The sequence below is a fragment of the Delphinapterus leucas genome, chromosome 7 (genome assembly GCF_059928025.1).
Source record: "Delphinapterus leucas isolate spDelLeu-1000000601 "Yukka" chromosome 7, BTC_Dleu_Yukka2, whole genome shotgun sequence".
Taxonomy (NCBI): domain Eukaryota; kingdom Metazoa; phylum Chordata; class Mammalia; order Artiodactyla; family Monodontidae; genus Delphinapterus; species Delphinapterus leucas.
This window is the reverse complement of record NC_143135.1, coordinates 4,483,156-4,595,000: the sequence shown is the minus strand read 5'-3', so window position 1 is coordinate 4,595,000 and position 111,845 is coordinate 4,483,156. Positions and strand designations below refer to the sequence as shown.

At 52.9% G+C, this 111,845-nt stretch overlaps 4 protein-coding genes across 4 annotated transcripts; 1 reads left to right on the top strand and 3 right to left on the bottom strand.

Annotated features, from left to right (window-relative positions):
• Window positions 1-22,511: 22,511 nt before the first annotated feature.
• Window positions 22,512-34,503, bottom strand: MRPL21 (mitochondrial ribosomal protein L21). Its single transcript, XM_022591160.3, has 7 exons — window positions 34,356-34,503; window positions 31,010-31,067; window positions 28,742-28,827; window positions 27,514-27,677; window positions 25,766-25,818; window positions 25,290-25,393; window positions 22,512-22,627 (listed from the first exon to the last, which is right to left on the bottom strand). The coding sequence occupies exons 1-7, from the start codon at window positions 34,453-34,455 to the stop codon at window positions 22,563-22,565; spliced, it is 630 nt and encodes a 209-aa protein (XP_022446868.1). The 5' UTR covers window positions 34,456-34,503; the 3' UTR covers window positions 22,512-22,562.
• Window positions 34,504-34,541: 38 nt separating this feature from the next.
• IGHMBP2 (immunoglobulin mu DNA binding protein 2) lies at window positions 34,542-59,791 on the top strand. Its single transcript, XM_022591158.3, has 15 exons — window positions 34,542-34,693; window positions 36,413-36,582; window positions 39,492-39,675; window positions 39,884-39,981; window positions 41,726-41,889; window positions 43,369-43,569; window positions 44,896-45,043; window positions 49,396-49,570; window positions 52,282-52,464; window positions 52,743-52,861; window positions 53,406-53,500; window positions 54,451-54,574; window positions 55,256-56,086; window positions 57,561-57,733; window positions 58,691-59,791. Exons 1-15 carry the CDS (start codon window positions 34,608-34,610, stop codon window positions 58,886-58,888), a joined length of 2,949 nt encoding a protein of 982 aa, XP_022446866.2. The 5' UTR covers window positions 34,542-34,607; the 3' UTR covers window positions 58,889-59,791.
• Window positions 59,792-76,107: 16,316 nt separating this feature from the next.
• MRGPRD (MAS related GPR family member D) lies at window positions 76,108-96,702 on the bottom strand. Its single transcript, XM_089914375.1, is given in 5 exon segments — window positions 76,108-76,134; window positions 86,107-86,216; window positions 86,219-86,765; window positions 86,768-91,171; window positions 96,277-96,702. Coding segments are annotated over 4 exon segments (957 nt in total). The 5' UTR covers window positions 87,041-91,171; window positions 96,277-96,702.
• Window positions 96,703-101,981: 5,279 nt separating this feature from the next.
• Window positions 101,982-110,368, bottom strand: MRGPRF (MAS related GPR family member F). The gene is made up of 2 exons (XM_089914374.1): window positions 110,053-110,368; window positions 101,982-106,965 (listed from the first exon to the last, which is right to left on the bottom strand). The coding sequence occupies exon 2, from the start codon at window positions 103,915-103,917 to the stop codon at window positions 102,865-102,867; it is 1,053 nt and encodes a 350-aa protein (XP_089770500.1). The 5' UTR covers window positions 103,918-106,965; window positions 110,053-110,368; the 3' UTR covers window positions 101,982-102,864.
• Window positions 110,369-111,845: the final 1,477 nt, after the last annotated feature.

Genomic DNA, 111,845 nt, shown 5'->3' with positions numbered 1-111,845 from the left:
TTACCACAGTCTATTTGTGCCCTGTAACAAACACACAGTGTGACACAGGGTGTTTCCTGTCTCTTGCCCTATAACATTGTTGCAGTGAATAACTATACAAAGGTCAATTTGCCCACCTGGAAGTCAATCAATAGAGTGGATGTTCAGAACTGTGATAGCTGGGTCAAGGCCTTGTGTGTGCACGGTGTTGATGTGTGTTACTGTTTGCCCTCTTATCAGGGTTTTCCAGAGAAACAGACCAATCGGATATAGGAGATATACATACATGTACATACAATTTTATATATAATATAATATAAAGTAATAATTATAAGGAATTGGCTCACCGCTATGGAAAACAGTATAGAGGTTCATCAAAAAACTAAAGATAGAGCAATTCCACTCCTAGGCATATACCCAGACGAAACTATAATTTGAAAAAATACATGCACCCTTATGTTCATAGCAGCACTATTTACAATAGCCAAGACATGGAAACAATCTAAATGTCCATCGACAGATGAATGGATAAAGAAGATGTGGCACATATATATATATATAAAATGGAATATTACTCAGCCATAAAAAGAATGAAATAATGCCATTTGCAGCAACATGGATGGACCTAGAGATTGTCATACTAAGTGAAGAAAGTCAGAAAGAGAAAGACAAATACCATATTATATCACTTATATGTGGAATCTAAAATACAGGTCAACACATCTGCAAAACAAAAACAGATTCACAGGTATAGAGAACAGACTTGTGGTTGCCGAAGGGGAGAGTGGGTAGGGGAAGGAAGCAATGGGAGTTTGGGATTAGCAGAGGCAAACTATTATATACAGGATAAACAACACGGTCCTACTGTATAGCATAGGGGACTATATTCAGTATTCTGTGACAAATGATAATGGAAAAGAATATGAAAAAGAATATATATATAAGAATATATATGTATAACCGAGTCACTTTTCTATACAGAAGAAATTAACACAATATTGTAAATCAACTATACTTCAATCAAAATTTTTAATCTTTTTAAATAAATTTATTTATTATTTATTTTATCTATTTTTGGTTGCATTGGGTCTTTGTTGCTGCGTGCGGGCTTTCTCTAGTTGCGGCAAGTGGGGGCTACTCTTCCTTGCAGTGTGCAGATTTCTCATAGTGGTGGCTTCTCTTGTTGTGGAGCACGGGCTCTAGGAACGCGGGCTTCAGTAGTTGTGGATCGCGGGCTCCAGAGTGCAGGCTCAGTAGTTGTGGCGCATGGGCTTAGTTACTCCATGGCATGTGGGTTCTTCCCAGACCAGGGCTTGAACCCGTGCCCCCTGCATTGGCAGGTGGATTCTTAACCACAGCACCACCAGGGAAGCCCTTCAATAAAATTTTTTAAAAAAGGAATTGGCTCACATAATTATGATTTGCAGTTGGCAAACTGGAAACCCAGAACAGACCGTAGTGTAGTTCCAATCCGAAGGCCAGCAGCCTCAGGACCCAGGAAGAACCAATGTTTCAGTTTGAGTCTGAAGGCAGGATAAAAATTGATGTCCTTCTTCCAAAGCACTTAGGCAGGGGGAGCTCCCTCTTACTCAGGGGGAGGTCAGCCTTTTCTATACAGGCCTTCAACTGATTAGATGAGGCCCACCCAAATTTGGGAGGACAATCTGCTTTATTTAGTCCACTGATTCAGATGTCAATGTCATCTAGAAACCCCCTCACAGACACACCTAGAATAATGTTTGACCAAACTTCAGGGCCTCCAGTGGCTCAGTCAAGTTGACATATAAAATTATTCCTTATACCCTCACCAGTGTGTCTTTTTTAAAGTGGCATTATCAAAATATAATTCATGGGAGTTCTCTGGTGGTTTAGTGGTTAGGATTCCAGGCTTTCACTGCCATGGCCCAGGTTCAATCCCTGTTCAGGGAACTGAGATCTCACAAGCCGTGCAGTGTGGCCAAAAAAAAGAAATGCGTGTGTGTGTGTGTGTGTGTGTGTGTGTGTGTGTATAAAATTCACATATAAGATATAATTCATCCATCTGAAGTGTATTTTCAATGGTTTTTAGTATATTTACAGAGTTGTGCAATGATCACCTCAGTCAATTTTGGAAAATTCTGCACAAGAAACCTCCTACCGTTAGCAGTCACTTCCCATTTGCCCCCAACTCTCTCAGGCTTAAGCACCAATCTACTCTGAGCACGAATCTACTTTAGGTCTGTATGGATTTGCCTGTTCTGGACATTTCATATAAATGGAATCATACAATATGGGGCCCTTGAGTCCAGCTTCTTTCACCGAGCACAGTGTTTCTGAGGTTCATCTGTGTGGTAGTATACGTCAGTATTTAATTCTTTTCTGTGACTGAATATTATCTCATTGTATGGATATACCACCTTTAAAAATCCATTCATCTGTTGATGGCTATTTGGCTTCTTTCCACTTTTTGGCTATGCACCATTTCACATTCCCATCAGCAGTGTATGAGGGCTTCACTCTCTCCACATCCTCATCAACACTTGTTATTACCTGCAGTTTTGATTTTTAAAAAATTTTTAAATTATTTATTTATTTATTAGGCCACATTGTGCAGCATGTGGGATCTTAGTTCCCCAACCAGGGATCGAACCCGTGTCTCCTGCATTGAGAGTGTGGAATTGTAAGCACTTGACTGCCGGGGAATTCCCACTGTAGTTTTGATTATAGCCATCCTAGTGGATGTGAAGCAGTATCTTATTATGGTTTTGATTTGCATTTCCTTGAGGGCTAACCAATTTGTCTTTTGACTTTGATTTTTTTTAATGAATTTTTTTCTATAAATTTATTATTCTTTTATGGCTTCCAAATTCTGACTTATGGAGAAAATTGTCCCCACTCTAGGGTCATAAAGAAATTTTCCTATATTCTCTTTTAGTACTTCTATGCTTTCAAGTTTTACGTTTAAAAGAAGAAGGAAGAAGATTACTGATTTACTACAGCAAGAAGAAGAAAGTTTTCTCCTTGCCCAGAAACCACCCCAGCCAATGAGAAACCACCACCACTCAGCCAATGAGAAACTATCACCACCCTGAACTCTGGCTTTCCTCCAATGGGCTTTTTGTTTATAATAGCCCCTCCCAAATCCCTCCTTTCCTTTATAAAAGAATGCTCCTCTCCTTAGTTTTCCAAACTTGCCTGTGGCTTGCCATAGCTTTCATGTCCCAAATTGGAATTCCTGAATCATCTTGCTGGTAAAATAACTGGCTATTTTATTTTAAGGTTGACACAATAAAGTACACATAATTATAGTGTATGCTTTGGTAAGTTTTGACATCTGTATACACCCATGAAACCATCACCACGATTAACATAAGTAAACACATCTAGCACATCTAAAAGTTCCTCCTGCCCTTGATGATCCCTCCCCACTCCTTCCCCTTTGCAGGCAACCAACAATCTGCTTTTTGATAATGATTCCATAGTTTTTACTGTATGACTGTTACATAATTATTTGAGCAATTCTATATCGTTGGACATCTGCAGTTATCCCATTTTTGCTATTTATTAATCCAGCCAGGATGCACATCTTTGTACAAACATAAATCTCCACATATCTGAATATTTTTGGGGGACAAATTCCTAGAACTGATATTACCAGACCAAAGGTTATGAATGTTAAGACTTTTGGGACAATTTGTCAAATCCTCTTTGTAAGGCTTGCTAGGTATGACATTCACTTTACATTTGGTTTTCTTTCTGGAAAGTTGAATCGTTTTGTTTTTATTTATTTTTATTCTTTGTTGTTCTTTGTTGTTTCTTTCTTTCTTTCTTTTTTTGGTTGAATCTTTTTAATACAAGAGAAGCAGCAGCAGCAAACTCTCCAAGTGTGGCTCAGATGTTTCTGCTTGGAATAAGGGCTGGCTGTTCGGGGGAGGTACTTTTGTGGCTGTGAAAGCAACGAACATTAACATCTGATGGGACTGCCTTTTCCCTGTGACCCAACAGCACTCTGTACCTCGGTAGGGTCCTGCCCAGAGCAGGCTGTGATGGCACCAGCAGCCCTCCTTCAGCCATGCCCCACCCTACAGAAGTCTGAAGACTTCTGCATCAAGGATGGTGAGATAAAAACCTTGGCTCAACTTCTTTGAGCTCAACAGGCTTCTCTGATGGAGTCTGGGCCTCCAGGCACAGGGTCCTCAGAGTGGCTGAGAGCAGTTCTGAGGCAGGTGGAGGGGAGAAGCAGGTTTGGGGGCACCAGACATGCCACCGCAAACTCGGCCCCTTTGGCCTTTGAATTATTTTGACCTAAAGGCCATTGAGAACCAGTAGACACAGGAAAAGCTCTAAAAATGGGGCACAGGTTTTCCTTTGTAAAGGAAATTTTTATTTATTTATTTATTTTATTTTTGGCCGTGCAACACGGCTTGTGGGATCTTAGTTCCCCAACCAAGGATTGAACCCGGGGCCATGGCAGTGAAAGCGCCGTGTCCTAACCACTGGACCATCAGGGCATTCCCGGAAAATTTTATTCATAAAGGCAATTTCCTTTTGTAAAGAGTCTCCTCCCGTCAAGGAGGTAGAGAACTTGAAACTCTCATCAATAGAGAAGATAAGACTTAAATGTGCATAGCGGGACTTCCCTGGTGGCACCGTGGTTAAGAATCCACCTGACAATGCAGGGAACACGGGTTTGAGCCCTAGTCCAGGAAGATCCCATATGCTGTGGAGCAACTAAGCCCGTGCGCCACAGCTACTGAACCTGTGCTCTACAACCTGTGAGCCACAACTACTGAGCCTACACCACAACTACTGAAGCCCAGGTGCTCTAGGGCCCATGTGCCACAACTACTGAGCCTACATGCTGCAACTACTGAAGCCTGCGTGCCTAGAGCCTGTGCTCTGCAACAAGAGAAGCTACCGCAATAAGAAGCCCGCACACCTCAACGAAGAGTAGCCCCGCTCGCCGCAACTAGAGAAAAGCTTGCGTGCAGTAACAAAGACACAACGCAGCCAAATAAATAAATAAAAATAAAATTTAAAAAACAAACCTGCATAGCAAACCTTACTAAACAACGCTTGATTATCATTCTTTCCCAGTCACCTTCCTATAACTTGTACCCTCCCACCTCAAAGCCCAAATACCCTTTTCCTTGGTTTTAAGCTAAGATAGTATTTAAGGTCAAGTTCTAATTAACGCAGCGGGTTACTCATCACTCGTGCTCCCTTGTGTCCACATGAGATGACCATGTTAATAAACTTCTTTTTGTCTTCTTCTTTTTATTCTTCTTGGCTGCACCGCACAGCATGTGGGATCTTAGTTCCCCCACCAGGGATCGAACCCGTGCCCCCTGCAGTGGAAGCACAGAGTCTTAACCACTGGACCAACAGGGAAGTCCCTGCCTTTTTCTTATTAACCTGTCTTTGGTCCGTCTCATTTATAGAGCCCTGGCTGGAGAACCTATGATGGGTAGAGGAAAATAGTTTTTTCCTCCCCTGCTGGAACAAACCTCCCCAGTGAGGCTCGGGACATAGGCTACCTGGCCTCAAATCCAGGTGCCTCCACTTACTCGCAGTGTGGACTTGGATGTGTTTTTTTAACTTCTCCCAGCTTCAATTTCCTTATTTGTATTGATAATTAAAGGATAATAAAAGATTATTGTAAGATTATTGTGAGAATTACATGGGTGTGATGGTTAATTGTATGTGTCAACTTGACAGGGCTGAGGGATGCTAGTAAAACATTATTTCTGGGTGCGTCTGTGAGGGTGTTTCCAGAAGAGATTAGCATTTGAATCACAGAGTGGGTAAAGAAGGTGGCCTTGCCCTCATCAATGAGACAGCAACCTACAGAGGGCCTGAATCGAACAAAAAGGGAGAGGAAGGGAAAATTTTTTTTTTCATAATTAAAAAATATATTTATTTATTGGGACTTCCCTGGTGGCGCAGTGGTTAAGAATCTGCCTGCCAATGCAGGGGACACACACGCTCCCTGAAGAGCATGCCACTTCAGTAGTTGTGGCACACGGGCTTAGTTGCTCCGTGGCATGTGGGATCTTAGTTCCCCGACCAGGAGTCGAACCTGTGTCCCCTGCATTGGAAGACAGATTCTTAACCACTGGACCACCAGGGAAATCCCCAGGAAGGGTGAATTTGCTCTCTGCTTGAGATGGGACATCCAACCTCTGCCCTCGGACATCAGTACTCCTGGTTTTTAACCTTTGGACTTGGAGTGGGACTTACATCATTGGCTCTCTTGTTCTCTTGCCTTCAGGTTTGTAGTAGAATTATACTTTTCTGGGTCTCCAGCTTGAAGATGGCAGATTGAGAGACTTAGCCTCTATAACAGCATGATCCAATCTCTCATAATACATCTCTTTCTCTGTATCTATATATATCCTATCGGTAGTTTCTCTGGACAACCCTGACTAACACAATGGGATTTTGGGGGGGGATTAAATATTGTTAACCTAAAACAATAAAATAGCCAGTTATTTTACCCGCAAACGGGTTTATTCAGGAGCAGCAAAGAATTGCAATACAGACGTGCAAACATGGCAAACCACATGCGAGTCCAGTAAAGCAGAGGAGAGGAAACCCTTTTATAGAGAAGGGGGAATTGGGAGGGACTGTTATAAACAAAAAGTCCACTGGAGGAAACTGGGGGCTGGAAGTGTAGTGGCCTTTCATTGGCTGAGTTGTGGCAGTCTCTCATTGGCTGAGCTGTTGCCAGGCGAGGAGAAAATCTTTGTTGCTCCTGCTGGATGTAGTTAAGTAAGCAGTGTCACTTCCCGAGGAGAATCTGAATTAAGGTCAAGTGGTGAGAGCTCCCCCTTGTGGCCTCCTGAATCCATTTTAATGAGGTTTCCCTTTACTAATTTTCACAGTACGATAACTCACGGCAAAGTGCCTGGCACAGCACCTGGCCTACAGCAAGCACTGGATGAAAGGTAGTGATGGAGCGGGCGGAGCCTGCATGCTTAGCTTGGCCTGGGGCAGAGTCAGACACCTTGTAGAGGCGGAGACCTCCCACACCTGCTGTGGGTCACTAGGCAGTCCACCTGTAAACTGACCTCCAGTGACCTCACCTGCCAGGTCCCCTCCACTTTTCAGAGGTGGAAATTGAGGCTTAGAGAGGGTCGAGCACTGGCTCAAGACCGTAGCCAGCGATCAGTGGAGGCTGGAACCGAAAGTGGTCCGGGTGCGTCCGGCCACAGGATGAGATTCGGGTGACACAGGAACGCAGTATCGCCTTTCACAGTTCGGCATTTGTTTAGTATGTGTCGATAAACAGCTGCTACATCAAGGCTAGGACTTCATAGCTCTAATGGCTCACGACAAAGCTAAAGGAAGGGTTTAAGTAAAAAAACAAAAGTGACGGAAATTAGAGAGATGTGTTAGGTATTAACACCCATGTTGGTGGGCTACAGCAGAAATCAGGAAGGTCAGAGTTGAAGGGAGCCTGGGAACCGTGGTGACAGGCAAGGGTCTTGCTGCGCCACCTCGGTCCAGGGAAATCCCTTCCTTCTGGAATAGACATCAGGTAAGAAGGACAGGTGTGGAATGGTGGTCTTAAGTTTCCAGGTGCCCCACTCTTGCTGGGGCAGCAAGACAGGTCCCATCATCCTAGCCCTGCACCCACCCCTGGACCCCTCCCCACTCTTCAGGGAAGGACAAAGGCCACTGGTCCCTGGGGTCCAGATACCCATCCCCAGTGGAAGGATGGGGATGTGACAAGAAAGAGAAGGCAAGAGTCTCTAGGGGAGGGGAGGTGTTTGGAGGGCCCCAGGTGTCCAGCTGGGACCACTTTGGCCAATTTTGCTTTGGTGGGACCTCCGCAATGAGTCCCCATCCTGCTGTGACAGCAGTAGCCCTCCACGGTCCCAGAGGGAGCTCTGGGCCTTCCTTAAGACCTCCTGGCTGCCCACCTGCCGCTGCCAACACCCGTCAGATCTGCAGCTGACTGAGGGCTCCCGTGAATCTGACCCTTCTCTAGTCCTTCCTTCCTGCTGGCTTTTCCTGCAAATCATCCTAGAAACGTTACCGATCCTCTCGAATTTCCTTTAACCATTTCCCTGCATTATACACCCTGTACACCAGTAGTCCCCAACCTTTTTGGCACCAGGGATCGGTTTCGTGGAAGATGATTCTTCCACAGACCAGGGGTGGGCGGATGGTTCAGGCGGTAATATGAGCGACGGGGAGGGGCAGATGCAGCTTTGCTCGCTCGTCCACTGCTCACCTCCTGCCGTACATTCGGGTTCCCAAGAGGCCACAGACCGCTACCGGTCCACGGCCCAGGGGTTGGGGACCCCTGCTGTACACCATTTCCAAGCTGTGTTGCGATTTATAATAAGGAAAGTATATCTGGTCTTCATCCCTGTTTCTGGGGCAGAGTTCCTAAAACATACTCTTGGAATTTCCTAAAGGATAAAAGTCACCAGAATGGAACGTGTGTCTTTTGTTATAACTGGTCCCTTTCAGCCACACCTGATTTATGTTAATGGGGTGACTTTCGGAAAGCTCCTAGTTCGAACTTCAAGCCTCACCCCCAACCTCTGAGGAGCAGAGAAGGGCTGGAAGTCGAGTTAATCACTGGCGGCCAATGATTTAATCAATCCTGCCAACTTAGTACTTATGGGATGCGGTGGAGGTGTTAGCTGACGCCATGGTGGTCAACATTCTGCAATATCTACATGCATCAGATCATCATGTCGTACACCTTAAACATACACAGTGTTCCATGTCGATTATATCTCAATAAAGCTGGGAAAAAAACTCCCCCCCCCCAAATAAATGTCATGCCTCTATAATGAAGCCTCGTTAAAAATCCTTAAAGCGCGGGGTTTGGAGAACTTCAGGTTTGGTGAACAGGAACATTTATGTGCCAGGAGGGTGGTGACTCCAAAGTCCACGGGGGCAGAGGCTTCTGGGCTCGGGGTCTGTCCAGGCCTGTGCTGTGTGCCTCTTCACCTGGCTGTTCATTAGCATCCTTTAGTATCCTCTGTAATAAGTGAGTAATTTAGTAAGGAAACTGTTTCCCTTCATTCTATGAGGCTTGCTAGCAAACAGTCAGCCCTGAGGAGGGAGTCATGGAAATCTCTAGTTTATTGCTGTCGGTCAGGAGCACAGGTGACAACCTGGACCTGCCATGGGCGTCTGAAGTGGGGCTGTCTTTTGGGACTGGGTCTGGGCTCTCCCCAGGTGGATGGTGTTAGAATTCAGCTGTAGGACCCTCAGCTGGTGTCCCGAGATTCTGAGGATTGCTTGGTGTGGGGAAAGCTCCACACTGGGGGGCCAGACGTGAAGTCCTGAGTGTAGAGAAGTGTGAGGGCGGTCATAAGAGCAGAGCAGAGAAGAAACATACAGGTGTTTTTTCTATTCACAGGTCTCTTACAGTTTTTCTTTGTGCATTTGGTCATTTTCTTTCTACTTCGTTGTTGTGTTCTCAGAGGCATTGTTTCACTTTATTTTTTTTTTGGCCATGCCGCATGGCTTCTGGGATCTTAGTTCCCCGACCAGGGCTCAAACCCATGGTCCCTGCAGTGGAAGCGTGGAGTCCTAACCACTGGGCTGCCTGGACTGCCAGGGAATTCCCATTTCACTTTTTTTAAAAATTAAAGTTCTAAAGTTTTAATTAAAGTTCTAATACTCTTTTTTTTTAAAAAAATATTTATTTATTTTTGCTGGGTCTTAGTTGCGGCATGTGGGATCTAGTTCCCCAGCCAGGGATCAAACCTAGGCCCCCTGCATTGGGAGTGTGGAGTCTTACCCACTGGACCACCAGAGAAGTCCCCCCAAGTTTCACTTTAAAAAAAAATGTTTTCATGTATTTATTTATTTTTGGCTGCGTTGGGTCTTCGTTGCTGTGCGCGGGCTTTCTCTAGTTGCGGCGAGCGGGGGCTACTCTTCATTGCGGTGCGCGAGCTTCTCGTTGCGGTGGCTTCTCTTGTTGTGGAGCACGGGCTCTAGGTGGACGGGTTTCAGTAGTTGTGGCTCGCAGGCTCTAGAGGGCAGGCTCAGTAGCTGTGGCACATGGGCTTAGTTGCTCCGTGGCATGTGGGATCTTCCCGGACCAAGGCTCGAACCCATGTCCCCTGCATTGGCAGGCAGATTCTTAACCACTGCGCCACTAGGGAAGCCCCTGGCAGGTGGATTCTTAACCACTGCACCACCAGGGAAGTCCCTTCATGTTTTTGAATTAAAAAAAATTTTTTTTCGGCCGTGTGGCACGTGGAACTTCCCCAACCAGGGATCAAACCCGTGCCCCCTGCAGTGGAAGCGTGGAGTCTTAACCACTGGGCTGCCAGGGAATTCCTGGAAGGTTTTCTTAAGGAACTTTTCATATCAGGTGAAATACCAGTTTCAATTTCAAGGTATGGGTTTGACAGTAAAGCAGAGTCTTCCTTAAAGGAGCAGGCAAATCACATCTTTCCTTTTGTACGCATTGCACGGTCCTGTGAAGAAAACTTTCTGGAAGGTAAGAAACTGTCAGTGAGCCGCTGAGCAACGTGCCTTAACAATTAGCCCAGCACACCCCAGCACACCCACTGGTGCAAGGCAAGGCGGGTGCCGCTAATGTCCCCACTTTTTAAAAAAAATGTCATTTTATTTTATTTTAAATTAATTAATTAATTAAATTTTGGCTGCATTGGGTCTTCGTTGCTGCACGTGGGCTTTCTGTAGTTGCAGTGAGCAGGGCTACTCTTTGTTGTGGTGCGCGGGCTTCTCATTGTGGTGGCTTCTCTTGTTGTGGAGCATGGGCTCTAGGCACACGGGCTTCAGTAGTTGTTGCACACGGGCTCAGTAGTTGTGGCTCGCGGGCTCTAGTGTGCAGGCTCAGTAGTTGTGGTGCACAGGCTTAGTTGCTCCGCGGCATGTGGGATCTTCCCGGACCAGGGCTTGAACCCGTGTCCCCTGCATTGGCAGGCAGATTCTTAACCACTGCACCACCAGGGAGGTCCCGCTAATGTCCCCACTTTGCAACAAGGAAACCAATGCACACAGTAAGAACTTGCTCAGGGCACAGACGGAATAAGTGGCAGAAGTGGGGTTCAGCCTTGCCGGGCTGGCAAGACTCCACTTTTCTTTTCTTTAACATCTTTATTGGAGTATGATTGCTTTACAATGTTGTGTTAGTTTCTGCTGTATAACAAATAAAATCAGCTATATGTATACACATATCCCCATATCCCCTCCCTCTTGTGTCTCCCTCCCACCCTCCCTATCCCACCCCTCTAGGTGGTCACAAAGCACCGAGCTGATCTTCCTGTGCTATGTAGCTGCTTCCCACTAGCTATCTATTTTACATTTGGTAGTGTATATATGTCAATGCTACTCTGTCACTTCATCCCAGCTTACCCTTCCTCCTCCCTGTGTCCTCAAGTTCATTCTGTACATCTGTGTCTTTATTCCTGTCCTGCCCTTAGGTTCATCAGAACCATGTTGTTGTTGTTGTTGTTTTTTTTTTTAGGTTCCATATATATGTGTTAGCATATGGTATTTGTTTTTCTCTTTCTGACTTACTTCACTCTGTATGACAGACTCTAGGTCCATCCTCCTCACTACAAATAATTCGATTTTGTTTCTTTTATGGCTGAGAAACATTCCATTGTATATATGTGCCACATCTTCTTTATCCATTCATCTGTGGATGGACACTTGGGTTGCTTCCATGTCCTGGTTATTATAAATAGTGCTGCAATGAACATTGTGGTACATGACTCTTTTTTTTTGAAGATGTTGGGGGTAGGGATTTATTAATTAATTTATTTATTTTTGCTGTGTTGGGTCTTTGTTTCTGTGTGAGGGCTTTCTCTAGTGCGGGGGCCACTCTTCCTCGTGGTGCACGGGCCTCTCACTATCGCGGCCTCTCTTGTTGCAGAGCACAGGCTCCAGACGCACAGGCTCAGTAGTTGTGGCTCACGGGCCTAGTTGCTCCGAGGCATGTGGGATCCTCCCAGACCAGGGCTCAAACCCGTGTCCCCTGCATTAGCAGGCAGATTCTCAGCCACTGCGCCACCAGGGAAGCCCCCATGACTCTTCTTGAATTATGGTTTTCTCAGGGTATATGCCCAGTAGTGGGATTGCTGGGTCGTACGGTATTTCTGTTTTTAGTTTTTTTAAAACCTCCATACTGTTCTCCATAGTGGCTGTATCAATTTACATTCCCACAATAGTGCAAGAGAGTTCCTTTTTCTCCACACCCTCTCCAGCATTTATTGTTTGTAGATTTTTTGATGATGGCCATTCTGACTGGTGTGAGGTGATACCTCATTGTAGTTTTGGTTTGCATTTCTCTAATGATTAGTGATGTTGAGCATCCTTTCATGTATTTGTTGGCAAGCTGTATATCTTCTTTGGAGAAATGTCTATTTAGACCTTCTGCCCATTTTTGGATTGGGTTGTTTGTTTTTTCGATATTGAGCTGCATGAGCTGCTTGTATATTTTGGAGATTAATCCTTTGTCAGTTGCTTCATTTGCAAATATATTCTCCCATTCTGAGGGTTGTATTTTCGTCTTGTTTATGGTCCCCTTTGCTGTGCAAAATCTTTTAAGTTTCACTAGGACCCATTTTTTAATTTTTGCTTTTATTTCCATTTCTCTAAGAGGTGGGTCAAAAAGGATCTTGCTATGATTTAAGTCAAAGAGTGTTCTTCCTATGTTTTCCTCTAAAAGTTTTATAGTGTCTGGCCTTACTTTTAGGTCTTTAATCCATTTTGAGTTTATTTTTGTGTATGGTGTTAAGAAGTGTTCCAATTTCATTCTTTTACATGTAGCTGTCCAGTTTTCCCAGCACCACTTATTGAAGAGGCTGTCTTTTCTCCACTGTATATTCTTGCCTCCTTTATCAAAGATAAGGTAACCATATGTGTGTGGGTTTATCTCTGAGCTTTCTATCCTGTTCCATTGATCTATATTTCTGTTTTTGTGCCAGTACCATATCGTCTTGATTACTGTAGTTTTGTAGTATAGTCCGAAGTCAGGGAGCCTGATTCCTCCAGCTCTGTGTTTCTTTCTCAACATGGCTTTGACTATTTGGGGTCTTTTGTGTTTCCATACAAACTGTGAAATTTTTTGTTCTAGTTCTGTGAAAAATGCCCTTGGTAATTTGATAGGGGTTGCATTGAATCTGTAGATTGCTTTGGGTAGTATAGTCCTTTTCACAATGTTGATTCTTCCAATCCAAGAACATGGTATATCTCTCCATCTGTTTGTATCATCTTTAATTTCTTTCATCAGTGTCTTATAGTTTTCTGCATGCAGGTCTTTTGTTTCCTTAGGTAGGTTTATTCCTAGGTATTTTATTCTTTTTGTTGCAATGGTAAATGGGAGTGTTTCCTTAATTTCTCTTTCAGATTTTTCAACATTAGTGTATAGGAATGCAAGACATTTCTGTGCATTAATTTTGTATCCTGCTACTTTACCAAATTCATTGATTAGCTCTAGCAGTTTTCTGGTAGCTTTTAGGATTCTCTATGTACAGTATCATGTCATTTGCAAACAGTGACAGCTTTGCTTCTTCTTTTCCGATTTGGATTCCTTTTATTTCTTTTTCTTCTCTGATTGCTGTGGCTAAAACTTCCAAAACTATGTTGAATAATAGTGGTGAGAGTGGGCAACCTTGTCTTGTTCCTGATTTTAGAGGAAATGTTTTCAGTTTTTCACCATTGAGAATGATGTTGGCTGTGGGTTTGTCAAATATGGCCTTTATTATGTAGAGGTAAGTTCTCTCTATGCCAAGTTTCTGGAGAGTTTTTATCATAAATGTGTGTTGAATTTTGTCAAAGCTTTTTCTGCATCTATTGAGATTATCATATGGCTTTTAATCCTTCAGTTTGTTAATATGGTGTATCACACTGATTGATTTGCATATTTTGAAGAATCTTTGCATTCCTGGGATAATCCCCACTTGATGATGGTGTATGATCCTTTTAATGTGCTGTTGGATTCTGTTTGCTAGTATTTTGTTGAAGATTTTTGCATCTATATTCATCAGTGATATTGGCCTGTAGTTTTCTTTCCTTGTGACATCTTTGTCTGGTTTTGGTATCAGGGTTATGGTGGCCTCGTAGAATGAGTTTGGGAGTGTTCCTCCCTCTGCTATATTTTGGAAGAGCTTGAGAAGGATAGGTGTTAGCTCTTCTCTAAATGTTTGATGGAATTCGCCTGTGAAGCCATCTGGTCCTGGGCTTTTGTTTGTTGGAAGATTTTTAATCACAGTTTCAATTTCAGTGCTTGTGATTGGTCTGTTTATATTTTCTATTTCTTCCTGGTTCAGTCTTGGAAGGTTGTGCTTTTCTAAGAATTTGTCCATTTCCTCCAGGTTGTCCATTTTATTGGTATATAGTTGCTTGTAGTAATCCTTTATGATTCTTTGTATTTCTGCAGGGTCAGTTGTTACTTCTCCTTTTACATTTCTAATTCTATTGATTTGAGTCTTCTTCCTTTTTTTCTTGATGAGTCTGGCTAGTGGTTTATCAATTTTGTTTATCTTCTCAAAGAACCAGCTTTTAGTTTTACTGATCTTTTCTATTGTTTCCTTCATTTCTTTTTCATTTATTTCTGATCTGATCTTTCTGATTTCTTTCCTTCTGCTAACTTTGGGGTTTTTTTGTTCTTCTTTCTCTAATTGCTTTAGGTGTAAGGTTAGGTTGTTTATTTGAGATTTTTCTTGTTTCTTGAGGTAGAAGTATATTGCTATAAACTTCCTTCTTAGAACTGCTTTTGCTGCATCCCATAGATTTTGGGTCGTCGTGTTTTCATTGTCATTTGTTTCTAGGTATTTTTTGATTTCCTCTTTGATTTCTTCAGTGATCTCTTGGTTATTTAGTAGCATATTGTTTAGCCTCCATGTGTTTGTATTCTTACAGTTTTTTTTTTCCTGTAATTGATATCTAGTCTCATAGCATTGTGGTCAGAAAAGATAATTGATACGATTTCAATTTTCTTAAATTTAGCAAGGCTTGATTTATGACCCAAGATATGATCTATCCTGGAGAATGTTCCATGAGCACTTGAGAAGAAAGTGTATTCTGTTGTTTTGGGGTGGAATGTCCTATAAACATCAATTAAGTCCATCTTGTTTAATGTGTCATTTAAAGCTTGTGTTTCCTTATTTTCATTTTGGATGATCTGTCCATTGGTGAAACTGGGGTGTTAAATCCCCTACTATTATTGTGTTACTGTCAATTTCCCCTTTTATGGCTGTTAGCATTTGTCTTATGTATTGAGGTGCTCCTATGTTGGGTGCATATATATTTATAATTGTTATATCTTCTTCTTGGATTGATCCCTTGATCATTATGTAATGTCCTTCTTTGTCTCTTATAATAGTCTTCATTTAAAAGTCTATTTCGTCTGATATGAGAATTGCTACTCCAGCTTTCTTTTGATTTCCATTTGCATGGAATATCTTTTTCCATCCCCTCACTTTCAGTCTGTATGCATCCCTAGGTCTGAAGTGGGTCTCTTGTAGACAGCATATATACGGGTCTTGTTTTTGTATCCATTCAGCCCGTCTATATCTTTTTTTTTTTTTTTTTTTTTTTGTGGTATGTGGGCCTCTCACTGTTGTGGCCTCTCCCGTTGCGGAGCCCAGGCTCCGGACGTGCAGGCTCAGCGGCCATGGCTCACGGGACCAGCTGCTCCGCGGCATGTGGGATCTTCCTGGACCGGGGCACGAACCCATGTCCCCTGCATCGGCAGGTGGACTCTCAACAACTGCGCCACCAGGGAAGCCCTAGCCAGTCTATATCTTATGATTGGAGCATTTAATCCATTTACATTTAAGGTAATTATCGATATGTATGTTTCTATTACCATTTTCTCAATTGTTTTTGGTTTGTTTTTGTAGGTCTTTTTCTTCTCTTGTGTTTCTTGCCTAGAGAAGTTCCTTTAGCATTTGTTGTAAAGCTGGTTTGGTGGTGCTGAATTCTCTTAACTTTTGCCTGTCTGTAAAGGTTTTAATTTCTCTGTCCAATCTGAATGAGATCCTTGCTGGGTAGAGTAATCTTTGTTGTAGGTTTTTCCTTTTCACCACTTTAAATATGTCTTGCCACTCCCTTCTGCCTTGCAGAGTTTCTGCTGAAAGATCAGCTGTTTACATTGTGGGGATTCCTTTGTATGTTATTTGTTGCTTTTCCCTTGCTGCTTTTAATATTTTTCTTCATATTCAATTTTTGATAGTTTGATTAATATGTGTCTTGGCATGTTTCTCCTTGGATTTATCCTCTATGGGACTCTCTGTGTTTCCTGGACTTGGTTATTTCCTTTTCCATGTTAGGGAAGTTTTCAACTATAATCTCTTCAAATATTTTCTCAGACCCTTTCTTTATCTCTTCTTCTTCTGGGACCCCTATAATTCGAATGTTGGTGCGTTTAATGTTGTCCCAGAGGTCTCTGAGACTGTCCTCAATTCTTTTCATTCTTTTCTCTTTATTCTGCTCTGTGTTAGTTATTTCCACTATTTTATCTTCCAGGTCACTTATCCATTCTTCTGCCTCAGTTATTCTGCTATTGATTCCTTCTAGAGAATTTTTAATTTCATTTATTGTGTTGTTCATCATTGTTTGCTCTTTAGTTCTTCTAGGTCCTTGTTAAACGTTTCTTGTATTTTCTCCATTCTATTTCCAAGATTTTGGATCACGTTTACTATCATTATTCTGAATTCTTTTTCAGGTAGACTGCCTATTTCTTCTTCATTTGTTTGGTCTGGTGGGTTTTTACCTTGCTCCTTCTTCTCCTGCATATTTCTCTGTCCTCTCATTTTGCTTAACTTACTGTGTTTTGCATCTCCTTTTCGCAGGCTGCATGTTCCTAGTTCCTGTTGTTTTTGGTGTCTGCCCCCAGTGGGTGAGGTTGGTTCAGTGGCTTGTGTAGGCTTCCTGGTGGAGGGGACTGGTACCTGTGTTCTGGTGGATGGGGCTGGATCTTGTCTTTCTGCTGGGCAGGGCTGCGACTGGTGGTGTGTTTTGGGGTGTCTTTGAACTTTGTATGATTTTAGGCAGCCTCTCTGCTAATGGGTGGGGTTGCGTTCCTGTCTGGCTAGTTGTTTGGCAAAGGTTGTCCAGCATTGGAGCTTGCTGGCCGTTGGGTGGAGCTGGGTCTTAGCATTGAGACGGAGATCTCTGGGAGAGCTTCTGCTGTTTGATATTACGTGGGGCTGGGAGGTCTCTGGTGGACCAGTATCCTGAACTTGGCTCTCCCACCTCAGAGGCTCAGGCCTGACACCAGGCCGGAGAACCAAGACCCTGTCAGCCACACGGCTCGGGCAGCCATCCTGTCAGGGAGTCACCTGAGAGCTGGGCGTCCTATCGGGGGCTCCTCTCCTCAGGTCCCGGAGATGCCTGAGGGGCGGCCTCCTGTCAGGGGCTTCCTGGTCAGGTGCAGAGGCCTGAGGGCCGGGCGTCAGGTCTGAGTCATGTGGGGTACTGGGCACTTGCCTTCTCTGCTCCAGAGTGCAGCGTTGGGGGGTTCGGCTGGTGTCTGAGGCCCAGGTTACGGCTTCCACCCAGGTTTACATCTGGGCCCCAGGTTTAAGACTTGGGGAGTTTCAAGACACCACTTTGAACAATTCAAAAAAGCCCCTCAGGGACTTCCCTGGTGGTGCAGGGGTTAAGAATCCACCTGCCAGTGCAGGGGACACGGGTTCGAGCCCTGGTCCAGGAAGATCCCACATGCTGCAGAGCAACTAAGCCCGTGTGCCACAACTACTGAAGCCCCCGCGCTCTAGAGCCCACGAGCCACAACTACTGAGCCCACGTGCCACAACTACTGAAGCCCACGCGCCTAGAGCCCACGCTTCACAACAAGAGAAGCCACCACAATGAGAAGCCTGCGCACTGCAACGAAGAGTAGCCCTCGCTCACCGCAACTAGAGAAAGCCTGTGCACAGGAATGGAGACCCAACGCAGCCAAAAATAAATAAATAAATTTATATTAAACAACAAAAAAACAAACAACCCCCCCCGAAAAAAAAACCCCTCAGTTTTTTATTTGTCCAAACCTTCAGCCCCAAGAAGGCCTCCCTTGGCCTCGGTTAAGAGGGGAGACTTGGCCACTGAGCTTCCTCAACCCCGGCCGCCCCTATCAGAACTATCTGGGGAAACAAAAAAACACCTTCACCCCTCTATGGTTTAGTTTCTTTGTGTGTAAAATGGTGAGAAATGACAGTACCCACGTTGCAGGGCTCTTGGAGGCTTAGATGATCTAGTGCACCTGGCACAGAGCATCTCACAGATATCACTGTTGTCAAGGTCTGACCTGCATGGACCTCCCAGTAACGGCCTCAACTCTGCTCCTTTGTCCCCTCAGGGCAGGGGCTGCGTCTCCCCACCCTTTCACGATTTCTTCTTTGGCTTGCTGGCTGCAGGCAGGCCCCAGGCCAGGCAATTTTACCTGAAAATGATCCCTCCACGAGGTGACCTTTGTCCCCCCGAGATCGTTCCAGGACAACATGATAACGACTCTGCCAGTCCTGAACTTCTATCAGGAGAGAGACTGGGGTAGGGCCGGACTCTATCTTGCAATTCTGTACTGCACACCAAGGCCTGGAAGCGTTGCCCGGGTTCCAAGGGGACGATGTGTCTCTGGTGGCCGCCCACGGGAGCAGAGGAAGAAGCAAGCCAGATGGCGTCTCCAGGGAGGTGAGCATTCCAGGTTCTGCATTTCCCCATCTCTGCCGCGGGGCCTCGCAGGAAGTGGGTCAAGGGGCACCCAGCCGCCAGGTGTGCCGCCCTTATCTCCGAGAACCAGGCCCTGCGGGTTTGTGCCCTGACTCAGCAGAAGTGGCCCCAGGAGTCCGAGGCCCCAGGGGTGGGGAGATGTCGGGAGGAAGCTGCCCTCCTGACAGCTGGGCTCACCTGCAGGAACCAGAGCAGCCCCACCGGCACTGTACAGCAATTTACATATTTATTTAAAAAGTATTAAAAAAAATTTTTTTTGGCCATACTGCATGGCATGTGGGATGTTAGTTCCCCAACAAGGGATCGAACCTGTGTCCCCTGCAGTGGAAGCACCGAGTCTTAACCACTGGACTGCCAGGGAATTCCCAACTTACATCTTTAATGTTTGTAGAGCTCTGTCTGACTGTGGTCTTGCTGGACACCAAGGACTCCATCTTTTCCGTAAAGCTGCTGGACCAGCAGCCTCACCCGACGCCACTGGGCAGGCTCCACCGACCCTCCTCCCCCACTAGCCCGCATGCCCCCACGCCTGCGGCCCCGAGCACAGCCTGGGACCCACCCTGCAGACAGAAGGAGCCCCTTCCGCCCTCCCCTGGTCAGCAGCAGCGTGGAATTAGGGGTTGTGACAGAGACGTTCGTGCATGCACCTGCATCCCTGCCGCGGGCCAGGTGTGGTCCTGGATGCTGCGTGTACATTAGTGAATAAAACAGATACGTTCCCCCCTCCTGGAGCTAGTGGTCCAGTGGGGGGGGGGAGGCAGAGGAGAAACCCAGGACAGAAAAATACACGTGTGCTGACACCAGGTAGAAGACGGGGAGCAGGGACAGTGACCTGGGGGGGGGACCTGCTGAGATGGGACAGCTCCACAGCCCCACCTGAGCTAGTGATACGTTTCAGTAGCAGCCAGCCCCCCTGGTCAATAACGGAGGTGACAGTCTGATCAAAGCCCTTGTGCCTGGCCCGGGGCTGTCCTGCATCCCATCGGCCCCTTTCACGCCCCCCTACGTGCCCCCCCTTCACTATCTGTCTGGACCTGCTAGGTTTTGGGGTGACAGCGGACTCGGGTCTCGGGCCACACCTGGCCCTGAGAGGGTTAGCCCTGCAGTCTGGCGGAGTGATCTGGGCGGAGGATGGAGGGGCAGCCTGAGCTCGGGAGCCGGGCGAGGCCAAGGTGGTGCCCGCTGGGCAGGGGTCTGGATTAATGGGGTGGGGGGGGCAGGGAGGCAAGCAGGTGCTTGGAGGCCAGGGTGAAGGCCCCACTGCAGACGGAGCAGCAAAGTATTCCTGTGAAAAAGGGAACAGAGACACCGGCCTGGGAGGACCCAGCAGGCAGCGAGGTGACAGGCGGTGAGGGTGGTGTGGCTGGAGCCCCCTGCCAAGCCCAGGTGACCTGCAGCTGCAGTGTCCAGGCACCGGCCAAGAACAGCTGGAAGGGAACAGTCATCAACGACAGCCACGGGAATCCAATTTTTGCCTTTTTTTTTTTCAGTCAACTGATGTGACTCATTAACCTAGCGGGTTTTTTCCCTATGTTTAAAACGTTGTGGTGAAATATACGTAACATACAATTTACCAACTTAACCACTTTTAACTGACAATTCATCGGCATTAATGACATTGACAATGCTGTGCAACCGTCACACTATCCACTTCCGGACTTTTTTTATGACCTCAAACAGAAACCCGGCGCCCAGGAAGTGAGAATTCAAGTGAGAATTCTGCTTCCCCTCCCCCAGCCCCTGATGACCTCTCACCTACTTTCTGTCTCTATGAATCTGCCCATTTTGGGTATTTCACATGAGTAGAATCATACAATATTTGTCCTTTTGTGTCTGGCTTCTTTCACTCAGCACGCTGTCCTCAAGGTCATCTGTGCTGTAGCAAGTGTCAGAATGCCATTCCTCTCTTTTTTTGGCTGTGGCCGCTTGCAGGATCCTAGCTCCCCAATCAGATCGAACCTGTGCCCCCTGCAGTGGAAGCGTGGAGCCCTGACCATTCCTTTCTTATTGCTGAATAAACACGTCCATTGTACGTGTAGACCACATTTGTTTATCCATCAGGATGGACACGAGCTATTTCTGCCTCCTGACTATTGTGAATGTTGCCTAGTCCAGTTTTTAAAAGGAGTAATCTTTCACCAGTTCGACACCGATGTCAATGCTTTATGGGCACGTCACCAGTTCCCCAGTGCACGGGGGCTCTGCCTCTTTCTAGGATCACAAATGCTGACTAGGCTGAGCAGTTGCTGTCGCTCAGAATCCTCACGGTGGTCCAGCGGGTGGGTACTAGTATCGCCCCCATTTGAGGGATGAGGAAGTTGAGGGCGGACCAGATAACGTGCCCAAGCACTCCTTGGAGGGTGGGTGTGGGGTTCACACCAGGTCAGTCTGGGTCCGGAGCCACCCGCCCCCTCCCCAACTACGTAAGCTGTGCTGTCTCACTACAGCAGACGACTTCAGAACCTGTTCTGTATTTCAAGCATATGGATGTGCATAAGATGAAGGATGTGGAAGGTGATTCCCATCTTACCTGCACAGGTGAAAAGGACCACAGGAGTGGGCCCTAGGCCGGCGGAGAGGACCCGGAGAGAGCCAGGCCCCGGAATCCGGAGCCGTGGCTCTCAACGCAGTCCGCACGAGCTACAGCGTGTGGAAAGTTATCACAGATCCTGACGCGGCGGTGTCAGAGGGAGAGCACCCACGCTCTGAGGTGGGCCCACCACCCCTGCCGCCCACCCCAGGGGCACTGCAGCCAGTAACCGGCGGCCGGAATGCAGAATCTCCGCATCCAGCAGGACTGCTGCCCCCTGCTGTACATGGAGGGCACTGCAGGAGGGGGAGCGTCCCCGCGGCCTGGCCAGCCAGCGTCCCCCAGCATCCCTGAGGGAGACTGGGTACCTGAAAGGGGGCAGGGAGGAGAGGGGTAGGCCTCCTGGTGCAGTGCCGCCTGCCTCGCTCACTCCCCCGTCATGGGACTCTGGAAGAAAGTATTAACTACAGTTTGATAAAGGGTTTTATTGTGTCCCTTGAAAGCCCTAACTTTTCTCTTGGAGGAAGCCTGGCCTCTGTGAAGGACACAGAACCAGACACCTGGGCAGCCTGGGAGCCCCCCGCTCCCTACACTCGACCCCCACCTCCACGTCCTTCCATTTGCCCTCCAGCCCTGGCCAATCTGGTTCGGGATCCCTCCCTTGTCACAGGGGTCAGCTGCCGGCCTGACCCGCCCCAGACAGCAGACCCCAACCCTTCTGGGACAGGAGGCTGCCTTCAGGATCAGGTTCAAAACTGCTCCGGCCCCTCTGCTCTGTCACTTCACATCCAGTTCCCAGCACGTGCTGCGCTGTCCCAGCTCTGCAGCCCCAGCGCCGCGCCCCGGCCTTGGACAGAGTGCCCCCCCTTCCCTGCTGGACCCAGCGGAGCAGAAGGACAAGGGCAGGGACTCTGCACCCAGATGCCTGGTTTGCATCTCAGCTTCTTGGAAAAGCAAATCACTAGAAACAGGTAGTTGGATTACCTGAGGGATGGGAATTTGCTCACGTCTTTGTACATCTTGCCCAGGAGTGGAATCCAGATCGTGTCTCTCCTGGCGTCAGCTCCTGGGCCCCGGCTGTGTCCCCCACGTCGCGCACCTGCGGTGCCCGGTGGAGGGCAGCCAGTAATATCAGTCTGTGTCTTACACGAGCATCCAGGCTCCAGCCCTGGGAGGGCCACGCCTGTAATTCTTCCCGAATTCCTGGTTTCTCCAGCCAAGGGAGACTATTCCTTACTAAGGATAAGCTCCCAGTCAGGGTGCTCAGCCTCAAACAATCCACGACAGGACTGAGCCTTTTACGGCAGAGCTACCTACACCAGAACACAGAAACCCGGACTCCTCAGAAAATGGATTTATTTTTATATTTCTAGAAACATTAGCTGGATGATCAGCACAGACATGGAGCAATCCTGATGGTGTTTATCCGGAGGACGGTCTGAGGGCTCACGATAACTGCAAGACAGAGCAGGGCCCGGCATGAACACAGATCCGGATGCCGTCAACCAGCTACCGCGAGACCCAGCCGCCACCCACTCTTTCCTCGAGGGTCTGCCTTGCACCAGCACCGCCCCGCAGCCGGGCAGAACTGGCCACCCAGTGATGTCCCACAGGCCGTGGTTTTTGGTCATCACTGACCACCTGCCTCACCACTTGCTCCGTGAGCCCCGTCAGACCCCACAGGGGCTGCAACACCCCGGGGCCTGGAGGCCAGGGGCGCCCTTGCTGCGGGCCCCCAGCCTGGTCTCCCCCACGTGCCCAGAGATCCCTGCCCTGCATGGGTGGGGGCACCCCTTCTGGCTACGCTGAGGCTACTGGAGGTGGCGGAGGGTACAGGAGAGGCTCCCTACTGACCCAACTCTAGTAAAGCTGAAGCTACCGTCTCTGGTACGTTCCACCGTTTGTAACCGAGGATTGTGAGAGACATACATCGTCCCTCGTTATCTGCAGGGGATGGGTTCCAGGACCCCTGAGGACACCGGCATCCAAGGACGCTCAAGCCCCTTAATAAGATGGTCTAGTGTCTGCATGTAACCTACACACACCCTCCCGTATACTCTCAACCATCTCTAGGTCACATGTGAGGCCTAAAACACTGTAAACGCCATATGAACAGGTGTAAATACAACGTATAATATAGATCCTATGTAAATACTTGGTGAGGCAAATTCAAGTTTTGCTTTTTGGAACTCTCTGGAATTTTTTTTTCTTGCAAATTTTCTTTTTTTTTTTTGGCCCTGCGGCACGCAGGCTCTTAGTTGTGGCATGTGGGATCTTAGTTCCCTGGCCAGGGATCAAACCTGCACCCCCTGCATTGGAAGCACGGAGTCAACCACTGGACCGCCAGGGAAGTCCCTCCTGCAAATGTTCAATCTGTGGCTGGTTGACTCTGCGAGTGTGGCAGATGGGGATACAGGGGGCCAAATGTACACCTCCTGAGACAAGATGCTGCAGCCTGTGGGTCCCGCCCCAAGGGGCTGTGACCTCCAGTGGAGGCCCCTGCAGGGACAGTTCTGTTCCCGCTTGTGGGTTTACTGGGAAATGGCAGGGGGCTCTGGATGGGAACAAAAGGTCGTGTGGGGTCAGGGAGACGGGGGAGACACAGCCCAGGCCGTGGAAAGCGGGCAGCAACGGCTAGGTGAGGGCCGAGGGGGATCCCTCCGTGAACCCTCGTCCCGGCCCTGCTCCGTGAGTCCGGACAGGAAGAGCGGGGTCTCCTGCCCCCACTCAGGGCACAGGCTCCCCTCCTGTCCCTATGCTGAGCCACCAACTCCCACAAGTCACCACAAGGCCGCTGGATGCGGTGGCCTCTCCACTCCCGCTCACCAGGCCCTGCCTGCGCGCCCCTGGGGGAGGCCCCTGCTGTGAAGTACCCCCCTCAGGTGCCAGCCCTTCCCGCCACCGCTTCCTCCCTTCCCGGCTGAGGTTCTGTCCACCCCACACGCTGCACCTGCCAGAACCCGCGGCAAGTCCACACAGGGGCGCTGCTTCTTCACCTCTCCGACCTCTGACCTCACCCCTTCCCGCCTCCATCCCCTCCCCCCTCCCAGCAGACCCACCTTGGTGACGTCCATTGTTACTGGACCTTTAAATCAGGGGCACCACATGTGCCTGGACGCCCCTTCGGCCGGTGGACAGGACGGAGGGGCCTCGTGTCCCTGGTCTCTCAGCCCCTGTGCTCGAGCCCACCCTGCCCGCTCCATCCCACCAGCATCCGGATGCCCTGGCCCTCCAGGGGCCACCCCGGCTGCCGCCTCCCCAGGGAAACCTCTCCAGACCTTCTCTCCCAGGACTGCCTTCCTTCGGGCTCCAGACGGGCCTCCCTCCTCCCCCAAAGCCTCTTTCACTCCTTCAAACAAACCAGCCCCACCTCCGCCTCCTGGCCCAGTCGACCTCACACCCTTCCAGCCACCACCTCTTCTCTTTAACCACCTTCTGAGGATGCTGTCCCCACCTGCCTTTGCTTCACGGAACAAACATGAACGAACGCCCGAAGCATTACGGTACGATGAAGTCTGACGAGCCGCCCACAGGAATTGGAACACAGGACACACGATCCCTCTGCATTTGTGACTCCTTCCTTCCCCGCCCCTCCAGAGGCAGCCACACCCGTGATTCTGTGCATACCGTTCTTCCTTTAAAAATGTGCCGTTGTTATGTGTGTGCGTAATGCGTGCGCGAGCGAGCGTGTGCCCAGCAGCACGAGGCTGAGCTCTGCCCACCTCCGGGCTTCATGACTCGGCCTCACCCTCACATAGTCTAAGATCGTCCCTGCCGTGTGGAGGTGGGCCATCCACTGCACTGGACAACATCCCACTGAGGGAATCTCCGTTGCTCGTCCATTCCCCGTGGTGGACACGTGACCTGCTTCTGGGTTGTCCGGCAAGAACCCAGCTGCCAGGGCCGCGCCCTCCACAAGCCCCGGAGTGGTTAACGACTGCTACCCTCCCCTCCCCGGCAGAGCCAGGACGCGGGCAGAGCTCTCACTGGTCTCTGGGCTGCTGCACCCACAAAAGCGCCTGGCAGAGGGCAGAGCCCCGTCCAACCTGGCCCAGCACAGGACGCGGGGCAACACCCAGAGGACGGGAACGCAGCAGCCACGCTTTCTCCAACTTACTTCTTTTCCTTTTGTAGTTTTTCCTTTTCTTGAATCTCATATTGATTTTTGGCCACGATTCTGTCTTTTCAATGACTGTGGCTTCTACTTGAACAAGATCCTTTCTGGAAGAGAGGAAAACGAACAGTAATGTACCTTCCTGATTATTTTTCAGTTTTACTAGTGCTTTACGTGAGAACATCTAAATAAAGTTTAACTTCCTTTTCTGCTGGTTATCAACGTCATACGCCCTCCCTGCAGGCACTGTGAAAACTACCAAAAAGCACAACAAAGAACAGTGTCGTCCCACAGCAAATCTTAAAAGGGCCAAACTGCAGTGAATGAGTAACAGGTCAACGATTTGTCCTGGATGCTCTTTACTCGGGACACTACACACCCACGGGGAGAAGCGTAAGCGTGTTGAGCTTGGTGGTTGCAGCGGGTGTGACGGGAGCCCCTCTGCCCAGCCTCCCCGCCGGCATCTGAGAGCACGTTACCCGAGGAGGGGTCTGCCGAGCAGCGTGAAGTCGTCGGCCCCAACCAGCAGGACCTGAAATCAAACAGGCGTGTTACCAGCAAATAACACAAAGCCCCTAGAACAGGCAGTCGCCCAAGCACACTGGAAAGGAAGCAAGGTGTCGGTTCCCCGAAACCAAAACGTGGGCTTCCTCTGCTAACTAGCCACTCCCTCAACCTGGGACAGAGGGGGCGCCAGCTGGCGGCGTGGCTGTGTGTGCAGGGGCGCCCGGCTGCCTGCGGACATGCCCGCGCTGTCAGACCCGGACACATGGAACTCGGTCATCCGGGTGAGCAGGCAACCTCCTATGGCAACAGTGGCTTTTAAAATACGACAACTTTTTATTGAAGTATAATACATACGGGGAAAAAATGTACAAACCAGACTGTGGTGTCTTTTATGCAGTTCACAGTCCTGCTGATACTGAAAAGATTGAGGTTCAAGGTATTCTTTTAATGACTGCAAAAACCTGCACGGCCAGGCAGCCTCTCTCACTGGAGGGAAACTGTGACGCTAAGTGTGGCCTCAGATGAAGACAGTTCTGTGACCCAAGTGCAGTGGGGTTCTCATTAGACGTTGGGAGACTGTCTGAAATTCTCCTGATGAGAAAAAAACTCGACTGCATTAAGCTTCAATGTCTAAAGACAAAGCCTATTTTGTAATAACACCAATGGGCTATGTGTGTTAGGTGGTGACAAATAATGAAGTCTTGCCTGACCCACTCAGCCCGCCACGTTCTCTACCGCTGGGCTCCCACGTTATGAAAACCACCTGCATTAGGTGGAGCTTCCTAGGTTTTTGTTAATGTGAAATGTTTCAAAATAATGTCTTTTTAGAGATCCTCACAAAAACACTCCAGAAGTCTCTTATTTTAGATGTAAAAGGTAAATGTACTCTTGTTCGTGAGCTCATGACACAACCACGGGGGTCACCAAGGAGAAGGGGCTGTGCTGGCTGCTGGCGTCCACACAGCGCCCTGGTTCAGCCTGAGCCGTGGTCCTGCTCGGATCACAGGCTGTGGGAAGACCGTCTGAGAAAGGAGAGTTTAATGCTCCCCTGGGTGTAAATATGCAAAGAATCTACAATCACAAAGGAAGGAGGAGTTTTAAATTATAAAGAAAACCATATGTCATATCACATCACACCAACAGTTAACCACATGCTAAGAAAATGATCCGGTACAGAAATCTCATATTTTATCTACAGTTTTATGAATAGAAGTAGAATAGGCAAAAACCAGATAGGCCCCCGAACACAAGCGGAGGGCAGAGGCATTTGGCTAAACACGCAGGACACACCACGCGGCAGTTCAGGAGGGTCGGAAGACGACCAGCGCCCTGCAAGGTGCCTCTAAACCGTGCTCGCTGTTCAGCACAGCGGCAGCTGTCACGCCTAACGTCAGGGCAGTGTTCGAGCCGAAACGGAACATTTTCTCTTCATAAATCCGGGCCTGAGAACTCTTCACATCCCTAACTGGGATTTTCACTGTACCTGTGATCAGATATTTTCCTCTAAGAATACACTAAGGAGACGTGAGGCAAACCCTTCTCTGTCTGACGTGAGACAGACACACGCGTCCCCTTAGAGAAACGTGCTGATCGGCTCCCTGTAAGGAGGGGCCCCACCGAGTCCGGCCGCCCTCGGGGAGCAGCTCTGCCCACACCCCCCTGACCCCACCGTGCCCACTGGCCAGCCTGCCGCGTCCCCAGAGCTGACTCACAGTCTTACCTTCTCCAGCCGGATCCTCTCTCCACACGCAACGTCTAACTTGTTTTCAATTAAAATCAGGTCTTCAGAGGTCACCTTCCACTGGTGGCTGGCAAAGTGCACCACTGCGAAGAGCCTGCCGTACTGGCCCCGGGCGATCAGCTCGTTCACCTTCTCCACGACCTCTGTGTGGAGAAGGGCGGTCAGGGTCACAGCTACACCCTCACCCGGGTGCCCACTGCCCCACCGCAGGCCAGGGTGAGCCGCCGCTCCCAGGAGCTGGCACTGGGGCGCGCGGGGCACACAGGGTTCTTACAGACGATCGTGCCCTGACGGCACAGAAGCCCCCATCCCCCTGCCATCCTCCCGCCTGAGCGCTCGGCGCGCCTGGCTCGGTTTCTCTGACCCTGCGGTGGAGAAACCCTCACCTGGTTTCATTCCCAGTCATTATTAACAACGAGCCAGCGGCCTGGCAAAGTGAGAGGAGAGGGCTTCTTGCAAACAAGGAAAACCTAGAATTATACCCTCATGGCGCTGGATGCTACCTGCTCACGTCTGCACACACCCAGTCCCCGCTCCCACGGTCACCACCTCGTCTTAGGCCCGGCCCTTCTCTCCTGCCCCGACCCTCCTGGCCTCGCCTGCGGCTGGGCGCAGGGCACAGTGTCTGTCCTGGAAACCGAGTCAAGCCCTCGGCTGCACCTGGCCAAGAGGGCGGAACCTCGCCTACAGTTGTACTTTTCGGGCACAGCATCCGAAATAGTATTTAACAACTGGAAGATTCCACGCGTTACTACGGACTTCCAGCTTTTGGAAACTGAGGATCTTGCACTCATCCCGGTACTGGGCGTGGTGGCCACACTGCCCTCCTGGCGACACGCATCCTGTGTGACATGCCTCCCGACACCTGATGGCCTCTCGAACACCTGGGCTGGGGCCGGCTTCCACCGATGACCGGGCACATCATTCTTCTTCCCTGAACTCCCGTTTCTACCAACAGCGGGGAGACAGAGCTGGGCCCTGGCCCTTGCGCCACCCGCATTACCTGCCTGCAACTCGGCTGGTGCCTTGGTGCCCTAGGAGGACTGGCTCAACGAATGAGGGTTTTGAGCTCTGGTGTTGAGCGAACCTGAGCTTTCACGCTGCGCCATGTCTCGGGCACCTGGAAACGTGAAGTCCTTGTTCTGTGGCCAGGAGGCCCCCTGTGGTGGAAGCAGGGGCGCCACCCCCTAGCTTCTGCCTCTCTTACCTGCGTGGTGTCTGGCCTCCTCGACGGGGTTTGGCACAACAACTTCTGGCCAAGGTGGTGAACTCAGTGACGTTTTAGGAACGTATCTGTAAAAATATTTTACAGACGCGGGTCACACACGCGTGAAAAGACGGTTCAAGATGTGTGAGAAATGACTGCGCTCAGCACAGTAGGAAGGGCAAGGGTCCGGCACGTCTCTGATGCTTGTGTGGCTGGCGGGACAGCTGCCCCCGCAGTTGTGGGCGAGCAAAACCTGCCCGCCCCAAAATGTCTCTTAGGCGTGCAGATTACTTCAAGCCGAAAACAATCAAGGCCCAAAAGACGCAGGAAGAAACTTTGGCAGGAGGCAGGCAGGCCTGGGTCTGCGCGCAGCTTCCTGAAACACTCGACATGGAGGGCCTGTCCTGGGACACAGCATCACCAGAGACGGCTGCGAGGAACACAGGGGCCCAGAGATCTGAGGCCGCTCCTATCCCACTGTCTCTGCAGGCCCAGCCAACATTTATTCACCAAACATCTGCTTTTCCACCTCCACGTGAATTGCCTTCGTCCCCTCTGAAGTCTCAAACCCCTGCCCTCAACATCGTCTTTTTTCTTTAGCTGAAGGTGCTACTTAAGGTGAGGGCTTCTGCCATTTGCGCGAGTGGCTCATTTCTCCTGGGTCTCTCCTGTGTGTACAGGTTATTAAACTTTGGTTTGATTTTTCTCCTGTTAACCTGTCTCATGTCAATTTAACTCTTAGACCAGCCAGAAGATCCCAGAAAACTGGGGACCCTGCCGCTTCCAGCTCACTGTTCGCTCACTGTGAAGTGAGCGAACGCCCTCTCTGCCGGAGTCAATGGCCCCCAAATGAAGCTGTGCACTCCCGTCACGCATCGTGTCTGAGCAGCCCCGGGCGGCCCGGCAGCAGCCAGCCGAGGACTGAGGGACAAACCTGGAACGGGACTGGGGGCAGCAGTGGCCACTCACGGCGGTCACAGAAGTCAGCCGAGTTCATGAAAGCACCCTTTAGGGTTTCTGCCTCCACCCTCACCCAGGGTGCCCACTGCTCTTTTAGGGAAACACCAGGCCCTGCGTCCCCCCTGCTGAGAATCTCCGCTGCAGGAGCGCAGGCGGCTGCACTGAGAGCTTACTACGTGCCAGGTGCTCTTCTCTTTTTTTTTTCTTCTAATTTTTATACTGAAGTATAGTTGATTTACAATGTTAATTTCTGCTGTACAGCATAGTGATACAGTTATACACATACATTCTTTTTTATATTCTTTTCTGTCATGGTTTATCTCAGGAGATTGAATATAGTTCCCTATGCTCTCCAGTAGGACCCTGTCGTTTATCCATTCTATGTATAATACTTTGTATCTGTTAATCGCAAATTCCCAATCCATCCCTTCCCCATGGCAACCACAAGTCCTTCTAAGCTCTTTTTTGTTAAAAAATTTATTTTATTTTTGGCTGCATTGGGTCTTCGTTGCTGCATGCAGGCTTTCTCTAGTTGCGGCGAGCGGGGGCTACTCTTCGTTGCAGTGCTCAGGCTCTAGGCATGCGGGCTTCAGTAGTTGTGGCTCGTGGGCTCTAGAGCGCAGGCTCAGCAGTTGTGGTGCACGGGCTTAGTTGCTCCGCGGCATGTGGGATCTGCCCGGACCAGGGATTGAACCCGTGTCCCTTGCATTGGCAGGCAGATTCTTAACCACTGCGCCAGCAGGGAAGCTCCCTTCTAAGCTCTTTAAATGCAGAAATTCACTCGACTCTCATGAAAACCCACTGAGATGGAGACTAATATTGCTTCCATTTTGCCGAAGAGGAACGAAGCTCAGAGTGCGTGACCCTGCTCAGGGACCCGGGCTGACAGGGCGGGGCAGGGACGGGACCCTGTGTATGCCTACCTATGATTTTGTCAAGTTTACCTTCTGTAGTTTATATTAATTTTATGTTTTTTCTTTAACACTGAACATGCTCTTTTAAATTACGTAAGGTCCTCCTGGAGATTCTGACACAACCATCCCGTGATTCGACCTTCCCAGTTAGAAATAAATCCCCAATTAGGAGTTAAAAGCTTTTGCCTAGAAAGACACAGCCGTGCAAGGCCCAGAACACCTTTGTCTTTGGGTGCTTGAGGTTCTGTCTGTATTTCTATATGTCAAGGGTCTGAGAAAAATACTGTCAAAAAAGTTAAAAGAAAACTAAATATTCTTGAAAACCCAAATGTTTGAAGTTCTGACTTTAGAAAGGAAAGGAAGAGAGTCACCAAAACCCACATTTTGATATTACCCTTGTGGAAATGAAGCGCTCTGTGAACTGAACCTTCGAGAAGCAGACCACAGGGAAGCTGAGGGAATAAAGAAACACGTGTAGTTACTAACACAAAATGCAAGCCGCCCTTTACGACGCTCAGTGCAAGTGCCGCTATTGTGACTGGCACGCGATTTAAACCACCACATCACGACATGTCTACAGAAAAACCTAGGCCAACAAAACTAAAAGAACATCACTTACAGTTACTGGCTATTACCATAAGCGTCAGGATGTGTTTGTCACACCATTGAAAAGGGCCTAAAACCAAATCACCTACCTGCTAACCCATTCCTTGACCACAAGTGTCCACTAAGTTCAGGCCCTGTTCGGTACCCCAGTGTGGGAGCGGCCTCCAGGACACCCCGACGAGCCCACCTCCTGGTGTTCTCACCCCTGTGTTGTCCCCCGACAGGGCACTGGTTTCTGTGACCAACAGCATGTGGCAGAAGTGACAGCACAGCACTTCCGAGAGTAAGTTATACAAGGGCAGCTGCTGTCCTGGGTGTCCTCTCTCATCTCTGCTGCAGGGCTGCTCTGCTGTGAGCAGTCCCTGGAGGGGCCTCCTGCCAGCAGCCCAGGGAGGGAGCTGGAAAGCAGATTCTGCAGCCCCAGCTGACAGCCTGACTTGAATCTAATGAGAGACTGGGAGCCAGAAGCACCCGCTAAGCTGCTGCTGGATCCTGACCGTCAGCGATGGATAATACACGTTAGGTATCTTGAGCTGCTGAATTTGGGGGTAATCTGGGACATAGCAGTAGATAACTAATGCACGGACAGAGGTATCCACAGCCTACTGAGAAGGACTCAGAAATAAAATGGCTGGTGCTTAAGTGCAAAAAGCAGAGGACAGGTTTCTCAATAACTACCGTTGGTTTTATTTTTTCAATTGAGCTCTAATTTATAAACCATAAAATTCACTCTTTTAAAGCTCACTCATTAGCGGTTGTTCCCAATTCTTGGTCTCCTGGGCTGGTTTCTCTTCCCCTCTGCCATCTTGGTGCGCTTGTGGTTTAGACATTGGATCTTACCTCTTCTTTACCTATAGCCGTTCCTCTGGTGACTGTATGAATTTAAATGTCACCTATACACTGGTGACTCCCAAGTTTACACCTGCAGCCTGTCAGACACGACAAACACCTGTCTCTTAGTCATCGTCACCTGCATGTTAACAGGCGTCTCAGAACCTAACAAAGGCTCCTGATCTGCCCCTCATGCCTGCTTCTGCCGCACCCCTCCCCATCTCACGTAATGGCGACTCCATCTTTCCAGCTGCTCAGGCCCCAAATCTCAGTCATTTATGACCCTTCTCTCTCACACCTCTCAGCCAGCCTATCAGCAAGTCCCCTTGCCTCTCTTTGAGAGATCCAGGCTCTGACCACTTCAATCACCCAAGCCTGCATTATTACTAGCACCCTGCTCTCGCCCTAGCCTCCCTTCTCTGCACAGCAGCTAGCGGGATCCTGTTAAAACTGAGGTCAGGTCGCATCACTACTTTGTGAAACTCCACAAGAGCGCCCCATTTCACTCAGAGGGAAAGCCGAAGTCCTTACAGCGGCCGACAGGGCAGTGGGCAGTGCGGTTCCATCTGTCTCTCTGAGCTCATGCCTCATGAGCTTCCCCTTGTTCACTGCACACCTTCCATTCTGGCCTCCTGGCTATTCCGGGAAGATGCCAGATGCAAGGGCCTATGCCTGACCACTCTTGCCCTGGACGCTCCCCCACCCCACGTTGCCCCCAGACTAATTCTCTATTTCCTTTGGGTCTCCACTCCAATACCGTCTCAGTAGAGAGGCCTTCCCCATCCATCCTATTTAAAATTGAACTCTTTCTTCCCAACTCGGGCTTTATTTTTCTCCATGAGTCTTAACAGCTTCGAACATACTATGTAATTTGCTTCTTCTTAAAAATTTGCCTGTCTCTCTGCACAACCCTTCCCCCTGCGTCAGAATGCTAGCTCCATAAAAGCAGGGATTATTGTTTTATGTTTATAACTGATGTATTCGCTATTCTGGACCAGTGTTTGACTTGTGATAGGTGCTCGATAAATGGTGAATATACGAATAAATGAATGACATCTACTCTGCTAAGCCATCAAATGAGGCCCCTGTGGAATACTCCATGATTGGGAACTCGTGATTGGCCTCTCTTGAGAGCCATCCCACCGTTGAAAGCTCACAAAGTTTCTGCACCTGATCTGCTTCTCTTGCCTGTGGTCTTAGCTTAGCAGTGACCCCCCCCGGGAACAAATGGTGCCCCAGGATCATCCTTTAGATCCCTAAGGATCGTGCCAGTGTCTACCCTGTTTCCTTCACTTACTCTTCAAGGTCCTGCCTGTTTACCATTTTGGTCACCCTCTCTTTACTCAGTTCACTTCATCTGTGCTTCTCTCTGAAAACACTGGGTCTGGAATTGAACACAGCATTCTAGAGGTGGTTTTATATTGGTAGAATGCAGTAAGTCCTATTGCTTTTGTAAAAACTTCCCTGCCTGCTTAAACCCAAGTTTTATTATGGAAAATGACAAGCATACAAAAATAAAGAGAATAGCGAGTCCTCCTGTATCTCTCCCCAGACTCAACAGTTATCAACTCTTGGCCAAGCTTGATTCATTCACAGTGCCTCTGGCCCAACTCTGTGATTAAAGCAACTGTCAGTGTATTTCTATGAAAGATAAAGATTCTTTACAAAAACACAACCACAACACCATTATCACACCTAAAAAAGGGAACAATTATTTATTATCAATTCAGACCCAATTCTAAAACATACATAAACATTCCCTCACACAGATACACACTCCAACCGTTTCAGACAGAAGTTTATAGTGTTTCTGACAAACATAATCTTTTTGAGCCTCATGACAACCCAGTGCCTAAAATACAGCTGTCGCTTTTGCTGGATTGGTTACCATTAGGCAAGGACATTCATCACCATTTTCCAGATGAGGACGGTGAGGCTCAGAGAGTGGCTCGCAGCCTGCGGGTGATGGTTAAAGCACAGGCCTTGGAGCCGGACCGAGCTGTCTGATTCAGTCCTCTCCCACTTCCCTGCTGTGTGACCGTAAGCAAGTTACTTAACCACTCTGAGCCTCAGTTTGTTCCCCCGGTTAAATACAGCCTATATGGAAGTTGGGGAGCTTTCATCAGTATTTAAGCTACTAACTAAAGGAAGCAGGATCTGAACCTAGGTTTCCCCAACTCTAAAGTCCGCGTTGTAATCACCGCATCAAAAAAAGCGATTAACATCGGTCGGACACAGACACACATGTGGCGGGACGGCAGGGCGCCCCACTTCCTCTCTTCACCCCGCGGCCAAGGTCTCACCCTCTCCGGGCCCCGACGCTCTCAGGACACTGCGGCTGCATGCAGACACCAGCCGCCCGAAGGTGACCGGCAGGGCCGAGGACGCCACAGCCGCCGCCATCTTCCCGCAGCCTAGACCGACACCGGAAGCGGAAGAGGCGCGAACCTGGTGCGTCGACGCACCGGGCCCGGCCGGGAGCACCGCCCCTCGCGGCAGCCGGAACTCGGCGGCTCGGGACCTCGGCTGCTCCGGGCCCAGGCCGGACTGCGGCCATGGCGTCGGCGGCTGTGGAGAGCTTCGTGGCCAAGCAGTTGGACCTGCTGGAGCTCGAGAGGGACGCGGAGGTCGAGGAGCGCAGGTACGGCCGCCGGCCCGGGCCTCGGGTTCGGTCCGGCGGTTCCCCTAGGCCCCCCTACTCTCCCAGCTCAGACCTCGGGCGGACCTCCCTCCTGGGGGCTCGGCCTGACCAGCCTGGGGGTCGGGATTTGCCCTCCTGACTCCTCGAGTCCGGATCGCGGCTGTGAAGGGGCTCGGCCTCCCACAGAGATGGAAGCCTCTTCACCCCTCGGGACAGCCCGTTCCGTTTGGGGGACCCTTAGGAAGGGTCTGTTCTCCCCCTGAAGTCCTCCTCTGAACTTTGCCTCGTAGGTGCTGCCTCTCTCCCCATTTCCATCCCCAAAGTGTTCTCAGCTCTCTTCCGTCATCGTCCTCTCTGTCAGTGTTTGCGCCTGTTCCGTGCCAGGCCCCGAGTGAGATAGAGTCACTGATGGTCCCCTGGCGGCTGGGTTTGAGCGGAAGGGGCAGGTGGGAGCGGAAACAGTTCCCTCCCAGCGTGATAGATGCTGACCCGTGTGTGCAGGCAAAGTGCTGTGGGAGCAGGAGGGTGGACAGCTGACCCTGGGGAGCCTTAGGTTGAGGCTGGCTTCGTGGAGGAGGTGGTGCCTGAGCACAGCTTGCAGAAAAATAGGGGTTCAGGTGGAGGCGGGGGAGGATATTCCTGGAAGAGATGTGGGGAGGAAGGGCAGCCCTGCAGGCGAGGGTGGAGCCCTGAGAAAGCCAGACTTGTTTCCGTAGGGCTGAAACTTTGAGAGATGACACTGAGGCCTGTAAAAGCACCCCACATACATCAGCCCCTTTAAACCTTACGTCAACTCTGCGAAGTTGGTTACTGTAATTCTCGTTTTATGTCTAAGGAGGCTGAGACAGAGGTTAAGTCATGTGCCCCAGGTAACACAGGTCGAGCCAGGATTTGAGTTCAGGCAGGCTGATCCCAGAGTTTGCACTCAACCGTTGTGCTACCCAAGTGGAGAGGATTTGTTTTAGAGGTTTTTGATCGTGATGGTTAAGAGCATTTGGAGTCCTGTCGACGTCAGTGGGATCCCAGCTCCATGATTTATGGCTGGATGACTTTGCAGGCTTAGTTACCTCATCTGTAAAATGAGATCATTCTCACAGCAAACCAGTGAGGTGGGAACACAATGATCTCGAAGTCAAGTGCTCAGCACGGTTCAGAGTACAGAGTAAGCACCCATGGGAAGATAGGCGGGGGCCAGATTGGGAAGGGCCTTGTGGAGAAGATTGCATTATATTCCTGTGCAGAGGATGGGCCTCGGCGCAGTTAAGCAGGTCAGGGAGGTAAATAGATTTTCATCTTAGGGGGATCTGTTGGATGTTGCTGCTGGGATTGGCTGGGGAGAACCCAGAGATAAGGAAGTTAGGAAGCTCAGTTTAGTCCAGAGACGGCCAGTGATGTGGGCTTGAACCAAAGCTGTGGCGGCGAGGATGAGGCAGGGGTGGATTCTGGGTACAAATGGGAGGGGCCTGGTGGGACTCAGTGACACACAGGACTCAGGACAGAAGGTGAAGATGAGCGAAGGTTCTGTCTTGGGAAACTGGGAGGAGGGCACAGATCGCGCTGGGGCTATAGAGGGGGGCAGGTTTGAGAGGGGGCAGGTTTGGAGTTTCCCTGGTCACCCTTTGTGCCTGTGCAGAGATCTCCATCTGTTCTTCCTGCACGGTTGGAAGTAAAAACTGGTAAAATACAAATACTGAAGTCTCAACATTGGGTGTCTCCCAGGTCCTGGCAGGAAAATGTCTCTCTGAAAGAACTCCAGAGCCGAGGCGTCTGCTTGCTGAAGCTGCAGGTATCCAGCCAGCGGACCGGGCTGTACGGACGGTTGCTGGTCACCTTTGAGCCCAGGAGATGCATGTCTGCAGCTGTGCTTCCCAGTAACAGCTTTATTTCCGGTCTGTGCATTTTTGACATAGGTGGACTTTGAGTATTGCTGTCTTCAGATGTGGGTTGTAAAGACCAGGTCACATACGACCAGTTGGGGAATAAAGCATTGTAATGGAAAGCTCTCACTTAGAAATTCAGCAGTTACGAGGCTTTTTGGTAGTTTAGAGCAGCACTGCCCAGACTGGCAGCCACTGGCAGCCACTAACCCACTAGTGGGTTATTGAACGCTCGAAATAGGGCTAGTGATCGCTGCTGGTGTAAAATACGCATGAGATTTTGAAGATTTAGTGCAAAAAATTTAGAATATCAAGAGTAATTTCTTTGAAAACTGATTATATCTTGAAATGATAATATTTTTCATGTATTGGGTTAAGTAAAACGTGATTAAATTTACCTGTTTCTTTTGGTTTTTTAATATGGCTACTAGAAAATGTAAAATTACACATGACTCTCACATGTCTCTTGAGTAGCCCTGGTCCAGATGGTTCAACGTGTGTAGTTGTGTATTCCCAGACCTTCCTCGCGCCAAGGATACTTTGGCTAAACTTGTGGCAGCTCTGCTGGAAAGGAGGGGCAGTTAGAAGAAGCTTCTTAAGCTCACACCTGGGACTCGTGTTTTTGATCAGAGCTGGAAGCTGGGAGAGAGCAACACTGCTGAGCACTGCATTTCCATTAGAAAAGTCTCTCTGCCTTGTTTTGGTGGTGACAGAGTTTGTTGGTTTCATATTTCGATTTTCTAGACGCTTGCCCCACAATTGTTGGAATATGGGCTGGGTTTGGAGACAGATAGGAGGAGGGGAAGCTGCTGGTTTGGAGTCAGATCTTACACTTTGCTGTTAAGTGGCCGAGGGTCAGTCACGTGTCCTCTGAAGAACAGAACCAAGGGGATTATAGTTGAGCTTTCGGCCTCGCCATCAGGATGAGTGGGTGGGACTGGATGCGCAGGGCGTTTGTAAACTCTGAAAACCAAAGGAATAGTACGTGTTCAGGCAGTAAGTGTTGCGGAGTGAATGACCCGAGGGGTTGGTGAATAGCTGATAAACAGGAAGTCAGCTGTTTATGTGAAAAAGTATGGAGCTGAAAATCTGATGTGTTGCTTCGGCTTCTGATCAAACGTAGGTGGGGTTGTTAGTTTTTCGTCTCCTGAAGAGCAGTTTTAAGGCTCTGTAGCTGAGAGGTGTGAATTCTGCAATGTGGGACCCTACTCAGGGCAGCCGGTGGGGAAGTCACAGTCGGGACGGGGTCGCCTGCACTCAGCCTCACGGAGGTCCCCGTGCACAGAACCAGACCTCGGGCCCAGGGGCACTGCTGCCACCTGCTCTTTGTCTTTAAAAGTTGGGGCGGGAGACAGAAAAGATTCAAGGTGCAGATGAAACTCATTGCCTAGAAGGAAAACAGCTAGGACTAAGAATACGCCTCATGCTTGGTTGACGCGTGGCACGTACTCTGACTCGGAATAAATGGGGTGTGAGTATGTGGGAGGTCCTGGCTGCATCTCAGCGTGGATTCTTGTTTGGTCAGAACTGTCTGTGTTCAAGTGACAGAAACCCCGAGCCAGATGGGCTGGAACAGGAGGGGGGCGCGTGGGTTGTGATAGCTGGAAGGTGGCTGCACGGCTCAGAGGAGGTCACCTGGGCTTAGTTCCACCCCGTGTTTCGGCTCCGCCCTCTCCTGGGTTGGCTTCCTTCTCAGGTGCCAAGTGATAGCAGCTTCAGCCCTCACGTCCTCTCCAGTTTCTGGTCCAGCTGGGAAGGGTGAGGGCATCCTTCCAGCTGTCCACCCAAAAGTCTCACCACATCTCAGGGGCTCTGATTTGGTCCCTTGTCCATCCCCGAGCCAGTCACTGGCCAGGGGGCTCGTGAAGCCCTGATTGGCTCGGGTGTGGGTCGTGTGCTCTGTCCCGGCATCAGGGGAAGCCTCTCAGACTCGCCTGGTGATGGGTGAATCACCAAACAGCTGTCACAGGAGTGGGGAGGCCCAGCTGAGTGGGCAACAAACCACCCTCTCCCTCCTTCCTCAGTGTTCCCTTTCCACCTGGAATGTTCTCCCCCAGGTGAGCTCGTGGCCCCCACTGTTTCCAGGGCCCACCCTGCTTACGGGTCACCCCTCAGAGAGGCCCTTCCCACACTGCAATGGCACCCTCGTCCCTCTCCACCCTCTGCTGCGCTTCTTTTTTTTTTTTTAATACATTTATTTTATTTGTTTTGGGCTGCATTGGGTCTTTGTTGCTGCACGCGGGCTTTCTCTAGTTGCGGTGAGCGGGAGCTACTCTTCGTTGTGGTGCACGTGCTTCTCATTGCGGTGGCTTCTCTTGCTGCGGAGCGCTGGCTATAAGGCGTGCGGGCTTCAGCAGTTGTGACGCGCGGGCTTCAGCAGTTGTGACGCATGGGCTTCAGTAGTTGTGGCTCACGGACTCTAGAGCGCAGGCTCAGTAGTTGTGGCACACGGGCCCAGCTGCTCCGTGGCACGTGGGATCTTCCCGGACCAGGGCTCAAACCCACGTCCCCTGCATTGGCAGGTGGATTCTTAACCACTGCGCCACCAGGGAAGCCCCTGCACTTCATCTTAACTAAAGCCCTTGGCTCTGACCCCTGGTAGGTTTTCGTATTTGCTCCTCTCCTCCCTAACGTGAGCTCAGGGACTGTGTTTTATTCCTAATATAGACCAGCACCCAGAACAGTGCTGGGCACAGAGGAAGACTTTAAATATTTTATTGACTGTCATGTTTGTTTTAAACAGTTCATTGAGCTCCAGTAAATTTTCACATATGATGTTAGTTAAAAGTATTTTTTTTTACTGATTTCATTTCTAATGAATGTAATAGATAAAATGTTTGAAATATGCTGGAATTTGTTATATGAAGTAATTCACGTTTAGCGTTGTTCAGTGTTTATGTAACTGGCCTTTGCTTCTGTAGGTGACATAGTGGGTCTGTATGAGGAAGACAGTCAGCTGGCCACTGGGATCCTGACCCGGATCACCCAGCAGTTGGTCACCGTGGCCTTTGACGAGTCCCATGATTTCCAGTTGAGTTTGGACCGAGAGCATTCCTACAGGCTGTTAAAACTTGCCAACGACATCACTTATAAGCGACTGAAAAAGTAAGTGTGTGTGACTGGAAGTCACATGTGACGTTTTCCTTAAACACACCTCCCTCCTGCTGGGCAGAAGAGGGCAGGCACATCCGTCTGGGGTCGGTCGCGTGCCTCTCATGGGAGGTGGCGGGCAGCAGCGTCGCGTGGAGCCTCAGGCGCTGGGTTAATTGCTGGTTTTCACTAAGCTCCTAATTTTCATTTTCTCCTTTGGCAGAACTCTGATTACCCTAAAGAAGTATCATTCTGGCCCCGCCGCCTCGCTCACAGAGGTCCTCTTCGGCGGATCAGACCCCAGCCCTGCCAGTGAGATACGTAAGAGCTTGTGGTTTTCCTTTTCTGGTTGAAATCACCATGGACAGGATCTCGAACAGTGAGACCCTGGGCCATTTTAGCAAGAGTTTGAGAATGTACAGTGAGAAGAAATCTACCTTAGTGTCTTTTTATAAGTTTCTTTGTGTGACTTGCTAGAACTAAGTCTCTTTCCTGTACACGGCGTCAAAGAAGTAGTTCATTCCATTTTTTTTATGATGTTCTTTCTAATATATCTAAATATTGAATATTTTTGTTTTGAAATGCGAGGGTGTTTCTTCTAGCCCAGTGCCCTGTGAGAACAGAGGATGACTGATCATGCCTCATGCTCGATAGCATTGTTTTATAGTTTGAAAAGTCTCAGTTCTAAGTGCATTTGATTATTTTCTCAGTATCCTGTAAATTGAAGACAGTTTATTTCTAATTGTAAGAGTGCCGTGTATTAGTCATAGAACGTTTGGAAATAAAGAAGCATATAAACAAGGGAAAGAAATCACTCGAAAACCTGCCACTTAGAGTGAGCCTCACTGATACGTGTGTGTATTCTTCTAGTTGCTTTTCCACCTCCACACAGAACAGTCTGACTTACATACAGACACACGCATGTGTCCATGTGCACACACACACACACACACACACACACACGACTGTTCTCACGGCGGTCTGTGCAATTTCTCATCTCCTTCAGTGTCTTGGAGAAGCTCATTTTGAGAGGAGTTTTATCACCTCGCCAGGCAGCTGCCCGTCACTGAACCACCCTGTAGGTGTTGGACTTGGCCGGTTTTTACAGTATAGCTTCAGTCATTCTCACACAAGGGCCGCCCCACACCCTTTTCCCGTCACGCCGGTGCTCGTACCCTGGCGGTGTGTTGGCTCTTAGCTCAGGGCTGCTTTGTACCTTTTCAGATTCCAAAAGCACTCACATTTCAATAAGACTTTATTTCTGCCAACCGTTTACCGAGAGGCTACTATGAGCTGGGAAGGGAACTAGCATTGTTTTTGCTGTGTTTCAAGGAACACGATGTGCCCTGCTTGTAGCCAGCGTCCAGGGGAGAAGGGAACACGCAGGAGCTCTGGGTCGGATGCTCCGTTGCTCTCTCCGAGTCTGTTTCCGTCTTAACCTCCGGGTCGGCGCCCTATGCCCGTGGGGGTCAGTGCGCTCGTCTCTGCGGCGGGCACCGCGGGGTGGAGGCTGCGGGTGCGAGGCTGGATGCAGCGGCACCTGCTCTCAGAGCACGGAGCTTACGAAGCAGGTCATTAGAATCGGCCATGGAAGATTCAGAACAGAAACATGGTCCTGGATCTGCTCATAATTCTTGTTTGTTTTCATCGTTTTACGGGCGCTTAAAAAGGGCCACTATGGTAGAAATGAATCTGTTCCCAGAAACATTTACTTTACAAGAAGCTGTTATTCTGGAGCATGAGTTGGCAGACTTTTTCAATAAAGGGACAGATGGTAAACATCGTAGGCTGTGCCGGCCGGTGCGGCGGCGGGCTGCTGGGGACAGTGTCCCGGGACACATGCCTCACCGAGCAGGCGGCCGGCTGGGCTTGGCCTGCGGGCCACAGTCTGCAGATTGCTGGTCCAGGAAAACAAAGCAGGTTGATTTTGCGTTGACTGGCCGACCCCTGGGGAGGGCCGGCTTTCTCCCCGTTACAGCCCGTATTTCTGTCGGCACACGTGGGGTCAGGGGCGGGGAGTGCCGGGTGACTGGGAGCTGGGTCCTCACTGTCACTTGTTCCGCAGCCCCCCTTACTTTCTACAACGCCACTCTGGACGCCTCCCAGCAGGAAGCGGTCTGGTTCGCGCTGTCCCAGAAGGAACTCGCCATCATCCATGGGCCTCCCGGCACTGGGAAGACCACCACTGTGGTTGAAATCATTCTCCAAGCTGTGAAACAGGGCTCAAAGGTGGGCAGTGGGCACCGTGTCCCCGCCGGCACCCCTCACTCCGGTCTGCCACGCTCGCAGGCGCCCCGCAGGGCCCCAGCCTGGGCTCTGGGGGACTCGGTCGGCAATGTTCCTGAGTGTTTACTGACTGAGCACTGGGCTGGGCCCTTTTCGGTCTCTGACAGCGCTTGGGACTGTTGGTCTGGGGTGGTGAGGTCTGGGTTACTGTCGGCCAGGCCACAGTCTAGGAGCCGCGTCTGCTCAGCACCCACGCTCTGTGCCCAGACCCCTGCTGGGCATGCCGGGCGTGCAGGTGACCAGGGACTGTCTGTGCCGTTCAGGAGGAGACCGTGCAGCCAGTTCCCGGAGACAGAAGTGTTCTGGTTGATCAGGTGGTCTGGTGAGTTGTGCAGAGCGCAGGTTACCGTTTCTGAGATGTGGGATGTGATATCGTGTGTTGTTCACTTAGATTTTTAGTGGGTGAGGAAGGATCCTTCATCCTCATCTGTACCAACACGAGTCCTCGTGGATTCTGAGCACGTGGAAAGCTTTTCAGAAAACCTTTCTGGGTCGTAAACGTTGGATAAGGATAAGAATTAGAGCAATATGGTCCACATTTGTAGGTTGACATTTCCTGGGTGCTTCTTATGAACGAGGCACGTTTCTCAGTCTTTCCAGAGTTCGCCCCTTTAATCCTCACAGAAGCCCCGGGTGCGGGGACTCCATGGTCTCGGGCCCCGTCCCTCCACAGTGGGTGGCAGAGCCAGGACTCAGACTCGGGCGACACTCTCCCCAGAGCCCCCTGCTCCTGCAGGGAGATCCATGTTGGCTGCAAGGCCACGTCCAATGGTCTCCTGCAAATGACTGTCTTGGCAAGATGTTTACCAAGAAAAGCTGGTGAAAGATGACTTACTGGCAGGGAGCAGATTTGATGGTTTAATTGGGTGCCTCTGTTTCAGGAAACAGTGAAACAGGAGACACCTGTGTTCACGCTTTGGTGCAAACCGCCTTTGGCCACCTAGATGGGGTGGGGACTCTCCTCTCTGCCTCCCCTTCCCGCTCCACCCCCTCCTAAGAGCCAGACTGCAGTTCTGGAAGCAAGATTGAACCTGTTCAGAAAGGTTTTTCCTCATTCCGCTTTGTCAGATGATAAAGTGACTTGATGGGTGATGAGACGGGTGTCCCAGCCCTGATTATCTCAGGGCACTTTGAGGCCTTTCCTTCCAGTTGCTGGGCATCCTTTCTGGTCCTTTGGAGCCTAACAGGTTCTTAAGACCCGAGGTCTAGTATCCAGATGTTGTGTCAGTTTCCAGTAACTCATGTCCTGCAGACTGTCTGCATCCGTCCTTACAGCCGGACGTTTACACTGTAACGATACTGGTTGCGCACGTTCCACCCTCCTCTCTTTAACTTTCGGACTTTCCATTTGCTTAATAGAAACTTAAGTGATTTCGTTAAAAAAGAAATCACCAAGCCCAAGTTTGCGCTGTGCTTCCCCAGGTTCTGTGCTGCGCCCCTTCTAACATCGCCGTGGACAACCTGGTCGAGCAGCTGGCCCAGTGGAAGCAGAGGCTCCTGCGCCTCGGGCACCCCGCACGGCTCCTGGAGTCTGTCCAGCAACATTCCCTGGATGCGGTCTTGGCGCGGGGTGATGGCACCCGGATTGTGGCTGACATCAGGAAGGACATCGACCAGGTCTTGGTGAGTAGCTCTCAGCCGGTGTCCGCTCTGCGTGTGGTTTCGTGATCTGCAGTCTTTGCCGGGAGTGCACTGTATCCTCTTGCTTTTCTCTGGCCTTTGCCGATTCATGTACTTATCTTGAACGTTGGGACTGCCCATTTTTGGTAGAGACCTGTGCTCAGCACTGAACAGGGACTCACCTGTCTTCAAGATAGTTTCATGAAGAGGTGAGCAATTGTCTTGCAGAAAATATTCCTCTTAAGGATTACCTATGTCTGGCATGTTGGCTGGATAATATCGACCAGCAGAAAAAAAGCAGCCTGAAAATAAAAATTCAGAAAATATGCATCCTCCCTAAATTTCTAGTCCATTAATATAAAACATGGTGTAATCCTTGTGAAAGAGAACTAGGTAGGTGATAGGTTAATCTGAGATGGAGTTTTCTCGTGCAGTTCAGAACTTTCGAGCTCTTTGGTTCTCTAGTTTACACGTCCGCCCCCAGTTCCCTTAATCGCGTGTCCTGCCCTGTGTTTGCTCACCGCCAGCCTGTCTCACTGCCTCACATTTCTCTCCTTCTGTCGGGGGCTGGTGCAGAGACTCAGCCTTCCCCATGGACCTGTGGAATAGTGGGAACCCCGGGGGCGGAGACCAGGACACATGCATGTTACTCAAGGTTAAAGGCGCTGTAGGAATTTGCAGTGATGTTATTCGCGCCGTCACACATGTGGATGATTTCATTTTCCTTTTTCAATAAATTATTTAATTAATTTATTTTTGGCTGTGTTGGGTTTTTGTTGCTGTGCGCGGGCTTTCTCTAGTTGTGGCGATCAGGGGCTGCTCTTCGTTGCGGTGCGTGGGCTTCTCATTGTGGTGGCTTCTCTTGTTGCAGAGCACGGGCTCTAGTGTGCGGGCTTCAGTAGTTGTGGCTCGTGGGCTCAGTAGTTGTGGCATGCGGGCTCAGTAGTTGTGGCGCGTGGGCTCTAGAGTGTAGGCTCAGTAGTTGTGGCGCACAGGCTTAGTTGCTCCGCGGCATGTGGGATCTTCCCAGACCAGGACTCGAACCCGTGTCCCCAGCATTGGCAGGCGGATTCTTAACCACTGTGCCGGTTAACCACTGCTTCCTCCCTCTCCCTGTGGAGGTGACAGTGGCTCTAAGGCCAGTCAGGATGTCACCTGTGTGGATCTGTTGCTCCTTCAAGAAAGACTTTTGACTTTTTAGCGCCTTTGAAGGGACTTACATAAGTGGACCAATTGATGATAAATAAAAGCATTTGGTGAATTAAAAGGAGCTAAAATAAGTGCAAAGTCGAGCCAGAATTATGATGTTTTCTTTGCTTTTCTTTACAGGCAAAAAGCAAAAAGACCCGGAATAAAAGAGAGAAAAGTAATTTTCGAAATGAAATCAAGGTGTTAAGGAAGGAGCTGAAGGAGAGGGAGGAAGCAGCCATGCTGGAGAGCCTGGTGGCGGCCAACGTGGTCCTCGCGACAAACACAGGTGAGGGGACGGGCCTCCACCCCGTGTGGCTTCGAAGAGGGCTGGGAGTGTGCCCTCTTCCTTGGTTTTCTGGAAGAGTTTGGTAGAATTGTCTTTAAAATTGGGTAGAACACACCAATTCCAGCCCTTCTGGGCCTGCAGTTTTCTCTGTAGGGAGGTTTTTTCTTTTTTTTTTGGCCACACTGCATGCTGGTGGGATTTTAGTTCCCCAACCAGGGACTGAACCTGGACCATGGCAGTGGAAGTGCCGAGTCTTAACCACTGAACTGCCAGGGAAGGGGACTCCCTGTAGGGAGGTTTTTAACTGCAAATTCAACTTCTTTAATTGATATAGGATATTCAGGGTGTCTCTTCTTGAGTGAGCTTGTGTCTTTCAAGGAATTTGCCCATTTAATCTAAGTTGTGCAATTCCTAGACATTAAGTTGTTCATAATAACCCCTTATTTAAAAAAGGTCTGTAGCATCAGTAACAATGTCACCTCTTTTGTTCCTGATGTTGGTAATTTGTATCTTCTCTTTTTTCCCTGATCTTCTGGCAGGAGGGTTATTAATCTATTGATCACCTCAGAGCACTGGCTTTTGGTGTCACAAGTTTTCTATGTTATCTTTCTGTTTTCTGTTTCATTGATCTCGGCATTGGTTCCTATTATTTCCCTCTTCCTGCTCACTTGGGTCTGGTTTGCTCTTCAGTTTCTGTTTTCTTCAGCTGGAAGCAGAGGTCAATGATTTGTATTGATTTGAGACCCGTTGTGTTTTATACTAGAGGCATTTAGTGTTATAAATGTTTCCCCATGTACTGTTCTCATGGCATCCCATAAATTCAGATGTATTGGTTTTCATTTTCATTCATTGTGAAATATTGTCTCATTTCCCTTTTAATTTCTGTTTTTGACCCATGATGATTTAGAAGTGTGTCATTTTCTTTCCAAATATTTGGAGGTTTTCCAGATAGCTTCCTATCATTGATTTCTAATTTAATTCCATGTGGACAGAGGACGTAGTATGTACGACTTGAATCATTTCATTGAGACTTATCTTATGGTCCAGAACGTGGTCTCTGTGAATGTTCCACGTACACTGGAAAAGAATGGGCTGTCTGGTTTTGTCAAAGTGTTTCATGATGGTTGATGACTGCCGTTCAAGTCTGTATCTTCCTGATTTTCTGTCTGTGTGTCCTGTCTCTGAGCGAGGGGTGTTGAAATCACCTGTCACTATGCATTCGTTTATTTCTCCTTGGAGTTCTGTCAGTGTTTTCCCTGTGGCCTTTGTAGCTCTTTTACTTGGGGCGTAAATGTCATGTTTCCTTTATTAACCAATTTATCATTATGAAATGACCTTCTGTATCCCTAGTATGTTCTTTTTTTGAAGTCTACTTTGGTATGAAGATAGCCACTTCAGCTGGAGACCACACTTAGCTGCTTTAGGCCTTTCTAATGTGGCCGCTTGGTTCTTAAAAGCCAGCAAGTGAGAGAGTCTTGTAGCAAGATGGGTTACAGTCTTCTGTAATGTTACCATGGCGTGACACCCCATCATCTTTGCTATATTCCTTTGGCCAGAAGCAAGGCACGGGTCTGGCCCACGCTTAAGGGGAGGGTATTCCGTGGAGTGTGAATACCGGGAGGCCAGGGTCAAGGAGGGGGTTGCCTTAGGGTCTGTCTGACACAGCCTCTCATGGGGGCTACTCTAAGGAATGGAGTCCAGGTTCTGATTGACTTTGTAATTATTGTTTCACCCAGTTGCCTTTTAAATCAGATAGGACAAAACCAGAATTACAAAAATGCTCTCATACTGTCTTTTGTACTTACCTATGTAGTTGCCTCTGTTGGTGCTCTTTGCTTCTTGGTGTGGATTTGAGTTACTGTCTAGGGTTCTTCATGTCACCCTGAAGGACTCCCTTTAGTATTTCTTGAAGGGCAGGTCTCAGCTTTTCTCTACCTGGGATTATCTTTTTTCTCCTCTGTTTTCGAGTGACTCTGTTTTTAGAGATAGAGTTCTCGGTTGGCAGCCTTTTCCTTTTAGTTGTTTGACTGTGTCACCCCCTGCCTCTCGGCCTCTCTGGTTTCTGCTGAGAACGCAGGGTTAGTCTTACTGAGGATCCCTTGTATGTGACAGGTTGCTTCTCTCCTGCTGTTCCTTCTTTGTCTTTCGGCAGCTTGACTGTGGTAAAAGTCTCGGTGTGCTCCCTTCGGGTTAACCACGTGGATTTGTTGAGTCCCCTGGATGTGTGCATTGTTTTCCATCAGATTTGGGAAGTTTTCAGCCATTATTTTTTCCAATATTCTTTTGGCCCCTTTCTTGCTCTCCTTTCCTTCTAGGGCTCCTATTATGCACACGTTGGTGTACTTGATGGTCTTCAAGGTGCTGGTCATGGGATTCATTCTTTATTCTTTCTGTTCCTCAGACTGAATAATTCAGTTGGCCTGTTTCCTGATTCTTCTGCCTGTTCAGATCTGCTGTTTAGCCCTTCCAGTGAATAACAGTTATTGTACTTTTCAACTGCAGACTTTTTTTTTTTAAAATAATTTCTGTGTCTTTATCGATAGTCTCTATTTGGCGGGACGTCATTCTCAGACATCCCTCACCCTCACCTCCTGTGGGCGCAGAGCCCCAAGGTGAGCCAGAGGTGAGTGCGTAGGGCCTCCTCTGGTCTTTCCCGAGTGTGCACACAGCCCTTACACGAGTGTAGGTTCTCGGCCACGTGTCGGAGCTTTCAGAGCCCACGGACATCTCACTCCCCAGGTTTTCCTTCAAAGCTTCTGGTCATCCTGCTTTGCACCAGCTGTTATCCTCAGCCTCCGAGAGCACTCGTGTGCAACAGTGGCCTCTGGTTGTTTCCCACTGACACCCCCTGGGGAGGGGCTGTTTGCACAGGGCGAGCTCCAAGTCAGGTCAAATAAAGACAGTCTTGCGAGTGGGACCTTCCAGGGAACCAGCAGCAAGTCTGACAGTGACAGTTCTCTGGGGGCGGGGCTTCGAAGGAGTTCTGTCCCCAGTGGGGCAGGCCGCTGCTCTTCACTGTGAATGCAGGCCATTGGTTTCAGGGCCAGCACAGAACTGGGAGCGGTGCCTGTGTCCAGGAATGCCACAGAGCCCGCTCTGCTTGCCCAGAGTTAGTCAGTTTTCGGAGCAGACACTCCTGGATTGCTGTAAGCTTTTGATTGATTTCTGGAGTTCTGAAAGAGTCGGTTCTGCCAGTTCTGCCAGTGTTCTCGTTGCTTTGGTGGTGGAGGGAGTTTTCAGAGGCCCTTATCCAGCCGATTCTGCTCACATTCTTCTCTGACTGACTTCAATGCAGCACCCGCTGGAAATCACAGCTGCCCCTCCGTGCAAGGTCAGCATGTGGCCTTTTAGGTCCCTCCTGGTTAGACTGGGGAACTGGAATGAGATTCCTAGAAGCGCTTCCCTCTGCAACGTGAAATCACAGCCATAATCCAGGCACAGCTCTTAGCTATCCAAAGCCCCGTCCAAATTCTGCCTTCTCTGCAGACAGACTCCCTAACCGTCTCTGCAAAGTCGGGCTCAGGAAAGTTATCGAGATGTAGGTCTTAATCATAAGATAATATACATCGTAGCGTCATTAATCTAGGGGAAAAGGGCAAGAACTCACGTTTGTAGCGTCTGTTAAAGCCTCTCATCTTGTGGCAGGCACTTGATACGTATTATTTAACACGTGTGCTACATTTTTATATATGTATTTGGGCAACCAGTATGTGTTATTTGACACATCCTTGCTCTATTAGTATGTGGTGTGTGTAACAGTCTGTTTGTAGGTGAGGCCCTGGGGTCGGGTGGCTTGCCCAAGGCCTCACCGCTGTTTGTGAGCGTGGGCGCGGGCCCCGGGTCTCGCCCACACTGGACCTCATTCCATCGTACGGCTCTGTGTTCCACGGAGGAGGCACTGGTGCGGTGGTTCTGTGTTGCTGGTACGTAGGGGTTTCCCCGGGTGAACGCCCAGCAGTTCATTTTCTGTGTGTTCAAGAGGACACCTAAGAAGAGAATGAAGTAAATCCTAAATTCAGAAAACAATACAGAAATTACATTTAGAATTAAGACAGCCTTCCAAGGATTTGGGGTCCCAGCCCCAAAGCGGTGATTGATTTTGGTGAATGAAACATTGGAGTGGCCGTGACCAGGGGCGCACTGCTTCACACTTACACGTGGAGTGGGCTGGAACCGTGAGCCTCGGAGCGTCCTTCCCAGGTTTTATTCCAAGGTGCAATCATATTACACGAGCCTTAATACAAGACTAGATGATGAAACAGTGGCTTGTTGGTGGCTCTTTTGGGGTGACTGCAGCTAGGATGACACAGCCGGTGCGTCCTGTAAAGGCTTACGGTTCTGATTTCGACCAGGTGCCTCTTCGGACGGCCCCTTGAAGCTGCTGCCAGACGGCCACTTCGACATGGTGGTCATTGACGAGTGTGCCCAGGCCCTGGAGGCCAGCTGCTGGATCCCCCTGCTGAAGGCCAGGAAATGCGTCCTGGCCGGAGACCACAGACAGCTGCCCCCCACCATCTTCTCTCACAAGTAAGGCCCCTCCGCCCCTCAGCTGCCACCCCTGTGTCTATCCCTCGAAGCCCAGCCCAGAAGCCCCGGGCTCAGCCGGAGGTACTGGAGGTGGTGGGAAGCCTGGCCGATGTGCTGACTTAAGGATGTGCGGTGGGCAGGTGGCTCCCTGGGCATCTGAGCCCCCACTTTGGCGGAGGGAAAAGCCTGGGGTCCCCCGATCGGAGGCTCGGTTTCAGTTACACCGCACAGAGGAAGTAGGGTCTCAAGTTGTATGACTCACAGATCCCAGAAGAGGGGACGCGGCCAGCAGGGGAGGGGCAGCCGTCCAGCCCAGGTCACTAGAGAGTGGCTAGCAGACCTGTCATTTATAAGTTGGTTGGCGCCGAGGCCACTGGCTTTTCCCGGGCTTCACTCTCAGGGGTGGCTGTAAAAGGTGCCCCGGGTGAAGCAGAGCGGGAGCGGGAGCCCTGAGCTCGGGTCCTTCTCTGGGCGTGCGGGCTCTGGCGTGAGCTGGGTGATCACACTGTGAGGCCGCCCGGGCAGCAGCTCCGAGAGCAGTGGTGTTTCTCATCCCGCCGGGGGTGCCGTCATCCGTGGGCTCCTGTACTTGCTTGTTCAGATGGCAGCTCGGTCAGACGTGTGCTCCCTGAGGTCGGGGGTCGAGTGGTGTCCATCCTTGTGGCCCCAGAACCGGGCGCGTGCTCAGTCCCTGCCTGTCGAGTTGACGTCCTCTAACGGGGCGGCAGGTGGGGGTGCGTGCTCGCGCAGGGGTCCCGGGGGAGTGTGACTGGCTCTGGCTCATTGGCCCTCATCTGCAGGCACGTCCTTCCGCTGAGGACACGAGGGGTGGCTAAGGGGACTGCGCTCCTGCCACTGTAGGGACGCAGCAGTCAGTCCCTGGTGGTGTGACTGCTTCCTGGGTGCGGCCTGCTGCCGCCACCGGGCCTCTTCACCCTGTCCGCAGACCCCCAGGGCTCCGGCCACGCTGGCCCCTCCGTCCCTCCTCCACGGATGTCGGGTCCCGACCGCCCTTCATTCACTTCTCTGTCATCCCCGTTGACGGCTCGCTCGCCTGGCTTTGTCAGCACTCGGCACTCCTGGCGATGGTGTGTGTCAGTCCATCGTTTACTTCCCAGCGGCAGTGTGAGGCCTGTGAGGCCTGGGGACAAGGCCTGACACTTGGCGTCCCTGAGCTAACTGGCCTCTTCCGGGCCAGCTCCCACGCCCAGGTCCAGGGGTGGCTCCCAGAGGCTGAGGCCCCCGCGAGATCAGGAGACGAGCAGACCTCTCCCTGCTGCTGCTGTTGAAGACGAGGGTCTCCTCCAGTCCGTGCGAGGGAGGCCGTCGGTGGAGCTCGCAGGAGGGGAGTGGCGACCCTGGAGCTGAGGGGTGTGCAGGTCAGGGTCCCCCAGGAAGGGGCGTCCGGCCGGGGGCTTCAGAGTGAGGGCGCAGAGCGTGGGGTGAATAGAGTGGGAGACGGGGGAACGTGGTTTGGAAGATCGTCCTGGTGGGAGCGGGCGTGCGCGTGGGGAGGGGCTCGGACGCTCTCCAGAAGCGGGGCCTCGGGGGCGTCGATTCAGCAGCTGGTTCCGGAGGAGGCCCGGGGGGTCCTGGGAAGCGGGTCTCTGGGTGGACGGTGTGGGCTCGGGGAGGGGGCACCGTATGGTGTCTGTGGAGAAAGCAGGGTGATTTGGGGGGAAGTCTGTCTGTGGGGTCGTGCTGGGTGTTTCTGGGTTTGTGGTTGGGGCTGGGAGTCACCTCACCCCTCCTGTCCTTGGCGCTGCTTTTGGTTGGTACCTTTATTAAACAGCATTAACTGCAGAGGCCTGGTCAGTTACGGAGGGAGGACGGATGCCTGGGTAACACTGGGCACTTTCCCTCCGTGGTGAGAGGAGGCTCTGGAGCCCGGCCGCCTGGCCTGGCCCTGGCTCTGCGGCCCGCTGGCTGGGCGGCCTCGGGCTGGTCTCTCTCCTCGTGTGGAACAAGGGAAGCGTACCAGTAACCGGCTCAGGTTGTGTGAGGATGAGGCGAGTTAATCGGTGTAAAGTGCCCAGAGCAGTGCCTGGTGCGTGGGAAGCACCCAGCAACTGTCAGCTACTGCTGTTGTTAGTAGTGGACTCCTTACGGCCGGAGTGTGTTGGAATTTTCAAAAACTTGTCTGTGTTAGTTCCCTTCAGCTGCTGTAACAAATTACCACGAACTCGAGCAACGGGGCTTTATTATCTTACAGTTCTGGAGGTCCAAAATCAGTCTCTGCGACTTGAGATCAAGGTGTGGGCGGGGCTGGTTCCTTCTGGAGGCTCGGGTGGGGGGAGAATCCGGGCCTTTGCCTCTCCCGGCTTCTGGAGCCACCTGCCTGCCTTACCTGTGACCCCTCCTCCGTCTTCAGAGCCGGCTCTGCAGCATCTTCAGGGCTCTCTTGTCACATCGCCTTCTCTGATGCTGACCCTTCTGCCTCCCTCTTAGGAGGCCCTCGTGATGACATGGGCCCTCCCGGATGACCCGGGATCATCTCGCATCTCTGCTCCTCCCCTTTGTCACTGAGGTCACATGCTTGCAGGTCCCAGGATTAGGACGTGGGCACCTCTGAGGGGCCGCACCCTTAGTTCTAGGTCAGAAGTGGGGCGTGGGTTGCGTGCTGAGGTTTGAGGACTGCTTTCCTCCCCGGCCCCTGGTTTAGGCTGGACCCAGGACTCAGGCCCTCCTTCCTTGTCCTCTCCTTGGGGCAGGGCCGCACTGGCGGGGCTGTCACTGAGCCTGATGGAGCGCCTGGCGGAAGGGCATGGCGCCAGGTCGGTACGCATGCTGAGCGTGCAGTACCGCATGCACCAGGCCATCGCGCGCTGGGCCTCGGAGGCCCTGTACCATGGACAGCTCACGACCCACCCTTCCGTGGCCGGGCACCTCCTGCGGTGAGTGACTCGGCTACACCCCCGTCCCCTGTGTCACCGGAACCACGTTCCACAAAGATCTGAGAGTGAAAGTCGCCTCTGAGACTGGATTTCTGCATCTTGCCCTGGAGAGCTGGGTTGGGCTCCTGCAGTCTGAGGTCCCTTGCTCTCTGCACCGCCCGTTGTCCTGTCGGGGGAGAGGGGCGGCTGGGGGAGAAGGGCAGCAGGGCTTCTGTTCCTGGGACCCCAGCGCCGCTCTGTCGCCAGGGCCTCGTGCATTCAGTCTCACCTGTGTGCAGGGATCTCCCGGGAGTGGCTGCCACAGAGGAGACGGGTGTCCCCCTGCTGCTGCTGGACACGGCCGGCTGCGGGCTGCTTGAGCTGGAGGACGAGGATGAGCAATCTAAAGGGAACCCTGGTGAGCCTGCCTGCAGAGGCCCAAAACGGCCCTGGGCTGCTCTTTAAAGATCGAAGCCCCTCTCAGCTGCCCGCGTCAGAGAGGAGCGGAGCGAGCAAGGGGAGCAGGCGACGGCGCGGCCCTCCTTGGGGCGGCGGTCCTGAGCCAGACGCCCCGGGAGGTCGAGTTCTCGACGGGTGGGCGTCCCCGAGTCAAGGGAGTGGGTGGGCCCAGGCCGCGTCCTGTGTCCTCGTTCAGAACCGAGTGGCCTGGCATGGCCTGGCTTGGCCTTGGGACGCGACCCTGGCTCACTCACAGGGCTGCCAGTCAATGGGTCGCACGGCCGTTCTTCCACTAAGAGGAGACTCCCGTCAGCTGTGGGTCCTGTGCGCTGTTTGCTGGGCCTGGTGGCCCCTCTGCCCCAGGTTGTTGGCTTGCAGGAGTCAGGCCCAGTGTGAGACCAGCCTGTCGTCACAGACGGAAAAGTGCTTAAAAAACAGGCGTCGGTGACAGGCGTCCAAGGTGCGCCCCGCCTCGTGCTGAAGAGTCGTCCATTTCCCTCCAGGTGAAGTGCGCCTCGTCAGTCTGCACGTCCAGGCGCTGGTGGACGCCGGTGTCCAGGCCGGCGACATCGCCATCATCACGCCGTACAACCTGCAGGTGTGGGGCTCCGCTGTCTCTTGTGTGTCGGGGCGACTTGCCGCCCCAGAGGGGCCAGAGGATGAAAGCTCCAGGGTGGAACTGACCACATCCTGACTGGATCCAGGGCTCAAATGACCTCAGCAACGGTCTCCGTCCACCTGTCCGTGTTTCCCCCCTGCCATGCCATCCCCTGCCCCATCCTGGGCTCTCGCCTGGTTTGCTGTGTCGGCTGCGTTTTCAGGCCTGCCCTCGGGGGCCAGGCAGCGTCAGCACGACGCCGTCCTTCCAAGGTGGTCCCGGGGGCGCCGCCTGTCTCTTTATGGCATTTCCCACGGGAGTCTCAGGTTTGAGTCTTATCGGTCCAGCTCAGGTTGTCCCGTCCCTGAGCCGCTGGATTGAGGGGTCCTCGCCCCTCCCGGGGTCGGCCTTCCGGCTCGTGGGACACCACGGGGCTGGCGTGGCTCCGGAGGCTGCCTGAAGGAAGGTCGGGGGCGCGGCTGTCACCTGGAGAAGGCGGTGGGTCGGGACCAGCAGACACAACCGATGTCTGCTGCCTTCTCTTGGGCTTTTCTTCCGTTTCCCCTCTCAGTGCCTCTGTGCTCGTGAAGCAAAGCCTGCCTGCTTTGGTAGGAAAAATGTACCTGCTTCAAAGCATTCTGAGGCCCGCTGATCAGTTGCCATCCCGGTTTGGAGGCGTCACACGTGGGGATGTCTGAGCCAAGCGAGATGGTGACACGCATGTCAGCGCTGGGGTGTGGGTCACAGCTGCCACGTTTGTGTGCTATCTTGGTCTGTTGTGCGCACGCCCGTGGGAAGAGCGGTTCTCGGAAGCCTTCTCCCCGAGGCTCCTGCGGGGCCTCCCTGGGGCCTGGCAGCTCTGCAGGGCCAGGCCTCCGCCGGGCTGAACGGCAGCGCGTCCAGGCCGGCCCGACCTGGGCTGTGATATGTGGCCTCGCTTGGTGTTTCAGGTGGACCTGCTCAGACAGAGCCTCACGCACAGGCACCCGGAGCTCGAGATTAAGTCTGTCGACGGCTTCCAGGGCCGAGAGAAGGAGGCTGTGATCCTGTCCTTCGTCAGATCCAACAGGAAAGGTGCGGAGCCGGGACTTCCCTGGTGGTCCAGTGGTTAGGCCTCGGCGCTTTCACTGCCCAGGGCCCAGGGTCGATCCCTGCTCGGGGAACTAGGGTCCCGCAAGCCGAGTGGGGTGGCTGGGGAGACCGGGACACTGCTGCAGAGGGGGCCCCAAGAGCCCAGAGCTTGTCTCCTGGCCTCCAGGCCAGTTCAGCCTCAGGGCATGGCTTCTGCGGCCAGGGCGTGTGGATGTGCCATCTGGTAAGAAAACTGTACCCAGAAACAGTTGTTAGTTAACGGGCTCTGTGAGTCGTTTCCAGTACGAGGTTGGCAACAGATAAGAGGAGGGGATAAGCTGAGGCGGGGGAAGAACACACTGGAATGTCCCTGGCGCTTTCCCTTGTGTGTCGACCGCAGCTGCAGCCCTGGGCTGTGTCCTGGGTCTGGGCTTAGGGAGAGGACTTTGTACCGACTTGGGAATGAGCGGCAGTCTGGTAGCTGCCAAAACTCCAGGTGGGACCGTGGGACTGTCCTAGACGGTGGCTGGGGGCTGAGGGGTGGGTGCTGAGTGACGGGGCCCCTGGCTGTGGGGGTGGACGGAGCCGCGTGGTCCTTCTCGGGTGACGGTCGCTGATGGGGGGAGGCCTGCCTTCCTAGCCCTTAGTCCCTGCTCCCTGCGCCCCCTCCCGGTTCGTGTGCAGGTGAGGTTGGCTTCCTCGCCGAGAACCGGCGCGTCAATGTGGCTGTCACCCGCGCCCGGCGGCACGTGGCCGTGGTCTGCGATTCCCACACCGTCAGCAGCCACGCCTTCCTGAAGACGCTGGTGGACTACTTCACAGAGCACGGGGAGGTGCGCACAGCCTTTGAGTATCTCGACGACATTGTCCCTGAAAACTACTCCCGTGAGGGTGCCCAGGGCCCTGGCCAGGCCGGCGCGAAGACCCGCGGCTCTGCCGCGACGGCCAGGAAGGCTCCCGGGAGCAGGCAGCCCACGGGGGCCGCGCTGGGTCGGAAGAAGCCGGGCACGGCGCCTTTGTCCTCCGAGGCCCAGCCTCAGCCCAGCCTCAACGGAGGCGGCCGGGAGAGGGCCAGGAGCAGAGATGGCGCAGAGCAATTCAGGGCTGTGATAACGGAGTTCGTAGCGAGTGAGAAGACACAGCTAGAGTTCCCTGCCTCCCTGGATTCGCAAGACAGGATGTGGGTCCATCAGATCGCGGAAGAGTACGGGCTGAGGCACGCAAGTGCTGGGGAGGGGAAGGAACGGTTCATCACCGTGAGCAAGAGGGTCCCAGCGGCCCCTGCGGCTCCAGCAACCCCGGCAGGGCCTGGCAGCAAAGCCCCTCTGTGTCCAGAGCCCCCCAGCCCTGCGCAGACAGAGCCCGCCATCGGGGAGCAGAGCAGCCAGGGCCAGCCGGACCTGAAGGCGCTGCACCTGGACAGACTGCAGAGGGCGGGGAGCCAGCCGGAGCAGCGGGCCACGGGCTCCGGGCCGCGGAAGTTACCAGAAAAGAAAAAGAAGAAAGAAGCAGAAGGTAAGCTGGTTGGCTCGCGAGAACACAGGCGTGGTGTCCCCTTTACTGGGGAGTTTGCCCCACTGCAGACCCACTTGCCACCCTCGAAAGAATCAGGACCCCTTCCCGGTGGTGCCCCTGCCCTAATCCTGCATTTTCTGCCCAGTTTCAGTTGGTGTGGTCTGAGTTCCCTGAGGGCCGTGCTAGTCACAGTGTCCTTTGTGTGCCCGGGGCCTCGCCTAGGGCCCGGCAGGTAGGGAGCCCTCAGAGCTTCTACTGCAGGTGAAGGGCCTGGAGTAGCAGCCGGGGTGGGCCTGGGGCCCCTGGGAACGGAGGGGCAGCCGCAGTGCCCTGCTGCGGCAACGGCGCTCCTTCCACGGGCTCGCGGGGTCCCAGGCAGGGCCGCGCACTCCGCTGTTGCATCCCGGGCTGTGCTGGCCCTCTGCTGGGGCGCCCGGGGCCTGTTTACTCTGCACCCCCGTCTCGTACTGAGATTGAAGGTCCAGGGTCTGGATTTTCTGTAGACGCCTAGGTGAGCTCTGTTATAGCCGCTTCCCTCTTGGCAAGACCGCGAAGGCGGTCCCGTTCCCCGTATCCCTTGATGCCTGTGCGCAAAGCTGCATGAGCATGATTCTCAGCTTTCAGAGCAGCCTCCCTGCGCCTGAGGGTCCGTCTGGACTCACTCCATGGCATTTAGTGAGCGACCTCCGTGTGCCAAGCCTTGCGCTAGTGAGCAAGACGGACGCCACCTCCGCCCTGTGGGAGCTGACACTCTGATGGGGGAAGGAGATGCTTCACTCCTGTTTAAACCCCACTGAGAACATGTAACTGCCATGGAGGATGGGGGCCAGGAAGGCATGACTGGAGGAACTGGGCTTCCTTCCAGAGGAAGGTGTGGGGCATGGCCACTTGAGGACCGAGCGCCCTGGGGAGACATCACCCCATTTCACGGCTGCTGGCACTGCTCGGGGTTTGAAACGCTTCTTCAAGCAGCCAGAATTATGGTGTAATTACAGAATTACGACCATATTATAATTGTGTTTCTCTTCCTCTTCTGAGCGTTTTCCTACAACTTTAAAAGATTTTCACACACCTGGTTACGAACGTTAAGGTTTCATTAGCCCTGGCCGGTGAACGTGCAGGGGTTCATCTGACCATTACCCTGGAGGCGTGGTAGTTCGGGGTTTTTATACTTAACGAGGTAAGGAACATTCTCACATTTAAATGCTTCTCTGGATTTAAGAGGATGAACTTTGTGCAGGCCTGCTCCCTGCACGGCCAGCCCTTTCTGGAGACTCATGCCTTCACTGCCTGGTGTGAGTGGTCGTCGGTTCAGTGAGGGACCCAGCTCGATGGTGCATCTGCTCACGCGCTGTGGCCCCGAAAGCAGGAGGCCGGGCGCAGCTGCCCGATGGGGCAGATGTGGGCCCAGCGGGAGAGTTCCGATCCGACTTCTTTCTCCTTGCCTGTTCGGGCGACACCTTTCTCCCCTTAGGACCCATGGCCATAGATCTGCCCGCCGGGGAGGACTTTGACGCCCTGGTCTCGGCCGCCATCAAGGCTGACAACACTTGTGGCCTCGCCAAGTGCACAGCCAGCGTCGTAACCCTGGGCCAGCTCTGTCAGCACTGCAGCCGCCGTTACTGCCTCAGCCACCACCTGCCCGAGGTACGTGGACCCTCGGCTCGGGCAGTGGGGAGGGCGGCAGGGCTTTGTCTCCAGGACACAGACCTGGGCGTATGCACCCCATATAGACTGGGCCTGTGCGCGTGTGTGTCACCCACATACAGACTGTGGAACTGTACATGTGTGTCACCCACATACAGACTGTGGGCCTGTGCCTGTGTGTCACCCACATACAGACTGTGGGCCTGTGCGTGTGTGTGTGTGACCCACATTCAAACTGTGGGCCTGTGTGTCACCCACATACAAATTGTGGGCCTCTGTGTGTGTGTATGACCCACATAAACTTTGGACCTGTGCGTGTGTGTGTAACCTGCATACAAACTGGGCCTGTGTGCGTGTGCGCGTCACCCCCATACAAATTGTGGGCCTGTGTGTGTGTGTGTGTGTGTGTGTGTGTGACCCACATATAAACTTTGGACCTGTGCATGTGGGTGTGTCACCCACATACAAACTGTGGGCCTGTGCATGTGTCACCCACGTACAGACTGTGGGCCTGTGCGTGTGGGTGTGTCACCCACATACAAACTGTGGCCTGTGTGTGTGTCACCCCCGTACAGACTGTGGGCCTGTGCGTGTGTGTGTGTGACCCACTTTCAAACTGGGCCTGTGCGTGTGTGTGTGTCACCCACATACAGACTGGGCCTGTGCGTGTGTGTGTCACCCACATACAAACTGTGGGCCTGTGCGTGTGTCACCGCCAAGCAGATTGACATCACCCTGCCAGGGAGGTCTGCTCGGAGGAGGGTCTGGGCAGGGCTGCAGGAAGGGTTTTGGGCTCTAGCTGCCAGCCCTGTGAGGGTGTGGACCCTGCCCACCCCCGACCCCCGGGAGCCCCTCCGAGGTCGGTGCTGGGGCTTCCTGAGCCCCGAGCTCTGCGATGGCGGAACTGGGGGCCTCTTCCTCCGCCCCCAGCACAGCACTGCCTCTTGTGTCCCCCAGACCCACGGCTGTGGGGAGAGGGCTCGCGCCCATGCACGGCAGAGGATTAGCCGGGAAGGGGCCCCCTACGCCGGCAGCGGGGCCAAGGACAGGTCCCTGGACCCTGCCAAGAGGGCCCAGCTGCAGAGGAGGCTGGACAAGAAGCTGGACCAGCTGACCGGCCAGCGGAGGGGCAAGAGGAAGGAGAAGGGGAAGTGAGGCCGGGAACCCCACCGCGTGCACCGCCTCTGTGTCTGAAGCTGTGGCTGCCGGTGAGCGGGGCTGCCCCCGGCGTCTTTCTGTCCCTGGCGGCAGCTCCTGGCGACAGTGCTACAGGCAGACCCATGCCGTCTACCCGGTGACGGGTGAGGTGGCTGCGGGAGCACGGGGCGGTGAGCTGCTCTGACGTGGTGGGTCGCGGTGGAGAGGCCGCGGGGCACAGCTAGGGCCAGTGGCCGCTTCTCAGGGCTGTTGTAGGGAAGGCCCTGGACTGCTGCGTCCCCTTCCTCACTCCCGGCCCAGGCCATTCCCCGAGATCCCGCCCTCGGAATCACGGGCTGCTGCTTCCGGCGTCGGGAAGGTTCTGTTCCCTCGGACCCCTGCCTGGGCCTCAAACTCCATAAAAGTGATGTCCCTGCCGTCCAGGGCTGGCCAGCGTTCAGCCCGTCAGGTGAGAGGGCGCCCAGGTGACGTCTCGGAGCTGGCACGTCTCCTGCGTGCCCCCGTGCACGACTCGCCCCTCGTTGGGGCTGTGACTTCACCGAGGCCGTCGTCTGTCTGTGCCCTCGTGGCTGCGGTGGCCCCGGCCTGACCTGACAGCCCTGACCATTCTGCTGCTGTGCAGGCCCTAGCTCAGGCCCGGGTGTGGTTTACGAAGGCTCCCGGGCCAGCGCCTGCCCGTCCTCGGCGCTGTTCCCGGTGATGGTCTCGGGAAAGAGCCGCCCCAGAGCGCCGGCGCTGCTGACCCCTGCAGACCCAGAGCCCCCGGAGGTGTCCTCCCGGGTCCCTCGTTGAAGAGAACCCCAGGTGGATGTATTCTTTTATCCTCAGAGTTTTTTGTGTTTCAAAGGGATATAAGTGATTTAAAAACCAAATAAAAATATGTGCACATGGTCCACAGTATGTGTGTTATGTGTCTCCGATGGTCGTTCTTCCCCTCTTTGCTCAAAGCGTCACTTCCCGAAGTGGTTGAGAACCGGTGAGCACAGGACACTCGGGGCCTTAGGCGGGAGGTGGGCGCCGGCCACGCGGGGCAGCTCTTGTCCTGGGGACAAACGACAAGGGGGAGAAAACATACCTGTTCTGCTTGATTTTCTACCAACTGGAACGAAAGTTTCAGGTTGGCAGGTGTAGCACTGTGAACTGGAGAGGAAAACACAGGGTCCGGCTTGAAGGAAGGACAGCACTGAGGACGGCGCTTTGCCTAGAGCTGCCGCTGGAGAAGAGGCCAGGCCTGCACGGGGCCTCCGGGCATCGGTCTGGCTCCTTCTCTGTCGCCAACTGCACCCTCCCGCCCCCATCGTCATTCCCATCCCCGGGGCCCTCAGAGCCACTGGTGTTCAGGTGTCTGAGTTTTTGGCCTCAGTCTCCCTCAGGAGCCCCCCCCAGTTGCCACTTATCCAGCGTCTTGATGGAGCCTGTCCTTCCCGCCAGGCCCACACGCTTGACCACCCTGCGTTTGCCAGTGCTGGGCCCCGCCCCCCCGCCTGGCGGCCCTCCCTGTGCCCCCTCTCGTGGAGACGCCCCACCCCTGCCCAGGCCCGACACCCACTCTGCACCACGGCCCCTCCTCCTGCCCCTTCCGTGGGTGCCTTCCTCACTGGCTCCCATGAAGTGGCTGTAGGACTGAATTTTTCAGGAAGAGGAAGGAGTGGGGACCCGGGTGCACTGTGTCTTTAAGTGCCGCACACTGTCTGGTGATGATTCATGTCATCACAGAGGGCACTGCCTTGTGTAGAGCCGCAGCTCCCGCTGCCCTTGAGGGCCCAGGCTGGTGGGAAATGTGGACGTGGCTACAAGGTCGCAAGGCGTCTGCGTTTGAAGCATCGTTTCATGGTTGCTGAGCGGTACGGTGGCAGCTCTTCTGCCTCCTGAGGGTGCTAATCTCCCTGCCTCTGTGGTAACAAGCCCCAATCCCCTTGCCGCAGGGAGGCTCTGGGTCCTCAGCTGGATCAGGGAACATACCCTAACAGCCACAGGAGGGCCAGGTTCAGGGATGGGCCAGAATCCTAACAGGGCCCATCAGGGATCTACCCTGGGGTCCGCAGACAGATGCTAAAAGAAAGGTGTTGGTTCTTCTTCCGCCGGGGATGACCCACAGCCACCCCTCCTGCCGTCTAGAGGAAGCCTGTCTGTAGGAGAGAAGGAGGCCAGCACAGAGGCAGCACCAAAACGGGGTGTGGCGGAATAACCTGATCACATCGAGCACCTGGGTCCAGCCGCACCTGATCCCCAGCCCATTCTCAGTGTCCCGGACTAATAAATCCCCCTTTCTAGCCTTGGGTCTCCGTCCGCCTTGGGTTTCCGTCGCTAGCAGCTAAAAGGATCTTCGCTGACCCAGTTGTGCCCACGTCTGTGTATCTTATTGGGTCTATCCAGTCCCGGCACAGAGGCGGTGCCGAGTCAGGGCACCGGAAAGGGCAGGCCCTGTACCTTCGTCCCGTGGGCCATCCCGCCAGGAAGAGCTCGAAGTAGAGGAGGGAAGTTGGCGCGGGGGTGGCGAGAGACCTCCCGAGTTGGGGGGCCCTGCGAGTGGATGCCAGCTCCACTGAATGTGGCTTCTTCTGTCACAGGGACGGGAATGGGCCGCCTCTCCGGCTATGCTGAGAAGTCTGCAGCGTGGCAGTGGGCAGCGGGCAGTGGGCAGTGTGTGTTGGCAAGGCCTGGGCTGGGCTACTGGGCTCTTGGCAGTACCCCGTGTGGTTTGCTGTGGTTGCCTCACACCCCTGCCCTGCGTGGAGCCTTCACCCCTCCACCACTGCCCTCCACTCAAGCCGGCTTTGACCGATGGTTAAAATGTCATGAGTTGATGGCTACAACACAAAAGTTTTCCGTTTCTCATCCCAGAGAGACTTTGTTAGGAAAATATTTGTAGCTGGTTGCTCAAAAATATGTCCTAGAGTTCAGCCTGGGCAGGGTAGCCCCAAAAAAGGAGAAAACGTCCCAGGCCAAAGAAGCGTGAGCTCCCGGCACCTGCAGGCTGCAGCCCTTCCTGAAGGAGCAGCTGGCGTTGGGGTCCCTTCCGGGTGGGCGTGCTTCTTCGCCTCCGTGGAGGCACCAACTAGGGGGCCTGCCGTTTTCTTCCTTTGGGGTAGGGGCGATACGGCCCAGGATGGAGCCCCGGCTTCAGAGCATGTCAGCCCTGGGGTGCATGCCCAGATCTACCTTGTACGGGCTGCATGGCCTTGGGCCTCAGTTTCCTCGTCTGTAAAATGGGGAGGTAACAGGACCCATCTCACAGGGTTGCTGTGAAGATGAAAAGCTTTAAACTCACAAGGCCCTTGAAAGAGTGCTTCAGTGCTCCGGAAGTGTCCGCTGTCCTTGTCATCTTGTTGCAGAGCTGCCGTGAAGATGACACAAGACAGCACATGTGGCTCCTCGTCTGGGTTCAGCAAATGGTGTTTCCCGCACTCAGCCAGGGTGCCGGGAGCCCCAGGAGCTGGTCTGCTGCCAGCCGATGTTGCTGATTCGGCGAGCCCTGCACCTGGGCTGGCACCCCGGGCTTCCTTCCGTGCAGCAGGGCGCACCCTCACCCCCTGCTGGTGGGCCAGCCCTGCCCTGCCCTGTGTTTACCTGGGTTTGTTTGGAGCGTTACCAGGCCATCAGAGTGGGCTGATGGGCACCAGGCTGCTTTGGGAATGGTTTAGGCCTGAGTTACAACCTGGTATTAAAAAGGAACTGTGTTCTGTGCCAGGAGCGTTTCAAAAGCTGCAGCCTTATTTGGTCTGGAAACGTCTTTGCTCGGAGGAAAAGTGGAGCGAGTGAGCCGACCTGGGCTCACTCTAGACGGGCAGTTCTTAGTTATGCCAGCTTGGGTTGTCCAGTTTGTGAATTATTTTGATCTCTGACTTCTCTCTTTGTTTTGGGCTGCCTGCCTGTTTCAGCAACGATTCCCCCCTTTTCTACTGGAACCATCGCTCAGCTCTCTCTCCCCTGCCCTCAGCTGCCGATGAGTTATTTTGTTGTACAGGTTTATTGAGGTGTGAGTATCATACCATAAAGTCCACCCCTTGCCAGTGTACAACGCAAGAAATTTCAGTTAACGTGTAGGGTTGGGCCGTCCTTCACCTCCACCACGTTCCCTAATGCCCATTTGCAGCATCAGGAGAGGAAGTTCCCTTCCATCCTTAGTTGGCTGAGAGTTTTTGTTTATTTATTTATGAATTTTTATTAGCTTTTTAAATGTTTTTATTTTTTTCATCACGGATAGGTTTTGGACTTTGTCACAGGTTTTTCTGTGCCTGTGGGGATGGCCATGTGGGATTTGTCCTTTACGAATATGGTAGACTGCAGGAATTGAATTTTGAATGTTAAACCAACCTTGAATTCCTGGGGTAAATCCCACTTGGTCATGGTGTATAATTTTGTATATGTTGTTGATGGGGGTATAAGATCAGAAACACTTGGAAATCACTGTTTTGGGGTCTGCCACAAATCAGAAGTGAACCTCCTTAGGGGGAAGCCATACTTGGATTCTTTCAATGCGATGAGTTAGACATTCCAGGACCCAGAGAAACAGAAACCCAGCAGAGGACTTCTCATGCCCCTCTCTTCCCTATTAAACACAGTGTCCACACCATTCTGAGATAGTAATGCCACTCGTTTTAGCCTTTAGCCCCACGTGGAAAACTTCAGCAGTCAGAGGGGTCCTGCCCCCGAGCTGGACCTACTCACCTTTCTCGGGAGTGGACTGAAGTGGCTTTTGGGGGTGATTTGGGGCTGAAACCCAACTGTGCCCAGCCTATCAAGTCTTGCGAAACTGGCTGTGGCCACTCAGAGGAAGGGCTTTCAGTTTCTTTTTTTTTTTTGTCTGTGCCGTGTGGCTTGCGGGATCTTAGTTCCCCGACCAGGGATTGAACCCAGGCCCTCGGCAGTGAAAGCGCAGAGTCCTAACCACTGGACTGCCAGGGAAGTCCCTTTTCTGGTGGGGGGGAGGGGCCTTCCAGTTTCTAATTTGCCCAGAGATGCTACGGAAGCTGCTAGTGGTCCCGGACAGACAGAGGCTGTGGACGGGCATGGCGTGCCCAGGTCTGGATGACACAGCCGAGCCGGGGCAGGGAATTTCTGGTTGATCCTCTGCAGTGAATGCAGGAGTGTCCTGGTGTCTTTCACACCCTTTCCTGGAGTGAGAGGACAGAGGTTACCCTTGCTTGTGGATCTCCCTGCTGGCTTCAGCACTTAGATCCACGCAGCCAAGCCCTAGCAAACCCTGTACGGACTGCTGGCCCTGTCTCTGAATGTGTACGGGGAAGACACCAGCAGGCCATAGATCCGGGGCCTCAGCTGGGGATAAACTTGCGTCTTTCTTCTACAGCACAGAGGCAGCCGTCTCCAGGCCAAGGCGGGACCCTCCGCCTCGGCAAGCCTGAGAACAGGGGTTGTGCCACCCCATTCTTTATTCTCCCCTGGGGAGGTAACGGGAGGGGCAGGCCCCACGGGGGTCCCCCGGGCCCCCATCACTGAGGGCAGGAGGCGTAGAACTCAGGCTTCCGGTCAAGATGACATTGCAAGTTTATGCTTCGGGGCACGGCCCTCACCCGCATCTCTGACCCCACCCCCAGCCGTGCTAATAAAATGGAAAAGAGGTTTAAAAACATGAAGCCACACCCCACCCAAAGATAAACATCCCTGTGTTCCAGAAAGCAGACAGAACTAGGGCAGTCAGAGGCGGGGAAGCAGTGGGCCTGCTAGGCTCCTGGTCTGGGAAGAAGCAGGGGGTGTTCTACCTGTGGGTGATGGGGGCAAAAATGGCCAGTTCCGAGGTGGGGTGAGGCCAGGGCCATGCTCGAACTAGACGCCAGCCGGGGCTTTCCCATTCAGCAGAGGGGGGAAAAAAGGCTGTTCCCGTTGCTATGGCCGCATAACAAATTTACCCAAAACTCTGGTATAAAACAACCGTTTATCAGACTCCTGGGTTCTGGGCTCAGGAATTTGGACAGAACTCAGCAGGACACAGAGATTCAAGATGCTGGCCCTTGGCTCAAGGCGGGAGGACTCTGGTGAGATCTGTCCCCCAGCACTTTGCCCCAGCCGATGCCTGTCTCCAGCTAAGACCTCCTCTTCGCTCAGCTTCCCCCGATCCCACCTGCTTCCGCACTCTCTTCCCTCGAGTGGCCGCTCCCCATAAGCCGGACACCTGAATGCTGGATGCCCCCTCTGCTTCTGGGAGACTGAGGCCTGAGCCACTCGGGGCTTTAAGGTCAATTATATGCTGCTGGCTCCCCGATGACTGTCTTCTCGGCTGTCTTCCCCCAACTCCAGATGAATGCCTGCTCCCATCTGCACCTGGGTATTTAAGAGGCATCTCAAACTCAACACGTCCCAATTTGAGCACCTGACTGGCTTCTCGGCAGTGGGTGGAAGGGTGGCCCCCAAAAGATATGCCCTCATCCTACTACCCAGGACCTACGAATAAGACTTTTTGGTCTATGCAGACGTAATTAAGGATCTCAAGATGGGATCATCCTGGTGGCCCGTGGGCCCTCAAGCCAACGACAGGTGTCCTTATAAGAGACAGAGAGGGGCTTCCCTGGTGGCGCAGTGCTTGAGAGTCCGCCTGCCGATGCAGGGGACGCGGGATCGTGCCCCGGTCCTGGAAGATACCACGTGCCGCGGAGCGGCTGGGCCCGTGAGCCATGGCCGCTGAGCCTGCGCGCCCGGAGCCTGTGCTCCGCAACGGGAGAGGCCACAACGGTGAGAGGCCCACGTACTGCCAAAAAAAAAAAAAAAGAGACAGAGAGGACAGATACAAGAAGAGGAGAAGGCCACGTGACCACAGAGGCAGAGATTGGAGGGACGCGGCCCCAATCCCGGGAACACCTGGAGCCCCAGAAGCTGGGAGAAGTGAGCAGGCTCCTCCCCTAGGGCCTTGGGAGGGAGCATGGCCCTGCTGACACCTTGATTTTGGACTTGTGGCCTCCAGAGCCAGGAGTGAACAAGTTTCTGTGGTTTTAAGCCGCCCAGTTTGTGGTCATTTGCTGCAGCTGCCCCAGGACACTGACACGCCGTCTACGTCTGCAGCTCGGTCTTCAAGGTCGCGCAGCCCTGAACTCTCACGCTCATCCTGTATGCCTTTCTCTTATACCCCACAGTGACCGCCGGCAAGTCCTCTGTCCTCGGCCTCCAAACGACGCTCGGAATCAGCCCTTGTCTTCCCAACGCACTGCTGCCGCCCTGGGCCAGACGCCCGCCTGCAGCCCGCCTCCCCGGATCCCGGCACAGCCTCCTCCTGTCCGCCTCGGGGTCGCTGGCTGCTACACGGCACCTTTCTCCTCCAAGTCCCCCTTTCTCTGCTTTGCTCTGTGATGCTGGGCTGACGCTCAGCAGACCACGCCCTGGTCCTCCCGTTCTGCCAGCAGCCGGCTCCAGAGGGAGACTGGGAGATGGTAGGAGGGACCTGGGCCCTATTTTCCTGTCCCTCTCAGTGTCCCTCCAGCAGGGCAGCTGCCTTTGGTTCTTCCAGAATCGGCCTCTCGCCTGTCCTCAGAGGCTGCACAGCACCCACTCCTCAGAGAGCTGCGGGGCCCGCCCTTTGAGCTCGCGGCCCTTCTGTCCTCTCAGCACTGAGGGTGATTGGTAGCTGCTTATTTTCTCTGTGCAGCCAGCGTCCTGGGTGAGATCCTTGGACTGAAGTGCCCACCGTGGCTTCCCTTTTTCCTGACTCCACTGGTGCTCTGGTCTCCCAGCTTCCAGCCTTGCACCTACGAGCTGCTCTCAGCAAAGCAGTCGGAGGCGGGGGTCCTGCCACACACGGACAAGGGGGCTGGGAGTTTGCTGTCAGAGGGAGGGCTCTGGGGTTTGGGGTGAAGTTTCAAAACTTAGCCAAGTGGAACACATGAGACTTTATTACTACACCATTATAGAATCTGCCATCCCCTCTGGCTTAGTGTTTTGTTTTTCTTTTATTAGCATTATTATTATTTTTTACAGTAGGTCCTTGTTGGTTATTTTTTTTTTTTTTTGCTGCGCTGCACAGCTTGTGGGATCTTAGTTCTCCCAGCAGGGATGGAACCTGTGCCCCATTCAGTGCGAGTGCAGAGTCCTAAGTACTGGACTGCCAGGGAAGTCCTGTTGGATATCTATTTTATTTTATTTTTTATTTATTTTATTGTTTTTTTTTTTTTTTTTGCGGTACGCGGGCCCCTCACTGCCGTGGCCTCTCCCGTTGCGGAGCACAGGCTCCGGACGCGCAGGCTCAGCGGCCATGACTCATGGGCCCAGCTGCTCCGCGGCATGTGGGATCTTCCCGGACCGGGGCATGAACCCGTGTCCCCTGCATTGGCAGGCGGACTCTCAACCACTGCGCCACCAGGGAAGCCTGGTTATCTATTTTAAATATAGCGGTGTGTACGTGTCGATCCCAAACTCTTAATCTATCCCTCCCCTCCACCCTTCCCCCCTGGTAACCATAAATTCCTTCTCTAAATCTGTGAGTCTGTTTCTGTTCTGTAAATAAATTCATTTGTATCTTTTTTTTAGATTTCGCATATAAGCGATATCATATATTTGTCTTTCTCTGTCTGACTTACTTCACTTAGTATGATAATCACCAGGCCCATCCATGTCGCTGCAAATGGCATTACTTCATGCTTTTCAACGGTTGAGTAATATTCCATTGTATATATGCACCAAATGTTTTGTTTTTCTCATTAACTGCTGGTCATATGCCAGTGGTAGGCTGTGAAATCAATATGGTGAGTTTTGACGAGGGTTTTAACAACATTGAAATGAAATAGAATAGAGTAAGTGAGATGGGAGTGATCAGAGTGTGACAGACGCGGTCAAAGGAAGCATCGTTTGACGAAACTTTTGTTCAGGGCTTTGTGCGTACAGAGCTGTAACGTGAATGCATTTCTTTCTGTGAGTCTTGGTTTGAAATGTTTGTAAGCTCCATGGGGGCGGGTCTGCGCCAGTCTCAAGCCCCGGTCCACCTCCTGGAACTTCCAGTCATCTGTCGAGCACGTGACTCGGGCCCGTCCCTCTGTAGCCAGGACAGGGCTCTTTGGTGATCCTACTCAGCGAGGTTTTCTGAGGTCATTTTACTGAGTATTTTCTTCTTTGTGATGTGTCTCTGCCCTTTCCCTGGAGTTCCTCTCGCGTGTATGGCAAATCTGGACCCGTTTTCTAATTATTTTTACCTCTTCCGTTTTCTGTCTCTCGGCCTTTTGCTTTCTTTTTATGAGCTGTTCCTCAGCCTTATTTGCCCAACCGTTCTATTTGTTTTGAAAATTCATACGATCACATTTTTCACGGTTTAGGAATTCTCCAGTTTTTACCGCTCTCTCTCCTTCTTCCTCTCCTGGGGCGCTGTTGGTGGACCGCTCCCTGCGTTCCTCTGCCCAAAGCGCTTTTCCTTCCCCCGTGTTGCTTTTGTCTGCCTTTGCAGGATGGCTCTCTTCAGACACCTGTTGGTTGTCCACTTGTATCTACTGAGGCCTGGACCCTCAGATGCACACGGGCTCGTTGACCGAGGACGCTGCTCTGGAGTCAGCTGCCCGGCCCTAGAGCTGGGGGCCGGAGATCGGTGCCTGTCTTTCCCTTTGGACTTGTTGGATCCCCAGTGGCAGGGGGTGGCGTGGGGGGGGCTCAACCTTGCTGTTCATTTCCCCGACTGATGCTCTTTCCTCTGTGTGGGATCCCCGCCGCCACTGTGCCTCGGGCCCCAGAGCAGAGGTGCCCGTTTTACCCACAGCAGAGACTAGGCTTGCGGTGAGTCTTCTCCCAGGTTGGCGGGGAGGCTCGCTGGGTAGCAGATGGGATTTGAGTATCTGACTGCATCTTTAAAAAAAAAAAATTGCGGCAAAATACACATAAAATTTACCATCTTAACCATTCTGAAGGGTACATCTCGGTAGCATTAAGTACTGTCACGATATTGTACAACCATCACCACTGTCCACTTCAGAGCTTTCTCGTATTCCCAAATGGAAACCCTGTCCCCATTAAACACCAAGTTCTTCCCCCAGCCCCTGGTAACCTCTGTTCTACTGTCTGTCTCTATGAGTGATTGCTTCTCCGAAAGGCTTTCCTCCATCCTGGTTATTTTATCACCCAAGGCCCCTACTTCCCGAGCCTTTGGTGATTCTGTGGAATCAGTCTGCTTGACTCCTGGGTGACCTTCAGTTGATGTATGTGTTTAGTCTGCCAGCTTTACCCCAGAGTTCCTCTATAATATTTAGGAATTCATCTTTTTGCAGATACTTTGTAAAAATCGAATGGTAGAATCTTTTTTTGTTGTTTTTCTGGTTTTTTGGCCACACCATCCAGCATACGGAGTCTTAGTTCCCCAGCCAGGGATTGAACCCGTGCCCCCTGCAGGGGAAGTGCGGAGTCTTAACCAGTGCGCCACCAGGGAAGTCCCTAGAATCATCTTATAATCACACTGTGTACATTTAATGCTCATGTTTAATGATAAAAATGGGATACAAAGCTATATATTCAGTACGCTCTAATTTACGTAAAACACACTGGTATGTGTAAGAAAGATGGAAAGCCATAAGGCCAAATTGTAAGCCTCTCTGACCTCTGGGATTTGGTGTGGTGCTTGTTATTTCACTGGCACTACTTTTTTATCTCTCTCTCTCTTTTTTTTCTTTTTTGTGGTACGCGGACCTCTCACTGTCGCGGCCTCTCCCGTTGCGGAGCACAGGCTCCGGACGCGCAGGCTCAGCGGCCACGGCTCACGGGCCCAGCCGCTCCGCGGCATGTGGGATCTTCCCGGACCGGGGCACGAACCCGTGTCCCCTGCATCGGCAGGTGGACTCTCAACCACTGCGCCACCAGGGAAGCCCCACTTTTTATCTCTTAAAAGTTTTCCCCAACCGTGAGTGTTGGTCTTGTAATCAGAACAGAACGATCCCTGCTGGGTCTGGGGTCCTCCACAAGCTTCTCCATCTTGGGCCTCGTGTGGTCCTGGTTGGCTGTGGAGTGAGCCTGGGCCTCACACGGGTGGGAGGAGGGGGACATCGGCTCAGTCTGTGTTCTAGAAAAGTCCCTCTGGTGATGACCATGAAGAGGTGTCGGAGGTGGACAGGAGTCATGCGGGAAAGTGTAGCCAGAGTCTGCAGAGGTGACCAGGTGGAGGGGGTGAGGGGCACAGCTGCTGAATATTCATGGGTTAAATCATTGGGATTTGTTGCCTGACCCACAGCGGGGTGAGAGGCTGGGAAGATGTCCATGTTTCTGGCTTGGGTGATGGGTGACTTAATGGTTCAGGAAGTCCCACCCAAATGTTCTTAATAATAATCGTATTTGTCTCATCTCTTTTAAAAAATGTTTTGGCTCCTCTGGGTCTCCGTTGCTGCGTGTGGGCTTTCTGTAGTTGTGGTGGCTTCTATTGCTGCAGAGCACGGGATTTGGACGCGCAGGCTTCAGTAGTTGTGGCTCACGGGCTCTAGAGCGCAGGCTCAGTAGCTGTGGCGCGCGGGCTTAGTTGAAGGGAAGGCTTAGGGAAGCCCTGCACATGAGTTTTTACGTGAACCTGTTTTCACTTCTCTCAGAGTGGAAGTGCTGGGTCAGTTGGTCATTCCCCGTCGCCTGGACTTCTTGAAAAGCAAACAGTGGCTTAAGCCTTCTAGCTTGCCCTTGAGCCGGGCTCTCTATAACTGTTATTGTCTTTGGCCCTCACTCATCCCTGCGAAGAAGGGATGGTTGTTATCTCCATGGCTGGCCTGGCCTCCGAGCCTCTGGTCCTCCCTCTGAAGGAGGAGCTGGCTTAGTGCTGGTGCCGTCTGGGCGGGGCCCCTGATGACTAGGGCTGCCGAGGAGCCTCCTGCAGAGAGCTGGCTGACCACTGAGACACAGACAACCGTCGTGAGGGAGGTGCCCATGATGGGCGGCCACCACGGGAGGGAGGCTCCATGCAGGGCGGCGTCTCTATCTGGGCTCTCCCTCCCACTCCCTGCTCGCACATTCCTAGAGGAGGGGACTGGGGTTCAGCAACGAGTGAGGACCAGAGCTGGGTTCAAATCCCAAATGTGGTCAAAACTTATGTATGACTTCAATCCCTGGCTTCCCCCAGCCTCTGGAATTTCACTTTACAACAGGAGCCAAGAATTATACTGAATCTTCTTGAAGAAAAATGGGAAGAACTAATGATAAAACTACTCTGCTTACCCAGCACGGTCCTTTTAATATTTTACAGATTATCCTCCACGTGTCTGCACACTTTTACAGAGTTACCATCAATCAGGCTGTTCAAATCCCTTGTGGGTTCTGCTGTTTTTCACTTTATGTGTCTTAAACATTTTCCCATGTTTTAAAAAGACTTGTCGCGATTGTCATTTAAAATCGCCTTGTGATTATTACATCATGTATTACATCATGGAGCTCTCTGTAATTCAGTAAACCATTTTCCTAATGTTATTTGGATCAGGGGTTGGCAAACTGTAGTCCTCAGGCCAAATCTGGCCCTCTGCCCTTTTTTGTACAGCCCTAAAGCTAAGAATGAGTTTTACATTTTGTAATGGTTGAGAAAAATCAAAAGGAGACAAATGTTTTGTGACATATGACACTGGCATAAAATGCGAATTTCAGTGTCTATTAGTAAAGTTTTATCGGAACACAGCCCTGCCCATTTGGGGCAGGGCTGCCTGTCCCTGAAATGGCAGACGGCAATGGCTGTGCAGGGACCGTGTGGCCACAAGGACTAAAATATTTCCTACCAGTCCCTTGACAGAAAAAAGTGTGCCTGCCCCTGATTAAGGTTATTTACTTTGGGGGGGCGGGTTTTGATTTCTTCAAAATCTTTTAAGTGGCAGGTGCTGTATGAGGGCTCTGGGGTACAGTGGGGCATGGAATGAACAGAGCATGCAGGGTTCTTGAGCTCTGGGGGCTGGAATGTTCTGGAAGTGACATCGAGTGGGATGGGAAGAGAGACGGTGAAATACGATCATCTCAGAGAGTGGCCAGTGGAAGGTCCTGGGGTCTGGGAAGGCCTATCTGAGGAGCTGACACCAGGAGGTGACGTTAGAACTGGAATCTCAGTGTTGAGAAGGAGAAGCCGTGCAAAGACCACGAGGAAGGACATTTGGGGTCAAGAGAGGAGTGGGTGCAACTGTCCTGAGACGGGAACGAGATGGACACTGTTGAGGAGCCAGTGGAAGGTGAGTGTGAGCGGGCTAGAGAGCGATGGGGGGGCCAGGTGGGGCAGGACCTCGGAGGCTGTGGAAGGGAGCTTGCATTTTACTCTGAGACCCACTGAGACCCCAGACTGGTAAAGGATGGATTGCAGGGGCAGAGGCAGAGGCAAGGAGAAAGTGAGGGGGTGATGGAGAGACCTGGATATATTTTGGGTTTAAACTTACAGGATTGCTGAAAGGATGTGGGAGATGAGGGGTTGAAAAGAGAGGTTAAGACACCTCCTGGGTTTTTGGCTTAGGCAGCTGGTGGATGGGGTTAGAATTCCTGAGATGGAGCAGACTGGGAGAAGAGCCCAGGACTCAGGGCTCTGCTGGGTCCCAGGGAGATTATTCTGGATTGTCTGGGTGAGCCCAGTAAGTCCTTGGAAGATCTGGGAGGCAGGCATGTGAGAGACAGAAAAGGTGATGTGGCGATGGAAGCTGAGAGAGAGTGATTTGAAGATGTTATGCTTCTGGCTTTGAAGATGGAGGAAGTGGCCACCAGCCAAGGAAAGCAGGCAGCCTCTAGAAACTGGAAGGCAAGGAAAACGGATTCTCCTCTAGAGCCTCCAGCAGGAATGCAGCCCTGCTGACCCATTTTAGACTTCAGACCTCCCAAACTGTAGGATGATGAATCTGTATTTTATTTATTTATGTCAAGTGGAAATTTGTTTTCTTTTCTTCTTTCCTTTTTCTTTTGGACCGCGCTGCACAGCATGTGGGATCTTAGTTCCCCGACCAGAGATTGAACCCGTGCCCCCTGCAGTGGAAGCACAGAGTCTTAACCAGTGGACTGCCAGGGAAGTCCCTATATTTCATTTTTTATTCAGTTTTTAGAACCAATAGCTTAAAGTGGTTACCAAATGATCTCTAACTAAAGAAATATTTCATTTTTATACCACTGCAGGGATTGCATTCCACTTTCATTTTTAGCATATGTATATGTGTCACCAAGTTTAAAATATTGAAGATCTGGTTCTGATACAACTAAGAGAGAAACATGGAAAATAGGACCCTGAGAAAATGTTATTTGCTGAACAAGGTTAAGAAGTGAAGCATCGGCTGTGATTTAGCTAATAAGTCTCATTTCATTCAAAATGCATGCTTTGCCGGCCAGAAGCTCTCTGTAGCATCACGCTTTAGCGACCTTTCAGGCAACAACAGACTAAAGTACCCCTACAAAGAGCTGTGTTTTCCTAATTATATATATAAAAAAAACCCTTGGTTCCAAGTCCATCCACTCAGAGATATTAGTCCAAATTTGTGTTGTTTTAAAATGCTAAATTTGTGGTCATTTGTCACAGCTGCAACAGGAAACTAACGCACCCAGTAAAGAGTCCTCCAACCTTCAGCCCAGGGAGCTGGGGGGGGGGGGTCTCCCTGACCAGTGTGTAGCTTCACTTTTTCTCCAGTTGTCAGAATGAGCGTCGTCCCTGCTCTTGGTCTTGTCTAGTGTCACTGGATGCAACCCTGAGGTTGGTCTGTTTTAGGACAGAGAGCACTAAGGGTACATCCAGTTGTCTGTTTACCAATGCACCTTCGTGCTGGGCTCTGGGTTTGCTGAAGACTGCTGACCTTCAAAAGGCACGTGGGTTGAGCTCACAGACTCTGGAGCTGAACGCCTGGCCTCAGAGTCCATGTCTGCTGCCTCCTGGCTTGGTGACAAGCCCCTCAGTGTTTCACCATCTCAGCTACCTCAGCTGTGGAACGAGGTGCTAACAGGACGCCCTGCCAGTGCTGCGGGGGACTGAAGGGGCTCGTCTGCACGGTGCCTGGAACTGTGCACGGCCCCCAGTGAGGGCTGCCTGCGTGCAAGTGCTGACAGGTTAATAACCACATTTTGAGTGGGTCTTAATGCAGGGGGGGCCTCACCGGCAGACGGCCTCCGCTGACCAGGCTGGGGCAGGAGGAGGCTGGTCTCAGGCACCCCTGGGACTAGAGGCTCAGGGTCCGCGGGAGCCATGGTGGGGCTGTGACTGCTGGAAGCGGTTTGCGTGAGGGGCTCCTCGGTTTGGGCAGGGGCTCTAGTGGGAGGCTTCTGAGCTCCAGGGCCCCATACTACGTGCCCCCTTCCACCCCAGTCAGGCCCAGCCCTTCCTCACCAGTGTGGGACCCTTGCTAGGGGGATCTTTACAGGGGGTGGAGGGCGGGGCTTGAGGCTGGGAGGGGCCTGGAGGCGGGGTTTGTCCGGGGAAAGGGCAGGACTTGGGAGGAACTTATTTAGGTGGGACCTTGGTGGGGCGGGGCTTATCTGGGTGGGGCTGGTTTGGACGGGGCCTGGTCCTGGGGCCTAGGGCAGGGCTTGTAGGGGGCAAGGCGGGGCTTGGGGAGGAGCTTATCCCGGGGACCTGGCGGGGCGGGGCTTGGCGGGGCGGGGCTTGGCGGGGCAGGGCCTGGTGGGCGGTCCTGGGGCAGGGCTTGCTCAGGGTCCTGATTCGGCTCCCTCCCTGGTTACCAGGTTTTGTTTCCGGGCGGAATAGCCTGGCCAGGTGGAGAGGCTGCCTTGGGTCACTCTTGGAGGTCCGGACGCTCTGCGAGGGGGTCACTGTGAGGGGGCCCGTGCACCTCTTTGGAGGTGCGGGAGATGCCGCATCAGGCTTATACATCCCCATTGCGGGTGTTTTGGGCCTCTCTGAAGTGGGCATCCCTCCCTGCACCCCGTAATCGCTGCTTGAAGGGCAGGAGTCTGGGGAGGCAGGAAGGCTTGGGGAGGGGACTGGCCGTCTCTCTTCTTCCCTCTGCTTTTCCCTCTTCCGCATCCTCCCTGAGTCAGACTGCAGTGAGCCAGGTCTGGAAAAGGCAAATGTTCCCCTTGGCAAAAGGAAACTGAGAGGAGCCTCTGGGGGCCAGGGGTCCTCGGCCACAGAGCGGACTGGAACAGACTGGAGTGGAGGCTGCCGGCCCAGGACGGAGAGCCTCACCCTCACGGGCCCATGTCATCCTGGCCTCCCCTGGTCACCCTGGCTTCCCCGTTCATCTTGGCCTCCCCTGGTTATCCTGGCCTTTCCTGGTCATCGCTTTGTCTTTGTCATCCAGCCCCCTTGGTCATCCTCACTGCCCTGTTTACTGCTCCCAGCTGTCTCTGGAGTGAGTGTGCCCTGGGCTCTGCAAGTCTGAAGTGGAGCTCCTGAGTCAAGGACGGGGTACAGCCCTGCCCTGGAAAATAAGGCATAGGTGATGTAAGAGCCAAATAAGTCCTGGCTTTATTTGGGATGAAAACTCATCCTCTGAGATCCTGTGAGTCCCCTCGGGGGCTGACCCTTGGCGGACCCGGGGACAGGACGGAGGGGGCCTGGGATGGGGCAGGGCTGGGCTGTGTCCATACAGCTCTAACGCAGCACAGGCCGCCTCACCAGAAGGCCCAGGGTTCCACCTTAGGGATAACACTTCTCAGTGCCCACTGATAGATGGATGCAGGACATCCCTTCTGTACCGCAGCCTGGTAGCGGAGGGAGGTGGTTGTTCCCATTTTACAGATGCGAACACAGCTCAGAGAGGACAAAAAGCACCCAGGGAGGTAGTGGTGGAGCCGAGGCTCAAAGCCAGAGTCAGTCCTTCCCCTCCCACCCTTCCCCGATCGCTGTGGTCCCTCAGTGAGGGCGGGGCCTTCCTACCTGCTCACCTGTACGACTCCTCAGGATGGACTCCGGGGTGGGGTGTGGGAATCGGGACACACAGGCCCACTCACTGCCATGGTGGGTTTAATTTTCAAAGTTGCAACTCAATCCAACTCCGAATTGTTTACAAGTGATACATCTAACAGATAAGGATACAGAAAGGTTGAAAGTTAAAGAAGGAGAGAAGATGCACCATGCAAGTACCAACCAAAAGAAAGCTGGTGACGCTGTGTTAATATCAGACAAATAGACCGTAAAGAAATAACATGACTAGGATTCACGAGGGTAAGTTCATAATTTACCACCAAAGCTCCAATTTCCCGGGATATAACACCCCTAAATTTGTGTGCTCCTAATAACATAGCCTCAAAATAGATAAAGCAAAGTAACACCTCATGCATGGGCTTGCTTGTTCATTCTGAAAGCCAGGTTTTGGTGAGGGACTGCAGTCTTTGCCATCAGCCTTGGGCAGGGTTGAAAAGAGTCAGGCTTTTCTCTCAGGGAGTTCGCCCTACAGAGGGGAGAAAAAAATATTACAGATGCATGAAACAGCTGGAGACCAGCGGCCAGCACCAGGTGAGGATGGTGTGGCTCATGTACTTTGGACACACAACATAGATGTACACCAGCAGGCAGACACACTCATTTCTCACTCTTGTTCACACAGTCACACACGTGTGTCCACACAAACACCAACGGTCCCACCTGGGTATGGGCGAGGACCCTCATGGGGTGTGTCATTGGAGGGAGGTCCTCTTGGAGATGAGTGTGGACTTGAGCCACCTGGGTTCCCCCCACCCCCACTATCGTGGCTGCTGTCCCCTTGGCCCTCAGGCCTGCATGCCAAGTGGGACATTGCACAGACATGTCCTGGGCCTCTCTCTGTACCAGGTATTGCCCTAGGTCTGGAGCACAGCAGTGACTGAAAGAGACACAGCCCCTGCTCTCATCGTGAACATGTATCACACAGTGGCGAGCACACGGGGGAAATGAATTGAGGTTGGAAGATTGAGGGGTGTGTATGTGTTGCATTATTTTATGTAAGGTGGTCAGGAAAGGCCTCTCTGAAGAGGTGACATTTGAGCAGTGACCTGAAGGAGGTGAGGGAGAGAGCCCTGCACGCAGGTGGGAGAGGAGCATTCCAGGCAGAGGGAACAGCAGGTGCAAAGGTCCTGAGGCAGCCTGGAGCTAGTGGGTGCAGTTGTAGAAGGCGAGGGCAGAGGTCAGCGGACTGGGGCAGGGAGACCATTGCTGCCCAGGAGTCTGTGCAGAGGAGGCAGGAAACGGCCTCAAAGGAGAGGCTGAAAGAAGCCAGGGTGCACCTGTGGGCCCCCTGTGAGCATCAGGCCCAGCACAAGGTGGAGTTACTCGCACTTGACCAAACACGTATTAAATGTCTGCTGTATGCGTGGTCCATGCAGGGTGCCAACCGGCCTACGGTGTGGCTGAGCAGAAACCATGCGCCCCTCGTGTCTCCTGGGGCACTGACCCAGCGGGGTGGCAGGAACTTGGGGGGTGAGCCTACCCCCAGTCTCTGTTCCTGGTCTGCAGGCCTCTGGGTGAACAGGGCCAGCACAGAGACCCAGGGCCCTGATGGATCACGTGGCCCCCGGTGCCCCCTCCCCTCATAGCCACCCCCCCCATCCTGGCCGGGTCTAGGAACCTGGGGATCCAGGCCAGGCTCCCAGTTGCACTCCTATACTGCCCTGCTCCGTCCGCCTGGTCACTTGCCCACTGCCCACGGCCCGCCGCAGGCCCCGTCAGCGCCATCTGTGCTGCTCACATGGCTGTGTAGGGGCTGCCCCCTCTGGTCCTGTCACCCATGCTGGCATTCAGCCACCGCGTGTACAGTCAGGCCTCGAGGCCATTGACATACAGAACCATCTTGGTACGGCTGATAACTTGCTCTTACCCCGAGCCCCCTGACCCCTCATTGCCCTAACTGCCAAGCCTGGGACCCCCTGCACCTCTCTCTGATGATCCAGCAACTGAAGGGTCGGCACCTGACAGTGGGAGGCCCGTACCGGCCAAGACTGGGAGGCTGGTACAGGAGTTATGGAGAACAGTGATGAGCTGCCTCAAAAAGTTAGAAACAGAATGACCACTTCTGGACATTTATCCCAAGGAGATGAAACCAGCCTCTTGAAGAGATCTGCACCCCCATGCTCATCACCACATCCCTCACAATAGCCGAGATATGGAAACAAGCTAAGTGTCTGGATGGATGGATGGATAAAGATGTGGTGTAGGCATAAAGTGGAATATTATTCAGCCACCAGAAGAGGGAAATCCTGCCTTTTACCACAACTTGGATGAACCTGGAGGACATTGTGCTAATTGAGATTAAGCCAGACACAGAAGGACAAATCCTGGACCATCTGACCTGAGTGTGGAATCTAGAAAAACCAAACTCATAGAAGCAGAGAGTAGAACTGTGGTTGCCAGGGGCGGGGGGTGGGGAAATGGGGTCAACGCTGGACGAAGGGAACAAACTTCCTGTTATAGATGGATGAGTTCGGGGGATCGACTGCCCAGCACGGTGACTGCAGTTAACAATATTGTCCTGCACACTGGAAAGTTGCTAAGGGAGTGGATCTTATGTGCTGCCACCACACACGCCATGCAGTGAGGAGGTGAGGGATGTGTTAAGCTCATTGCAGTAATCGTTTCAGGGTGTATGCGTGTATTAAATGACCACATTTTACACCTTTAAAAAAATCCCATGCTACAACCTGAAAAAAAAAAAGACTGGGAGGCCATTCCTACAAGGGAATCCTGGTTCATGTAGAAAAGGGATTGGATGTGAGACCACCCCAGAGAGCAAGGCCATCGGCACACGCCCCCTCCTGATTCACACATTCCCATCACGCGGAGCATCTTGGAATGTTCCGGCACTGCCTTTTCCGTGGGTGTCTCGCGTCCCTCTGGGTCCTCTCTGGGGCCGTGGCGGGGGCAGGGTGGGACTCCCATGCCAGATTCCCCCCATTTTCTGCGGTCTTCGGATCCCTCCATCTACCTTAAGCCGAGGGCTCTGTCATTCGAGGTCCCTCCCCACCCCGCCCAGGCGAGTTTCAGATTCGTATTAATGGCCCTCAGACTCCCAGGACCACGTCCAACCTTGTGTGGTTTCTATAAACACACGCATACCGACCCGTTTCACTTGGTCTTAAGTAACTTTGCACCCTTTTCTGTGAAGCACTCCCCCAAACCCATCCCCACAACAATCACCCAGATGTTTACTCATTTGGGGTATGGAATTCCCGCCCTTCTCTCCACCCACCCTGGCTCAGGTGGGATCCAGTCCAAGGTAAGGATGACTACGGGGTCGACGCGGAGGGGATTGCGAACTAGTTCCTTGGCAGAGCTCCCATGGGAAGGCAGCAGCTCCTCAGGGAAGGGAGGGGTGGCCTCAGACAAGGAGGAGGGGAAACCTTCCAGCAAGAGATGCCTATGGGTGGTTCCAGGGAGTTTGGCTCTTCAGGGTCGGGGTCTGCCCCGTGTCTTCTGGAACCTTCTCAACATCTCCATGGACAGAAGTGCAGCCTCTTATGAGCAATGCCTGGCTCACAGTAAATGACCATAAATGTTTGTTGAATGAATAACAGACCCATGACTTGGTGAATTCAACAGAGGTTCTAATTCAGCAAATTGCAGAAGCACATTGTGAGTTCATTTGGTTTGTTTGCTTGTTTTCCAAATCAGTCTCAGCCTCCAGGCTACTAAAAAAAAAAAAAAAAAAAAAAGGTGTTTTTTTTCAGCATGGGCATAGAAATTCCCCGAGTTTTAGTCCAGATTTCAAAACAAGAAATTAGGGATTTGAGCGGTCATTCTGTTGACTTAAGGTAACCTGGGCTGTCAGAAGCAGCCCTCCAGCCCCCCAGCTCCCTGAGCCCCAGTAGGAGTCCTGAGGCTCCTCCCACTCTTCCTGGGGGCTCCTCCCACTTTTCACGGGGCTCCATGAAAATAGCTCTGTGGTCACCCCTCAGGCTGTCCTCTGTTGACCCAGGGGTTCTGCTAACCATCCCAGGGTCTGAACGGGAATTCCTCTGCCTTCCATCCAGGGAAAAATTTTGTGGGGCCCAAAGCTTATCAACAAGAAGGTGGTGCTCTTGCTAGATCACGGAAGCAACCTCAGTGCCCATCGACAGACGAATGGATGGAGAAGATGTGGTACATATATACAATGGAAAATTACTCAGCCATAAAAAAGGAACGAAATTGGGTCATTTGTAGAGACATGGATGGATCTAGAGACTGTCATACAGAGGTGAAGTAAGTCAGAAAGAGAAAAACAAACATCGTATGTTAACGCATATGTGTGGAATCTAGAAAAATGGTACAGATGAACCAGTTTGCAGGGCAGAAATGGAGAAGCAGACGTAGAGAACAAACGTATGGACACCAAGGGGGGAAAGTGGCAGGTGTGGTGGTGTGATGAATTGGGAGATTGGGATTGACATGTATACGCTGATGTGTATAAAATAGATAAATAATAAGAAACTGCTGTATAAAAAAATAAAGTAAAATTCAAAAATTCAAAATAAATAAATTAATTAAAAAAGAAAAGGGGGTGCTCTTTAAGAAAAAGAATACAAAATTATAACAACAAAGTTAGATACAACGAGTATTTGTTTAGAATGGGAAAAGAAATCACAGATTTTTTTTTTTTTGCGTTACACGGGCCTCTCACTGTTGTGACCTCTCCCGTTGCGGAGCACAGGCTCCAGACGCGCAGGCTGAGTGGCCATGGCTCACGGGCCCAGCCGCTCCGCGGCATGTGGGATCTTCCGGGACTGGGGCACGAACCCGCGTCCCCTGCATCTGCAGGCGGACTCTCAACCGCTGTGCCACCAGGGAAGACCAAATCACAGATTTTTAAAAGCTCACAAATACCACAAATAATACAAAATAGAGAAAAATATCTGCAGTGTTTTTTCCTACCTTTTTTGGCTGCACATTCTTTGATAGCCTTTAAATACGTCAATAGTGTTGAATATTTTCCATAGAGAGCTGAAAGATAATTTGATCCTTTTTTTTTAGCATGGCTGATCAACATTTATTTTGTAATATTAATAGTTTAAAAATGTTTCTTAGCTCCACAATTCATTATTGGTAATGTCCTATACATTTAAAAATTTTAATTTAACTAATTAGTTTATTTATTTATTTTGGCTGCGTTGGGTCTTTGTTGCTGTGCACAGGCTTTCTCTAGTTGCGGCGAGCAGGGGCTGCTCTTCGTTGTGGTGTGTGGGCTCCTCGTTGCGGTGGCTTCTCTTGTTGAGGAGTACGGGCTCTAGGCCCACGGGCTTCAGTAGTTGTGGCACACAGGCTCTAGAGCACAGGCTCAGTAGTTGCGGCTCGCGGGCTCTAGAGCGCAGGCTCAGTAGTTGTGGCACGCGGGCTCAGTAGCTGTGACTGCGGGCTGTAGAGCGCAGGCTCCGTAGCTGTGGTGCCCAGACTTAGTTGCTCCGTGGCATGTAGGATCTTCCCGGACCAGGGCTCAAACCCGTGTCCCCTGCATTGGCAGACAGATTCTTAACCACTGCGCCACCAGGGAAGCCCCCCAATGTGTTCTTAAGACATGTTTCTCTTCATCAATCAGATTATCAGGATCCAAGAGCTCATTCATTTCTTCTATTCTAAAATGATTTCCTCTTGGGGAATTACTTTTGACTACAATTCAGCTCTCAGTTTCAAACTAACTTCTATCGACTTCATTATTTATCTTTATCCCTTTTTAACCATAGTTCATTAATTTTAATCTGAACTTTAACAAACAAACAAAAGGGTAACAAAAGAAGGTCATTTTCATATCTATTAAAGCCAAGAGTTTATAATTTTTCACTATTTTTGGAAATGTTCCAAAATATCTTTCCACATTTGAACAATCTTTTTTTGTTATTTACAGTTTCTGTTTTTCTTCCACATCATCCAGTTTTCAAATATATATTTTGGAGTCTTGAAAATGTCACCGTCCCCGTGACATAAGGCTTGAACAGGTTTGTGATGGGCTACTCTCTCGTTATGATAGCTCTTTAAGAGGAGAAGCCAGGCTGGGCTGTGTGTTAAAATATTCCAATTACAAGATGAACTCGGAAAGAACACCTATAACCACTGGAAACACTGCAGAGGTCAACAGCAGTGTGGGCCACAGCTTTTTCTCTGATGGGATCTAGGGTGCATCATAGTTGTTTGCTACAGCTTAGCATCCCGGAGAACGGATTCCTCCATTTAAAATGCTATGAATCTGGGGCTTCCCTGGTGGCGCAGTGGTTGTGAATCCGCCTGCCGATGCAGGGGACGCGGGTTCGTGCCCCGGTCCGGGAGGATCCCACGTGCCGTGGAGCAGCTGGGCCTGTGAGCTATGGCTGCTGAGCCTGCATGTCCGGATCCTGTGCTCCACAGCGGGAGAGGCCGCAACAGTGAGAGGCCCGCGTACCACAAAAAAAAAAAAAAAAAAAAAAAAAAAATGCTATGAATCTGGTGATTGGAAGGCTCTCCCATAGTCTGGCTCCTGGCTTGTACATTTCTCCTCCACCACCCAGACCCTCTGTGTCCTGACACTGGTCAACCCATTAATCAGACTTGGGAACCATCGTTACATAGGAGTGAGTGTGAACTACGCAAACATCTGTCACTAAACCCAAACTGAAGCTATCTCCGACTCAGCCTCCCCCAAATGTCCCTCCGTGGCCACTCCAACGTCACTGCCATGAAGGGGATAGTGACAAGGGAAGTTGGTGAGGAATAGGGCATCAGGGGTAACCAGTCCTGGTTAAAATACATCACCTTGCAAATTCCACCAACATATGACCTCATGGACACAGCGCGGGGCCGCCTCCAGGGACTTACGGGGAGCCCACGCGGCGGGGAGTTTTGGGGCTCACGCTTTACCAGCCTTGCACCCTCAGCCAGGTCTCAGTTCTCAGAGCCCTGCGTTATTAACTGGAAGACCTGTTGCATTACTGATAGGAGTTCTTGTGTAAGTTAGTGTTCCTTGGTGCAGGCAACAAAAACCTCTTGTGGTCAAGTAATAAAGGACATCATCTGGAAAGAGAACGGAGAGCTTGGGCAATCAACACCCAGACTGGAGAACCAGCTTGAAAACAGAACAGGCAATGGGACGAGATCTGAGTTAAGTGTCAGGTTGCCGCTGTGGGAATGGATGACTTCCAAGTGCTTCTCCTGCTCTCTTCATGATTCAGCATCCTGGGAGAGAGGGACCTGGCCAGTGTAGGTCCTAGATCAGCCCTTAGATGTTCTGGGATGGTGAGGACCTGATAGGAGAGACTCAGGGGACCCCTATGGTCTCTGGAGTGGAGGTCTCCTTGATTAACCAAGTTGTCCTGCAAAGAGGGACAGTAGTAAATTGCGGGGTCCTAGGAAAGGGGACCAGAGGCTGGGTGCATCCCTCCCCAGTCCTCCCAAAGATCCGGCACATACAAATAGTAAGCACTCACTGAGTCCTTGTAAGCACTTACTGAGTCCTTGCTGTGGGCCACGTACAGCTAAGCGCAGCACGATCATCTCACTGAATGCTCTGTGAACCCAGGAGACAGGGACTAGTATTGTCCCCACTTCACAGATGCGAACAGGGAGAATCAGAGAGACTTAGTGACCTGACGAGCCTGCACCGCCCGTGTGTGACAGAGGCCAGCTGCACCTCCCACCCCAACCGTGTGACCCCAAGTTCTTGTTTTTGCACATTTTGTAGTGTTTCTATAGAGAAAGTAGAAAGAGAACTTGGTTTCTCCTCAATGATCAGATTTATTTAACAATAGCAATAGCTGAGATGCATAACACATGCAACTTCACCCAGACATTTTGCCAGTCAGGATTATGCCTACAAGGACAGGATGTCTGATAAATTGCATTTTTGCACGTCTCCTGTAGAAAAAAAAGGTATAGCATGTTTTACGGTTATACATGCTGCAATTTCAAGCATATTTCTTACAGATGAGAACTGTTCCGACTAGGCAGCCGTGAGAACGGAATCTCCCCATAGACTAGCTTCCGGTTATGTACATTTCAAACCTATTTCTTCTCCACTGCCCACTCCCCACTCAATTCTGAAGATGTTCCGATTTCCTTACAACTCTGGGCCTGCATTTTTCTTCACGATGCCGGGTGAGTTGGCACAGTCGGTGCTGGGAACACCCCTGAAAGGCATTCCTTTGCCGAGATGGTTTGCCTTGATCACAGCTACACACAGAAATGGGGGCTGTGAATCACATAAATGTTCCCCACGAAGCCCACACTGCAGGTGCCACCAACTCCACCTTCCCTTAGCCAGATCCCCTGGATACCTGCGGCCACGCCAGCGTCACGTGGCCTGATGTAGAATATAGTAAATTTTACCAAAACATAACTGTGTGGGGACTTCCCTGGCAGTCCAGTGGTTAAGACTCCACCTTCCAATGCAGGGCGTGCAGGTTCAATCCCTGGTCGGAGAGCTAAGATCCCACGTGCTGCACGGTGCAGCCAAAAATTAACAAACAAACAAAACTGTGTGAAAAATTTCTAGGGCTCCTCTCCTTCCACATGCAGCTGAGGGGCCCTGTGACGGGCCACACCTCACTTACCCCCAAGAGGTGAGGTTTCCCTCATCACTGACCATCTGCTTCAGATGGGCCACTTTGTCCCTGTCCAGGTTAGAGGAGGCTGTGGAGCATGGATGGGGCTTGTGGTCAAAAGATAAAGGTTAAATCATAGCCTTTCTATTCACTAGCTGTGTGACGCTGGACAAAACATTGGCCTCTCTGAGCCCCGCTGCTATACAGCACTACACAGGTGTCAGTTATTCTTATTAAACAAATGAGCGCTTATTAGTGCTTATGGCATGCAAGGTCCAAACTGGTGCTGGGTGCTCCATAAGATGCCTGGAATGACTGATAAAGAGCCTCCACCTCTCACGCCTCCCTGGGACATGCAGACCTGGGCGTCTGAGCTGAGATGGGAAAGCAGGTGACCCAGGGAACAGAGGGCACTCAGAGCACACCTGCTTCCAGGGGCCGCACAGTCCTTAGCTCAGTTCAGTGAATGCCACGGGGAGGCCAGGACAGGGGTTGGCGGCGGGGGTGGGGGGGCAGCGGAGGCGAGGACGACGTGCCCCAGCTCCACACACACTAGTTCCCAGGACTCCCAGTCGTAGACTCGGAGATTTGCTGCGATACTGTACTTTTTATAGATTATCAACGAGATTTTCTCTTCCTTTCTGAAGCTCTGACCTTCGCCCCATCTGGCTCGAAGCCTCCATGTTTCAGGAGGAGCTTGGGAAATGCTTCAAAAGGATGCCAAGAGAAGGAATGAAGCATTCTTCCGCTACTGATACACAGACTAGGATCACACGGCAAGATGCCGCCGTGCGGGTGGGGCTGGGGTCCTGGGAATCGCCCTTTCCACTTCCTGTCTTTCCTCCCACCTCCTTTTTATGCTTTCCCATCATGGACCTCCCAAGACGTCCCCTTTCCACCCAAGCCCCCAGGCACGAGGCTGGATACTGGACGGTAGCAAAGGGTGTGATGCATCCACTCTTGTCCTGGACCCAGGAGCTGGTGGGAAGAAAAGAGGGAGGGTGGGGAGAAGGGCATCACCCCCAATTTTCCCTCTTTGCACTTTGGCACGGGAAAGGGAGAAGTGTTTGGGGCAAGCTGAGGCAGACCCTGGTGGGGGGCAATCATTTGGAGCACAGACTTTCGTTCTGCTAGTCACGTGGGTCTCTGGGATGAAGCTGCCTCCAGGCTGCCCCCGCCTCCTGGGGCACTGTCCCCTCAACAACTGTCCCTCTCCAGAGGGGTCGGCCAGGGGCTCTCCGGCTGCAGTGTGGCCTCCTGGGGGAAAGAAATCAGACCCGCCGTGGATGCAAGGCGACCCGAAGGCAAAGGCCAGGGGTCAGGTGCCGCCCAGGGGCCACATGGAGGACAAGGCCATCTCATGACCCGCGGCCAGCGGGAGCCGGGTCAGCAGTGGCAACACAGTAGACTGGCTGGCTGCAGGCTGCAGGGATGGAGGGGGTCAGCCAGACACCTGGTGGAAGGTGGACCAGGGGCACCACCCTGCGACCAGCTGCTACCAGCACATGCCCAAGGACCAGCCTGGGGCCACAGGGTCACACGAGCCACATCCCACCTCCTGTACTAAGATACCGTCTTAGGGGGAGGAGGCTGGGAGGGCGCCCCTTCCCACCCAAATGGGAAGCATGCTACCCACCTGTAGAGACGATTTAGATAATTAGCATCAAACAGGCCAGGGCTGAACGCTAACATCTGTCCTCTAGCCAGAACATCCTCCCCAAGCAAAAAAATTACGTTTCATCTTCCCAGCTGAGTGGCATTGTGAGATCTGGGACATGACATTCAGTTGGGGAGCCTTGGCAGATAGGAAAGGGATCCCGAGAGGGTGAGACGCAAAGCCTGCGGGGCTCCCAACAGCCGGCCAGCCAGGCAGGCGGCGTCCAGGGCGCGGTGCTCTCAGACCCCCCCGCCTCGTCGTTGGTGCCAGTGGAGAGCGTCTGCCCCTCCTCCAGCTCGGGATCCTTCCACAGCGCCCTGCGCAGCACGGCCCCCAGGGGCTCCCGCAGGCTCGGCCGCCCCGACTGCCCACCAGGAGGTAGATGACCGGGTTGGCGCTACTGCTCACGGACAGGGAGAGGCGGGCGAAGCGACTGAACAGAGTCTTCATCCGCTGGGGCAGGTCCAGCCAGTAGAGGAGGAACCCGGAGATGCCGAGGGGCAGGACGCAGACGAACACCAGGACGGAGGCCAGGATGGCCACGTACAGCCGTGTGGGCCGGCGCCGCTGGGAGCTTCTCTGCACCTGCGTGCAGAGGGTGAGGCTGGCCGTGGCCATCGCAGGCGTGAAGATCCCCGTGATGAGGATGCTGACGATCAAGTCCACTGTGAAGCACTGCCATTCGTCCCGGCGCCAGAAGCTGCCGCAGAGCGAGGCCAGCGTGCTCAGCAGGAGGGGCGGCGCCCAGAGCGGGACGCACACCGTGCCTGGCAGGCGCGGGGGCCGGTGACACTTGTACCAGACGGGGAGGAGGACAGAGATGCAGCGCTGCGTGCTGATGGCCGTCAGCAGGCTCAGGCCAGCCACCTGGGCCACCGCCTTGTGGGTCGGCCACGTGGCCCATGTGGGCCATGCGTGGCCCATCCCACCCCAGTGGGATGCTTTCTAGGCTGAGCCTGGAGGACGAGGAGGTCAGCCACGGCCAGGTGGAGGATGCAGACTTTGTAGGGACCCCTCTGCCCATGGTAGCCCAGCAGCCAGACCACCAGGCCGTTGCCCATGATGCTGCCCACGCAGGTGAACATGACCAGGGCGCCCAGCACCCAGTGGGCCGTGCCCAGCACGTGCACCCCGGTGCTGTTCCAGTTTGCTGCCGGGGTCTGGCCGCTGTTCAGAGTCTTGTTCATTCTATGGAAGGGAGATAGACCAGCGTGAGATTCTGTGTCGCTTGGACCCCGGGGGACTCCTGGGAGCCCCCCACCCGATCTTCCTCTTTCAGGACTCTCACGCTGGGTTCTTTTTGCAACAGACCATGACCCGTTCCCCATGGCTCCCACCCTGCCTGGATCTGCCAGCAGGTCCACCACTGCAGATGCCAAGTTGTTACAGATGCCCTTTGTCCCCAAATCTTCAAATTCTGAGAATTAATTTTTTTTTTTTTTTTTTTTGGTACGAGGGCCTCTCACTGTTGTGGCCTCTCCCGTTGCGGAGCACAGGCTCCGGACGTGCAGGCTCAGCGGCCATGGCTCACGGGCCCAGCCGCTCCGCGGCATGTGGGATCTTCCTGGACCGGGGCACGAACCTGCGTCCCCTGCATCGGCAGGCGGACTCTCAACCACTGCGCCACCAGGGAAGCCCTGTGAATTAATTTTTTTAAACTGGACCTCAGGTGCAAAGAACAGTTTATTTATACCCTGACTTTATGACGCACCAGGATCATCAGGCCACTGAAAATCAAATAAAATCATTTATTGGTTTCAGTTTCCCTCTTCATTCCATCCTCTTTCTCCCTTCCCTCCCCACACCTGTTCTAACCTGTTTAACATACGTCCTTAGACATCTAATTATCTTTCAAAACAGGTGGTTGCCCATAAAGTATTTTTAATTTACATAAATGTTGAGATTTAGAATTTGTGCTATTTTTTTTGTTTTTGTTTTTTTTACTCAACAGTATGTTTTCAGGATATTCTCATTTATACATGGGACTGTTTTTGAAGTCTCCATTCTGTGTCATTGGTTTGTCTGTCCCTACAACATCAACACGCTGTTGTTGTTTTTAAAGTATATATGGCAGGGCACTTCCCTGGTGGTCCAGTGGCTAAGACTCTGTGCTCCAAATGCAGGGGACCTGGGTTCAATCCCGGGTCAGGGAATTAGATACCACATGCCGCAACTAAGAGTTTGCAAGCTGCAACTAAAAAAAAAGATCCTGCGTGCTGCAACAAAGATCCCGTGTGCCACAACTAAGACTGCGTGCAGCCAAATAAATAAATATTAAAGAAAAAATAAAGGATATGTGGCTTTGTGTGAACCCCCAGGAGTTTTTAACTGACAGCTACTAGGTAGTTTTTCTTTGCCAGTTTCATGGAGTTTCATCTTTCTATGCCCAGCCTACTTTTCCACCAAAGACTCAAGGGGACCCTCTGCAGATTTTTGCAGTTCTTTCTCTGAGTAGCTGGCTCCCTTCTCTCTGGTACTCCATCTCACAAATTCCAGCCACTTCAATCTCCCCAAAGTCTGACTTCTCTACCTTTAACTCAGGGAGACCACCATGCTCTGCCTGGCTTTCCCCACTTCCTGTACCACTGTTCAGAGAGTAGCTCCAAGCAGAAAGCTGGGGTGATACTAGAGCTCACCTCATATTTCTCTTGTCTCAGAGACTGTAGTCCTGGGATGCCTCTTGTCCAATATCTGAAAACAGTTGTTTCTTATGTTTTCTTTAGTTTTTTGGTTGTTCACAGTGGGAGGGCTAGTCTAGTACCAGTTACTCCATCATGGCTACAGGATATCTTCCTGTTGATTATTGATGGTGTAGAGACACACTGATGATTTTTGTAGTTTTTATTAATCAGGCAAATGACCTTATTTAGTTTATCATTTCTATCACTTTGTATGTTGAGTATTTTGATTTTCTGTGTAACTGTCCTCATACCTCTAATTTCTTTTTCATGTCTTATAGCATAGCCCAGAACACCTAGCATTATGCTGAACAATGACTGGAATCAGGCACATTTATCTCCCTGATAATCTTTAAAAAAATGTGTCTAATGTTTCTCCATTAGATATGGTATTTGCTCTAAGGTTTTGGTAGTATCTTTTATCAAGGTGAGAAAGTTCCCCTCTTAGTTTTTTAAGAGTTTTTTTTAAATAAATGAATGATGAAATTTATCATGATTTTTTCCTGTGGTGTCTACTTAATAATTTTCTCTTTTTTCTCCTTTAGTCTATTTATGTGGTGAATATATATTGATACATTTTCTGGTGTTCATTCATCCTTATATTTCTAAGATAAACCATTTCTACCTTGCTGTGTCTTTTTCTTTTTTTAACCTCCTGTTGTTCTGATTTTATTTAGAAAATTTTCATCTGTGTTCATAAGTGAAATTGGCCCATAATTTTCCCTTCTGGTGCTATCTTTGTCTGTTTTTTATTTCAAAGCTGTAAGGTTATACTGCTTCATAAAATTACTTGGAGAGAGAGTCCTTTTTCTCTACCCTCTAGAACAATTTGTGTCATGTAAGGATTATCTTTCTTTGAACATTTGGCAGAAGGTAAAACCATCTGGTCTGGTAATTTTTATGTGAGTGTTAGTGGATACTCATGGCTTTGGGAAAAAAAACCCCAAAACTCCAATTTATTTAATATTTTAGGTTTATTTAGATTTTCATTCTCTTCTTGAGTTAAAGTAAGTAAAGTTATTTTTCTAGAAAATTGCTCATGCTTTCTGGTTCCACATTTATTGGTATAATACTTTACATGGTATTCTTTTACAATTTTTAAAACCTCAATTCTATTTGCCATTTTAAATTTGTGACTTTGCTCTTTTTTTTTCTTTATCAGTTTGCCAGAGGTTTGTTTTCAAGAACTATCATTTAAAAAAATCAACTCTGTTGTTTCTTTGCTTCCCATTTTCTCAGTTTATGCTTTTATTTCTTCCGCTTTCTTTGGATTTACCTTGTGATTCTTTTTGCAGCTTCTTGTGTTGAATTCTCTGGTAATTAACTTTCAAATGTTCTTTTTCTAATAGGTATTTAGGGCTATCAATATGCTACTAAGTATTTCCTTAGATGTTTCATGAGTTTTGATATGTAGTGTCTTCATTGTTTTTGATATCTAAAATTTTACAAATTAAAACCATTTAAAACATTTTAAATTTGAATTTTAAATTTCCATAAATTATTTAGAAATACATTTTACAATACATGCTTTGGCTGTCTTCTCGTTATTGGTTTCTAATATTGTGTTGCGGTCAGATAATGTGGTCAATTTTTTGGTATTTGTGAGACTCACTTGGTAGCATAAGAGATGGCCAATTTCTGCATATTTATTTATTTAAAGTCTTTATTGAATTTGTTTTTTTGGCCACGAGGCATGTGGGATCTTAGCTCCCTGACCAGGGATCCAATCCACATCCCCTGCATTGGAAGGCCAAGTCCCAACCACTGGACCTCCAGGGAAGTCCCTCTGTTTACTTTATTAACTTATTTGATTAAGCTTTTAAAATTGCATTGTTTAAGTGATCTGTATCCTGATTAATTTTTTGTCTTTTACAAATATTAACCAATTATGATTGTAGTTTTGTCATTTTTCTCTTTCCTTCACCTATTTTGAAACTTTGTTAAGTGTATACAAATCCAAGAATATTATATGATCCTGGTGAATTGTACCTTTTATGTAGTGACCTTCCTCATCTTTAATACTTTTTTAGCCTTAAAGTTTATTTGATCTGATATCAATTTTTAATTAATGTTTCCTAATCTCCCTATTCATTCCCCATGTGCTTTGCAAATACGAGACTGTCTTCTACAGGAATAACGTTACTTCTTCTTATGCGAGACCCACTAGGTTGCCAAAGTTTTGCTACTCATACATTTGGCATTGACTTCTTTTGGGATTTCAAAGGATTTCACTGGTCCAAGACTTGGATTTTGTTGAATTTCTTTTTTTTAAATTTTTAATTAAAAAAGTTTTTGGCTGCATTGGGTCTTCATTGCTGCATGTGGGCTTCCTCTAGTTGTGGCGAGCAGGGGTACCCTTTGTTGCGGTGCGTGGGCTTCTCATTGCGGTGGCTTCTCTTGTTGCAGAACAGAGGCTCTAGGCGTGCGGGCTTCAGTAGTTATGGCTCGCGGGCTCTAGAGCGCAGGGCTTCAATAATTGTGGTGCACAGGCTTAGTTGCTCGGCGGCATGTGGGATCTTCCTGGACCAGGACTCGAACCTGTGTCCCCTGCATTGGCAGGCGGATTCTTAACCACTGCGCCACCTGGGAAGCCTCTGAATTTCTTGGCTTGGAGATTTGGTGTAAATTCAGATTCTACACCTGTGAATGGTACAAATTTGGGGTTTTGGTTACTCGAATTGGTGTCCAACTCCACTCACCCTCCACCCAGCCCCCTTCCCTTCCCCTTCTCCCTAAGGCAGGGAGAAGGTCCTAAAGACATTGGGGTGGACATTGCTTTCTTTAAGCAGCGGGGTCCTCCCAGGTTCTGGCCTCATGGAGTTCCCCCTGATCAAGCTCTCTCCTCCTTATTTTGCCCCAAGGCTACCTCTCAGCCCCTCTCCCCTTCCTCGCCCCAGCCCCACCTAGCTCCTGCCCCCTGGAGCCTCTACCTGTCTGATGTACCTTGGGCCATTGGCACCAGCTCTAGTTGCAAGTTTCCTGGGGCACCTGGAGATTTCCCTTCCCGTCTTTCATCTTTCAGCTCTGTATTCTTTTTGGGTGGTTCGGAGGAGATTGTTTTCTCCCACATTTCTTTGTAGCCACAGTGGGAGCGTGGTACCATGTCACACAGATACCAACCTCCAAAGGTGCCTTGTGGCTACAGTCAGAAGTCTTTCCTTTAGGTTCAACACAAGTTTAAATAATATTTAACAAATTTATACTACGTGCCACTTACATAGTTCTATATATAGAGAACACATACACATACATAATAGCATATATACATATACGTGCACACACAACATATACCTACATATAGCACACACAGCACGTGTCATATATATATATCAATATAAACATACTACACATACAATAGCACATATATTTAGGCACATATACATATAGATAAACATATAGCAAACACATATAATAGCATATATACATACAGACAACATAAATATACATATATAAACATAGCACATATACACATACACACACAGTACATGTGCATACACACACAACATGCCCAGACATGTATATACGTGTACACGTGCACACACAGAACACATGTACAGCAATGACTCTGATGGACAGAGCCCATCCTCACAGAACTCACAGTTGGCAGGAGGCGGGGAATACACAGTTAGACAGTTACACCGACCGCCGGGTACGGAGATGGACTGGGGATGGGGGGTAACTAACAAAGTGGGGATTCGGAGGCTGGGTGGGGCTGGGAGGTACTGAGGTCCGAGGGCAGCTGCAAGAGGCCAGGTGAAGGGAGTGCCCTGAAGGATCAAATGAGCCTCATCCCGAGACTCAGACGGGCACTCCCCCGGCCCCTCTCCAGCCAGCAGGACCCCTCCACCATCCTAGGCCACTGCTGATGGGTTGCTGCCCACAGGGCTCCATGAACACACATCCACTGACGCCACACAGAGTGAGCTGGGCTGGGCCGCTCTCCCAGGAGGGGCGGACAGGGTCCTGCCCCTGCTGAGTGGGGAGGGGGGAGATGCATACGGGCCGACACCTCCCACCCCACCTGCCCCTGCCTGCTTCTTCCTAGCATTCGTCAGGTATCCACCCTGCAAACGCTGACTGAGGGCAGACGGGGCCAAAGCTACTCCAGGTCCTGGGGGTGCTAGTGACAAGAAGACAGACACTTGCTTCTCTCCTGGGGTTGAGGTTCTGAGGGGAAGTGGTCGGTCAGCAAGAACACAGCTTCCGACGCGGTAACTGTCACAGAGACCGTGACAACGGTTATGCAGGAGTGTTCATAGGACTCTCACAGATAACAGAGCAGGAGGAAGGGGTAGAGTGGGCAGGGGTGGGAGGGGCTGGTGGTTCCAGAAGACCCCTCCAAGGGGGCGGCAGTCAGAAGCAGAGACCCCCCGAATGCACTGAGGGGCCAGCGGTGGAGTCAGGGAGTGCGGGTGGCTTTTTGAAGGGATTTGACATAATGGGTAGGTGGGTGGGGAGGGCAGAGAAATGAGATTTGGAGGCAGAGGTTTTACTCACTTTATTTTATTATTATTATTTTGGCTGCGCCGCACGGCATGCGGGATCTTAGTTCCCCGACCAGGGATTGAACCCGTGCTCCTGCAGTGGAAGCGCAGAGTCTTAACCACTGGACCGCCAGGGAAGTCCCTGGTTTTACTTATTTTAAAAGAAGGATGTTATTGCCTGTTTGTATGCAGATGGGTGTTATTCAGCAGAGAGGGGGAAGCTGATAATCAGGAAAGCTGCAGGAAGGGATCCTGGGGGAGGTGAGAGCCCATAGGAGTGGGTACGGCCCAGGGATTGGCCCGGCTAGGAGCTGGGGTGTCAGCCCAGAGGGAAGCGGAGAGTCCAGCCATGGGTGCAGGACACGAGGTGGGAAGATGCGGCTGCTCTTTTTAAGGTATCTTCTCTTTCAGCGAAAATAGAAGGGAGATCAAATATTGGGACTGAGGGAAAAAAAGAGGGCTGAATGGTGTCGCCCCCCAAATTCATCTGTTGAAACCCTAGTCCCCAATGTGACTGTATTTGGAGCGGGGCCTTTAGGGAGATAATTAAGATTAAACGAGGTCATAAGGGTGGGACCCTAATCCAGTAGGAGTGGTGTCCTTTTAAGAAGAGATGCCAGAGCGCTCTCTCTCTCTCTCTCTCTCTCCCCACCTCCCTGTCCCCCACCCCTCTGCCATGTGAAGACAGTGAGAAGGCGGCGGTCTGCAAGCCAAGAAGAGAGCCATCACTTGGCACGGAATTGTCTGGCATCTTGATCTCAGGCTTCCAGCCTCCACAACTGTTAGAAAATAAATGTCTGTTTTTTTTAATACCCTATGTTTGAGGTATTTCGTTATGGCAGCTGAGCAGACTAATGTACCAATGAAAGGAAATAATGAATGATGAATACTTCCAAATAAAAGTAAACAACATGTACACGGCATGAAAATGGACCAGGTGGTTGTTAACGCCTGGCTTCACCGAAGTGAGGTCCCCTGTACAGTGGGCGGAGTTTGTATCTTGGTTACCCCTGAGTCAGGTCCCGGCACACAGTGGGCACTCAATAAATGTGGAGTGGCCTCTAGACTCAGTGCTATGCTGTGTGCTCCCCAGACACCCTCGCCCTCCTTCCCTTACACACTAGTTCAGCTGACGTGTCTGCCCCCCAGGCCGGCCCGAGTCCGACCTGATCCCTCTCCACGGCCCCCTGGTCCCCAGCACAATCCCTGCAGGAGTAAATGCTCACTCCTGGCTTGTTGATGGTTTAAAATATAGAATCTACGAGTTAGCGTTAATCTTGCTGTCCTCGAAAGGCTTGTGTGAATTTTTATCTATTCCACAAAAGACTTACGGAAATGTGCTATTTCCCACTACTCTTATGCCGCTGTCCACTTCTTCTTGTACTTTACGCCTATACAAAATTTACATAGATTAGACACCCAAACAGTCTTATTTTTTATTTTATTTTTTTTGCGGTACGCGGGCCTCTCACTGTTGTGGCCTCTCCCGTTGCGGAGCACAGGCTCTGGACGCACAGGCTCAGCGGCCATGGCTCACGGGCCCAGCCGCTCCGCGGCATGTGGGATCTTCCCGGACCGGGGCACGAACCCATGTCCCCTGCGTCGGCAGGCGGACTCTCAACCACTGCGCCACCAGGGAAGCCCCAACAGTCTTATTTTTAAAGATTCAAATGGTAAAGAAGAAAGAAGGGTATCGCCCTGGGTATCACCATTTACTGTGTGATTATATCCTTGAAGGTTTTTTTCTGTGCATTTACATATACATTTTTTTACATACATGAGAATAAATCACCTGGTTGTTTCATAAGCTGATTCTTCAAAAACGAATTGTATGTCTTCTCCTTAAATTGTCTTCCCCATGGTACCTGCCTGTCTCACCTTTGTCCTGGCTCTGCTATCACCATTGCTGGGGGCTCTCCAAGTGGCAGGCACCCCAGAGGGTGATAAGCACTCATCACCCCTTTAAATACTTTAAAGGTAGTCTTCACTAGTTCATTTTTTTTAGGAGATGAGGTCTTGGAGAAGCTGAAACACTTGCCCACGTCATCCAGCTGCACTTGGCAGGGCAGCATGCTTACCTGGGGCTAGCAGGGGATAACCTGTCACTGGCGTGGCCTCCTGCTTCCACCCGGAGAGTAGAAACCAGGGGCTGGTCCCCCGTTCCCCGACGTGACGCTCAGTCCTTCAGGGAAGGTGGCAGCCCCCTCCTCGCTCTGGTGCTTGGAGTCTCGGCAGCACCCCTTTGCCCCAAGGCCCCAAGTCTCTCCTGCCCCTGTCCTGGCTCAGCAGGGATGCTCTGAACTGTCTTCTGCTGCCCCCCACCCTGGCCTCAGAGGCGCCCGGTCCCTGGGGCCCCCAGAGAACCTTTCCCCGGCTCCCTCTGAGAAGCGGGAAGGGGAGCTTGAGGTATAAATGCACGAATGGCACGGGCCTCACCCCCTGGGAAGCCTGCAGAGGAGCCAGCTGGGGGCTAATGGGCCTGGCCAGGCGTGGCCTCCTCAGCTCCCCACCTGGGGGACGGCTGGGCTGCAGGGGAATGGAGCATGAGACTGGGCACCCACGAGGAGCGATGGGAGGGTCACCCCTCTCCTACGCCATCCCGACAATGCCCCCCCTCCTGAAGGCCGACTGGGAGGGCCGAGGCGACCTCAGAGCATCAGCGGGCCCCATCGGTGGGGGGTAGCGTGGGGCTTTGGAGGGAATGGGGGCCCTTGTGGGCTGAGAGAGGCCAGTACATCCACGTGGAGGCGCTCTGGCTGATGTCCTCTCCCAGTGCTCTGCTTGGGGAAGGCTCGGGGGGAGGGAGCACGGACACTGGCCTCCAGGACCTTGTTTCAAGTCTGAGTTCTGCCACCTGTTAGCTGGAGACTTGGGCAGTCTCCTCAGGTGACCTGAGTGTCCCGGTGGCATGACCACTAGGAAGCCCCACTTTCTGTCCGGGGGGCAGATCAGCTCTGCTGCCTACTCCCAGCGCGCTTGTTTTCAGGGCTCTGAGGTCTCACAGAGGCCATTCAGCTGAGGCCAGAGGGATGGCTGAGCCCTCCAGGACTGTGCCCAAGGGCTAGAATTCCATGGACCTGAATTTAGATTCAAGGAGAGTGACTCAGCAAGGAATCTGGTCTTGGTTAACAGCTCACGGAACTGACCGAAGGCAAAGAAACCAAGCACCATGAAGGCGTCCAGAGGGCAGCACTGCCCAGATCTGGAGGCAACGGCTCGTCCTGTGGGACCAACAGGAAGTGGTCTCTGGAGGCGTCTTACCTGCTTCCAAACTTCCACAGGTGTTGGTGGGATGAAGTTCCTTGCGGACTGTTGGACTGAAGGCCTCAGTGTCTTGCCGGCTGTTGGTCAGAAGCTGCCCTCAGCCCCTTGCTGTCGGGGTCTCCCCAGTATGGCAGCTTGCAACACAGCAGCTTCCTTCCTCAAAGCCAGCTCGGGGGAGCGTCTGTTCACAAGATGGGAGTCACAATCTCACGTAGCCTAATCATCTTTGCTCCATTCTGTTACCTAGAAGCAAGCTACCTGGTCCAGCCCACACTCACGGAGCTGGGACTGCACGAGTCTGTGGATACGGGAGGTGGACTGTTGGGGGCCATCTTGGATTCTGGGGACCATGCTTATTGGCCAATCAAGAACCTCCCTCGTTGCCAGTCCTTACTACTTCCTGTCCAGCGTAGAATATGCTATGGACCGCTACCTCTGTGTGCTGTTTCTGTTCTCTCCTTTTCCAAATGGGGTTAAAAAAAAAAATCATAGTTATTTCCTTTGTCCTGTCCACTGTGAATAGCGTGTCTTGAGAGTGGCCATCATCATTTGGGTTGGAGGGATGGTACCCATCACTAGGATTGGGCACCCGTCCTTGAGGAGGTGCCTCTGGATCTGATGGAGAGAGATGCAAATGGCCCACAGATCCTGGGCTCGGTGCTGGGGTATCAGCCCCCAGAATTGACTTTGGATTGTCTCTCTTCTTGGGGAGAGAGGGAAGTGCATTTTCTGCTGTGAATAATATAGCTACAGATTTGGGGTAGGAACGTTATAAAATCATATCAATACAGGGAAAGAAGTGGGTGGTGGAATGTGGCCCACAGCTGCCACTTTGCCTGCTAACATCTCCTTTTCGTGCTTTTTGTTTGAGCTCACCTCTTCCCCGCTCTAAGCCTTGTTGGGTTTTGGTGAGGTGGGCATCCTCCTTCCTCCCCAGTCTGCCCCCCGCTCCAGGAGAGGGCTGGTGCCTGGGGCCTGGCCAGTGAGTGTGATGGTTGGGGCCTCTGCCAGAACTATCAGGAAAGAGATGCTCTCTTTCTGCCGGGATTGCTGAATTTGTCGAATATAAACCAGGAACTGCTAGTCACCTGCTGTTGAGTTGATTCACTGGGAATAAAGGCAGTGCAGATAAAAGCAGAGATGAGAAACAGAGAAAAGAAAAGTAACTGAGGGAACATCATTAGGGGCCCAGGTCCAGCTACGTCCGAATTGAAAATCACTTCTGGGGACTTCCCTGGTGATGCAGTGGTTAAGAATCCGCCTGCCAATGCAAGGGACACAGGTTCCATCCCTGGTCCAGGAAGATCCCACATGCCATGGAGCAACTAAGCCTGTGAGCCGCAACTACTGAGCCTGCGCTCTAGAGCCCTCGAACCACAACTACTGAGCCCACGTGCCACAACTACTGAAGCCCATGTGCCTAGAGCCTGTGCCCCACAGCAAGAGAAGCCACTGCAATGAGAAGCCCACACACCGCAATGAAGAGTAGTCCACGCTCACTGGAACTTTCCTGGGATGTGAGTCAGTGAATTCCCTCAAACACATGCATACACTCCACCTATACCACCCACCCCTCCACCAAAACTAGATTAAACTGGGGTTTCTGTGACTTGTCACCAAAAGTCCTGGCTGATAAAAAAATCTGCTTATGAAACTAATCTGTAATCTAGAATTTAGAGGGGCATAAAGCAGAGATGAGTGGTTGCCTCAGGGTGGGGGCAGAGGCAGGATGATTGGCTGGATGCCTCAGGAAACTTTGGGGGAGGTGATGGAAATGTTCTTTTCTGGGGGTTGGAAGCATTCTGTGTATTGATTTGGTGATGACATAAGCATATACACATGTGTCAAAGATCATTGAGCTACATATTAAATGGATGTATCTTATTGTATATCAATTAGACCGCCATTAAATCAATTACAAAGATTTAAAAAAAAAAAATCTGCCTGATTAGGGACGCCTTCTCCTGAGTTGCCAGGAAACTTGGCGCTGGCATTCTGACTCACTGAAGCAGAGTTTTCCATGAGTTTTAATTTTGTGAACTGTGTCCTGTTGTTTTCTCCAAACCCCTACTGGCTACTCTCCAGCCCCCACTGGCTGAGAATGTAATATTTTTGTACTCATGTTCTCAGTTGTCCTGGTTCTGGAAGATTCTGCAACATATTTGCAGAGCTCCCCAGCCTTGTAGCCAACCTGCTTAAGGGCACACTTCCTTGGGCTGGAGCTTCTTCCCAAGCATTGAGAGGCTGGACCATAAATGGACCCATCCCTCTGTCTCACCTTCTAAAGGAAGCCTTTGGTTCCCTAGACAGAGGAATCTTCTTGGCTGAGGGTTCTGAACCAAGCTGTGCAGAAAAGATCTGGGGCTGCAAACTTCTGGCAGAGAATATAAACCCCAAGTTATCTCAAAACCATACTGGCAGGATACTCAGGAAAGCTGGGCGGATGCCAGAGAGGCATTCCATTTCCTCTTATTAGGATGGAAGATGAGACAGAAGAGGTATCGGCTTCCAGGCTGTTCACTGTGCCGTCTGTTGAACACGCATGCCTTCCCATCCCCCAATCCATTCCAGACATCTACAGCCTAAAACCGGGCTGTCCTCTCCTTTGGTCTCTATTGACTGTGTAGTCCAACAAGGCCGGTCCAGGGCGTCCTTGGGCGGCGATGGGCTTGCCCTGTCTACTTCATGCATCACCCCAGAACCCCAGCTCCCAGTGCTTTGCTGATGGGAAGCACAGAGGTCAGAGGCCTGAGCTTCCAGGGAAACAGGAAAACCACTGTGCCTGACGATGACTGGGGCTCCAACCAGGGCCGCCCACCTTGGACGAGGAACGCCATTCGTAAGCACTGGTGTCCACCACGGCCGCTGAGAGTCTGTACTGCAGAGCCCTGTCCTGAAGATTAAACGAGATTCGCACGTGGAGCTCTCAGCCCAGGGCCCACTGAGCATAGTAGGTCCTTAAGAAATGACAGTCATTGCCCTGACGAGCAGTGCTGGCACTGGCTCTTCCCGAGAATGTCCCTCCTTCAGTGGCCGCCCTGCGCCCTGACTGTAGTGTGTGCGACGCTGAGCCACGGCAGACCGAGGTCCCGCGGCTCACGGGTGGCGGTCCCTGGCCTCCCTGAGGCTGGCCCTGGCTTTCCAAGTTTGACCGTGTGTATCCCATGTGTACCTAAGAGTGTGTTTCCCCACTTGCTCACGTCTGTAGAGACAGCGGTGACAGGAAGTATGAAAACGTGGAGAGCTCTGTCCTGCCTGTGGCTCTCCCCTCCCTCACGTCCTGTTGGGGGACGGGGGAACAAGTGTTGTTTCTTTGTCCAGCCACCTAGAAGCTGCCTGGTAGGTACGGGACTTCACTCCCCGAATCACGATTCTATGACTCTGTTGACCAGCAGGTGTCAAAGGAGAATGGCCAGAGCCCTTGCCCCAGGCAGTTTCAGGGTGGAAATCTGTGATGTTTGGGGACCCTTGACTTCCTGCCTTTATGGGACACCCAGGAAGAAGGAGGCTTTTGGTCACCACGGAGGGGGCCCGGATATGCCGTTTTAGGGGGGTGGGGATAGCAGAGGTGCATCATCCCACCCCTGCAGTGGGCAAATACCGACGGAGGGAGGAGGAAAGCGGTCGAGGGCCTGAGGCTTCTGCTTGCGTGCGGGCCTTTGCCCCACCGGCAGCACAGAACCGCTAGCACAGAAGCGAGGTGGCCAGGGCGTGGGCAGGTTGTGCCTGGACGCTGCCCGGGGGCTGGAGTGGCAGAAAGGAGAAGAGGCCTGACTCCCTAGCAAGACTGCAGGGAGAAAGGTCCCGGGGCCGGGAGAGGCCCCATTCCTGGAGTTCGTCCCCGGCCCTTCTCGGCTTAGCGTCTGCCAGAGGCACGTGTATGTTCATACACAGGCCCAGCCCTGTCCTGACCTCCAGGCCCTGTTAGTTGGTGAGGGCTGCCCACCCACCCACCGGGCCTGGGTTCGGAGCCGTGGCAGAGGCACGAAGGCGCCGTCGAGCTCCCGGGTGGGGGTTAACTCCCCACTGGGGGCTCGGGGCTCCTGAGGAAGAGGGGAACCCCAGGGGCTGGGATGCATTGCGCCCCGAGGAAACAGGCCTTGGATGGCCCCCTGGGGCACCTGCAGGCCTGGGAAGCCGTTCCGCCGTGTGGAGGGAGGCCTGCACCGCTGGGAGCTTTCCAGCCAGTGGTCCCGACCCCACCCCCTGACGCGCGTCGTCAGGACCCCACTTGGTTTCTCGAGTCCCCAGAAGTGTCAGCTGTGGTGGCCTCCAACTCTGCTTTCCTGGGATTCTCTGACTGGTGTGTGGAGGAGAGGCTGGGGAGGGTGCACCTCAGGGGCTGGGAAAGGGGCGGGTGGGCACCCCGGCTTCATCACCCGAAGCTCCTGGAAACTTCGCCACTGGACCACACAGAGCGGTGGCCTTGCTGGAGCAGCAGCTGGGGCTGTGAGCAAAGGGAGCCGGGCTGCCGGGCGCTGGTCGTCAGGGCAATGCACTTGGGGGTCAGCCGGCCCGAGGGTGGTGCTGCAGCCCTTCTCCGTGATCACCAGGGCTCTGCAGGCAGAATGCCAGCCACCAGGCGGTACTGCCTCCTGGACGGGCAGTTCCCTCTGTCAGCCGCCCCGCCCGCCCTGCCATCTCCTGGCTCTCCACAGAAGAGGGGCGCCCTGATGCTGCCCTGGACCCCGGACACCCCTGCCCTGGTCTCTCCCCGGGCCTATGCAGTGAGCAGTTTTCCCAGATCTTCCCCCAAAGTGGCGGGGATCCCAGGCTGGACATCAGGAGGCCAAGATGGGCCTGTTCCTGGGGCTGCCGGAGGTGAGGCGCTGGCCAGGGAGCCATCCGGCCCGGCTCTAGTGGAGGCTGTCTCTTGGGAGGGGCTTCAGCCTATGGCTGGGGGGTCGGGAAGTGACAGGCACAGGGACGCCAGCCCTGCCTCAGAGAGCTTAGGACAGAGAGTTCTGGGTGGGGCAGGGGGTGCAATATTGCCGACGATGCAGCAGCCACCGCGGGGGTCTCTGTGTGGACACACTGTGTTCTTTTTTATTATTATTATTTAAACTTATTTATTTATTTTTTATTTATTTATTTTTGGCTGCGTTGGGTCTTTGTTGCTGCGTGTGGGCTTTCTCTAGTTGGGGCTACTCTTCGTTGCAGTGCACGGGCTTCTCATTGCAGTGGCTTCTCTTGTTGCGGAGCACGGGATCTAGGCACGTGGGCTTCAGCAGTTGTGGCTCGCGGGCTCTAGAGCGCAGGCTCAGTAGTTGTGGCGCACGGGCTTAGTTGCTCCGCAGCGTGTGGGATCTTCCCGGACCAGGGCTCGAACCCGTGTCTCCTGCATCGGCAGGCGGATTCTCAACCACTGCGCCACCAAGGAAGCCCGCACACTGTGTTCTTCATGGGCAGGGACTGTATTAGTAGCCAGCAGAGAGCCTAGAACCCAGCAGGTGTGATGAAAACTAAGGTTCCCAGGGGGAGTGGGGGGGCCCTGGGTGGGTGAAAAGTGCATGGGGGTTAGCCAACAGAGTGTAGCGTGGGGACCAAGCTCCCTCTGGCAGAGGAGTGGACACCCTAGCAGGAGAGGGAGCACGCCGGTGTGTAGACCGGCCAGCCGGGAGAGGCGGCACGGGAGCTGGGGTACAGAGCGGGCTGCACGGGGGGCGGCGTGGAAAGGCTGCCCGTCTGGGCTTCGGGTGCCAGTGGGGTCCTCACTGTGAGAACAAGATCACAGACAGGACAGAGGGCAGGAAGCCTTCCTCGCTGCGAGATAGAAAACGTTTATTGATATACACGTATTATCTTTCATCAAACTGGGCCACCGTGCTTGTAGGTGGGCTGAGGTGGCCAGGTAGAGCCAGTGCCCACTTTTGGGTGGGGCTATAGCCCAGAGACTGCCTGGACGGCCTTCCGGAGCCCCTCAGACCAGGCGGACGGCAGCTCAGACATGCCGGCTGGCATGGAGTCAGAAACGAGAGTGAGCCACTCAAGCCAGCCGACGGCTTTTCCTGCGTCCAGGCACTTGCCGGGCCAGAGGCTCCCCCATTTCGGCCACCAAAGGGAACGTCATGTGCAGAAAGACTGGGCTCCCAGGCGGATTAAGGAGAAGCGTCTCCCAGGTAGCACCCTTGCCTTGACAGGGCAGAAAGGAGACAGCAGGTGTCCCAACAGCAGGACAAAGATGCTGGCCCGACGGGTGATGGGCTGGCTGTTCTCAGGAGGGCTGGCTGATGGGGCAGGAGGTGGATGGGCTGCGTGACCCCCTCCTCTCCTTTCCTGGCCATCCTGGGGCGGGGAGGAGCCCCACACCTGGCCCACCGCCCGGGGGCAACTTCTGCAGTGGGTCACGGAAGGAGGATAGCTGGGAGGAGCCTGGTGAGGCCACGGGGTCTGTTTGGAAGTGGCTCTTCTGTCTCTCGGCCACCCCCAGAACCTCGGCCCCGGGAGAAGGCGGCACGCGGGTGGGGAGCAGATTCTTCTCCTTGCACTCGGGCCCCGGGGCTGCTGCCCAACTCCTGTCCCCCTGCAAAGGGTCTCTGGAGGCCACTCCAGCTGGCTGCCGCCTCCCCTCCAGGAGCTGGCCTCTCACGAGGCATTCCCCGAGGTGCACTGCATCTCCATGGTGACCGTGTTGGGCGTGCTGCCCCCCGCCTCCCCCGGCTCGGCCCCGTCTCTCAGGGCCCGCTGGAAGACCACCCTGAGGGGCTCCCACAGCCGCTGTGACTTGTCCCTGCCGGCCAGGAAGTAGACGACAGGCTTGGCGCTGCTGTTGATGCAGATAAACAGGTCGGTGACGTACTCGGGGAAGGGGGCCGGGATCTGGAAGACCCAGAAGAGGAACCAGTCGATCCCTAAGTAGATGGAGGACACGAGGAAAACCGAGACCATGGCCAGGATGACATGGTTGAGCTTGGCCGAGCGCTGGCGCCGCCGGGCCCGGCATTCCACGTGCAGGACGAGCGCCAGGCAGGGCAGCACCATGAGCGGACAGGAGACCAGGAACAGCAGGATGCCCAGGAAGTTGTCCACATGCCCGCAGCCCGGCCCGGACGCCTGGCGGCCCAGGAACATGCAGAAGTAGCTGTGGATGCTGGTGACCAGGAGTGACAGGCTCCAGAGCAGCGAGCACACCACGGCCGACAGGCGCTTGGGCCGACGGCGCCAGTACCAAGAGGGAAAGATGACCGACAGGCAGCGCTCTGAGCTGATGGCTGGCAGGAGGCTCACGCTGGTGATGAACATGCAGAGCCCCAGGATCCGGGACACCGCGCGGACGTAGTCAGCAAACGAGCCCAGGAAGCCCCCCGTGTTCAGGATGGAGAACACGGCCTTGCTAAAGAGGTAGCCGACGTCCGCGCTGGCCAAGTGCAGAAAGTAGATGGAGAAGGGGCTCCTTTTGATGGAGAAGCCGAAAAACCAGAGGACCAGCCCGTTGCCCACCAGGCCGCACAGACAGAGAAGCAGGAAGACGTAGTTCATGACGGCTGGCGGTGGCAGCATGGTGATCTGCTCGATGGTCAGGAAGCCGCGGCCGTAGAGCTCCGGGGCCTCGCTCACTCCCGGACACATCTGCGCAGGCGTGGAGGGGAGACACGCGGTGATGCTGGCTGGGCTCCATCCCCAAACCTGCACCTGCATCCAGGTGTGCTGGGCTCCGCCCCCAAACCTGCAGCTAAGCCCAGGTGTGTTGGTCCTGATTACAGACGTGGCTCTGGAGCAATGAATGGGCTCCAACTGGAGCAGAGATACCCTTGATCTGACATAGTGCTGCCATTCTGTACCCCAGAGTCTGGAGCTCGCAGCCTACAGGAGTGATAGTAAAAGTGGTGAAAAGAATCGGTCCCTCATAAAGGTACCCGGTGGTCCACCGGCCAGAAAATGTACATGTTGTGCAAGATAAAGAAAAACTGAGGAAGCTTTCCATATTGAAGGAAACTAAAGAGACATGACTAATTAATGCAGGGCTGTAAGTGTGGATTGTAGAGTGGATCTAACCATCACTATAGAGGCTATTAGGGGGATGACTGGGAAATGTGAACGTGGACTATGTATTGTACCAATGTTACACTTTCTGAAGAGGAAAATGTACCGTGGCTATGTATGGGAGTGTCCTTGTTCTTAGAAGATACAAACTGTTTGGGTGCAAAGGGGTTTGGTGTCTGCAATTTACTTTCAAATAGCTCTGGGAAAGAAAGCACCTATCAAGAGATAATAAAGGTTTATTTTTTAAAAAAAGAGATACTAGAGAGAAAGCACATGTGGCAACAGGCTAACGATTAATGAATCGGTGTATGCAAAGTTACAAAACTTGCAATTTTTCACACTGAAACATGAAAATATTTATTTTAAAAAACAAAATCACTTGTAAGTTACCAAAACAAAACCAAAGTGGACCCAGACCTATAGTGGAATCAGAGAGACCTGGGGAATCAGAGTTGGTTCCCTGCTGGGCCAGGGTGAAACTCTGGGTTTCTGGATCATGAGGGATCTGGATCTGGCCCAAGGGGGTCCCTAGAGGGCGAGACACTGAGGCAGTGGCTATTCATAGAGCTGTGTATTTTGACAATTGGTCTGGCCGTGTGAGTCCATCTGGCTAAATGACAGTCTTGCCTGCAGGGTCTGGGCTGGCATATAAATGCATGAACGTGGGTCATGTGCAAGAAGCTGACAAGTGTGTGGGGGGGGCAGTGGCAAACCGGAGGGCACCCGTCCTGAGCAAGTCGGCGGTGCCCTGCTCCAGCCGGTGGGCGCCAGTGGGACCAGCAGGCTGAGTGGCTCTTATTCATCCTTTTCCCTCTCCCCAGAGAAGCCAGAACTCGAGATGGTAATGTAAACTATCCTGATCTTTAAATGTTGACATTTAAAAAACACGGTGTGGGCCAAACATAACACATCTACAAGCTGGATTCGGTGCTCAGGCTGTGGATTTTGACCTCCCATCCCCAGTGGCGGAGGCTGTCCAGAGCACTGTCACTGCCCTGCCCACACCCCAACAGACATCACTAATCCATCCCAGCACTCTTTCCCACAGAGCCCGAACCTGGCCTCCCCCTAATCTAAGGTCGGGTGTCAGTACCCATTGCTCATGACTCCCTCCAAAACCCAAAACAAAACTGAAAAACAAACCAGAAGTTTCTTGAGGCAGGACTATTCTGCTACTTTCCAGATGGGCCCCAGCTCCGGCAGAAAGCTGGGTCCCGAAAGACTGCTCTCTGGGCCTGACACCCCATAACAAAGGGAGGGACCTCTGGCCTGGCTCCGGTCAAGGGCACCCTGCAAGCAGGGACTGGAGGGTGCTGGCAAACTTTGGGGAAACCCCAGAAGGTCAGGGCATGGGGGCCCTGGTCACTACCCGGCATCCTATCCTCTAAATATATTTATTGACCCCACATCTGTCTGTCTGTCTGTCAACTCTCAAACCCCTTAGCTCGCTCTTTACTCAGCCTTTCGTCTTCTCAGCTGGGGAGCAGACTCAGAAATTTACAAGATCCAGTGTCTAAACAAGTCCACGGAGGACCAGCGCTAGCGCTGGAGGGAACTGGGTGGCAGGGGCTGCATCTGACAGGTCAGATCCCTCAGTGCCTCTCGCAGGCTGGAAGAAGTCTGCAATCCTCCCCTCAGAGTCAGAGCTGGAGGGCCGGTGAGTCATTGGACGTGTGGCTGCCATCCCGGCCACATAGCACCTTGTACAATGCCTGCTCTGGAGCCTGGTGCCCTCCCTGGGCTCTGCCTTTTCTCTGGGGATTTCTGGGGACTCCCAAGCCAGTTCCTTCTCTGTCTCCTGTGGCTGCCATCTTGTGGTGGTCACCATCAGGGCTGCAGGCATGGTGGGGAAATGCCGGGGGCTGGGGTCCTGGCTCTGCCCCGACCTCCGGACTCACCGCAGTCAAGCTACTACACTGGCGTGAGCCTCAAGTTTCCTCAAAGGTTGCACTTGGTAAACTCAGGGGTCCTTCCAACTTGAGAGGGTTTTTCCCGGGATTCAGGAGGGAATTCCAGAGCTTTCAAAGGCCTCAGAGAAGTAGGGGGCAGGAGGGGGGGAGGGCAGAAGGGGTGGGTCAGCCTGATGGGTCGTCAGAGTCTCAGCCATGGCTAGTGCCTGGAGGCAGAGGGTAAACTGGGACTAACGGACCCTGGTGTTGGGCGACGCTGGCAGGGTGGCCCAGAGCCCCACGGAGCTCGTGACACCAGGGCCCCCTTGGAGCCAGCCTCGCAGGGCCTCCTGGCAGGGCCTGGCCATGGGAAATAGCCGACCGCCCCATCTCCCCAGGGAAGAGATGACAAGGCCTCTGGAGGTTGGTAACAGATGCCCCAAGGTCTGCACAGGATGGGATTCGAGGACGTCCGGTGATGAAGACACTGGGGATCCGAGGTGACCGGTAACCAGTGCCAGGCCACGTAGCCCAGAGGGGCCCTGCTGCCCGCCTGTCTGTCCCGAGCTAGAGGATGGGCCTGGGCGGCAGAGTGCCTGTGAGAAGGGGATGCTGGGCGGGGTCTGCCCCCTCCCACCACACCATCCTGCAGACCCGGGTCGGGGAGCCCCCTCTGTCGGGAGCTGATGGTGGCACTTGCCTTGTTCCTGTTGGTGGGATGGGTCTCCCAGGAGCAGTTTCCAGCCATCCCCAGGCCTGGTGAGTCCAGATTCCTTATGGCTATGCTCACAGCTCACCGGCCTGCACAACGCACCTGGCCAGGCAGAAAGAGTCACATGAGGGCGGCAGTGTTCTCCCCTCCCTCGCAGACCCCTCCCCAGGCCCTCGGGGGTCCCCCTTGGAGGGCAGGCTGATGAGCTATCCCCTGGCCGCCTTAGAGGCAGGGCCTTGTGGGAGGCACCGGGCTTCTTGCTGAGTCCAGAGCAGGAGGCGTCTGTGTGCACCACTCCCTCCTTCTCCGGGGCCCTCGTTCTCCCTCCCCGCTGCTGACACCCTAGGGACACCTCCTGGGGAAGAAGCCCCTCTCCTTCCCCGCTTGTTCTGAGATTTCTGGAGCCAGACGGCTTCTGGAGATATCTTTTATTTACCTGCACACATTTCTTGGACACCACCTTTGTGTCCAGCCAGGGGTGGGACAGGGGTTCAGTCCCAGACAGGAGAGTGGGGGAGGAAAGATCATTTCCGGCAAGGAGGCTTCCTGGAGGAGGAGGCTTTTGCCTGGGCCTTGTGTTTGTAACATATTAAGGTGTCTGGTCTTTCCCCTACACATGCCTGGAAGGCAGGGCACCCCGATCGTTAGCATCAGCATCGCTGTCACCACCATCAACCCCGTGTCAGTGAGTGCCTGCTCGCTTACACCCCATCCTCCTGTTTGGTCCTGGGTACCAGCTGTGAGGCAGTTGTAGTCACTCCCCTATGATGAGGGCAGGGAGGTGAGGTCACCTGCCCAGGGCGCACCCTATAACTGCCACACACACTGCAGCTTTGCTGATTTGTGTACCTGCAGGACCAGAGCGGCTGCAGAGACAGGAGGGCTGGAGGCGGCACCAGCCTCGAGGCTGCTATGGTGGCCCCGGCTCCAGGCTGGAGCAGGGGCAGCTGGACTCGGCCAGGACTGCAGGTGGGAGGCCTGGGAGAAGTAGTGACAAGCCGGGGAGGGGGCGTCCCTGCGTGAGATCTGTCCGCCCTCCTCCGGCAGAGCTCATTGGTCCACCTGCCCCGGGTGCACTCGAATTGACTCCGGTCCCCCAACCTGACCTCGGCCCCCGCCCACAAGCACCCATCCCTCCCACTGTGCAGGCGGGAAACTGAGGCTGTCAGCGGAGGAGGAGCCTTGCGGGGGCACAGCCTGGCCACAGGCTGCCGTGCCCCTCCTCCTCCGGACTCCCCCGGAATTCCATCCTTGGCCGCCACGCGCGCGCCCCTCAGCCCCGGGCCGGGAGGGCGGGGCCGGGCAGGCGCCGGTCATTGGCTGCGCGGGAAGGCGGTCCCCGCGAGCTGCCCGCCCCTCTTTAACCCTCAGCCTCCCGGAGCCAGCGGCACAGGGCCGCCCGGAGGGGCAGCGGGCGGGGCCGGAGGTGCGGACGGCGCGGCCCCGGACCGCAGCCCCGCAGGGCGTGGGGCTCGCGCCGGGGCCCCAGGTGGCTGCGCGTCGCGGAGCGGGGCGGCGCTTATGCGTGAGAACAAGTGAGCCAGCTCGTGAGGCGTGTGCAGTGTGGGTTTGCAGACAGCGGGGGGGCTAGGAGGTGTGCATATTACTGTGTACCTCCCACCCCTCCCCCGTGACAGCCTTGACTCTAGTTGGGCCACTGTCCCCATTGCCACGGACAGACCTCATGCTTCTCCACACTCTGGGGCTTGTCCAAGCTCTCCGGGTGCCTGCAACCCCCAAACTGCCTGCCTCTCCCTCACCCCTCCTGGCCTGGGGTACTCCCCCCTTCCACCCTCCTCTTCCTACACCGTTCTCCCTCTTCTTGGTCGCCCTTCCAGACACACATCACCCCTAGGTCTGGGCCCCAGGCTTGGCCCCCAGGAATGTCCTGACTCTGAGAGCCTCTTCCGTTCACCTCTGCCAGGCTAGACCCCCAAGGACACACATGCCCCCAGGACAGCTGGCTGGGGCCTGCCCACGAGATCCGACTGGGGCTGGGCGTGTAGTGGTTGATTCGAGGTGTGGGTGTCCCTGTGTGTCTGAGCCCTTGCTGTCCTGCCACGGGCCATCCGAAAAGCTACTGCACTTCCGTGCAGAGAGATCTGGAAGCCAAGCTGGACCCCACGTGCGCCATAGAAAGACGTGTGTGTGACATGTGTATGGGACGTACGTGAGTGCGTGTGAGTGCGTGTGCCCCTCACGTCAGGATCTGACGTGTGACAGAACTAGCTTGGGCTAAAGCAGACAAAAAAACCTGCCAGCTCAGCTCACTGCTGACCCTCCCCTCAAAGCACAAGGCCAAGGATGGGCCCCCAGCCACCTGTCTGCCACCTCAGGAAGTCACCACCGCCCACCACGCCCAGCTCCAAACCCACCTGGGTCCCCGCTAGACAGGACTTTACACCAAGAGGCCTTGGTGGGAACCATCAGACTCCAATTCTCCTGTCGGTGTTCCCAGCCCCTCTCCTTGTCCCGGGGCTGCCGCCTGGGCTGGGTCTGAGAGCACTGGCCACGGGGTGAGCTTGTGGCTGTCATTCCCCCCAGACACAGGGGACACCTTTCAAAATGTCTCACGAACAGCCTTCACCCAACGCCAACACCCCATCAGGCACCGCCCACCAGGGAGAAGGTGGGACGCAGCCACCCAACCTCCGGTGGCTGCCGAGGCTGACCCCTCGGTGTCCATCCCAGGGCTGGCCCCAAGCTGCCGGAGCTCGGCCCGGGGAAGGAGGGGGCTGCTGTCAGCGTGCGTGACGGCGGTGGGAGCTGTTGCACTTGGGGTGCTGCCTGCTGGGTGTTCCCCTTCCTGCCCTTCCAGAAAGCACGCTTGGATGGCTGGCGAGGGTGGGGAGGGATAGAGGGGGAGCCCCCACCCACAGGAGGACAGAGCAGGAGCTGGAAGCAGAGGACAGCTGGGGGGTCAGCAATCACCAGGGTGCCCGGGCCTGCCACACAGGACGGGGACTCTCAAAGCGGCCCGATGACCCTGGGACTCTGGGGCCTTGGGAGGGCTCCTCTGGTGGTGAGAGCGCTGCTCTGCCGTCTCAGGCTCCTGCTTGGGGCCGTGTGATGTCCGGGGGCTGCCAGCCTCAAGGGTGCCTGCCTTCTTCTCCTTCCCTGCCCGGCTTTCACCCTGCAGCCCCGGCTCCCGGGATGCCCTCCCCTGGGCCCTGGGCGCCGCGGAGCTACCTGCAGCTGCTGGCCTGATCCTCAGAGGCCTCCCCTTCGTGGAGGGCTCTTCCCGTGATGCCCACCTCTGGTCACCCACCAGCAGGGCAGCAGGCCAGCGCAGAGCACTGCCTGGAGCCTCAGGAAACGCGAGCTCGGGGTGGAGGAGAGCCCTCGCCTGCCTGCTGGAAGAGACGCTTTGGCAGTGTAACCCGCCCCAAACCCAACTCCAGGCCCGGCAGGAGGGGGGCGGGGACGGGGAAGACGAGGGGAGGAGGGGCTGAGCCCGGATGAGGCTCTGGGAAGGAATGCCCCGCTCAGGAGCCCCCCCCCTCCCCGGAGCCCCGCTGGGAACTCAGCTCTCCGCCTGATGACGTCGTGTTGGCCCGAGCACTGCGACCCGAGTCCAGCTGTGAATCTGCAGCTCCGTGGGGCTGCCCACTGCCCGGGAGGGGGGAGTGTCAGGCTGTCCACTTGCCCGATGCTTTCCCTCGGCCCCCTCTGGGCATTTCGGGGCGCGGAGGCCTGGGAGGGGCGGGTCCCCACCTGGTGTTTTAATTGTCCCCAGGGGCTGTTATGGAAAAGCCTGGAGGCCGCAGGGTGAGGGCTCCAGTGAGGGGGTGGTGCAGGTGCTTTGGAGGGCAGAACGGGTGGCTGGACAGCAGTGCCACCCAGGAGGTACCCCACGCCCCCTTCCACCCCGGAATCCGCCCAGGGTCCCTTGCGGGCTTCTGGAGCCAGGAATTCCCTTTTCTCCAGCCCTAAGAGCAGTCAGATGGCGCAAGTGGAAAATCACAGCGCTCGCCCGGGGCCTGGGCCGAGCGGGGAAATTGGCGGCCGTGGTGCCTGGTGTGTGCGCCGCGCGGGAGGATGAGTCAGCCTCCCCCAACCCCGGCGAGTCCCCACAGGGTCCTGGGGCACCAAGCCAAAGCCTGGGGGGCGGTGCAGGGGCCAGAGGGGTGGCCGTGAGGACGGGGGTGGTGAGCAGTGGCTTCCCAGGAGCCACCAGGGAAAGCTCCCTGCCCTGGACCAACTTTCTCATGGCCCAGGGAGCCTGAGGGAATTCTGAGCAATGTGTTCCCTGTGGGAGCACATGATGCCCAGATTGGGGCTGGGGGGTGCCTCTGTGGGCATCTTAAAGGGAAGCCAGAAATAGAGCTTCCCCTGCACCTGCCCGGGAGCTGCAGCCCTCCCGTGCCGGGAGGAGCTCATGTCCCTGGCCACATGCGAACCTCAGAAGGGGCTCAGATTGTTCCCTGCTGGGTCCAGCTGGCCTCCCGGGGCCTTTGTTTTTAGGGAGGGGTTGGGGGAGGGCTCGAGGATGCTGAAGGTCACGGCCACGCCCGAGGCTGGGCTGGCAGCAGGCAGAGGTGGGGACCTTCCCCTCCTCTCCCAGGCCGGCCAGCTGGGGCCCAGCTGGGCTGCTTGTTTACGTGGGGAGGCCGGGGGAGGCCAGTCTAGGCAAGTTCCAAGTGTAATTGCATCTGGACTCTTAAAAGGAATTGTGTGAAGTGGGCAGCGGCTCTGAAGTCCACCGCCTTATTTGGTATGGAAATCTGTTTCTTTCAAAACTAATGAGAGGTGCTTGTAAATGGGAAAGCCATTCTTTGCTTGGGTTTGCTGCGTCCCATTGCTACCCACTGTCCTCTGGCCTGGAGGCCAGGCTTCTGCAGGGACATGGCTCCCATGGCCGCCTCCGATCTTGGGTGACCCTGGGACTTGGTTCCTCATCTGTCAGGTGGGAAAAATAATGACTCTCGGAGTAGCAGTGAGAAAGGAATCATGTCCCGGGTAAGAAAGCTCTTTGTGACCCC

What these genes read in the sequence shown, in the direction of transcription:
- MRPL21 (XM_022591160.3), bottom strand. Translation starts at nt 34,455, where the DNA reads ATGGCGGCGGCTGTGGCGTCCTCGGCCCTGCCGGTCACCTTCGGGCGG. An exon ending in AGCGTCGGGGCCCGGAGAGG is followed by an intron (nt 31,068 to 34,355) that starts GTGAGACCTTGG and finishes TTATTCCCTCAG; the next exon opens with CTTCCCTGTGGTCTGCTTCT. An exon ending in AGCGCTTCATTTCCACAAGG is followed by an intron (nt 28,828 to 31,009) that starts GTAATATCAAAA and finishes ATATTTTTACAG; the next exon opens with ATACGTTCCTAAAACGTCAC.
- IGHMBP2 (XM_022591158.3), top strand. Translation starts at nt 34,608, where the DNA reads ATGGCGTCGGCGGCTGTGGAGAGCTTCGTGGCCAAGCAGTTGGACCTG. An exon ending in GGTCCTCGCGACAAACACAG is followed by an intron (nt 45,044 to 49,395) that starts GTGAGGGGACGG and finishes GATTTCGACCAG; the next exon opens with GTGCCTCTTCGGACGGCCCC. An exon ending in GTGGCCGGGCACCTCCTGCG is followed by an intron (nt 52,465 to 52,742) that starts GTGAGTGACTCG and finishes ACCTGTGTGCAG; the next exon opens with GGATCTCCCGGGAGTGGCTG.
- MRGPRF (XM_089914374.1), bottom strand. Translation starts at nt 103,917, where the DNA reads ATGCAGGTGCAGGTTTGGGGATGGAGCCCAGCCAGCATCACCGCGTGT.